The sequence below is a fragment of the Salvelinus sp. IW2-2015 genome, linkage group LG9 (assembly GCF_002910315.2).
Source record: "Salvelinus sp. IW2-2015 linkage group LG9, ASM291031v2, whole genome shotgun sequence".
NCBI lineage: Eukaryota > Metazoa > Chordata > Actinopteri > Salmoniformes > Salmonidae > Salvelinus > Salvelinus sp. IW2-2015.
Genome location: NC_036849.1, coordinates 22,531,811 through 22,675,989, shown reverse-complemented (window position 1 = coordinate 22,675,989; position 144,179 = coordinate 22,531,811). Strand labels below are relative to the sequence as shown.

The 144,179-nt window shown below is 43.0% G+C and overlaps 3 protein-coding genes and 1 pseudogene across 6 annotated transcripts in view; 2 read left to right on the top strand and 2 right to left on the bottom strand.

Annotated features, from left to right (window-relative positions):
* Window positions 1–33,252, bottom strand: part of LOC111968834 (connector enhancer of kinase suppressor of ras 3-like) — a 78,586-nt gene extending 45,334 nt beyond the window's left edge. Inside the window, exons 1-5 of one of the 3 annotated variants that reach the window (XM_023994724.2) lie at window positions 32,897–33,252; window positions 13,342–13,505; window positions 7,405–7,607; window positions 6,290–6,377; window positions 1,209–1,250 (exon numbers count right to left, since the gene is read on the bottom strand). In XM_023994724.2, coding sequence (XP_023850492.1) covers window positions 1,209–1,250; window positions 6,290–6,377; window positions 7,405–7,607; window positions 13,342–13,505; window positions 32,897–32,957 — 558 coding nt within the window. In that variant the 5' untranslated portion in view covers window positions 32,958–33,252. Of the gene's footprint in view, window positions 1–1,208; window positions 1,251–3,223; window positions 4,011–6,289; window positions 6,378–7,404; window positions 7,608–13,341; window positions 13,506–29,769; window positions 29,826–32,896 lie in introns of those variants that run through there. The other 2 variants (XM_070445217.1, XM_023994725.2) reach the window with 2 other exon arrangements.
* Window positions 33,253–49,133: 15,881 nt separating this feature from the next.
* LOC111968350 (glutaminyl-peptide cyclotransferase-like) lies at window positions 49,134–55,541 on the bottom strand (annotated as a pseudogene).
* A 455-nt stretch (window positions 55,542–55,996) lies between these two features.
* Window positions 55,997–62,132, top strand: mocs3 (molybdenum cofactor synthesis 3). Its single transcript, XM_070445216.1, has 13 exons — window positions 55,997–56,220; window positions 56,548–56,680; window positions 56,753–56,845; window positions 57,102–57,222; window positions 57,901–57,978; window positions 58,159–58,273; window positions 58,423–58,531; window positions 58,615–58,677; window positions 58,982–59,145; window positions 59,521–59,568; window positions 60,113–60,209; window positions 60,420–60,527; window positions 61,209–62,132. The coding sequence occupies exons 1-13, from the start codon at window positions 56,131–56,133 to the stop codon at window positions 61,364–61,366; spliced, it is 1,377 nt and encodes a 458-aa protein (XP_070301317.1). The 5' UTR covers window positions 55,997–56,130; the 3' UTR covers window positions 61,367–62,132.
* Window positions 62,133–62,235: 103 nt separating this feature from the next.
* On the top strand, window positions 62,236–138,250 carry LOC111968832 (serine/threonine-protein kinase D3). 2 transcript variants are annotated; one of them, XM_023994721.3, is made up of 18 exons: window positions 62,236–62,880; window positions 63,442–64,205; window positions 105,862–106,000; window positions 112,674–112,805; window positions 115,065–115,228; window positions 116,053–116,242; window positions 116,360–116,437; window positions 116,538–116,718; window positions 116,954–117,155; window positions 119,573–119,849; window positions 121,549–121,604; window positions 122,017–122,089; window positions 123,388–123,494; window positions 134,498–134,659; window positions 135,367–135,465; window positions 135,570–135,837; window positions 136,418–136,503; window positions 136,655–138,250. In XM_023994721.3, the coding sequence occupies exons 2-18, from the start codon at window positions 63,897–63,899 to the stop codon at window positions 136,826–136,828; spliced, it is 2,697 nt and encodes an 898-aa protein (XP_023850489.1). In that variant the 5' UTR covers window positions 62,236–62,880; window positions 63,442–63,896; the 3' UTR covers window positions 136,829–138,250. The 2 variants fall into 2 exon arrangements, with proteins under 2 accessions (XP_023850489.1, XP_070301316.1); XM_070445215.1 differs by lacking the exon at window positions 62,236–62,880 and having other exon boundaries at window positions 62,895–64,205.
* Window positions 138,251–144,179: the final 5,929 nt, after the last annotated feature.

The following is a 144,179-nucleotide window of genomic DNA, read 5'->3' as shown; positions in this document are numbered from 1 at the left end:
CGAGAAAGATCGGAGGGAATCCTTTTAAGCAACGCAAGAAAGCCAAAACAAACAACCCAAAGAATGAAAACAAAATTGAATGGAATCTCATGAATCCATCTCATTGCTTRTTCCAGTGACTCGATGTGCTTTCCTGATGGCTGTGATTACACGACCAACCCAGTAATGTCCCGTCACGTGACTGTGATTCTGTAGCTACCGCCTGTCACCTAAGAGGTGTTGTTTCTGTGGCTGTCAGTGTTAGAGGGGTGGGCTGGCAGGTTGGCCAGGCAGTCAGGTGACAAGAACAGTCAGTCACTCTGGGGCAATTATCACACTCCCCCAGGGAAGAGGGGGGGAACGAGGGGTGAGGGTCATTAACGTTAACATTAGCTGGTTCTCCAGCTTCAGATACAGCACTGAGAACATGCGGGAGATCCGCCTAACCCCCTCTTCTCCATTCTAGGTCATTACAGACAATCTCACCACCTTGTCATCATTAGTGGGGGCATTTTAGTGATGCTCTGAGAAAATTTGCTTTTTCTTCAGGCGAGTAACAAGCATCATGCCTAAAACACGCACAACACATTTGTGCTTACATACAGATGCGGATGGGACACGAGTTAAACCAACTGATGCACTGAACCAACCTTATTTTAGCTCTAATTGAATTTTGTGTTGACCACACAAGTCTATAACTAGATCCCTTGACAGGAATTTGTAAACAAACAAGAATCAGTGAAATGCTACTCACACACTTCAGAATATTCACCATAGATAGGGACCAGTCTAACTACAAGTCTAACTACAAGAGTTTTTCTGGTGCACTTATTTGAACAACAAGTTCAACATGGAGAAGACTTCTAAACAGTGTAGAGATTGAGATCTAGCTATTGTGTGAGTGCCTGCAGCAGAGTTCACCGACAGTGTCTGAGAGGGAGGAAGTTCAGTGTGAGCTGTAGAGTCTGGAGTGTCAGGGACAGGAAACACTGATTGATGGCCGGGGTGTATTTTAGCCGCCTCTTTTACCAGAGGGCCCAAGCCCATGGCCCTGCCTGCACTATTAACTCAGAGGGAGACTGCGCTGAAAGCATGCCACCTAATCTCCATATAAAACATTAGAGATCAACATCTACCCAAACGTTCAAACAGACTTTTCCTGAGTGCTCCCATAGGAGGTGGGAACTCATTCTAAAGTTTACATAAGAAAGGAGAGGAGATATACTTACAACTTCCAGGATCTTTTCCTCCATCTCGTAAACAGTATAGTCCTGTGGAGGAGACGACAGATGTTAGATAGGCGGCCTTCTCAATACTCCATCAACAGGAAGAGGTTCTTTCCCCACAAAGATAGTTTTTATTTACTAAGTATAGTGAGTCAGTAAATATGATATAATCAAAGATCCAGATATAGGACTGTGGGAGTTGGAGAATGGCCTCAAATAAATAGCTTTGAGTCAAATTACATCTCCATATGAACTTGGGGACAATATAATTACATAACGTGGTGTGGGGTTACAGTAAACTATAGAGTAGTGTAAATGAGGGAACCTTGCATCTAGAAAACACAACTTGGAGAGGAGGCGGCAAAGTGTTACACTGTAGAAACCATATCATCTAACTTCAAGGTGACCAAAAACCCATATCCAATCCCATTTCAGTTTTTTAATTGACTTCAGTAAACAAAACACCGTTTAGCACTGGGTTGCYATGCTTTCATCGTCTAACTTTTGATCCTCTAACAACTCAGTCATCATAACCTTTGATCGCCTGGTACTGTCCAAACTCAAAACCTCTCTTGGTCTGTGGACGACACTGTCAACAYGGGCCTACACTACATCCTTGATAACCGAAAGACATATGCAAGGATATTGTTTGTGGACTTCAGCTCTGCGTTGAATAACATCATCCCAGAACCGCTACATGACAAACTCTCCCAATTGAACGTATCCGGCTCCATCGGTCAGAGGATCACTGACTTCCTGATCAAAAGGACGCAACACGTGAAGCTGAGAACACCTTTTCGGACTCTTTATCCCTCAGCACCGGAGGGCCACAAGGACACGTGTTCTCACCTCAACACCGATAACTGCACCTGTCAAACTACTGAAGTTTGCATATGATACAACTGGTCGGTCTCAACACCGACGGCGATGAGTCCATGTACCGTGGAGAGATGACCGGCTGGTGGCCTGGTGCAGTCAAGTGGCCATCAGACTGTTGAATAGCCATCACTAGCACAGAGGCTGCTATCTATATACATAGACTTAAAATCACTGGCCACTTCAATAAATGTTTAAGTATCTTGCATTACTTCTCATATGTATTCTATACTACTCTACGCCGCTCTGACATTGCTCGTCCATATATTGATATATTCTTAATTCCATTCCTTTACTTTAATTTGTGTGTATTGGGTATATGTTGTGAAATTGTTAGATATTACTTGTTAAATATTACTGCACTGTCTGAGCATTGCTACACCCGCAATAACATCTGCTAAACACGTGTATGTGACCAATAACATTTGATAGATGTGTACACCGAGGAACTTGAAGCTTTCCACCTTCTCCACTGCAGTCCCGTCGATGTGGATAGGTAGGTGCTCCCTCTGCTGTTTCCTGAAGTCCACAATCATCTCCTTTGTTTTGTTGACGTTGAGTGAGGTTGTTTTCCTGGCACCACACTCCCAGAGCCCTCTCCYCCTCCCTGTAGGCTGTCTCGTCATGGTTGGTAATCAAGCCTACCACTGTTATGTCGTCTGCAAACTTGTTGATTGAGTTGGAGGGATGCTTGGCCACACAGTCATATGGGTGAACAGGAGGGGGCTGAGCACACACCCTTGTGGGGCCCCAGTGTTCAGGATCAGCAAAGTGGTGGTGTTGTTTCCTACCTTCACCACCTGGGGGCGGCCTGTCAGGAAGTTCAGGATCCAGATGCAGAGGGCGGGGTTCAGACCCAGGGCCTCGAACTTAAAAGATGAGCTTGGAGGGTACTATGGTGCTGAATACTGAGCTATAGTCAATGAACAGCATTCTTACATAGGTATTCCTCTTTTCCAAATGGGATAGGGCAGTGTGATGGCAATTGCATCGTCTGTGGATCTATTGGGGCGGTAAGCAAATTGAAGTGGGTCTAGGATGTTAGGTAAGGTAGAGGTGATATGATCCTTGACTAGTCTCTCAAAGCACTTCATGATGACAGAAGTGAGTGCTACGGGGTGATAGTCATTTAGTTCAGTTACCTTTGCTTTCTTGGGTACAGGAACAATGGTGGCCATCTTGAAGCACATCGGGACAGCAAACTGGGATAGGGTGAATGGACAAGGTTTGCCAGCTTATTTGTGAAAACCACAGAGAAGGACTACAGCACTGGTTTGTCCTTTAGGGCCAAGAGTTTTTTCCAGCAGTCTCTCTCTATGGAATCATCTTATGATCTGCACTGTACTGAATGTTTTCTTTTGGGATACCGATGCACATAAAACTATTTTTTAACTAGTAAAACCACCAGAACAAACATGGAGGGAAACTAATAAGCATAAAATACAGTTTCGGTACCAAAACAATATTTCCCCTCAATTACTTTCCAACACGGCCAAGGACGTGTGGTGTTTTTGAAAGGAATTTGTCAGGACCTCCATCAGAAACTGGCATATTTTTGCCATAAATAGGTCTATATTTGGATGAATACATCAAGCTGAAATGCATTTTTCATGCCAAAATCAGATATGCTAAAAAGACAGATTTAGTAGGTTTGCGGTCAAAAGCAGTATCATAATAAACTGCTTTTCTTACATGCAGACTGTTTTATATCAAAAGTAGCAAATGATCACAATGTGAATATAATCCTCGTTGGCATAATCTTTCAGATCTGTGTTTTTTGACAATCCCTTGAAGCATCAAACTTTCAAAAACAGAACAGAAGCAGTATTCATACATAAGCCAGATGGAAACCAAGATCAGAGGGAAAGACTGAGGAAAGATTCCCTGGGTAAAGCAGCCGATCCTCAGCCTCCTCATGCCATGGTGGTCCTCCCACAGCAGACTAGGATCAGATGACTCCCCAGACGGCCCTGCAGCCTTTGATCTGTAACCAGAGACAATTTGTCCAGCCGAGCGATGAAGTGGCAAAAAGAGAAGGCTGCTGGCACACCAGTTCAACAAGGAGCCAGTTATACAGCTGACCAGACTGGACAAATGAACAGGATCTTACAGAACAAGAAATCAAAACACCATGTGACTYAGACCTGCCCTCCAGACTTCCCTTCCTCCTACAATGTCTCTCCACCTCTTTACTGAGTGTTACCCACACCTTTCTTGACCCTTCATGCAGGAAGACAGAGCAAACTCTGACCTCACGGGTCAGATGAGGTGGCTGCAATGGCTGCATGTTTGCTGTTTTATTGCGTGTGTATACATTGAGTTCATTCATGCAGAAGGACATAAATCGACCATCTTTAAAGCCCTGTTCTTGGCGGAGGTTCATTAACAGGCTGTGTAACCTCATGAAGCATGCCCACACCATAAAAATCACAGTTATACTCCCCCTCAGCACCTGCCTGGTCTTTCAGACAAACACCTCCCCGAAATCTGTTGGGAGAGTCCAGGAGTGTCTAAAGCCTATGTCAGATACATAGGTCTGTGAGAGCATTGGAGGTATCTTCCTGCATGTGTCTATGACAGGATAAGGTGGCCCCTGGATGGACTGAAGACATATCCACCTGGGTCTCTCACAGCTGAGTGCCATCAAGGCCAAGGTGTCTGCTACAGTACACCACAGTAAAGCTGCAACAGGCAGCCCTGGAGTACAAGGCTCACGCCACACAAAAACCCTTCACTTCGAACACCTTTGTGGGAAATGTCTCCACTCAGCTCCCCACTCCTCCTCCACACCCAGGGTGAGACCCACCACAGTAAATCACCTGAGCTTTGAAATCCCAGACGTTGGCAAGGCAATCAGCACCCTGGGAACAGAATTTACCCTATGCAATAACCCTTCAAAAACAGTACCTGCAATCTCAATAGCCACTTTCACTATGGGTGTAAAATGTAAAGGCTGTTGGCAATTGTTGGGATGCCCTGGGGAAAGAAACGGTCAAAAAGCAGCCAGGCACTTTGCCTCTGTGCTTGGGTTTTTAACTGGCTTCGTTTGTTTTCTTTCAGAGCTGACTCTTACATAACCAGTTCGGACAACAAATTGGAAATATTAATTCTATAAATCTGATAAAAATAGAACCCGACAACCCATGGTCAAATCAAACACACATTTAACATGGCACGTTTGCTGATTTTTAAGGAGAGTTAAAACATCTAATGTGTGTCAGTGAAGGAGAGTTAAACATCTAATGTGTGTCAGTGAAGGAGAGGTAAACATCTAATGTGTGTCAGTGAAGGAGAGGTAAACATCTAATGTGTGTCAGTGAAGGAGAGGTAAACATCTAATGTGTGTCAGTGAAGGAGAGGTAACATCTTAATGTGTGTCAGTGAAGGAGAGGTTAACATCTAATGTGTGTCAGTGAAGGAGAGGTAAACATCTAATGTGTGTCAGTGAAGGAGAGGTAAACATCTAATGTGTGTCAGTGAAGAGAAGGTAAACATCTAATGTGTGTCAGTGAAGGAGAGTTAAACATCTAATGGGTGTCAGTGAAGGAGAGGTAAACATCTAATGTGTGCAGTGAAGGAGAGAGTAAACATCTAATGTGTGTCAGTGAAGGAGAGGTAAACATCTAATGTGTGTCAGTGAAGGAGAGTTAACATCTAATGTGTGTCAGTGAAGGAGAGGTAAACATCTAATGTGTGTCAGTGAAGTAGACCTATGTACCACCTCCTCAACCCACTGTACATTAACCCTCCACAGGACGTACACACAGAAAGTATGCCCTCCCGCTGTGAACATCTTGCAGCAGGCAAACAGAAACCACATGGCCGGGGGAATAATGCAGCACGCATAATGTTGGCAGATGCTTTTAAAAGAGCGCCAGAGATTTTCATTAAAGTGTAAACTCAGTGGCTGCAATTGCCGTTAAAACTCCACCATGGTTGGGGTCTCCTCAGCTAACCTGAGGGGGGGGGGGCAGACCAAAAACAAAACAGCAGAAGCAGGCTTGCGATGTTCATAACCCCCTGCCCCCCGACCTAATCCTACATGTGTCTGCCCTCAGGCCAGGATGCCCTGAGTGGAAAGAGCTATGGTGTGACTTTTCCAGGGGCATGCTGCATGTACACTGTTGAGAGGGATCTGGAGCAAGAGAGAGGGGTGGAGAAGAAGGGAGAGAGTGGAGGTAGAGCCAGCGAGAGAGCAACATGCTGACCTGTTGAACTGTGGTGGTGAGGTCCAGACACAGCTGAATGATCTTATTCTTGGTGCTGGTGAAGTCACTGATCCCAGTCAGGGGCGTCCTGCAACAAGAGAGGAGAGAAAAGATTGAGATGCCATTTCATCATGACATTTTAAGGTCCGGGTCATGTCCCTGACCAAACTGATATTCAGTAGCAGTCAGGAGAGCTGGATAAGGGAGTAAATATCACAGTGGGACAACAGTGCGACAGAGCCACCTCTAGGAGGCTGTTAATAAGGAAAACAACAGTACTGGTGAACCTTGCTCTACTTTGCATGTGCCTTGGATAGAAGGCTCTGTGGCCACAGACAATGATTGGAAGGAACACAGTCTGTCTCCATGTTGGGCCGCCTCCTCCATTCCTTCTCTCAAATACCCAGCCCTGAACTCAAACACATCTCCTACCGTTAGCCCCTCAACACCATGCCACCCMCAAATACGTTGGGAGAAGTCATCACAACACACTTTTGATCTTGAAACAAACCTCAGAAAATAAACAAATCCTTTCAGCTGTGAAGGTCAACATGGTGACATTAATACTACTACCTGGTTTAGTTAACTGACAGAAGGGGAGAGAGTGATCTTTAAAACAAATGCTTGGAAAATAAAGTAAGCACTGTACATGAGCAGTAGAGTATGTGGATATTCTGGAGGATTGAGTCTTACAGCTCATCTGGATATTGTCTAGACAATGACTAGACAGAGGTAGAGGAAACCCACCAGACTGTATCCAATTTCATTTATATGTCCTCAAACCCTTTCTAGAAGGCTCTCCTGAGAGAGAAGAGCTGTGTTTCTGCTATAGTCTGTAGAGAAACCAATGCCTGTAATGTGTAGCGTAGCAGTATATTCTAGTCATGAGGTGATTCAGTGAGCTTAATGACTCCTATGCATTCGAAAAACTAACATTACAGCTAACCCCAACGGCAGTCCAGGAGTTTGAATGTATATAGCAGATTTTATGTAGCTGGGACAGCTATGCAAAGTTACCATGGTAACYCTACTCTGTACATACAAATGGAGTACACTGAATGTTTTTTGCTCGTGGGGCCAGCCTTCCCAGAATGCTGTGCGATGCGAGGTCTTACCTGTCCAGCCAGGCCAGGAGACTCTTGGCAGCTCCGATGAGCTCCACCACGGAGGTGAGGAAGTCGTTGGGGGGTTTCCTGGAGGTGCTGCCGTCGTATGTCGGGCACTTCCTGCGGTCTGACGTGGACATGTGCAGGCTGTTGGTGGCTGCTCTCATCCTCACCACCAGACCCTTCAGGTTGTCTGTCTCCACTCCGTAGTTCTGAGAGGGGAAGAAAGAGCAGAAGAGTTGAGCTTGAWATATCAAGTTATAGTTTGTCATAAAATAATGTGTATTTTTACGTGATTACAGTGAACGTCAAATACATTGTTGGGACAAAGCATTGCTGTTTGGAACTGTTTTTCCAGATTTTTATGGCTCTGGATTTCATGTCACACACAAACATGTTTCCTGCAGAGTAAATGTGGGTTATTAATTGTAATGGGCTAAGGATGCATGATTTAAGAGGCCATGTCTMTACCGGCACCTCTGGGGAGAAATTCCCCTGCATTCTTCAGGCACGTCTGGCTCAACCCTCGGGAGAGAGGCGTGCACGTGCCATCACCTGATTCCCATCAAGCAAGCAAAGTTTTCATTCCTGAGCCAGTAAGTTGAGGGCAGACGTGTAAGCCTGGCCGCAGATCTGTGTGTGCTTAGGCTACTGCTCTGTCGACTGTTTATTCCTACTGACCTTACAACCCTGACCTCACTGAGCTGCTCCAGGGGAAGTGATTAGGTAAATGATTGACGGACACACCCAACCTAGTTTTTACTTCCAACTGTGTAGAACGAGATTCTCTTTTGAGTTTACGACTCAGAAAATACCTATAATTCCTTCTAATGGCCAAATAAATCCCTTATTTGAGGCCAAAGTTGTGTCCTGTACCTGCTGGTCCCTAGCTCTGCTCTGACTACAGGGATATTTTGTATGAAATAAAGCTTTAGATGTACATTGTTAGTACAGTATGAGCAGGCCAAGTTGCATTTCTTTACGTAAGCATCCACAAAGCCTTCTTCATCATAGCGCATAGCTACAGTTAGTCATATGGTGAGTTCATCACCTATCGGACTGTGCAGTACATTTCACTGCGAGCAATGTGTCTGATCTCAGGGAGCATTGGATTTAACACTGACCTATGGTCAGGTTCAGACCAATGCTCATCAACCATCACGATGGCCACATTCATCGTGACGTCAGTCAGCTGCCGGCTCTGCTTAGTGGCTTAATTTAGGATGGCTTAATTTAGCAACTAATCCTGGCAACTCACGCACACTCCACTTAAATATTGCGGAAAGAATGTGTTTGGAGTGGAGTGCTAGTTAAAGGAGACAAGAGGGGGGGTAGCCTAAACTCCTGTTCTGGCAAATATCAGCTCACATGGTGTTGCATCCCTGCCAGCCTCAGCCCGACTGGTACGCTAACGGCTAAACACGCTAAAGAGCAGAAAATAGCCTGCGCTCGCTCGGCCCTGCTCCACACTGAGGAAACCTGCAAGTGATCAGCGGCTAACTCCACTCAGCTGCCGTTTTATATCAGGAGCATTTACTCAGGAACAGATTATATATTACCTCATCCTAAAGTCGTCCCCACGGAGCTGCATGGGGCTGAGGCAGAAGCCATATGTGCAAACTGACAGAGCATGTTACATTTCCTACATCTCAGTTGGCAAATCAAACATCCAAACGGCTCTTTCAGAGGTCCACCGAGACACAAAGAGCCTTTGAGGTCATTATGGGAACCTCATGAACCTTAAGCAGATTTATACCAGGAGAAGAGATGGAGAGAAGGTGCATATAACTATCTCAGATGCTCTCAAAACACCACACTTGTCCATTATAAGACACAGCAACTGTGTTGAACCAAAACAGTGGCTTTGAAACTAAGCCATGGAGAGCCAATCAACATCAAACAGCACTGCTGGCTTTGTCATTAGTGAGCCAATAACACACAGAAACACCAGCTCTGACTGGTAGGCAGATGTTCAACACCTCTTTGTTCCATAGCTGTAGCAACTTATAGGAACAGGGACCAGGTAAATAATGTGCATTTCAAATCAAATTCACTCCATTTCAAAGTGACTGTTGTGAGCAGGATCTGCTTGGGCCTCCAGATAGGTCCTGTATCCTGACATGAACAAGTGTTCTCAGGAGACCCGAGGGGGGCTATCGCAACAGGTTCCCCTCACCGCATGGGCCCAACGATACGCATCACCTGACACGACCAGAGGAACATGGCCCAAGACGGGCATTCCCACAACTTTCGACCACAGACAGGAGGCTGTTGCCAGGTGGGGGCCCACATCGGTTTCCTGCTCCTGGGGAGATAGGTACGCACCTCCAGGGGACAAGTCCACAGTAAACCTCCAGGGGACAAGTCCACAGTAAAACACCAATCATTGCAGTTTCCACACACTACTTGGCTGCTGCGCCTTGAATATCTATTCCATGGCTCTGGGAGACAATAGGTGGGCTTTTCTCCTGTGAGCAGGCCGCTGGGGTTCCGAAGAAAATCAGAGGTGTTGGGTTTCAAGATGGGTCTCTGCAGAAGTCATCATGGTTTTGACTTGAGTCCCAGTTTGATTAATCAACATGTCCTTCGTCAGTCTACAGAGACCAGTTTGCTCTGATGGTTTTTGGCTGGTGAGCTGTAATCTGAGTAAGTCAGTCTGTCTAACGTCCTGCTGAGGGGGAGGAACTCGATGAGAGTCAAGCTAAGACATGTGTGATACAAGGTTCTACTCATTTATGAGATGAAAACAAATACACAGCACTGACRTAAGAACATGCTCTCCAAGAGCATTCAACAGAAAAAGAGAAGGTTCAGAGCATCTCATCTCCTGATCATCTACCAAATGGCTACATGACCGATACAGGGGGTATCCTGTCTACCCTGAAAGGACTGTGTGACCACAAAGAGAATAGTTGGACTTGAACCATTCGACACCACAGCAGAGAGACACTAGTGAGGGGGGAATTGGCTGGTAACACTGTCAGAGTGAGGGGGTCTGGTATTTGTCGGCTGTGTGTTCCTGTCATAAGCCATGACCTCTCCCGGGGCCAGTGAGAGAGAGGCCTCTATGTTAATAAAGTAGGGATGGGCACTGTTATATGACAGTTATGAGTGTGCCCCATTAAAAAAGAAGACATACCGGTAGCCTACACACTTTTCACCTGTGTAGCTTGTCATTGTTGGTCAATCAAAGCAGCACTACCGTCAGAGGCTCCACGTATAGCAAGTGAAGTGGGAGATTTCCGCTAAATGGAATTAAGTTAGTTAAATGAGAAGGAGTAGGCTACAATGATCAACCAAAATGTAGGCTGTTTAATATGAATGGAGTTGTTGTAGACAAGGACGCATAGAGCGCCGCAAAATAGCCTCAAATAGCTAGCTAGCTAACCAACTTAGCTGGCTATTTTAGCTAGCTAGCTTCTTCACATCAATTTGATGCAGTCAAGACAGACACTACCAGATGAGTTTCTAACTTGCTCGAGTCGGTTTGGCTACTTTCTCCCTCTGTGTCAGACACCCCGGCTCGAAAGAGAGAGAGAGGGCGACAGGTAGCCGGGAGGGTAGGAGCATTGGGCCAGTATCCGAAAAGTTGCTGGATCGAATCCCCAAGCTGACAAGGTAAAAATCTGTCGTTCTGCCCTGAGCAAGGCAGTTAACCTAATGTTCCCCGGGCGCCGAAGACGTGGATGTCGATTAAGGCAGTCCCCCGCACCTCTCTGATTCAGAGGGATTGGGTTAAATGCGAAAGACATTTCAGTTGTACAACTGACAAAGTATCCTCATTGCGCCCCTTCCCTACCCATCTATGTTGAAACGTCAAGCCTCTCCTGAGTCGCGCGAGCAAGTTTCCGTTAAAAAATATATATATATTGTTTAAACATGCATTTCGACTATCCAGATATCCCCAAAAAATGCATATTACTCTAATAGTGAAATTATTTAAAATTCCCATCCCTATTAATAAGGAGAGCCACAGAAGACCAGCCGTTTAGCCAGGGTTCTTCAATCACAGGTGTGAGGGCAGTTCCAGGCATTCCAAACTCAGGGTCACAAGTCCGACTAAACATCCTCTCGCTCTTCCATAACATAACTATCCTCTCCCAACAGACTTTCAACTTATTTTGAGAAATAACAGAGGCCCTGCATTGGGGGAAGACATATTAAAGCKATCAAACACACACTGGAGAAACAAGGGAACACGGGTTAAATTTATGAAGCCCATCAAGAGAAAAATATTTGAGGCTTCAGTAAATTGCAGGGGATGAGCAGAAATTTGGGCCCAATTACCCTGAGCAGAGGAAGGGATGCAGGACTGCAGGATGTACGGTAAATAAGGTACGACACATAGATTAATCAAAGCATTAGACATACCCTCTGCCCCTGTAATAAGCTTTCCCACGTGTCCATCCATTCCCAATGACCACAGTAACGTTACTGCCTAGGGTCTTATCTATTCAAGCTGCTATCCCCATCTCTGCTCCAGAGAGGGATGCTCAGACACTATCCAACAATACTTCCCTTGGAATATTCCCTAGAGATGATGAATCAAGGATCCCGACTTCAGAGGTCTATCCCAGGATAAGGGTCTCACAGCTGGACACAGACATGGGGCTCAGGACACTCAGACTGGCAGCTAYCATGCTGAGGTTAATCTCCTCATTTGAATCTCAACCTTAAACATTAGGAGCAAACTAACCAGGATCAGATGTTAAAGGGCACGAACACGACTGGTGTCTAACCACAGACCACTGACACTCCCTCAAGACCTTTCTAAACCACACTAGGCCCCTCAGGCATTTAGATGGTGGTCCAGTTCCTGCTAAATTAGATCGGTTTGGGTACAGTAACCTGTTGGTCTACTGAACTTCCTTCTTTATAGAATAAATAAGATCAGGGATAAAATCTAAATGGATATGCTCTTTTTAGTAACTTGATAGAGGACAAATCATTAATGTGAGCTAATTTAAAGGAGCATAAGGACTTGACAAAAAAACGCTGACACTGATAAAAAACGCAAGCTGGGCTTATATGACACAGGAAGCGATAAAAACCAAAATCAATCCCATCTGTTTGAAAAGCTCAAACAGAACCAGGTTATGTTTTAAGAGCGGCTCTATCCCAGTCTTTCGGTCTCTCCCTCTCCTCTCGCGGAGCTTTAAGACAGTAGTGTTGACCATAACTCTTCACCTGGCAGCTCTTCTGATGGACGGCCGGTCAGATCCCAGCCCAGCTAGAAGGCTGTAACGCCGTTCCCATGAGCCACTGGGGTAAGAGACAAGAGGCCAAGGCCAGGAGTGCACTGGGAATGTACAGCTGACCTGACATTTCTCTCTCTGTGTGTGTGTGTGTGTGTGTGTGTGTGTGTGTGTGTGTGTGTGTGTGTGTGTGAAAGAGAGGAACAGAGGGAGAGAAACTGAGAAAGACCGAAAGCGAGCACACTAATCCATTTCGCCACTTCATGTCCTGCCTCCCTATCTGTGGGAATGTTTACTAATTGTAAGTCTCTCTGGACAAGAACGTCTGCTAAATTGTAAATGCACTACTAATCATCATCACATTCAACCACCACACCAGACCTGGGACTCACACAACCTGATTTGACTCCATCTCTGGAGTGAAACTGATAGCGTTTCCTACTCTAATGTCCTGGAGCAGTGTTCCACATCCCATTGAGCTCTGTGGGAAATGAGAGGTTCTGCACCACTGGCTCCGTTGGCTGCCAACTATATTCTGGGCATATTTCAAACACACGCTAGCACTGCGAGAGCAGGGTGGCAGCAGGGCTGATGACCTAAGCTCCATCTCCAGTGAGCCTCACTAAACAACCAGCAAGATCCTGGTCCCACCATCTGTTTTATCTTAAACTACAAACAACCTATTGGCCTGGGGGGGGGGGGGGGGGGGGGGGTGACAGAGAGAGAAAGATGTGGTGTGAGCACCCCATACCAGAGCACAGAGCAGGTCGACAGCCTCCAGCACCAGCTCCTGGTGTCCAATGCGGGCCACACCCAGCTCCTCCAGGTCCTGATGGGAGATCTTCAGCAACTGCTCCCCGCTGATTTTCTCCTGCTCAAAGTTAGCTACATACTGCTGCAGGGTGTCATCCAGCCCTGGGGGGGGAGAATCCATTGATTAGACAAAGATCACCTACAGCAATATTCCCTCTAAACAGCCCGCGCACAGAAGCACGAGATTGAACTTCACTTTATAGAGTTTTCCCCGTTAATGAACACTATCAACGTTTCTTTTACTGTGGGAATTGTGATCGATTCAACACAATATTAGCTATTTTCCATGCAACATACCGGAACAAAACAAACTACGCAAGAAATTCTGTTCTAGGCAGAATGCACTGGAGTAGGATTCTATTGTATTGACAGGCCCGACCTCTACACAGACAGGTGCGCCATAACCAATCTGAGCTGCAGTAGGCCTATATGCAAATAGACCATTGCCACATATGGATCTGTGCCTTTCACTTTGAACTGGACTGTTTTGACAGCATGAGCGGTCATGAGTAGATGCTCTTGTTTTGAGATCAAAGCGAGAGCTACATGGAGCAACGTGTGCACATTTGTACATGTTCATATCTTTTGCYATTTAGTGACTTATTAGCTGAGATAGATCATTTGTAGTCAGCAATAGGGGAGTGATTGCTTCCTACAAGAGCACAAAATGTGTGCATTTCTAGACATCTTTGAAAAGAGAGTCAGGTAAAGAGCTTTGCTCCATTTGTAGTGTTGTATTTTGAGACAGCTTATTCAATCCTAAGTAGCCAATAGGCAGAGGTTAGCATAATTCGCATGATTCTCTAATATTGGTATGGAAATAAATAATGCATATTATTTTGTAGAGTGGTTTCTTGCATCAAACAACCATTTTCAGTCACCTCCTTGTCTTAGGGACAAGTGGATAAACCGGTTAATTTCAAGCCCTGCACGCATGCTTCAAAAGTTTAAATGGAATGTAGGCCTACGTTGAACACCACACTTTGGCTGCTACTGTAGGCTGAATGATAGAACAGCTATTTCCATGTTAAAATGTTATGGGAAGCATCTTCTCCATAGTTTTTTTATGATAGGCCACTCTGGTAGGCCTACATTATGATCAAATGRCCACAGTAGYCTACTTGACCAGTGCTAAGTGGGTACAGCCTCAATGTTCACAGTAAAAGTACCGAAAGTTGCACAGAATTTTCGCAACTTTCAAGTTTGCGCTCAGCAGAAATGAGATTTGCTCAGTGACAAATTAAATGAGGGAATGTTACCTATAAGGAAGACCTTTTCGTGTGGAAAGATTCAAAGGATAACATATGAGAAAACAGTAAAAACAATTAATCCTGCTTTGATGCAGGCCTCCTGGCTCCCTATAGCATTCAGTACCGATTCCTAGTTTAAGAGACACACCTCATTAATCCCTGTAAAGACACAACAGCCTTGTATTGACAAGCCCAGTTCTAATTGCGGACTTGACACCTGACAACATACAGGCGGCTGTGTGTACACAAACCAACAGCAGAGAGAAAAACAGGTGCATCAGATCTATCCTCAAGATAAACACACCATAAACAGAAGAGGTTAAACCTGACTGAAGTCTGTTTGGCCAGTTAAACAATAGATGGCTCTCGGGTCTGAATACAGTAGGAGAATGTCTCATCTGCTATTCAAATCCCTACACTGTTGGATGAGTTGTAACTATCACAATACCAGCCATTCTGCCCACTCAAGGATAAGCAATCCATACTACATTACAATGACACCTAGTAAGGTCTCAGCTGGACCAATGAAACGTGGTTCATATTTTACAGGCCTGTGAGATTGACCCAGCGGTTGGATTTTACAGTGAGGCGGCAACAGACTTTACCTGCCCAGTGAGGCTTTTTATTTGAAAGTGAGGAATAATGCCACCGAAACTTATAATATTTAAACAACAAAAGAAACTGGACATAGAACAATAGATCCAAACTGAACTGAATCAAAGAGCATTTAAAAGAAAACCGGCATTGTTGAGGCCTGGGTTAACTCGGCAGCATGCTGACCTTACCCTGTCCTCGGCTCTAACCAGGAAATGACAGGATTTAAATAGGGCTACCTTTTATTTACTAGTCCAACGCTCTAACCACTAGGCTATCATGCCTCTGACCAATTAACATCAAAATCCAAGCATTACAATACACCCATGTTCAGATCAGAAACAACGCACAACTGTGCTAACCCACATTATAAATTACAAAAACAAAATGTGCTGCTCATAAACTGTTCCATAATCAATGTCTGGTTCTTCATATAGGCATGCATTTAGATTAAGTGACGGATGACATTATGATAATTGTCACAAGCACTCTTCACAGAAGTCTGTGTGGGTAATGTGGAGTGCTTTAGATAATAAAACATGTGTGACGTGTAATTAAAAGTCTTTCGGAGGGAAAGGACAAAACAGCTCCAGCAAATAAAGTCTCCCTTAGAGCCAAACAAAATGCTTCTTGTTCAAAATAAAACCTGACTGCAACAATCACAACCACACACACACACAACCCCCTCTCATTTGGGCCGGTGAGCAGTGTTGTGACAACAGAGTGAAGAACAAGCCTGTGTGTGGGAGAGGGGCATGGGCCAGAGAGGAAGGGAGGAAACACCATCTTGCTTATCAAAGAGGGCACAGAGATGGGGCAGCTGCAGAGCTAAGGCCCTGAGCCCTGGTCCTCTGAATGGCCTGTCAGCTGCACAACACACACACACCGAGCACTTTGGATTCTAACATTCTTTCCAGTCTCAACTGCAGCCATAATAACTATACTCCGTATAGGAATATACTACATATAGTGTATGTAGAGCATGTGTGTGTGCAGACAGGGTGTGTTCTGTGGTCGGGGGCCATCTTTATGAATGGCACCTCATATTTATGAATGCGTGACAATCAATGTGTGTGTGGAGTGCTGTTGCTAAGGCAAAGTGTGTGTGTGTGTCAGCGTATTGAATGGTTCAGTGCTGCAGGAGATCCGGTTACAGATACCAGAGCAGACTGTTAATCTGTCTGGCCTGCAGAGCAGAGAGACAGACACAGGCTCCCAAGACTGACCAGAGGCTGCTGTGCCAATCACATCTACTGGATTGCAGCAAGAGTAGTGTATGCATGCTGCTGTGATGGACTGTCCACATCGCAACCACACACACGCTGGCACATTCTGTACATTCATAGAAACAATTACATTCACATTAGACCTACATTTAAACCCAATAACTCAGAACAGCCAAGTCTTTCACAAAAAAACAAAATACTACAAATGTGCAAAAGAATCTTTAATATACCATTAGCTGTGCTTTATTGCATTTTTAACAACCTCTTATAAAACACAAAAATGTTTAGGGAAAGTCTGCAAGGCTTCTGCAAATGAATCTATCAAACTGCTCAAGTATAACACAACCAGTCAAGTACATTTACTGTCTAAACATCTTTCCCATTCCTATGTTGAGAATTCCCAGGGCAGACTTGACAGTTTTGGCTGAACCCCTTAGATTAACCGGGTTCAGGCAGCACAGAGGGAACTCACTTCATAGACCCAGTGGAGGAGAGTATGAGTGTGTCCCAGAGAGCGCTGTGCTGCCGTGTTGGCGGGCGGACTGATCCCAGCCCAACACAAACCACGCCTCTGACTGGGCCAGCCGCTGGTAATGGGATTAAAGAGAAACAAAAAGGATGGAAACCAAGGGCTAAGGTTTCTCCTTCCTGCATTACCCTCACCGTGTTAAAAGGCATTTCCTGTGGAATGATTCCATCTTTCTGCGGAATATCTCTACGGATGAGTAAAGAAGGGTAGAGGRGAAGGCAAGCTTGAGGTCTGGGTTACCAGGCCTGCTCTGGCTCAGACAGTGCCCGTTTTCCTTCCCATCCTTAAAGCTAGAATCCTTAGTTGAATCAATAACAAAGCGGTCTTCCCACCTCTGTTTTGGTAAAAAGCTGAGGGATGGGCCTGGAGAAAATGTTACCACTCAAATTCATATATAATCCTTGCATCCGTTGGTCTGACTATCCGTGATATCAAAAGGATAGCTTCAACCATGTTTAAAGGCTGTTTGTTTACATGACATTGTTGACAAACATTGGCGTAAAACAAGCTTATATTTTGGGGTTCTGATGGGGTATGACAGTTGAACTAAGCTAATGAGGAATTTATAAAGTTATATTCTTCAAGAATCAAATGGTTATATAATTTATTTATAAGTCAAAAAATGTATGTAACAACTAAGGATTCTAGATTTAAACAGATTAACCTCTCCTGAACAGCCCATGTAAGGGCTGATTACAAAGCTTTGGGTAGACAGGAAAACCAACTTCCCAAAGGAGAACTTTCCTTACACCATTAATACCTATAGAAATTGGTTGATTTGTTTAAGGGTTGTTCCCTAATTTTTCAAATGCCTCCAAAATCCCTCTCCAAGAGCACTGCCTTGAATTTGGAATCCTGGATCATGTCATGGTGGAGTCGGGTCCAACCTGGCTGTCTAACTGGGACAGTTTGAACTAGTCTGCCACTTCAAACAGCCTGTGTGTGTGGGAGGGGGGACCCGTCCCCTCTAATGGGACTAACAGAGGATCCCGCTGGGGAGAGAGTGGGAACTGGTAGATGCCGGCTTCTAGCCAGTAGAAATGTTTTAAAGCCGATAAATAAAACTGTTGCCGGGCTAATTGTCCGGAAGAAAAAAAAATCTAAAATAATAATCAAAATAATGCTTTTTATTCATTGWTGTAAATACCAGTCAATGTGCTCCAACTCCAAATATGGGCTACTTCATAGGCTAATAAATCCTCAAATATTAGTGTGTTTCTATTTTTACTCACGCAAAGTTCCTCATAAGGGACTTCAGCTAAGTGGACCCCGGCTAAGCAAAATTGGTGAAGATTGTGTTGACCATGCCCGTTTTCAGTGTGACTGCCGAGGTGATTCCTTCTCCAAAACAGACTGCCTCAAGATCGCGCCTTCTTGAAAACAAAGTAACGAGGCCGATGTGCATSGAGCTGCTCCAAGTGGTTGGATAATTTTGACTTCCCAACAACAGCGGGTCACTTTGAGCAGGCCAAGGTCCACTGTAAACGCAAGTAAATTAGAGGCAAATTGTGTTGGTCAGGCCCACTCCTAGCAGTTCTGCTGCCACCCTAGGGAAGATCAACATATGCCACCCATGTCATGTATAGTAGAAAGATTTGGAATGGATCGATGGACTAGAGTAGAGTAATGATGTGCATCATGCACAATTGGTGCATTTCAGTTGAGCTTATTCCGTAGCACTTGGAAACAAATTAATTGCCAACTATTCACATTGGAGAGTTATGTTGTAATCACTAGGCAGCCAACTGCCTATAGTAGGAACCAGAGTTATCAATAAGACACGTATATTACACATGAGTCACAACCCCACGATAGTTCAATGACAATAAACAGAACATTTATTAACATCATTCAGAAAAGTAAAAACATATTTTTTTAAAGTGCGATATAAATTTGAACTTTGGAAAAAAGTGCTTTCATAAATGCATGGCGCAGGCCTTATTTCACAGGATCATTGTAAAATAAGCTCTCTCAATGAACAAGCCTTACATAACTAAATTTGATTGTCCAACATCTCTTTTACAATTTCTTCATTTTGTGGCKGCCTAGAGAGTGTCCTCTTTCCACTAATGTGGTACTGGAATGTGGAGTGGGACGGGCTGGCCAGTCACGGCTAGGACAGATCCAGCAATTGTCAAAATAACCCGAACCCTTTATCTAACCTTAACCTAATTCTGTTATGTTCAGTTTCCTAACCTGCTGTACCAGTTCTCCTAACCTGCTTCRAAAAGTCAAATCTGACATTAATTTGACAATAGCTGGTTCCCTTCTAGCCATGACCGGCCAGCCCTGGTGTTCAGACCCCCATGTTTTGTTATTAGGCCTTATTAAAATACTCATGCCTAGGCTAACTTAGAGGCCTGTAATTGAAAACAGCTGTGTTTTGTTATTTATTCATACAAACAGCCTATAGGACAGGTCATTCGCAAATTATATTATGTGTATGTGACTTGTTCTTCTAGGCTAAACGTATACTTTTTTTAATGATATCTAGCAGGGATGGAAGACGCAACGGACAATGTTTTTCTTTTCAATAAAATAGAAATGTATACTCTTAATATTAATTACAATGATCTAAATGTAATTTTGAGCACCRTGGGTGGATGACCTAATGCGTATGAATGTCCGGTTAATTAAAATCTTGTTGGTCACATTGTCCGGTGCCAAATTTTCCTACTGGAAACCCTGGTGGGTACATGAGTTCCCCCAGTCAGATGACATTATTCCCATAGGAACCACACACAGCACTATCCCTATAGTCATACAAGTCATAGTGGATTTCTCCCATAGGAGTCACACTGCATTTGTTCCCAGAGGCTTCAGGTACTAAACATCTGCTGTTCTGCCCCTGAGCAAGGCAGTTAACCCACTGTTCCACAGGCACCGAAGACGTGGATGTCGATTAAGGCAGCTAACCGCACCTCTCTGATTCAAAGGAGTTGGGTTAAAATGCGGAAAACACATTTCAGTTGAAGGCATTCAGTTGTACAACTGACTAGTTATCACCCTTTCCCATGTTCTCTCTGGCCTGTACCCTTGCCACCTCCAGAAGAAAATATGCCCTTTTTCCACAGAGGCCTGAGAACTTGTATAGGGCGTAGATCAATGGCTACAGGATGTGTGTGTGTGTGTGTGTGTGCACACGCAACTATCAATTTCCATTAAGGACATAAAAAACAAGTGAGGGAGGTCGGGTGTCACATTATTGTGAATTGACAAAGGAGATGAGTGGGGGTGTCTTTTCAGAGTATGTGAAAGCTCTTCAAAGGGGTAACCAGGCTCAAATGCTTTAGAAATGTTTTACTGCCATCCTGAAAACAACACTTAACACACACTTAAATGCAAAAGCTGAGATGAAGTGAGAAGCAACATGCATAAACTGACAAATTCTGTCTCACTAACCCAGGTTTCTCCTAATTTGAACATCAGTGTGTATGTATTAGTGCCAACAATCCAATTGACTCATTACACAAGAGGCCAAACATATGGTTAAAGCCAAGTGTGCTTTCAATGTAACATAATAGGAGGAAGTTCCGTTTCAAAGCAATTAGACTGAGTGATCTATTTTCACAATATGGGGGATGATTAACAAAGCTAGACCTGATGCCCACAGTCTATCATTACCCCGCCCACTCTGGAGCAGGGGCCTGGATGGACGGGCACCTGCTGTTACTGTGCGGGTCCTGCTGTCACCCACTACATCCATTCATTTGGACCTGGAACTATGTACAACAGGTTATCAACAAAACAGCTTCAGTCCAGAGGTGACAGGAGTTGACATACAGCCAGGCATGATTCTGGACAGCTGGGAAAGAGCCGAGAGGCTGAGGCTCAGTTTGGACTTTAGAAACGGATCTGGATTCCACTGAAAGTCTTGTGGCTCAGTTGGTAGAGCATGGCACTTACAAAGCCAGAGTTGTGGGTTCAATTCCCATGGGGGGGGACCAGTACAAAATTGTATACAAATCACTACTGTAAGTTGCTTTGGCTAAAACGTAAATATAAGGCAATGGAACTGCAGCATTCTTAAAGGGATACTTGGAGATTTTGGCAATTAAGGGCCTTTATCTACTTAATCTACTACGAAGTATCCCTTTAAGGCTATAAGCACAAGTTTTTGGCCATGTAAACACTGTCCTTTTGGCAGCCAACTGCCTGGCTAGTCCTGTGATAATCCTAACATTCCTGGTTCACACTAAAAACAGCAAGTTTCCTTTCAGAAGCCAGAACATGACAGTCCAGGGAGAATCAAAGAATAATCAGAAGAGTCAGACACTGGAAATGCTCTAAAGTATAGAAGAAAAAGGCTGCACAGTGCCCCACAGCATGTAGACTCGCTAGTATACTACTGCAACACTTTTGGAAGCAGATATCATGTGTAAGGTTATTTACTTTACAATGAAATCCAAATACCTTAGATTGTGTGTTCTATTACAGGAGAACACTACGTCTTTTTCTTATCTGAAGCAGACCTGCAGACCTTGATCAAATCACCGGTAAATCCTACATAATTGATTACGTGCTGCAGATTTAGGATGACATGCACATCTGTTCCTTACAACAGTATATAAACACACTGGTGCACGTTCACTTGCATGCACACACAGCCCTCCTCCTCTCGCTCCTCCCAACGCCAGGCTCACATCCGCCACCAAGCCCGGTGATACTCAGGCAGGCTTAGCTTGGGTTCTCAGGGGTTTGATTACATGAGAGAACAGTCTTTCACCTCCCACAGAAAAAGCCTTCCCTCCTCCTCTCCCCCCTGCCTCCCCTCACTGTTTTCCAGGGGGGCTCTGGCCATCTGTCCACTCGTTGTCTCCTCCTGTCACCTACCTGGTCCTACCCTGCCTGGGCTGGACAGTGGGAAAGCTGCTGGGCGTACAATAGCAGTGCCACTAACTCTCCCTCTTATTTAGGCCGGCAAACCTGTGGGGAATCAGAGGAATAGCCATTGTTCTCAGGAGGCGTGCCATTGTGGAAATTCCAGCATTCCAGCACAATGGCTCTGCGCAGCCTGGGTTGTAATTAGAAGAAAAAAAACTAAAAGAAAAGAAACTGCTAAGCCTTCCTCTGATGCATGACTTCACATGAGCAAAACAAAGCCCATACACAAGACAGTTGCTAGTGTGAAAGGGACAGTTGTGCAACAGTACCATCCCCACTGAGCATCTAACCAACTGTGCACATTGAGTATCTATCTATAAGCTATGGACTTTAATCCCCCCTGGGCTATTAAGAATGTTTTTGGGGAGGACTTTATCCAAGAGTACAATTTGACATCATGGCCCATCCTGTTTACTATCTGTAAGCTTAGAAGTTACCAGCACCAGGAGCAAATGTGTGCCCTCATCAGCTAATCCATTGGTGTGTTTCTGTAGGCTATTTGTGTAGAGTCCTAAGTTTACCAAAGTGTATTTTTGCCTTGCAGGGCTTATCTTCAACAAAGATTAGACTTTCAACCTGGTTCTCCAACATGATAAATGTCTTAAGGAGAGTGACAAAAAAAAGCCCCGTCTGTCGAAGGGAGATGGACGATGACGGCAGAGAGATCACACTCATGTCGTGTGGTAAGATAAATAGCGCCTCATCCTGGCTCTACTAGCCCTGGTCCTACTCCCCATGCAGGCTGCAGTCACACTGGGGATACCTCACTCAGCAGATAAGGTGGCGAGACACCGACAGAGGTCTAGGAGGTTGGATTCTAGGGCTGTGATGGAAAAGGGGAGTTTTGACCTGTGGATATACTTGCTGACCTGCAGGCATGTGACAAAGATGGAAAGATAGAGAACTACACCAAGGGGAGGAAGGAGTGCACAACAAAGTGCCACAGGCACAAACTCTGACAGTCACTCCTGGCTGAGTCCCCAAGCACTGAACGCGTCAGTCACCTCCGGGTTTCAACAGGACATAAACGGAAAGACCAGTTATGGGTTGCTGAGTTTCTTCCTGTAATGGAGATCCAATGAAGTCCTTTCTCACAGCTCAGAGGCTGCCCCTGCATAAGCTTGTGTACAACAGTCAGAGGTCATACACGTCAATGCGCAGAATGAATTCTTTGGCCATTCTTATTCAGTGAGGTCTGGACCTCGGACTGGAGCAGGAGCTGTGTGTAATGCAGTGGTTTTAGAACTACCTCTCCCGCCAACAAAACACTGCAGCCAGCCAGCCAGCTAGCCACACTGCTCATTACCTCGCACGTAAACAACCACTAAAGAGATTAAGGGCCACAAAAATGGCAGAAATTCCCTGTCACTCCACCACGCCCCAGCTTTCCATGCTCATATTGTTGTGTTTGTTTGTCCTGTTGACGATTGTTTTTTTAACAAAGTCTTTGTGCAATTGTAACACACCTCCCAGAGCTTGCCAAAGTCGTCTGAAAAACCATTTTAAGTCAACTTCACTCAAAACTCCCCCCCCCCCCCAAAAGGCACCTGTACTGTCACTATCGCGCCAGGCTAAAACATATGTAGTATTTTCCTCCGAGGTTGTCTCTTCAGTCTTCACAGAGATAGAACACCACGTTTCATCCCAGCGAGGCAGAGGAAACCTATCATGCCCAGCATGTAAAAAGGGACCTGACCAGGAAACACTCCTGCCCTTTATTTATAGACAATAGACAGACTGCCTGTACAGTATAGTGCGTGACCATTATTTATAGACAGACATATAGACTGGCTGTGTAGTGAGTGAGTGAAGTGACAACAGTGGCCTCTTCTCTCCTCATGTCAGGTGTGTATGATCATGGTGGCCTGGCCAGTTTAACATGGGTGTCATGGGACTACCTTTAAGATTATCTCTGAAGGGGAAAAGGGAATACGCAAAACTTTCCAACCCCCCAAATCTGGCTTTTAGTTAAGTTCTAACAGGCTGTTAAACAGTCAGAAAGGACCAGAAAAAATATCTGCCATCTTAACTGCCAAGCGAAGAGAGTATTTCCTCATCCAAATCTAAAAATGAACCTGGCATCCCATTTCTGACCTCCCCATAAATCGGGCAGGCCTGCCTCCCGCTTGGCCCAGGCACACACACTATTTGTTTTTACCCACGATGTGCATTCTCTCAGCTAAACCAGGCTTTACCAGTAACCCTGCTCTTTGTGCTGGTACCAAACACTCACAATGACTGCCAGCGCAGCCCTCAACCACAGCTGGGCCTGGTAAACAAACAACGGGAGCATAGCCATGATAACGGGTCTGGTGGGGAGTTGGAGATTTGAGATGGGGGGGGGGGGGACATTCCGTTTAGAAAGATTTACAGCCTACACGCATCCAGGTCAGGGAAGGAGACAAGGGTCAAAGAGGATTGAGTATCGTTACTCTGTCGTCCCTCCCACTGAAGACCATTAAGTCATCAGCACACAGGACATACATACACACACACACACACAACAAGCTGAGAATCAACACACCACAATGATGGTTGTACTGCTTTCATTGAGATTTCACAGTCACCCAAATGTTCTCTTACTCAGATTACATGCTGTACATTACAGCTGAATAGAAACAACTATGCAATAGGAATCCCCCGCAGCTAGTGCTCAGATCCTGTCGAACAGAGAGAACGAGTTGAAAAGAGAGCGGGGCGTTGAGATGAGTCGATCCTGTTCTCCGTGTGGGAGAGACTGAAGGTGAGTCATCTTCAGTGGGATGTCATCTGTGAGCGACAGCGTGACCAGCCAGTGTGACACCCACAGGGCACGACGCAGACAGACAGCTATCCCACTGCAAGGCAGTGACGCACCACAGACTCCTACTCTGCCATGTTAATGACCTACCTGTGTCTCTCTCCCTCCTTGACACACACAAAATAATGTGTTTCTGGATCTCTTATGATGTGTTAGTGACACACAAAGAAAAGTACTCTCACAAATCATGAATGATTGAGTAGTGCCTTGTGACGGCAGGACAGACACACAGCAATCATTTTTCACCACAAAACACACCCTGTTCAATTCCTGTTCAGCGTCACCCAATACTGTCGTGACTGAACAAGAGTGACTGACCGAGTTACTGTCATTTTAACCCACAGAAATTCTGTCAACATAAAATGTACTGTTGACTGGAAATTGTTCTAAAATTACAAACAGAGGTAAAACAAGGTGAAGAGAGTCCTAGCTATAGGATTGTGTTAGACCACTGAAAATGGCACTATTTTCCTTGAGGTGGGAGATACCAGTAGTTTGAGCAGTAATACATTATATGCGATACTACAAAGGCAGACATTACATGGGTTAATGTCAACCAACCTGAGGAATGCAATCTCTAGGTTACTGCCTTTGGTTGGTAGAATGTAGACTTGCCTATATGCCCTTAACTTCTACCGCCTCAGAAACCCGGATCCGGGAGCACCCCCCACCCCCCCCACCAGTAAAAAAGCTGAATAGCATAGCTAGCATAGCATCACAAGTAAATAGTAGCATCTAAATATCATTCAATCACAAGTCCAAGATACCAGATGAAAGATCCACTTCTTGTGAATCCAGCAATCATTTCTGATTTTTAAAATGTTTTACAGGGAAGACACAATATGTAAATCTATTAGCTAACCACGTTAGCAAAAGACACCATTTTTCTTTGTCCACCATTTTCTCTCCACCAGTAGCTATCACCAATTCGGCCAAATAAAGATATTGATAGCCACTAACCAAGAAAAAAACTCAGATGACAGTCTGATAACATATTTATTGTATAGGATAGTTTTTGTTAGAAAAATGTGCATATTTCAGGTAGAAATCATAGTTTACAATTGCACCCACCATCACAACTCGACTAGAATAAATACAGAGAGCAACGTGTATTACCAATTTACTCATCATAAAACATTTCATAAAAATGAACAAAGCATAGCAATGAAAGACACAGATCTTGTGAATTCAGACAATATTTCAGATTTTCTAAGCGTTTTACAGCGAAAACACAAAAATCGTTATATTAGCATACCACATGTGCAAACGCTACCCCAGCATGAATTCAAGGCAACGTGAGCGATAACGTTATGACACCAAATATATTAATTTTTTCACTAACCTTCTCAGAATTCTTCCGATGACACTCCTGTAACATCATATTACAACAATACATATAGAGTTTGTTCGAAAATGTGCATATTTAGCCACAAAAAACCGTGGTTATACAATGAGAATAGTAGCAAACTGGCCTGAAAAGTCGGGCGCCATCTTTGAGAGTGATCTAGTCTAATCCATAACTAATCATAAACTTGACTAAAAAATACAGGGTTGACAGGAATCGAAAGACAAATTAGTTCTTAATGCAATCGCTGACTTACATTTCTAAAATATCCTTACTGTGCAATACCGGTCCGCCAAAGCGAAGCTACACAAAACAAAATGGCGATATATGCGTTTAAAAATTCTCAACAGAACAGCGATTTATCATCATAAATAGTTCTTACTATGAGCTGTTCTTCCATCAGAATCTTGGCAATGTATCCTTTCTCCGGCTAATTCGTCTTTTGGTCGAAAGATGTCCTCTCGTCCCGGCGAAATGGCCAATAACGTTCAGTATGTACAGGAAACTGCCCAGCTCATGAAGGGCGTCACAAATAAATGCCTCAAAATCGCACTAAACGGATATAAATTGCTATAAAACGGTTTAAATTAACTACCTTATGATGTTAACACCTATAACAAGTAAAAACATGACCGGCGATATATTACTGGCTAAACCAAGGCTTGGAAAGRGGTCGGTCCRACGYCCTTCWTGCGTCSAGCGCAGGRTCCAAARGAAAGCTACTTCCGGTCTTTKGTGTTTTATACAGGCCCTGATTGCGCAATCGAYTCCATTCAAATTGTCACCACTTACTGACATCTAGAGGAAGGTGTAGGCAGTGTTTGTATCCTCATAGCATTCACAGGGACATTAAAACTGACCTGGGACCAGAGGCCAAGATTTCTGAAATCTCACTCCCTGTCAGGAAAAGTGCTGTAGATAGAGTTCTGTTCCACTCAGAGACATAATTCCAACGGTTATAGAAACTAGAGAGTGTTTTCTATCCAATAGTAACAATAATATGCATATTGTACGAGCAAGAATTGACTACTAGGCAGTTTAATTTGGCAATGTCAAAAAAATAAGTGCTAACAGCACCCCCTATTGACAAAAGGTTTTAAAGCAGTAATCAGCAGTTAAAACAATAACAAAGCATTCTCCCCACCCCTGTTTCAGTAAAAAGCAGAGAGATGGGGCTGGAGAAATGTAAATCACTTAGAAATTCATAGACAGAGCTATGGATGCAATGACTGACCATCCATGATATCAAAATGACAGTTTTAACCATGTTTTGAGGCTTTAGTGTTTATTTACATTTACAAACATTGTAGTGAAACCAGCTTATATTTTAGGTTCCGATGGTCTGACAGTTAGACTTCAATGGATGAAGCAAAAGCAGATTGCCACTTTAAGATGCTGTTACACATTACATACAACCGTAGTGAAAGAATGACTGTTTACACCTATTTTAGAACTACAAAATATTTCTCAATTATACAACGTGTTAATTTTGTTTTAGCATGAGAGCACTTAAGATAAATGTGCGAACACCAACAGGTTATGGCGGAATGAGAAGACTTGCATGTGTATAGGAAGTGTGTTCTTAACCGAGAGAGGCTGAACAGTCATTCTAGCTCAGGCATTTAAATCCTTAAAAAAATAAAGAAACTGGTGGCATAAGTGCATAAAAGGACATTCATGCTTGTTTTCACTGCTGATTCACAGAGGCAGTAGTTGGGTCCAGTAGCAGAACACATTCCTGTCATATCCAGTGGCTGTTAGAGCATAGTTCACTCCATAGTGCTTTAATAGTACTAACACCACCACTGTAGTGAGCATTTTGAGGCCTTACAGGCCTGCCCGCACTGTACATCGCATTCCTAACACCAACTACACAATAAAGGCTCAAAATGTCTGACGGAACTTTGTCGGAGCCTACGACAGCACGTAGTGGTACTTCAAAATCGTCAGACCTAGTCATGAGGAACGAGCAAAGACCACGACAACTGTTTGCAACTTAAGAGTTCGCCCACAACGTGGAAATTGTCTGGCGCAGCAAAATCATGCCTATACAAAACATGTCGTTAACATAGACTTTCTACGGTGAGGTCAAAATAAATACCAACCATTCCGATTACAACAGTCCAGGAATATCACTCATATGATTCCGAAGTTGAGGTACACCATCTCTCTCACAGCTCTCTGTATGGGCAGTCAGCCACTATGGCTGCAGTGACCCATCTGTGCCCTGAGCAGTGCCACCTAAGGTTGCGATTATTCCCACAGTGTTAAGCTCTGTGTGTTTCAGAGATGTGTATAAGAGACAGACCTAAGGTTGCGATTATTCCCACAGTGTTAAGCTCTGTGTGTTTCAGAGGCCAATGCTCTTAGGGCAGACTGGGGCCAAACCTCTAGAAGCACCGCTAAGCTCAGATGATCTGGGAGATTTGCAATTCACATTGGGATTTGAATGAAAAGCAAACTGCCCTGCCCAGTTTGACAGAGGCACAAGGAAGGTGACCCCCTCTAACCTTCCAGAGCATTTTAAAATGAGCGTCAACCAATTCTGGTTTACAGTTTGGAACCTCTCAGACAATATCGTCTTCATTGTGTACGTTCTAATTAAAATCCTTGGCCTAACCACCAACCCAGTACTGTTGCACACAACAAACTGGACAATGGAGAAATATAATCTATTGGTGACTGATTGAGAAGTCCCCATATTGCAAGCTCTTCCACATCAGGTTAACACATGGGCCTGTCAGAAACAGGACAGGCAGGGCAAAACCACTGTGATCACTTTCAGGTTCCTGTCCCTCAGGGAGAATCCTCTTACACAGCTTCCCTGAAGTCTAAAGCCTTTTAAAAAAGGTAAGTTACACATATCTCTAGATCAACAGATTACAATAGGTCCACCCTAAAAAGGAGAATGAGAGGATTACTGGACATTCGTTTGTGCCAAAAGGACAGTTTTATCTTAACGATTTCCATGGAATAACCTGTCATTCTTTACTTCCTTCTTTGAACATGGACCCTGGTGTGTGGAGGGGGCGGGGGGGGGGGGCAGTCCTGTGGTACTTAGCCCAGTTTAGTTCAAATGAACACATGCTTCTCTACTGGCTGTATACATAGTCGATGCAGGTTATTACAGGGGATTAATAAAGCCTAGGTCATTGTGAGGACTTTTTAAAAATGCAGCCATGCTGGTACAGAAGAGCAAGAGATGGGCATTATCATGTGTAGTAGAGAGAGGCACATGGCTCAATAAGCTCTCTGTTCTGAGTCTGTTCACACCGCCACCCTGTAATTGTCTGATAAGGATCATGAAGATCAATGCCAACACCTCACTATCACCTCTCAAGATAAGGCCTCGGACATGCTCCAGAGGCAAAGCCACTGGGCAAGGGGCACTTCACACACTACCAATTTGGCATGTCGGTGCTATTCTAAAAAATTACACCCTCCTGTTCTGGCTGGTACAGTCCTTATTTTTGACACTTGCATCCTGTGACCACATTGGGACAGATGTAGGCCACTAGATCATCTGCTCTCTAATCGTGGTCCATTGCTTAAAAACAAACCCGTCGCTACATTTCTCACACCAATTACAACAGTCTGCTTGCAAGAGTCTTTGTGATTGGAGTATTCTATTGTCAAATACTGAAAACCTCAGACATACTGCAACACTATACTGCTGATGTTTTTCTGAAACTAAAGTCAGTAAAACTCACATTACTATGAAAGCCTCTTCTTACTCACCAACTTGAACAGTAGTTGTGATTGCACATTTGGAATGCCTGAGCAAACTTGGTGGACTCTGCTGTGAGTAGGAGGATAAAAAAAGAAAGTGAGTTTGTAAGTGTGAAACTACTCAGCTGAGTTTTGAACTAAACATTCTCTGAACAGCACTAGCTCTCCTCAGTCTGGGCATTAGGAGCAGCAGGTAGCCTAATGGTTAAGAGCGTTGGGCTAGTAACCCAAATGTCCCTGGTTAGAATCCCCGAGCAGACTAGGTGAAAAATCTGCCTATGTGCCCTTGAGCAAGGCACTTAACCGCTCCTGTAAGTCCCTCTRGATAAGAGTGTCTGCTAAATTTCTTAAATGTAATGTGAATGGATTCAAGACTATATTTGGGAAATGACTGGAGTCTGCCATCAACTTCAACACCCAGTGTGGTCCTGCTAGTGTTATTGAGTACAATTGCTAAGGAAAATATAAAAATAGATTAAAACTGTATTAAAGTGAATACGGTAGTATGATAGCCTGCTTGAAGACCTGGTGAGAAAGGTGCTGCAGGACATCCAGTCAAAAACAATGTTAAATTGAGAGATTTAACTGGCCTTTCACTCAATATATATACACTTAGCAAAACTATTAATGCAACAATTTCAAATATGTTACTGTGTTACAGTTCATATAAGGAAATCGGTCAATTTAAATAAATTCATTAGGCCCTAATCTATGGCTTTAATATGACTGGGAATACAGATATCCATCTGTATATCACAGATCTATGTATCACAGATACCTTAAAAAGGTAAAAGCATGGATCAGAAAACCGTTTGCTCATGCAGAGCGACATCTTCGCATAGACTTGATCAGGTTGTTGACTGTGGCCTGCGGAATGTTGTCCCACTCCTCTTCAAAGGCTGTGTGAAGTTGCTGGATATTGGCAGGAACAGGAACACGTCAATCCAGAGTATCCCAAACATGCTCAATAGGTGACATGGCTGGTGAGTATGCAGGCCATGGAAGAACTGGGACATTTTCAGCTTCCAGGAATTGTGTACAGATCCTTGCGACATGGGGCCGTGCATTATCATGCTGAAACATGAAGTGATGGATGAATGGCACGACAATGGGCCTCGTCACAGTATTTCTGTGCATTCAAATTGCCATCGATAAAATGCAATTGTGTTCATTGTCCATACCATAACTCCACCACCATGGGGCACTCTGTTCACAACTTTGACATCAGCAAACCACTCGCCCACACGATGCCATGCATGCTGTCTGTGGTTGTGAGGCCAGTTGGACGTACTGACAAATTCTCTAAAAGGATGTTGGAGGTGGCTTATGGTAGAGAAAATAACAATAAATGATCWGACAACAGCTCTGGTGGAGATTCCTGCAGTCAGCATGCCAATTGCACACTCCCTCAAAACTTGAGACATCTGTGGCATTGTGTTATGTCACAACTGCAAATTGTCCCCAGAACAAGGTGAACCTGTGTAATGATCATGCTGTTTAATCAGCTTCTTGATATATCAGGTGGATGGATTACCTTGGCAAATTAGAAATGCTCACTAACAGGGTTRTAAACACATTTGTGCACAAAATTGGAGAGAAATAAGCTTTTTGTGCGTATGGAACATTTCTGGTGGGATCTTTTATTTCAGCTCATGAAACATGGGACCAACACTTTACATGTTGTGTTTATAGTGTTGTTCAGTGTAGATTGATTAGTAGTGGTCCATTAGCTTCAAAAAATGAAGTCAACCAACGACTTTTGACCCAAAACACACAAACGTAACCATGATCCCTCTGAAGAAAACAAACTTAGGGCGATTAGCACAGGCAGTATTGGTGTTTGCTGAGTTTATACTGCATGTTAAGCACCAATGGCCTGTTGTCATTTTAGGCACAGAGGCTGTCTTATGGCAGTCCAGTGAACAGAGCCAGTGGTAAGACCCTCCAATAGAGAACTGCTGAGTCAGATAGCCAGAGTGAAGACTGACGAGTAGGGCCTGTCTACTGAGCAAATTGTCCCTCCATCCACTGGGCTCACAGGGTAACCCCCCACAATCCCTTTAGCACATCTATCTACACACAGGCACTGAACAGGAACACTAGAAGGCCTACACACCAGGTTTGCTTCATTCTGCAACTACTGAAGAGTAGACGGGTGTGGATGTTCAGTCTAGGGCAATGAAATATGTAGGAACTATCAAATAACTTTACTCTGGAAAATGATGGCCCTAGCCTAGGATATATCATCAAACAACATTTCAGATCATGTTTCTTTTGACATAAAGATAATTCACAAGAAGCACTTCTATCCTCCTATAATGTTTCATATAGGGGAGTGTTGCTGCATATCTGTGACTGCAGATACTTCTCATGCCAGTAGKAGCAGACAGTGACTTTGCATGCCAATGCTGTGACAGGATTCAGGTAGTTAAAAGAAAATAGTCCTTAGGTGATGTCATACATTTCCATAACCGGCATTCCAGGTTGGATTCTCACATCAAGAATATGCTGGGTGTACCAATACAGCATTGTGCATGTTGTGCTGTGTGTTTAACCAAATATTACAGGAAAATAGTTTGTGGTTTCCAGTTACAAAAATTGTCTGATGGCTGATAAAGACAATTATGATTCAATTAATTCAGTTTATAATCTTCAGCTCCATTGTGCCTCCAGTAAAACAAACTGTTGTAACACATTGTGCTTGGCAAATAGTGAGATATATAAAAATAACTGCACTGTTTTTGGTTAATACTGTTATTGCAAAAGTTGGCTCCTCAAAGAGCAGTGCAAGAGGCACAGCCAGAGGCAATTTGTCTGGAAACGTTGGTTCACCTGTGTCATAATAATTCTGAGTGTTTGTCAAAGATCACACAGCTGTTACGTGTTACCTCTTCAATTAAACTCACAAACATTAGCAAGATATTATTTCCCTTTGTTCTCTGTGCAACAAGTTGACAGCGACGATAGTTAGCGGCAGCAGAGGCAGTTTCTACGAAACATGAGCTTTTAACAAAAAGCGCATACATTGCAGGGATCCGCGAATGAGGCGTATTTAGTTGTTTCTCAAGTTTCAGATAGCGGTTAACATGGACAATTATTGTGAATTGAGCGGTGTGTGAATATGATCCAAACGTACCTTTCATCCAGTCGACAACTTGCGTTGGTGTCCACTTCGTTATTGGATCCATTGCTTGCATTCCCAGGAAGCTATCTAAAACAACAATTAGAAATCGATACTATAAAACACTGCTTTCGGTTGCCTACGATTGTCAATTTATTATAAAACTCCCATTGCTTCTCTGTAGATCAGCTGTCTGTCTCTCTGTGATCCTCTTCACTCTGGCTCGTATTCTCAGTGCACTCAGCGACTGGGAACTCAATCACATCACACGTGGTTGGAGGCAGGACTGAAAACCCCCATAGCTCGTCACTGGGCTTGGGATCAAGTTGCATAGTTTCGCTCAGCTGAAACTACTGAACAGGGCGGAGCAATCAACAACATTGCACCACAAATATGTAGGCTATATCTTACTACATTGACCACCGATAATGAATGTAGCCCTATGGCTGATAATGACTATACTATAATAATACATTATTGCATTCAAAAGTTGACGAAAAATTCCATTCTTGAAGTGCATAGTTCGTTTTTTTTCTTTACTGTGCGTTTCTTTTTCTGCAGCTTCATATAGCATGTGTTATGGGTAATTTAGCCTTTTTTAAATATATAATAAATATTATAGACCATGTTTCATCACATCACATAACTTTTCGTAGCCTACACTTCGATCAGAGTAATTCTTATCAGGCATTGTTTCACAGAACGTTAGAACAGCGCAGTTTAGAAACAGTTATTAAACAGACTGGTGACAAAGAAAAGGGTGACTTAAAACAGTGCGATTGAGAGCATATCAGGGAACGGAGCAATTTTACAKAAAGAGGAACAGCATAACCTGTCCCTTCTTCAGGTCATATAAAATAACAAATGTCCCTCTTCCACACTACCATTGGTTGCGGCTCACGGCTGCGCTCTGTTGGTGAGCTAGCTATTGCTCAGCAGTAAATGATAAGCCACTTCTGCATTGTCCTACTACAGCGCCTTCAGAAAGTATTCACACCCCTTTACCTTTTCCACATTTTGTTGTGTTACATCCTGAATTTAAAATGTTGTGTCACTGGCCTACACACAATACCCCATCATATCATAGTGAAATTATGTTTGTCGATTTTTTTTTTTTTATTCATAAAAAATGAAAAGCTGAAATGTATTTTGTTATTGTTTCTGTATTGTCCCTTTGTTATGCCAAGCCTAAATAAGTTCAGGAGTAAATATTTGCTTAGMAAGTCACATAATAAGTTGTATGGACTCTCTCTGTATGCAATAATAGTGTTTAACATGATTTTTGAATGACTACCTCATCTCTGTACCTCACACATACAATTATATGTAAGGTCCATCAGTCAAGCAGTGCATTTCAAACACAGATTCAACCACAAAGACCGGGTGCTTTTCCATGCATCGCAAAGAAGGGCACCTATTGGCTGTGATAGGAGAAAACTGAGGATGGATCAACAACATTGTAGTTACTCCACAATGCTAACCCTATTGACAGAGTGAAAAGAAGGAAACCTGTACAGAATAAAAATATTCCAAAACATGCATCCTGTTTGCAAAAGGCACTAAAGTAAAACTGCTCAAAATGTGGCAAAGAAATAAACRTCATGTCCTGAATACAAAGCGTTATGTTTGGGGCAAATTCAACACAACACGTCACTTTGTACCAGTCTTCATATTTTCAAGTGTAGTGGTGGCTGCATCATGTTATGAGTATGCTTGTCATGAAATCATCGGTAAGGACTAGGGAGTTTTTTTGTGATAAAAATAAATGTAATAGAGCTAAGCACAGGCAAAATCCTAGAGGAAAACTTTGTTCAGTCTGCTTTCCAACAAACACTGGAAGACAAATGCACCTTTCAGCAGGACAAAAACCTTAAATACAGGGCCAAATATACACTGGAGTTGCTTACCAAGATGACATTAAATGTTCCTCAGTGGCCTAGTTACAGTTTTGTCTTAAATAAGCTTGAAAATCTATGGCAAGACTTGAAAATGCCTGTTTAGCAGTGATCAACAAGCAACTTGACAGAGCTTGAATAATTTTTTTAAGAATAATGTGCAAACATTGTACAATCCAGGTGTGCAAAGCTCTTTGATACTTACCAAGAATGAATCACAGCTGTAATGTATGCCAAAGGCGATTCTATCTTGTATTGACTCAGGGGCTGAATACTTATATAAATTAGATATTTCTGTATTTCATTTTCAATAAATGTGTTAACATTTCTCAAAACCCGTTTTCACTTTGTCATTATGGGGTATTGTGTGTAGATGGGTGAGAAAAGCTGTAATACAACAAAATGTGGAATAAGTCAAGGGGTACGAATACCTTCTGAAGGCACTGTACTTAAAGTCTATGCTTTCCTTATTATAACAATGGGGACTTTTTGCCACATAGGAAAGCTACAGTTCTTTCATAATACCAAAGATGTGATTGGTTCTGGAGGTAATACAAAAATGTTAAAGGCAACATGCATACAAAGGCTCATATGGGAAGCAACTGATGATGTGTGAAAGAATAAAAGGCACATATACAGTGCATTCGGAAAGTATTCAGACCCCTTGACTTTTACCACATTTTGTTACGTTACCAGCCTTATTCTAAAATTGATTAAATCAATGTTGTTCCTCATCAATCTACACACAATAGCCCATAATGACAAAGCGAAAAAACAAGTTTTTAGAAATGTTTGCAAATGTAAATTAAAAAAACAAAAAGATACATTTTTTACATAAGTATTCAGACCCAATTTTTTTTTGTTACATGTATCTAGGCAAGTCAGTTAAGAACAAATTCTTATTCACAATGACGACCTACCCTGACCAAACCCGGACGACGCTGGGCCAATTGTGCGCCGCCCTATGGGACTCCCAATTGCGGCCCGATGTGATACCGCCTGGATTCGAACCAGGGACTGCAGTGCCTTAGACCGCTGCGCCACTCGGGAGCTCAGGTACATCCTGTTTCCATTGATCATCCTTGAGATGTTTCTACAACTTGATTGGAGTCCACCTGTGGTAAATTCAATTGATTGGACATGATTTGGAAAGGCACACACCTGTCTATATAAGGTCCCACAGTTGACAGTGCATGTCAGAGTAAAAACCAAGCCATGAGGTCGAAGGAATTGTCCGTAGAGCGCCAAGACATGATTGTGTCGAGGCACAAATCTGGGGAAGGGCACTAACAAATTTCTGCAGCATTGAAGGTCCCCAAGAACACAGTAGTCTCCATCATTCTTAAATGGAATATGTTTGGAACCCCCAAGACTCTTCATAGGGCTGCCCACCTGGCCAAACTGAGCAATCGGGGGAGAAGGGCCTTGGTCAGGCAGGTGACCAAGAAACCGATGGTCACTCTGAAGGAGCTCCTGAGTTCCTCTGTGGAGATGGGAGAATCATCTCTGCAGAGATGCACTCCTCCAATCAAACCTTTATGGTAGAGTACTCCTCAGTAAAAGGCACATGACAGCCCGCTTGGAGTTTGCCAAAAGGCTCCTAAAGACTCTCAGACCATGTGAAACAAGATTCTCTGGTCTTATGAAACCAAGATTGAACTCTTGGCCTGAATGCCAAGTGTCACATCTGGAGGAAACCTGGCACCATCCCTATGGTGAAGCATGATGGTGGCAGCATCATTCTGTCGGGATGTTTTTCAGCAGCAGTGACTGGGAGACTAGTAAGTTTTGAGGGAAAGATGAACGGAGCAAAATACAGAGATATTCTTGATGAAAACCTGCTCCAGAGCGCTCAGAACCTCAGACTGGGGTGAAGGTTCACCTTCTAACAGAACAACAACCCTAAGCACACAGCCAAGACAATGCAGGAGTGGCTTCGGGACAAGTCTCTGAATGTCCTTGGGTGGCCCAGCCAGAGCCCGGACTTGAACCCTATCGAGAGACCTGAAAACAGCTGTGCAGCGACGCTCCCCATCCAACCTGACGGAGCTTGAGAGGATTTGCAGAGAAGAATAGSAGAAACTCCCCAAATACAGGTGTGCCAAGCTTGTGGGGTCATACCCAAGAAGACTCGAGTCTGTAATCGCTCCCAAAGGTGCTTCGACAAAGTACTGAGGAAAGGTTCTGAATACTTATGTAAATGTGATATTTCAGCTTTTTATGTTTTATAAATTTGCAAACATTTCTATAAATCTGTTTTTGCTTTGTCATTATTGGCTATTGTGTGTAGATTGATGAGGTAAAATAACAATTTTGTCCCTTTTAGAATAAGGCTGTAGCGTAACAGAATGTGGAAAGTCAAGGGGTCTGAATATTTTCCGAATGCGCTGTATATTCTGTTAAAGTAAACAACACAGTTGATACAATAACTATTCACTTGTTTGAGTCTATATTTATCCCAACTTTTACGCGATTTTACTCACTTCCTATCTATCCCCATAACCGTCTAACAATGAAACACTTAAATACCCATAAGGCAGGGGTCAGCAACAAGTGGTCCGTGGGCCAAATCGGCCCGCGAGTAAAACATTAGATTTAAAAAATAATAATCACCAGGAATTCAGTGATTTTTTGGGGGGGGATATCTGTTCCAAAGTAAAAAAAACAGACATGTGATCGTGTCTCAATGTAATCAGGGAGGTAAATTGTTATTTTCAAATACAGTCTCTTTTTTGGCCTTAGTTGTGATCAACCTCCTCCCAGCTGCCCACTGCACTGAGGCTAGGTAACACGGTCACCACCGATAAATCCGTGATAATCGAAGACTTCAACAAGCATTTCTCAATGGCTGGCCATGCCTTCCTCCTGGCGACTCCAACCTTGGCCAACAGCCCCGCCCCCCCCGCTGCTACTCGCCCAAGCCTCCCCAGCTTCTCCTTTACCCAAATCCAGATAAGCAGACTGTTCTGAAAGAGCTGGAAAACCTGGACCCATACAATCAGCTGGGCTTGACAATCTGGACCCCCTATTCTGAAACTGTCCGCCATTGTCGCACCCCTATTACCAGCCTGTTCAACCTCTCCTTCGTATCATCTGAGATCCCCAAGGATTGGAAAGCTGCCGCGGTCATCCCCCTCTTCAAAGGGGAGACACCCTGGACCCAAACTGTTACAGACCTATATCCATCCTGCCCTGCTCATCTAAGGTCTTCGAAAGCCAAGTCAACAAACAGATCACTGACCATCTCGAATCCCACCGTACCTTCTCCGCTGTGCAATCCGGTTTCCGAGCCGGTCACGGGTGCACCTCAGCCACGCTCAAGGTACTAAACGATATCATAACCGCCATCGATAAAAGACATTACTGTGCAGCCGTCTTCATCGACCTGGCCAAGGCTTTCGACTCTGTCAATCACCATATTCTTATCGGCAGACTCAGTAGCCTCGGTTTTTCTAATGACTGCCTTGCCTGGTTCACCAACTACTTTGCAGACAGAGTTCAGTGTGTCAAATCGGAGGGCATGTTGTCCGGTCCTCTGGCAGTCTCTATGGGGTACCACAGGGTTCAATTCTCGGGCCGACTCTTTTCTCTGTATACATCAATGATGTTGCTCTTGCTGCGGGCGATTCCCTGATCCACCTCTACGCAGACGACACCATTCTATATACTTCCGGCCCTTCCTTGACACTGTGCTATCTAACCTCCAAACGAGCTTCAATGCCATACAACACTCCTTCCGTGGCCTCCAACTGCTCTTAAACGCTAGTAAAACCAAATGCATGCTTTTCAACCGTTCGCTGCCTGCACCCGCACGCCCGACTAGCATCACCACCCTGGACGGTTCCGACCTAGAATATGTGGACATCTATAAGTACCTAGGTGTCTGGCTAGACTGCAAACTCTCCTTCCAGACTCATATCAAACATCTCCAATCCAAAATCAAATCAAGATCGGCTTTCTATTCCGCAACAAAGCCTCCTTCACTCACGCCGCCAAACTACCCTAGTAAAACTGACTATCCTACCGATCCTCGACTTCCGGCGAATGTCATCTACAAAATAGCTTCCAATACTCTACTCAGCAAACTGGAAGCAGTTTATCACAGTGCCATTCGTTTTGTTACTAAAGCACCTTATACGACCCACACTGCGACCTGTATGCCCTATCGGCTGGCCCTCGCTACATGTTCGTCGTCAACCCACTGGCTCCAGGTCATCTACAGGCTATGCTAGGTAAAGTGCCGCCTTATCTCAGTTCACTGGTCACGATGGCTACACCCACCCGCAGCACGCGCTCCAGCAGGTGTATCTCACTGATCATCCCTAAAGCCAAAACCTCATTTGGACGCCTTTCCCTCCAGTTCTCTGCTGCCTGCGACTGGAACGAATTGCAAAAATCTCTGAAGTTGGAGACTTTATCTCCCTCAAAACTTTAAAAATCTGCTATCGAGCAGTAACCGATCGCCGCAGCTGTACATAGTCCATCTGTAAACTACCCACCCAATTTACCTACCTCACCCCCATACTGCTTTTATTTATTTACTTTTCTGCTCTTTTGCACACCAGTATCTCTTCTTGCACATGATCATCTGATGATTTATCACTCCAGTGTTATCTGCTAAATTGTAATTATTCGATTTATTGCCTACCTCATGCCTTTTGCACACATTGTATATGATTCTCTTTTTTTTCCTACCATGTTATTGACTTGTTTATTGTTTACTCCATGTGTAACTCTGTGTTGTCTGTTCACACTGCTATGCTTTATCTTGGCCAGGTCGCAGTTGCAAATGAGAACTTGTTCTCAACTAGCCTACCTGGTTAAAATAAGGTGAAATAAAAAAATAAAAAAATAATTGCAGTGTACAAATTATTATAATTATTTTCCTTCCCCCCGACCATTCACTCCGAAAAAAATCGGGCCTGCGGTTAAATCTAGTTACCTACCCCTGCCATAAGGCGTATTCCAGCGTCTTTCCGTAATTAGATCCTGCCTGTTATGATTTGTTGAACCCTTTCTATTCATGTTTTGGGCGTTGGCTGACTTTTATATGTTTCTAAAGTTTCCCAGAGACTGATGAAGGACTGTACAAGCGACCAGGCGACCACACAATGAGTGGGCTACCAAGCCTGTCCCACAACCCTCTGTGACACACGCTCAAAGGATGAACATTGATCCCACCAGAAAGGAGACAATTGATTATCCCATTATATACAATGAAATTCATTCAATTAGGAAATAAGTCCAACGCTAGAAGGTAGCATAATTGTAGTTTGGGTTCAGGGAAAAGATCCAGGGCTGACAACATAAGGTTAAACTATGCTTTGTGTGACTGTTTACAAAGACAACTGTATGATATAGTGTATTTATTGACTGTATTTGATGTGTTTGTGAATGGAATAGCCCAAACTTTATGTCACTCTATTTGCCATATTGTGAAAATGTTGTACCATACAGTGATTAATACATTCTGGGGTGGTATTAGTGTTTCCAGTCAACAGCAGGATGAGGGGAGTGTCTGTTGTATCTGTCTTTGTTCCCACAGTTGGCAATAGTACAGTAGCCAATGGCAGAGAGGCAATAGGGCCTAAGCAACAGATGGTTTCCTAAACAAACCCAATATATTTGCCTSAACCCCGTCCCTCTTTCCAAAACACACCTTGCTAGGGAGAGTCCCGTACTAACCTTCTCCTCAGCACAGCTGGAAGGTAGAAGCTACACTTTAATCATCAGACAATTACAGTTCAGATTCAATTACACCTGAGCACATATCACTTTGCTGCCAGGCAATAAAATACTGGAAACCACAATCAGTACTATGCTACTATTACTTCTGCTTTTTCTCCTCCTCCCTGTTTGAACATGCTGCTCTTTATGCCCCCTAAACTGAACGACAGGGCCAATCCACTTCCCTCAGGTTACCCACATGAAAAAATACTATAGTGTACTATGATATAACTACTATAGTATTATATGTGTTTGCAGACTTTGCTGTAGTATTCACTGTAGTGTTTTTGCAGACTTAAGTTAACTATAGTTTAAATACTGTAGTGAAAGAAAACCGTACTATGGGGCGGCAKGTAGCCTAGTGGTTAAGTGTTGGGCCAGTAACCGAAAAGTTACTGGTTAAAATCTCCAAGCTGAATAAGTGAAACATCTGGAGATGTGCCCCTGAGCAAGACACTAATTGCTCTGGATAAGAGGATAAACTAAATGATGTAGATAATGGTTTGTTTTTGCAGATTGTAGTATTTACTGTGGCGTTTAGGTAGGGCTGGAGTCTGTACAGATAGTTCAATGCTTCTGCTCTTTTACATAACTTGTAGGGAGCATAATACAGTACATGCTGTACACTTGGCATGTMGGTTTTTCATTCATGGGTGGCGCAAATTGGGATATGGGGGATGGGAATGGGTGGAGTATATGCAAATTAAATACTGTAGCATTACTATAGTAAAAAAACTGTAGTGTTTTTGTGGACTGTAGTGTTTTGGACATTACTGTAGCATTTACTCGTGTTTTTTTTCAGATAATACTGTTGTATTTACTAAAGTATTCTACAGTGTACTACAAAATTCTGTAGTAAGTACTACACAATTGAGGGATACTACAGTGTGTAGTATACTATTCTACAGTATACTATAGTTTACCACATAATTCTATAGTAAGTACTATAGTGTTCTAGAGTAAACTGTAGTATTTTTTTAATGAAGGGTAACCCCACCACCCACCACAAATACAGCTTCAACTCTTCAACAGGAATAATTCATGTAAATTAAGAAGGCTAGGCTATAATGACAGGGCCTAGAGTGACATGGTGCGTGTCAATGCTCTTCCCTCAAGTTAGAGGGAAAGAACAAAGGGCTGGATCAAATCGATTTAGACACAGTCTTCTGATCAATCACCTGCACAACGTACCATGAAATGCTTCCAGTCTATCACTAGGAGATACATAATTCCAGAGACAGGATTTTGGAGGAATTTGAGCGGTTATGCAGATCTAGTCTGGTGTTTTGACCTGTTCGACTGACTTTYTTTTTTATTATTATTATTTTTTCACCTTTATTTAAGTCAGTTGAGAACAAGTTCTCATTTACAACTGCGACCTGGCCAAGATAAAGCAAAGCAGTGTGACACAAACAACAACAGAGGTACACATGGAATAAACAAACGTACATTCAATAACAAAATAGAAAAGTCTATATACAGTGTGTGCAAATGGCGTAAGGAGGAAAGGCAATAAATAGGCGATAGTAGCGAAGTAATTACAATTTAGCAAGTTAATACTGGGAGTGATAGATGTGCAGATGATGATGTGCAAGTAGAAATACTGGAAATACTGGTGTGCAAAAGAGCAAAAAGTAAATAAAACAATATGGGGATGAGGTGGGTATTTGGATGGGCTACTTACAGGTGGGCTGTGCACAGCTGCAGCGATCAGTAAGCTGCACAGATAGCAAATGCTTAAAGTYAGTGAGGGAGATATAAGTCTCCAACTTCAGCGATTTTTGAAATTCGTTCCAGTCATTGGCAGCAGGGAATTGGAAGGAAAGGCGGCCAAAGTAGGTGTTGATTTGGTGATGACCAGTGAGATATACCTGTTGGAGCGCGTGCTACGGGTGGGTGTTGTTATGGTGACCAGTGAGCTGAGATAAGGCGGAGCTTTACCTAGCAGAGACTTATAGATGACCAGTGGTTCTGGCGACGAATATGTAGCGAGGGCCAGCCGACGAGAGCATACAGGTCGCAGTGGTGGGTGGTATATGGAGCTTTGGTGACAAAACGGATGGCACTGTGATAGACTGCATCCAGTTTGCTGAGTAGAGTGTTGGAGGCTATTTTGTAAATGACATCGCCGAAGTCGAGGATCGGTAGGATAGTCAGTTTTACCAGGGTATGTTTGGCAGTGTGAGTGAAGGGGCTTTGTTGCGAAATAGGAAGCTGATTCTAGATTTAATTTTGGATTGGAGATGTTTAATGTGAGTCTGGAAGGAGAGTTTACAGTCTAGCCAGACACCTAGTTATTTGTAGTTGTCCACATATTCTATGTCAGAACCGTCCAGAGTAGTGATGCTAGTCGGGCAGGCGGGTGCGGGCAGCGATCGGTTGAAGAGCATGCATTAAGTTTTACTAGCGTTTAAGAGCAGTTGGAGGCCACGGAAGGAGTGTTGTATGGCATTGAAGCTCGTTTGGAGGTTTGTAAACACAGTGTCCAAAGAAGGGCCAGATGTATACAGAATGGTGTCGTCTGCGTAGAGATGGATCAAGGAATCACCCGCAGCAAGAGCGACATCGTTGATATATACAGAGAAAAGAATCGGCCTGAGAATTGAACCCTGTGGTACCCCCATAGAGACTGCCAGAGGTCCCCCATAGAGACTGCCAGAGGTCCCCCATAGAGACTGCCAGAGGTCCGGACAACAGGCCCTCCGATTAGACACACTGAACTCTATCTGAGAAGTAGTTGGTGAACCAGGCGAGGCAGTCATTTGAGAAACCAAGGCTGTTGAGTCTGCCGATAAGAATACGGCGATTGACAGAGTCGAAAGCCTTGGCCAGGTCAATGGAGACAGCTGTACAGTACTGTCTTTTATCGATGGCGGTTATGATATCGTTTAGTATCTTGAGCGTGGCTGAGGTGCACCCGTGACCAGCTCGGAAACCGGATTGCACAGCGGAGAATGTACGGTGGAATTCGAAATGGTCAGTGATCTGTTTGTTAACTTGGCTTTTGAAGACTTTAGAAAGGCAGGGCAGGATGGATATAGGTCTGTAACAGTTTGGGTCTAGAGTGTCACCCCCTTTGAAGAGGGGGATGACTGCGGCAGCTTTCCAATCTTTAGGAATATCGGACGATACAGACTGGTAATAGGGGTTGCAACAATGGTAGCGGATAATTTTAGAAAGAGATGGTCCAGATTGTCTAGCCCAGCTGATTTGTACGGGTTCAGGTTTTGCAGCTCTTTCAGAACATCTGCTATCTGGATTTGGGTGACGGAGAAGCTGGGGAGGCTTGGGCAAGTAGCTGCAAGGCAAGTAGCTGCAGGGGATGCGGAGCAGTTGGCCCGTGGTTGGGGTAGCCAGGAGGAAAGCATGGCCAGCCGTAGAGAAATGCTTATTGAAATTCTCGATTATTGTGGATTTATCGGTGGTAACAGTGTTTCCTAGCCTCAGTGCGGTGGGCAGCTGGGGGGAGGTGCTCTTATTCTCCATGGACTTTACAGTGTCCCAAAACTTTTGGAGTTAGAGCTACAGGATGCAAATTTCTGTTTGAAAAAGCTAGCCTTTGTTTTCCTAACTGACTGCGTGTATTGGTTCCTGACTTCCTTGAGAAGTTGCATATTGCGGGGACTATTCGATGCTAGTGCAGTCCGCCACAGGATGTTTTTGTGCTGGTCGAGGGCAATCAGGTCTGGATCACTCCCGAGGGCTATATCTGTTCTTAGTTCTACATTTTTTGAAAGGGGCATGCTGATTTAAGATGGTGAGGAAATTACTTTTAAAGAACGACCAGGCATCCTCTACTGACGGGATGAGGTCAATATCCTTCCAGGATACCCGGGCCAGGTCGATTAGAAAGGCCTGCTCGCAGAAGTATTTTAGGGAGCGTTTGACAGTGATGAGGGGTGGTCGTTTGACCGCGGAACCATTGCGGATGCAGGCAATGAGGCAGTGATCGCTGAGATCCTGATTGAAAACAGCAGAGGTGTATTTGAAGGGCAAGTTGGTCAGGATAATATCTATGAGGGTGCCCATGTTTACAGATTAGGGTTGTACCTGGTGGGTTCATTGATCATTTGTGTGAGATTGAGGGCATCTAGTTTAGATTGTAGGACTGCCGGGGTGTTAAGCATATCCCAGTTTAGGTCACCTAACAGAACAAACCTTGAAGATAGATAGGGGGCAATCAATTCACATATGGTGTCCAGGGCACAGCTGGGAGCTGAGGGAGGTTTATAACAGGCGGCGACAGTGAGAGACTTATTTCTGGAGAGATTCATTTTAAAAATTAGAAGCTCGAACTGTTTGGGCATAGACCTGGAAAGTATGACAGAACTTTGCAGGCTAACTCATCCCCTTTCGGCAGTTCTATCTTGACGGAAAATGTTGTAATTGGGGATGGAAATCTCAGAATGTTTGGTGGGATACCTAAGCCAGGATTCAGACACGGCAAGGACATCAGGGTTGGCGGAGTGTGCTAAAGCAGTGAGTAAAACAACCTTAGGGAGGAGGCTTCTGATGTTAACATGCATGAAACCAAGGCTTTTACAGTTACAGAAGACTTGTAGACTTACCTGTCATGGAGTTTCCTGTTTGATCAGTGGGCTAACAAGGATTTGAGAGGGGCAAATACAAAGAAAATATGACAAAATGGCAACCAGAAAAATTATCCTGAAGTGCGTATAGTTCCCTGTGCCTAACCCCACCAAAAACAGAGCTTCAACTCTTCAACAACTGTAGGAATAATTCAGTAGGTATCGTTCAAAATAACAAGGCTAAATTGGGCTGTGATGAGTATGCGGATCAAGGAAGTCATCACTCACATCACTGTATGCCAGTTCAATTTGTGCACATCACACACACAGGTTAAACAAAGGCATTGTGGCGTATAACTTGCTGAGACATGATGGGAACAATTAGTGTGTGAGAAAACACAGGCACGAATCCCCCAGGGAGGCCAAGGAGAGAGAGTTCAGTAATATCACAGGAATATGATGAAGATCAAGAGATGCTGAAGAAGAGAGAACTCTTCATATGAGGCATCTGGGGCTCTGCACGAGTAGTAGCTCAAGTAAAAGCAAATTATATTCGTCACATGCTTGTAAACAACAGGTGTAGAATAACAGTGAAATGCTTACTTACCGGCCCTTCCCAACAATGCAGAGAGAAAAATAGTAAAATAATAGCAAAATCACACGAGGAATAAATACACAATGAGTAACGATAACTTGGCTATATACATGGGGTACTAGTACTGAGTTGATGTGTAGGGGTATGAGGTAATTGAAGTAGATATGTACATATAGGTAGCGGTAAAGTAACGAGGCAACAGGATAGATAAGAAACAGTTGCAGCAGTGTATGTGATGAGTCAAAATAGTTAGTGCAAAAAGGGTGAATGCAGATAGTCCGGGTAGCTATTTGGTTAACTACACTGAACAAAAATATAAACGTAAAGTGTTGGTCCCAAGTCTCATGAGCTGAAATAAAAGATCCCAAAAATGTTCCATATGCACAAAAAGCTTATTTCTATCAAATGTGCATCCCTGTTAGTGAGAATTTCTCCTTTGCCCAGATAATCCATCCACCGGACAGGTGTGGCATATCAAGAAGCTGATTAAACAGCATGATCATTACACAGGTGCACCTTGTGCTGGGGATAATAAAAGGCCACTCTAAAATGTGCAGTTTTGTCACTCAACACAATGCCACACGTCTCTAGTTTTGAGGGAGAGTTCAATTGTCATGCTGACTGCAGGAATGTCCACCAGAGCTGTTTCCAGATAAATTAATGTTAATTTCTCTACCATAACCCACCTCCAACATCGTTTTAGAGAGTTGGTCAGTATGTCCAAACAGCCTCACAACCGCAAACCACGTGTATGGTGTTGTGTGGGTGAGCAGTTTGCTGATATCAACGTTGTAAACAGAGTGCCCCATGATAGCGGTGGGGTAATGGTATGGCAGGCATAAGCATTTTAGAGATGGCAACTTGAATGCACAGAGATACCATGACGAGATCCTGAGGCCCATTGTCGTGCCATTCATTCACCGCCATCACCTCATGTTTCAGCATGATAATGCACTGCCTTATTCCCGCAAAGCACAGGCCACCTATGTTCACTGCTCTAACCCGCTGTCACACAAACAATGCCAACAGCTTTTCTTTCACTTGACGTCAAAAATACCGGCAACAACTACCAAAGTAAAAAACAAGATCTTCAAAGGTAAACAGTGCGTGAGGAGAGGCGTTATTTTTTGGGGATCAACAAATAAAGGTGTACATATTTGCAGTGTGTATTATCCCAAGACCAGCATCAATCAATGAAACAAATTTATTTATAAAGCCCATTTTACATCAGCAGATACAGAGACCTAACCTAAAACCCCAAACAGCAAGCAATGCAGATGTAGAACATCAAAACGTAGCTAACATTGTCATAAAAACACAGCAGGCTTTTCACCTTATATTTCTATGTAACCTTGCAGGATATAAGGAGAACATAAAGATGACATATTAACAATACAAATATACATATTATCTAATGACCTCTGCAAGTTTTTCTATACTAATATGAACTGGACAGTGTAAGGTCATGTACATTCAGACACAGATAGCAAGGCCACAGCAGATCTTTGTGTGATCGTATAGAATTACAAAGCTTCTGGGAATGACGTCAGGCTCTGCACGTTAATGCACCAACATGAGCCACTGTCTCCTGCCACAGCTCTTCCAAACCCTCCTCCAATTAATATTGAATTGATCTCCATCCCTCTGGAAAGCAAGGAATTGTCCTCTCTGTTACTGTGTATTATCAGCTTGGATAATCAGATAGAAGGCAGGCAGTAATGTACCAGTATAAACAACAGAAATAACACAGTAGCAAGTCATACGCCACTACTTTAAAAATATACAGTTGAAGTCGGAAGTTTACATACACTTAGGTTGGAGTCATTAAAACTCGTTTTCAACCACTCCACAAATTTTTTGTTAACAAACTATAGTTTTGGCAAGTCGGCTAGGACATCTACTTTGTGCATGACACAAGTAATTTTCCAACAATTGTTTACAGACAGATTATTTCACTTACAATTCACTGTATCACAATTCCAGTAGGTCAGAAGTTTACATACACTAAGTTGACTGTGCCTTTAAACAGCTTGGAAAATTCCAGAAAATTATGTCATGGCTTTAGAAGCTTCTGATAGGCTAATTAATTTACATCATTTGAGTCAATTGGAGGTGTACCTGTGGATGTATTTCAAGGCCTACCTTCAAACTCAGTGCCTCTTGCTTGACATCATGGGGAAATCAAAAGAAATCAGCCAAAATCTCAGAAAAAAATKTGTAAATCTCCACAAGTCTGGTTCATCCTTGGGAGCAATTTCCAAATGCCTGAAGGCACCATGTTCATCTGTACAAACAATAGTACGCAAGTATAAACACCATGGGACCATGCAGCCGTCATACCACTCAGGAAGGAGACGTGTTCTGTCTCCTAGAGATCAATGTACTTTGGTGCAAAAAGTGCAAATCAATCCCAGAACAACAGCAAAGGACCTTGTGAAAATGCTGGAGGAAACAGGTATAAAAGTATCTATATCCACAGTAAAACGAGTCCTATATCAACATAACCTGAAAGGCCGCTCAGCAAGGAAGAAGCCACTGCTTCAAAACCGCCATAAAAAAGCCAGACTATGGTTTGCAACTACACATGGGGACAAAGATCGTACTTTTTGGAGAAATGTCCTCTGGTCTGATGAAACAGACCTGGTCTGATGAGCTGTTTGGCAATAATGACCATCGTTATGTTTGGAGGGAAAAGAGGGATGCTTGCAAGCCAAAGAACACCATCCCAACCTTGAAGCACGGGGGTGGCAGCATCATGTTGTGGGGGTGCTTTGCTGCAGGAGGGACTGGTGTGCTTCACAAAATAGATGATATCATGAGGCAGGAAAATTATGTSGATATATTGAAGCAACATCTCAAGACATCAGTCAGGAAGTTTTAAAGCTTGGTCGCAAATGGGTCTTCCAAATGGACGTTGACCCCAAGCATACTTCCAAAGTTGTGGCAAAATGGCTTAAAGACAACAAAGTCAAGGTATTGGCGTGGCCATCACAAAGCCCTGACCTCAAACTTATCGAAAATTTTTGGSCAGAACTGAAAAAGCATGTGTGAGCAAGGAGGCCTACAAACCTGACTCAGTTACCCCAGCTCTGTCAGGAGGAATGGGCCAAAATTCACCCAACTTATTGTGGGAAGCTTGTGGAAGGCTACCCGAAACGTTTTAAGTTTAACAATTTAAAGGCAATGCTACCAAATACTAATTGASTGTACGTAAACTTCTGACCCACTGGGAATGTGATGAAAGAAATAAAAGCTGAAAGAAATCATTCTCTCTACTATTATTCTGACATTTCACATTTTTAAAATAAAGTGGGGAACCTAACTGACCTAAGACAGGGAATTTTTACTAGGATTAAATGTCAGGAATTGTGAAAAAATTTGTTTAAATGTATTTGGCTAAGGTGTATGTAAACTTCTGACTTCGACTGTATATTTAACCAGGCAATCAGTTAAGAACAAATTCTTATTTTACAATGACGGCCTACCCAATTCAAACCCTCCCCTAACCCGGACGACGCTTGGCCAATTGTGTGCCGCCCTATGGGACTACCGATCACGGCCGGTTGTGATACAGCCCGGGATCGACCCAGGGTCTGTAGTGACACCTCTAGTGCTGAGATGTAGTGCCTTAGACCGCTGAGCCACTTGGGAGCCCCAATGTTTATCTTGTTAGTCTATCTGCATGTCTATCTTTTCTTCCTTTTGGCTAGTGGGGCACAGGCATAGCTCCTCAGAAAGAGAAGGGGATGTGGGGACATAAAGAGAGACCTGTGGAAGCAGACACACAGAAGATCCTGTGTGGTAGTCTGGAGGCTAGGGACAGAGCATCGATAGGGCTTTGTGTGTGTGTGTGTGTGTGTGTGTGTGTGTGTTGTGTGTGTGTGTGTGTGTGTGTGTGTGTGTGTGTGTGTGTGTGTGTGTGTGTGTGTGTGTGTGTGTGTGTGTGTGTGTGTGTGTGTGTGTGTGTGTGTTGGCCCTGGCTGTGAAGACAGGGTGCTGATAGCAGGGTGTGAGAGCGAGGAGAGCTCCGTGGATAGGGATCTTATGATAGCTGCCCTGCTTTCCACAGGATCCCACTTCACTGGGCTTGGTATTTTCATCGTTTTGGGATTTTAGGAGGATTGCAAATGTTTATCCAAATGTAGACATTACTAAACAACATCAAGAATGTTTACCTTTACACAGCTTCATGTTTCCAAAACAACAGACACATCCTAAACCCTGTCATACTTGATGTGTGTACAGAGAGCTGTGGTCCCACTAGAACCAGACAAGCCCTGACATTTAGGGGGCGCTTTGGGGGTTCAGGGATTGAGGCTTTATATTGAGGTACTCCAGCACAAACACCTGCAGGATCTTGTTGAGGTTCTCGATGGTGGAGCGGTCCAGGTTCTGCTCGTTGTCATCAAATGTGTGCCACACAGAGGGGAAGGGGGTGGGGATGAGATAAAGGATGTGCACACCTGAGATGAAACCACAACACAAAGTTCATTTGTACCCTACAGAACACATCCAAGCCGGTGTCAGACCCAGTGTGTTGTGTGATAGTTTACCTCTGTTGAGGAATGGCATGTGGTCATCCTGCACCGGACCCACAGGCATACCAGGCCAGAAGTAATGTCATTTGGATGGTCCTTCAGCTGGCCAATGTGATGCAAACAACGCTCTGAAAAGAGAGGGAACATTCAAGACAGACAGACAGACAGACAGACAGACAGACAGACAGACAGACAGACAGACAGACAGACAGACAGACAGACAGACAGACAGACCAGAACAGACAGACAGACAGACAGACAGACAGACAGACAGACAGACAGACACTGATAGAATAACAGAGATCAGAGTTTGTGAGCTCTCACCAATGTTCTGCATTCTGGTGACCAACCGGGCAGTGTTGGGGAACTGGTTGCCAAAGCGAGGGCTTGGGCCTCCAATCAGGTCTAAGAGCACAAACAGGTCATGGAGGAGAGGGAAGAGGAGAAGAGGAAGAAATAGGATCCCCTTAGGTCAGTGTGTGAGAGCGTCCACCAGCCAGGTCTCATGGGAAAGTAACTCTCCACAGCCTGGAGATAACTCCCTAAAAGCCCACTGCCTGGAAGCTTTGAGGTTAAGGATGACATCATGTGTTCTTCCGTGTGTTACATTAGCACCATGCCCAATGCATGGCTCCTCTCTAAAACACACACATACCTCACTGCAGGACTATGAGCCTCTCAGAGATAGTCTCCTTTATCTCTCTTCCCTGATAGAAAAGGTCTATTTGTTTAAACAACAGTAGTACTATATCTCCATAGCTTGGATATAGCTCGGATACAGAATAACACATCTTACATTTATTTGAGATATTGTTATTGCAGATGACATGATGAAGGTTCAAATATATCCCACGACTCACACCTCCTTAATGGTTGCTTGTCAAGGCTGTAAGATATGTTTATAAATCAAACATATGAGTCTTAAGATAGATTTTAAGATAGCCCGTCCCTGCTGCACTGCAACAAGGTGAATCGTAGGTCCCGATAAGCACTGAATTGGCTGAATTGGCTGAATTTGTGCTTGGGTGTTTAAATATGTGCCTGTAATGCCTGACATACAATGCAGCTCGTTGGTGTCTGTGGCTCCAGGTGGGTGTGCTGTGTTCTCCATCTCCTGAGCTGATGGGAGCCGTACAGGGAGTCTGTAGCGGTCCACTGGAACAGAGCCTCCTCACCATCAAAGAACAATAGCTGGAGAGACAGGTTGGGATTGGATTCCTGAGAGAGAATGAGAGCGAGAGAGTGAGAGAGAGAGTGAAACGGAGAGAAAAAGAAGGGGGGGTGAAAAATATGTATTACACACAGTACTTTGGGAACTACTGGTGTGAACTTTTAACTTTGCTGCCACCTATTGGTTTAAACAAAACACTGCTATATGAAGAAATCAGTATTCATGGTGGCCTTAGGCACTATCTGCATAGTCAGATAAACATGTACCCTGGCCAGGCCATATGGCAGTCCCTGTTACTCGGGACCCATCCCCTCAGACTGAGGTCAGCTGACCCATGGAGAAGGGCAGCAGAGACAGCAATGTGAGGGGGCTCTGTGACTGACTGCTAAGTGAATTCCATCTCTTCTCTTTTCTCAACATCCTGCAATTCTTTGTTGATCTTGGCTACAGCTGCGTAAAAACTTTGAGTGGGTTTTACAAACTTTTCTGATTTAATATTGCTCAGAAAACTATTCTACTTTATATAAATGATTCTACAGACTAAAGTGGACATATGAGAAAATTCTCAACCTTTCCCCACCTTTAGAGTCTTTAGCTCGTGGTCCAGAGCCTGTACAAGCTCCAGCATCATGGCACAGGGCACAGCTGAGTCCGTGGCACCCAGGAACTCACGCCCATGCCACTGGGGAGGGTAGTACTTGGAGTCATAGTGGCACGCCAGCACCAGACGGCGCTTGGCGGAGGGGTTGAGGCTAGCAATGATGTTGTTGAAAGTTACGGGACCGTAAGGGGTGTGTGACTCAAACGTGTCCTCCTTAACATCCCAGCCTGCCCTCAGAGAACCCAGAGTGCTCTTGATGTGCTATTGGGAGACACACGTTGCACAATTAAATAGACAAAGCATTGGGAAACACTTATCAGACGTCATCCTGGTAACTGACTGATAAAAACGGACTAAAACCCCTCTCCTACATTGATTGACTAGTCTAATCATCTCTATGATGTTATAAGTAGACCACACACAGCCGATTGTTCATGCCATGGGGATACCGACCTCATGCACTGCCAGGCTACCTGCAGAGTTGGGGTACCGTGACACTTGCAGAGGCCTGAGGTCCCTCTGCCACATCTGGTTCAAGTCTGTGTGTGACAAGACCCTGGTGATGTCACTGGAGCTGAGGGTGCTGGGCTTGTGGCCAATCTAGGCAGAAAAGACGAGASGAGACGAGAGGGACAAGATAAGACAAGAGAATCAGAATTATGGATGCTTTTCTGATATCCATGAGGATCAGCCTGTGGGTTTCCTTACCAGCTGTTATAGTTGAGAGAAGCCCTGGCAGAGACTCTGTCATTGAAAAAAGGCAYCACAAATGCAATAAAGCTCCTCATTAATCGCAGTTAATTCAACCAAGGAGGTAGATTAGTTTAAACATTTGACGTTTTAGTAGACGCTCTTATCCAGAGCGACTTACAGGAGCAATTAAACCAGCAACCTTTCGGTTACTGGCCCAACGCTCTTAACCGCTAGGCTTCAACCTTTCACAAAGCTATCAATAAAGACATCCATACATTTACACATTACATTTAAGTCATTTAGCAGACGCTCTTATCCAGAGCGACTTACAAATTGGTGCATTCACCTTATGATATCCAGTGGAACATGTTAGTCATACAGGGAAACTAATACCATTGCTAATCATTACCATCTTGTTCCAATATCTACAGTGTGTAGAAGGAAATATACAGTTTAGAAACTGTGAAAGAACATTGCGCTACAGTTGCAACGTGCAGACCTTCAAAGTAGAAAAGGGAAATCTCCTCTAGTGATACATTCAAATTGAGGAACAGGCAGGAAATACACATGATGCATAGATCATCACGGTCTCTTAATACTGTAGCTTTGTGGGATATCTATCAGTACATGATGTACTGTAGGATTCCAAACTCTCGGTTCATTTGCCATTATGAATTGCTACAATGTGTTACTTTGATGTCTGTTGTTTACAACACCTTGCTATATGATCATCTGTATATTCTGTCTGGCTGATGTGCATCAAGACAAGCTACACATCATCCGACAGGGTTACCCAATCATCAAATCAAAGACTATAGTTGGTCCTGTATGGCTCAGTTGATAGAGCATGGCGCTTGCAAAGCCAGGGTTATGAGTTTGATTCCCACGGGGACCAGTATGAAAGAGAAGGTATACACTCACTACTGTAAATTACTTCAATGTAATATAGGAGATAATAAGGGAGAAAACAAACAGGTCCTGAATCTGTCTATAACAAACTCAGCTTAAATATCATTCTGGAAAGACACACATGGACATTAAATAGGGTATTGATCGTATTCCACTGACCCAGATCGTTTTCCTTTGGTTTCTAAGTTCACCTGCCTCTTGTGCAGTGATCATCTGTTGTCCTGGTAACCGAGACTGAGTGCCAGCACAGTGATAAAAAAGATGGTGAATGAGAGAATAACAGCACCCTTCCCCTGTAGCCTACACTGTGCTCTGAAGATCAGTAGCTCTCTATTGTTTCAGGGTATAATTGGCATGTGGTGATCTGGCTGAGGAGATGATTATGATTCTCGTGTGGATTCTCTGGGACTTGACCTGAAAGGTCAACATCAATATGAACAGAGCATGGTTTTTCTTCTCTCTCCATTCAGCAGCCTCCATTACATTTACATGTTAGTCATTTAGCAGACACTRTTATCCAGAGCGACTTACGGGAGCAATTAGGGTTAAGTGCCTTGCTCAAGAGCACATCAACATATTTTTCACCTAGTCAGCTCAGGGATTCGAACCAGCAACATTTCGGTTACTGTCCCAACCTCTTAACCGCTAGGCTACCTGCTGCCCTTTACAGAAGGTAATAACACAGTGGGCTAATAACATAGTAACACATGGGCTATTAACCAATGCAATAGAGTAGTAAACTGGTTATGATCACAGAGACTTAAAACCAATACTGTGGGGATCTTGTATTAGAATATCTATTTCCTAGATATACGCTGCAGTGAATGGGCTCACACCATGGGTCACACATGAGGTTGGTGGCCCCTTAATTGGGGAAGACGGGCTCATGGTAATGGCTGCAGGGGAATTGATTCTATGTGTTCGATGCTATTCCATTTGCTCCGTTCCAGACATTATTATGAGCCATCCTCCCCTCAGCAGCCTCCTGTGGTAAAAGGGGTTCGACTTAAGATCTATAAATATCAAGATCTGCAATTGGTGGATCAATGATGATGACTGTGCTGCCATAGCAATGAGACAAAGAGAAGAGAGGATGAACAACATGGGACCTGCATGGCCAAGCGCCTTGCATCACAAAGGAATTACACAACATCTACACTCTTAGAAAATAAGGTGCTATCTAGAACCTAAAATGGTTATTCGGCTGTCTCCATAGGAGAACCCTTTGAATTACCTTTTTGGTTCCAGGTAGAACCCCTTTGGGTTCCATGACGAAACCTGCCACAGAGGGTTCTACATGGAACCCAAAAGGCTTCTACCTGAAACGCAAAAGGCCTCTACCTGGAACCTAAAAGGGTTATCCTATGGGGACAGCCGAAAAACCCTTTAGGAACCCTTTTTTCTAAGAGTTTATTGCAAGTGAACAGCTAATAAAATACCATTTGAGATTAGAGTTGTAAAAACAGACTGTGCTTTATTGTTACTTTGCTAGGATTATACTATTTTACGTAGCTAGGCTACAAACCCACTTTGAAAATAAATGGCTTGCAATATTATGAATTATAAATATGAAATGTCAATATGTGTAAAATATTCTAGATACTGCCTGTGTGTTTATCTCATTGCCCATCTATCTATTCATTGCATTTTTCCCCTTGGGAATTTTGCCCAGGCAGCCCAGCAATCTTGTTACAATAGAAAAATAACATTTTTAATTAATTTAAGCTATAACAATCACACATGCAATAGAAAACGGTAATCTAGAAAATGAAAACTGGTAACTTAAAAAAAAAATAAAAGCAACAAGAACATGCTCACATAATCATTGAACAATATAATGTAGTGTTTTTATAGCCTGCCTTCTCTTGTGTCCATGGGATGTGTGCCTTCTGTCCATTGATATTATCGACAAATGTTGCACAAATTCCTACTACATAAAACAAATGCATAAACGGACTGGGGCGACGTTCAACCATCGCCGCGGTTTCTCTCACTGAACATTCCCGAGGCTCTCCTCCGTGTAATCTACAGTGCGTCACTCTTTTTATTTATCCCAAGGGGCCAGAGAGAGCAGATGGTCTATTTATGAATTATTGGTTTGTAAAATGTTCCCTTTGGTTTAATGTTAGATTTTTTWAATGAAGGCTTCAATTCAATTTATGATTTTACTGATTATAACATTTGAACCAAGCTTGCATCTCTAAATGTATCTGCATTTTAGGTATGGCAATCATGTAATAAAAGTAAACTAATGTCAGTAAAAATGTAAGTATAGCCTTTCAAAGTGAATTCAAAACTTACATTTCCCATTTTTAAATTACCTTAGCGGCTTATAGACCTACTAGTAAAGTAATCAAACTGTGGGAACGAAACTGCGCAGTGACAGCAGCGCATGTAGTGCCTTGATCAACCCGCTAGATTCAACCTGGCGCTGGAACGCACCTCCAATTGGCACGTGGTCACGTGGGCCTCTTCTGTAGACCAGGAAGTACCGAGTGCTACAAATCCCCACAAACATCACCGAAACTGTAACAGCCAGCAACGTTGTGACAGTTTTCTATATCGCACGTGTTTTCTATCGTATTGTAACAATGACGGAAGAGGTTTCCTGCTTGAAGGCACGGCTTAAGGAGAAAGAAAAAGAGATAGTTGCATTGAAGAATAAACTGGCATTAGAAAAGGTAGGCCTATGATTCTTTTTAGCCTTTACATTGAATATCAAGAGGTAGCTGTAGCCTCGTGCTTGCAGTGGCTGTTTAGCAGCAGCGCACGTTATAATGTAGCTATATGATTCAGAGTTTGAGCAACGATGCTTTGGTTTGAGCAGTGAGGAAGACCTTTTTAGTTTTGAGTCAACAAGAGGAGATTTGGATGGATAGATTCGCGAGGCTAACTAGCCTACAAATCAATTGACTTTATATCCCTTGACATGTTATATTTGGTTATTGTCTAAAATAATAACAACTTTAACGTATTCTGAACCACCACCATTTCTCCACTGAAATCAGAACCGTTTGATAGATCTGCAGCTGCAGGAGAAAGTGACAACACTTCCACCTCTGAAACTCAAGGCAGCCCTGTCCAATGAAGACATCATGCGCTACAGCAGACAGCTTATTCTGCCAGAGTTTGGTGTACAAGGTAATAATGGCAGCTTTCACCCAATCTCTGATTGAGTTAAACACTATTGAACCCATCATTTGATCTCTGCAGGTCAGCTAAACCTCTCCCAGACATCAGTGCTGGTTGTGGGGTGTGGAGGACTAGGCTGTCCCCTGGCACAGTATCTAGCTGCAGCAGGAATCGGTAGGTAAAAATGTGGGGAAAGAGAATTTCAGTAAGTTATACCCTCAGTAATGGTCAATGATTCATATGCTGTACATCCAAATAGATGAACCAGTCCCTTGAATCAATACAAATCAACAAAGCATTTGAGGATGGCATAACTTAACAAAGTATTAGGTAGGCCTACTACATGTAATAGACCTGTGAACCTTTAGGGATATGCAATACTTATGTGTGTGTACACTGTTATAACGTGTCCATCCCTCTATAACCCCAGGGCGTGTGGGTCTTCTGGACTATGACGAGGTGGAACTGAGTAACCTGCACAGACAGGTGCTCCATGGAGAAGACAGCCAGGGCCAGGCCAAGGCCCAGTCTGCTGCCCATGCTGTCAGAAGGTACAGGAGGCTACTGGGGCCTGCACAGGCTGATATATGGACTGTAATCATGCCAGTCACTGGCATGTAGGCCTACCATAAGTTGGTGCATTCACTGCCATCTCACTAGATTGTCACAGGTTGTATTACACTGTTGTTTTGACTGTCCACGAATACTGAACTATCTTTCTCTGTTTATTTATTTTCGAAAGCACTTATTCTGGTCTTTCACTCACTGATGCTGCAGTACTGTGATGAACTTCCACAGCATAGCTATAGCCACTTGGTGGTGCCATTTACTCAAACAGCAATAGCTTGCTTTCAGATAACTATAGATATAGTCATCACTCTTATTTGTTAGTGTACATACAGTACATTAATGGCATTGCAATTGAATGTTAAAGTCCTGCTCCCGTCTCGTTTTCACCTCATTTAACACCTGATTTACTTAAAAGGCACATCTCAATAAGTGATCCAGATGTCTCATGACATGGCAGAAGTGGGGGTATTCATACGTGGGAAATCCTTTTTTCAACAGGAAAAGTAAAACAAATCACTGGAGGGTGTCTTCAAGGTTTTGGCATTCAGAGAAAAAGAGAATTAGCGAGCCTATATTTTGTGCAGTAATTCTTGCTCTCCAAAATAAGTATGAGGGGTTGAATGTGAATGGCCTTGTCTGTCCTTTTTATGTGTCTACAGGCTGAACTCCACAGTAGAATGCATTCCCTACCACCTCCAGCTGTCTCCAGGAAATGCCTTACAGCTCATCCAACAGTATCCACCCTCTCAGCCTTGTGCCTTCTATTATCTTCCAGGGGGTAAAGAAGAGGTTTTACTGTTTGTCATAAAGGATTTCCATGTCATCAAACCCAAGAGTCAAACATTTACCATAACACTGACTTTTTGAGGGAAGAAAATCACTGCATTTTTACTCCTTGACATTATCCACCTCATGTACGACATTGTGGCTGACTGTTCGGACAACGTTCCCACCCGGTATCTGGTGAATGATGCCTGTGTCCTCAGTGGCAAGCCCCTAGTATCTGCCAGTGCCCTGAGAATGGAGGGCCAGGTAAGGATGTAGTTACATTTTAGTCTCTATATTTAAGTCCCCACATGCTAACTGGATTTACATCAATGTCTGACAAATGACTGACTAGTAAATGGAATATGTTTATTGGTTCTCCTTTGTGCAAAGTAACCCCTCTTGTCTGTGTCTAGCTGACAGTGTATAACTACCGTGGAGGCCCCTGCTACAGGTGCCTGTACCCAAAGCCTCCACCCCCAGAGATGGTGACCAACTGTTCTGACGGAGGGATCTTAGGAGTAGGTGAGTCCTCTTCTAATTTGTGTCTTCACTGTTAGGTAGAGAGAGGAATTGATTGTTGATGTTTCACTCTTTTTTTTCCTCAGTGCCAGGGATCATGGGATGCTTCCAAGCGTTGGAGGTCCTGAAGATCGCCTCAGGACAGGGCTGTATCCTTCCCAGTGAAAGCTCCCTGACTCACTCCACTGCCCCACTGCTTAGCTACTGTACAATGAAACAACACTTTCTGCGTAGTCATGGTGCTGACTAGATGAACTAAAGCCTGAATGAGTCAGTGTAGCATGGGAAGGAAGGGGTGTTTTTCTTCATGACCATGCCCATCTGATAACACGTGACTAAAAGAGGAAATTCTGTCAAATTTCAGGAACTTTGAGGTTTGTTTCTGAATATACAAAGAACATTGTGATGTTTTTCAAGTCAGACAGGAGCCTTTTCCTTGACCGAGTGTGACAGCTTCCTGTGGCCAACAGCTGTTGATGTTTGACGCCCAGGATGCCAAGTTCCGGTCCATCAGGCTGCGGTCCAAGCAGGCCAGCTGTGCTGTGTGTGGAGAGAACCCCACTGTCACACACCTTGTGGACTATGAGAAGTTCTGTGGTTCTGCTGCCACAGATAAGGTCAGGGGTCACTGAGAAGAGAGCCAAGTGGGCAAACATCTTGCATATTGAGTTGCAATTTAATACAGTTCAAGGGGTTAAGTTACCATTTTAAAGTAAGAGGAGGTGGTATGTCCCAATCTAAAATGACCAGAGTGAGTGTCATCACTACACCGTTGACGGCTTAGAACTACACGTAGCACATGGAATGTTGTGCCAGGAAAATGTGTTAATTATCCATCATTTAGATACATAGCAGAGATATGCACTGTATGTCAAAAGGAGTTTTCTGTACTTAGCTCAACTAAAAAAAATGTTTTCCATCAATTATAGGACCATTTTAGTTTCAATGTTTGCTTTGAATATTTACCTAATATTTTCTGGGTTTTCTTTCAGTGTCGAAGACTAAACCTTCTCTCCAAAGACCAGAGGGTAACAGTGCAGGTAGAGTATAGTTGATTACTTTCTGTTTTATAATTATGATTACACTTGATTTTCTGTGATTCGTGTGCATTCATAAACCCAGATTAAATCTAAAAGCTGACCCAACCCTAAATGGGAAATGACTAAAACTCGAATGTACGTTTTTCTACGGAAAATAACAATGTATTTGTTTGTTGGCACTGACAGAAATGGTGGTGGTTTAGGAGTTGTTTGGGGTTCTGCTAAATTACAGTTTTCAAAAGAATTGAACCATTAAGATGAAGATCATGATTGATTAGGCCTAAAATAGAGATTATTTAAGGCATGGAGTCGGAAACAGTTTTATTTCCTATAATTGAAATAATGTGACAAAGTTAAACTTACTCCACCCTACTCCACTCAAAGAAGGCAGCCAGTTGTGCCATGCATATCTTTGTGTCATCTCACAAAATACCAGCAACTTTAATTCAGATGTGGCAGACCTTTTAAACACTACACTGTCTAACAAAGTGAGTGTTGTAGGTGACCACTGACAACCATTGTAATTTCTCTTTTCTATTGCCAGGAGTATAAATCTATAGTGGACAACACAGCTGCTCATCTCCTGCTGGATGTTCGCCCTCTAGTGGAGGTGGATATATGTCACCTGCCCACCTCCCTCAGTATCCTTATGCTGGCTGAATGCCCTCCTGTCATTGTACTCCACTAGCTATATAGTTACCATTTTCAAGATATGGAGTTAGTGAGGAGGATATAAATACTGCTATTAATGACGTCAGTCATCCCTGTGCTTTCATAAGTGTTCTGAGCTGCGTTAATTAATTGTACTCAATTCAATGGTAAAATGTTTAATTTCCTTATATCATTGCTAGACATTCCTCTATCCAGTTTAGAGGACAGGAAAAGTGAACATATCCGAGTGCTGAAGGAGAGAATTGGCAGAGTGAAAGAGCAGATGTCGAATGAATCCCAGGTCCCAGGTAATATGACTGACAATAAGTCTTCATCTAGCTACACAGGTCACAACACACAGTGGCTCTTCAGTAGCTAGCTAGGTGTATGGAGCAGCCCCATATTCACTGAACAAAAGAGGGGTAAGTTGAGTGCTAATTAAGTCTGTGTAGACTTGTCCTGTGAGAGTATTCACCTATTTTGGACAGCCAATGATGGGAGGTGGAGTTGCTAGGTAATTATTTTTCCAACACAAAAATATACCGTCATCGTGAACAGCTGGCCTCTTTTTATTGAATAGTCATCATGGTCTTTTTTTTTGCAGTGTATTTCAAGCAAGCCTGTGTATATTTTGTTATTATCTATTTTAATTGGTAATTCTGGGATTGACTGTGTAAACAGTCAACACAGACCTTTAGTTGAACTAGTACACCTGACACCCTTGAAAGTTTCAAATCGATTCAGGTTTCAAGAGTGGAAGAAGGGACCTGAGTTTACAAGTCATATGTCCATAACACATCCAATAGTGAATTAGAATACCATCCCATAACTCTGCTTCTAGCTGAGCATCATACAAGGAATATTTCTTGCCCATTTTATATATTCAACTCACCTAGTCTCACGTAGTCAACCAGACGTGGTAATCTTGTGAGATGCCAGGCAATTGAAGCTACTCATCAATTTGATCTGTTTGTGTTTCCATACTGCAGTATATGTGATCTGTAAGCTGGGTAATGACTCCCAGAAGGCAGTTCAGGTCTTGGAGAAGATGTCAGGCTCTGAAGTGGACTTTGTCACTGTTAAAGACATCTGTGGAGGGCTGATGGCCTGGGCCCAGAAGATAGACCCCTCTTTCCCACAGTATTGACTCAACGTCACAGGTTCTGCACTGTGGATTCATGACTTTGTTAATAAACATGTTCATAAATGTCATCATAGCGACCATTTTTCTACCTTGTTTTATGTATGCTGGTTGCATTGGACATGGCAAATATGACTGACAGATTAAATTGCAGTTACATCTTAAAGGTGAGAAGTGAAAGAAATAGTCAAATATCTGCTGTTCATGTTTTCTGGATTGTATTATATATATATATATATATATATATATATATATATATATATATATATATATATAACCTTGTTCCAGATTGTAGAATTTGTATAACCCCAATTCATTGTGAAGGGGATGCAGGGTAATATGTGTGTGTGTGTGTGTATATATGTTACTTCATTATGAATCTTTTGTTATTCGGGAACATTGATAAAAGTTAACGAATGTGTTATTGTGGAGTTATTACACATCTATTGTCACGTTCTGACCTTAGTTCTTTTGTATTTTCTTTGTTTTAGTATGGTCAGGGTGTGAGTTGGGTGGGTTATCTATGTTTTGTGTTTCTATGTGCGGTTTTTCGTTTGGCCTGATATGGTTCTCAATCAGAGGCAGGTGTTAGTCATTGTCTCTGATTGGGAACCATATTTAGGTAGCCTGTTTTCTGTTGTGTTTTGTGGGTGGTTGTCTTCCGTGTCTGTGTGTTTCACGTTACGGGACTGTTTCGGTTTTCATTTTGTTTCACTTTGTTAGTTTTGTATTTTGTCTATTCATTCTCATTAAAATACATTATGGATACGTACCACGCGGCGCATTGGTCCGACATTTCTTACTCCTCGTCAGATGAGGAGGACGAATTCCGTTACATCTATACATTCATAATGTGTTGCCAGTTCCATATTTGGACATGAAACAATAAGTAGCTGATTGATGCATGTCACCATCCTCTCCAAAACAATATTAGAAGCAACACTGCGACAGTATAAAGAATGATGACATGTTTCTCCTTTGTCGGCAACTTATTTTCAGAACTGAACCAATCGAGGTCGTGTAACTTGTTTTTTTCCTGCATCAGCCCGAATAACGGAAAAGATGTAGATGAAAGAGGCATGCGCAATGTAAAGTGAACCTTTTAGAGACGCCATTGCGTTTGTGAGATTGTAGTTAGAATATTTCTCTTCACCGATGGAAACCCAATAAAGCAAATAGGTGATCGAACTCCAAGCCCCAGGAACCTTTCTCCTGTTTTTTTCTGTCAGAATAGGGGGAGAAGTCACAGCTGGGACGATAATAAAATGCACATGAATTTACTATCTGGCAACAACGAATAGACTACAAGAGAAAGTTTCAAAAAGCGGAGAACTCGGTAATGTGAGTCTTAGCGCGCGTTTAAACATTTGTACAAATGCATGTGGTTACATTGTTGCGCATTTGTATGATTTAACGATAAGGCAACTTGAATCTTCGTTTTCTTCGATTGTTGGGAGTTTTTGGAGAAGTTTTTACTGTCCATGGATCCAATGTTGCCTTTTTCAGAAGGTGAAGATAATGTAGGTCTATGTTGTTTTAGACATGTATATACGATTGGAATAGTTAATTCATAGTGAATAATATTTCAAGAAGCTTTCACTGCAAAACCAGGTGTTGTATAACTTGTTTGGTTGGCGTTCGTGGACATGTAGTTTTCTGCCAGCAGTTCAATCGAAAGCGGGAGGATGTTGAGAAGCCTTGATTCCAGATGTTGGTTCTGCATGAGAATAGATAAACAGATAACATGCCCTAATGTATGGTTCTAAAACGCGATGCATTGTTTGTAGTTGCGCACCTACATTGTAAGTGTTGCTAACAATATAATCGAAGTTTAAAATTAGGTCAATTATTTAATTTGTTTATTGTATGCAAACCTTAGCCCACAATGTTTATTTCCCGTAAATTGCAGCTCGTATTGTTATTGCATAGCCTTCTCAGCTTTGACGTCATGATTTGTTTTGCTGAATAGGTTGAATAATGTAAAATTACGACTTTTATAGCCTACTTCCATTTCCATTTCCACAAACCCAAACATATTATATTCTACCATCATTACATTTACTGCATTTGTTTTGTGATAGGTTTTCTGTGGTCAGGGCAGATTTCTGACTCCAGTACTGTGAGGGGACACCATTCAAGAACATGACGTTTGGAATGGTGACCGCCTCTTGCAGTGAGCGTTGGGGAATCGATCTACCACGTCCAGAGCATCCACAGTGCATACTGCAAACATCTCTTGCCTTGAAGAGTGAGCGGAGGCCATTTAGTGCAATCAATAGGCTTTGCCCATGAATTGATTGCCAGGTATCGGTCTGAGAAGTCAATGGGGAGGAAAGTTTGACTATTGCTGTTGACTAACACTGCTCATGATACTTTGAAGACCTTGCATTTCATGTCTCCTAGAATGAGTATTGAGTGTTTCTTCAACGTAGTGTCTGTGCTTAGTGTTTCAGTGGTGCCTCATTTAACAAGGCATCACTGACAGTTCCGTTACTTTACATTTTGCATCATCATCTCTGCCATTGGAAGAAACCCAATGTCTGCCTGCAGCAGCTCAGCTCCTCCGTCCTTTCCTAAAGCCTACCTCCACTCACAACTCCCAGTCCTGCCTCCGACCCCCTCACCATCGCCAAGCCCCCCAGCACCCCTCTACAGCCGCCTGTCCAACGGGAGTCACAGAAGTCACACTCACAGCGCTCCCAGCCCAACCAACTCCCGCAGCTCTTTCCATGGAGTGTCCTTTCTCCTCCAGATTGGCCTGACCAGAGAGATGGTGAACCTGGAGAACCATGACCTGTCGCTGTCTGCTGTCAAAGACCTGGTCTGCTCTATAGTTGACCAAAAGGTAATTACACAACCCTTCCTTGTTTTAACACGTGACCTACTGCAGCTAATGCATAATGACAGTGATTTTTTTTTGACTTATACGGATATTTATAGAATGAAATGCAATCGATAGGCCTGAGCAAGAGAAAGCAAAGTCACTGTAAATTCTAAAAACTTAGTTGTCTTTTTGTGGCTCAATTTCAAGTTTCAAGAAAGTTTGGAAAGTCTTCCATCAAGCATACTGCTAAGTAAATCAGGGGCATATTTCCTTAACACTGCTCTTTGGAATGTTGTTCTGTATTCTTTGCTGTGGTTGCAAGTTGAAAGAACACATTTTAAATGAACAGTGAGACAGTTATATTGCAGACAGTGTTGCCCTGAAATGCATAGCATCTGTGGTTTGCCATTTCTGTGCCATACTCCTCTGTTTACGCTTTGTTTTTGTGAAGCAGACATCTGTGTCTCGTGCACAGAGTGAGTTTTATGTACCGCAGCAGCATGCTCGGCAGCAGTGAAGCCTCTCCGGTTGCCGTGCACGATCTAGTAGCATCGCTATTTACATTGTGGTGTACTCTCACTGGAGACACTAACACTGAACCAGTCAGTGGTTTATTCCTCTCAGTCATCCATGATGTAATGTTCAAGCCAGGTTATTTTCCATGACAATGGTGGCTCTTAGTAATGACTTTGGGTTATGGCCCCTGCATAAGACAAGTCTTTGAACATATAGGCTGTATCAACAAACAGTGGTTGTCCATGTACCACTGACTAGAAAGAGGGAAAATCAAGGGTAAACCAATGGAACCAAAGGTAGTTTGCTGATTCCATTTGTTTGGAGTGGCCTTGGCTCAGAATACAGATTTCAGATTCACATTCAGATGTTCCTATCCAACTGATACCATACATTAGACTGCTTATTAGATTATGAGTGTTTATATATGTGTATATACAGTGGGGAGAACAAGTATTTGATACACTGCCGATTTTGCAGGTTTTCCTACTTACAAAGCATGTAGAGGTCTGTAATTTTTATCATAGGTACACTTCAACTATGAGAGACGGAATCTAAAACAAAAATCCAGAAAATCACATTGTATGATTTTTAAGTAATTAATTTGCATTTTATTGCATGACATAAGTATTTGATACATAGAAAGCGAACTTAATATTTGGTACAGAAACCTTTGTTTGCAATTACAGAGATCATACGTTTCCTGTAGTTCTTGACTAGGTTTGCACACACTGCAGCAGGGATTTTGGCCCACTCCTCCTTACAGATCTTCTCCAGATCCTTCAGGTTTCGGGGCTGTCGCTGGGCAATACGGACTTTCAGCTCCCTCCAAGATTTTCTATTGGGTTCAGGTCTGGAGACTGGCTAGGCCACTCCAGGACCTTGAGATGCTTCTTACGGAGCCACTCCTTAGTTGCCATGGCTGTGTGCTTCGTGTCGTTGTCATGCGGGAAGACCCAGCCACGACCCATCTTCATGCTCTTACTGAGGGAAGGAGGTGTTGGCCAAGATCTCGCGATACATGGCCCATCCATCCTCCCCTCAATACGGTGCAGTCGTCCTGTCCCCTTTGCAGAAAAGCATCCCAAAGAATGATGTTTCCACCTCCATGCTTCACGGTTGGGATGGTGTTCTTGGGGTTGTACTCATACTTCTTCTTCCTCCAAACACGGCGAGTGGGTTAGACCAAAAAGCTCTATTTTGTCTCATCAGACCACATGACCTTCTCCCATTCCTCCTCTGGATCATCCAGATGGTCATTGGCAAACTTCAGACAGGCCTGGACATGCACTGGCTTAAGCAGGGGGACCTTGCGTGCGCTGCAGGATTTTAATCCATGACGGCGTAGTGTGTTACTAATGGTTTTTCTTGGAGACTGTGGTCCCAGCTCTCTTCAGGTCATTGACCAGGTCCTGCCGTGTAGTTCTGGCTGATCCCTCACCTTCCTCATGATCATTGATGCCCCACGAGGTGAAATCTTGCATGGAGCCCCAGACTGAGGGTGATTGACCGTCATCTTGAACTTCTTCCATTTTCTAATAATTGCGCCAACAGTTGTTTCCTTCTCACCAAGCTGCTTGCCTATTGTCCTGTAGCCCATCCAGCCTTGTGCAGGTCTACAATTTTATCCCTGAGTCCTTACACAGCTCTCTGGTCTTGGCCATTGTGGAGAGGTTGGAATCTGTTTGATTGAGTGTGTGGACAGGTGTCTTTATACAGGTAACGAGTTCAAACAGGTGCAGTTAATACAGGTAATGAGTGGAGAACAGGAGGGCTTCTTAAAGAAAAAACTAACAGGTCTGTGAGAGCCGGAATTCTTACTGGTTGGTAGGTGATCAAATACTTATGTCATGCAATAAAATGCAAATTAATTATTTAAAAATCATACAATGTGATTTCTGGATTTTCGTTTTAGATTCCGTCTCTCACAGTTGAAGTGTACCTATGATAAAAATTACAGACTCTACATGCTTTGTAAGTAGGAAAACCTGCAAAATCGGCAGTGTATCAAATACTTGTTCTCCCCACTGTATATATATATATATATATATTACAGTACCAGTCAAAAGTTTGGACACCTACTCATTCCAGCGTTTTTCTTTAGTTTGACTATTTTCTACACTGTAGAATAATAGTGAAGACATCAAAACTATGAAATAACAAATATGGAATCATGTAGTAACCAAAAAAGTGTTAAACAAATTAAAATATATTTTATATTTGAGATTCTTCAAATATACACCCTTTGCCTTGATGACAGCTTTGCACTCTTTTGACATTCTTTCAACCAGCTTCATCAGGTAGTCACCTGGAATGCATTTCAATTAACAAGTGCGCCTTATTAAAAGTTAATTTGTGGAATTTCTTTCCTTTTTAATGCGTTTGAGCCAGTTAGTTGTGTTGTGACAAGGTAGGGGTGTATACAGAAGATAGCCCTATTTGGTAAAAGACCAAATCCATATTATGTCAAGAACAGCTCAAATAAGCAATGAGAAACAACAGTCCATCATTACTTTAAGACATGAAGATCAGTCAATACGGAACATTTCAAGAACTTTGAAAGTTTCTTCAAGTGCAGTCGCAAAACCATCAAGTGCTATGATGAAGCTGGCACTCATGAGGACCGCCACAGGAAAGGAAGATCCAGAGTTACCTCTGCTGCAGAGGGTAAGTTCATTAGATTTACCAGTCTCAGAAATTGCAGCCCAAATAAATGCTTCACAGAGTTCAAGTAACAGACACATCTCAACATCAACTGTTCAGAGGAGACTGCATGAGTCAGGCCTTCATGGTCGAATTGCTGAAAAGAAACCGCTACTAAAGGACACCAATAATAATAAGGGACTTGCTTGGTCCAGGAAACACGAGCAATTAACATTTGACCAGTGTAAATCTATCCTTTGGTCTGTTGAGTCCAAATTTGAGATGTCTGGTTCCAACCGCCGTGTCTTTGTGAGACACAGAGTAGGTGAACGGATGATGCCAGGAGTGTGCAAAGCTGTCAAGGCAAAGGGTGGCTACTTTGAAGAATCTCAAATMTMAAATATATTTTATTTGTTTAACACTTTTTTGGTTACTACATGATTTCATATGTGTTATTTCATAGTTTTGATGTCTTCACTATTATTCTACAATGTAGAAAATAGTTTAAAAAATAAAGAGAAACCCTTGAATGAGTAGGTGTTTCCAAACTTTTGACTGGTACTATATATATTTTTAATTGACTTTTTTAACCCTTATTTTACCAGGTAAGTTGAATGAGGACACATTCTCATTTACAGCAACAACCTGGGGGAATAGTTCGAGTGGATGGCTAGTCAGCTTATAAAACATACCGTTTGTTCTAAGGTCATGTATGGTATAAGTCTTACTCACTCTTTTGATATTTGTTACTCAATGACATTTTGTGCTTTTCTCTCTCCATTTTGTGTGTTTGGATTCCTATCTGATGGATGGGGCCCTGCTGTTCTTATATGTGGATGTTCTTATCACAGACACCTGTGTTAATGAAATGGCATTCACACATTCACCTATTTTATTATCGTCTTACACCCATAATGAAGATTACTCTATTTGTGTCTGTAGTTAATCGGAGACTAAGTGAGTGAGAGATGAGATTATAGAACTCATTCCATCAGGTCTAATGGGTAAAGAAAATGAAGGGGTGGAGTCACAGGGATCAGGTATTTTGGAGAAATGGGGGCATGAGGGTTGTAGTTAGAAAGAGGAGGTAAAAGGTGATACTTTTCTCTGTGCTTCCTAGTTGCCCATACAGTCACATTTATAGATACTTTGTTCACTTCACACCTCCCCTTACTCGTCACCTCTAGAATGCAAATACTCTGTAACCTTTTCCTCTCCAGAGATTCATTGTTCTCAGAAAATGGAGCCGCTTTGAGCTACAGATGTAGGATCTTCATTTGATCACTCTGTTGCATGAGAATTTTCCTGCAATGCGGGAAATGTAAAACTTGTAGTGTATTTGAGGTTTAAAACGGCTTCTGAAGCTTGTAATTTCCACATTGAAATTTCAGACTTGATTTTCCCTTATGAAAAATGTATCAACTGCTGCAAAATGTCAGTTTAATTGTAATTCACATAATAATTCACATTTCCTTTTCCCGCTGTAGCAAACTGGCTCCAATTAAGATCCTACATCTGCATTGAGCTGACACGTCCCATTCAGTACACCTGAGCTAGCTGGTCATCGCTATCTTATTCTTATCCGTATTTTTTTTAAACTGCATTGTTTGTTAGGGACTCGGAAAGTAAGCATTTCACTCTACACCTGTTGTATTCGGCGCATGTGACTAATAACATTTGATTTGATAAAAGGAACATACTGAGAACCATTCAAAATTGCTAAAGCCCATATAACCACCAGTGCTAATTGTACAACTAAGTGGAAATTGAATGAATCATTGAGTGTCTCGCTTATGTTCTGTAACGGAATGTAGTTTACATTCACATTCCCCCAGGCCAGTGTAATGTTGTTGTTGTTTATGGGTTTTGATGATACTCACTAACTAGTTCTAGGGATTTCTGGTCTGCAGAGCAGAACATCTGATTACTGCTGATATTTGCATAGATCTGGTAATGTATTGGCAAGTTTGCAAAGGTTTGTTACAAGAGCTAAAGAAAAAGGTCATAAATACGATATGAAGAAAATGCTTTAAAAAATCAAAACTATCTGTTTGCATTAACCTTAAAGGTGTTATTACTTTAAAATATGCTGCTTACATTAAAATCCGCTAAATAGGCACTGTACTTTGTGTTACCCATCAACAAGATGGCGCCGACAGACATGGCAGCTCTGTTTCTGGCTCCTAAGAAACTTTACAGTATACTGTATCAGGCAAAAGTTTGGACACACCTAATCATTCCAGGGTTTTTCTTTAGTTTTACTGTTTTCTAATCTACATTGTAGAATAATAGTGAAGATATCAAAACTATTAAATATCACATATGGAATCATGTAGTAATAGAAAAAAGTGTTCAACAAATCAAAATGTATTTTATATTTCAGATTCTTCAAATTAGCCACCCTTTGCCTTGATGACAGCTTTGCATACTCTTGGCATTCTCTCAACCAGCTTCATGAGGTAGTCACCTGGAATGCATTTCAATTAACAGGTGTGCCTTGTTAAAAGTCAATTTGTGGAATTTCTTTCTTTCTTAATGCGTTTGAGCCAATCAGTTCTATTGTGACAAGGTAGGGTTGGTATACAGAAGATAGCCCCATTTTGTAAAAGACCAAGTCCACATTATGGCAAGAGCAGCTCAAATATGCAAAGTGAAACGACAGTCCATCATTACTTTTAAAACATGAAGGTTAGTCAATCCGGGACATTTCAAGAACTTTTAAAGTTTCTTCAAGTGCAGTCACAAAAACCATCAAGCGCTATGATGAAACTGGCTCTCATGAGGACCGCCACAGGAAAGGAAGAGCTAGAGTTACCTCTGCTGCAGAGGATAAGTTCATTAGAGTTACCAGCCTCACAAATTGCAGCCCAAAAAAATGCTTCACAGAGTTCAAGTAACAGACACATCTCAACATCAACTGTTCAGAGGAGACTGCATGAATCAGGCCTTCATGGTTGAATTGCTGCAAAGAAACCACTTCTAAAGGACACCAATAAGAAGAAGAGACTTGCTTGGGCCAAGAAACACGAGCAATGGGCATTAGACCGATAGAAATATGTCCTTTGGTCTGATGAGTCCAAATTTGAGATGTTTGGTTCCAACCGCAGTATCTTTGTGAGACGCAGAGTAGGTCAACGGATGATCTCCGCATGTGTGGTTCCCACCGTCAAGCATGGAGGAGGAGGTGTGATGGTGTGGGGGTGCTTTGCTGGTGACACTGTCTGGGATTTATTTAGAATTCAAGGCACACTTAACCAGCATGACTACCACAACATTCTGCAGTGATACACCATCCCATCTTTTTTGCAGTTAGTGGGACTATCATTTGTTTTTCAACAGGACAATGACCCAAAACACACATCCAGGCTGTGTAAGGGCTATTTGACCAAGAAGGAGAGTAATGGAGTGCTGCATCCGATGACCTGGCCTCCACAATCACCCGACATCAACCCATTTGAGATGGTTTGGGATGAGTTGGACCACAAAATGAAGGGAAAGCAGCCAACAAGTGCTCAGCATATGTGGGACTCCTTCAAGACTGTTGGAAAAGCATTCCAGGTGACTACCTCATGAAGCTGGTTGAGAGAATGCAAAGCTGTCATCAAGGCAAAGGGTGGCTTCTTTGAAGAATCTAAAATCTAAAATATATTTTGATTTGTTCAAACACTTTCTTGGTATACTACATGATTCCATGTGTGTTATTTCATAGTTCTGATGTCTTCACTATTATTCTATAATGTAGAAAATAGTAAAATAAAGAGAAACCCTTGAATGAGTAGGTGTGTCCAAACTTTTGACTGGTACTGTATATATATTTATACTCTGAAATTGCTCGTACTAATATATATACACCACCGTTCAAAAGTTTGGGGTCCCTTAGAAATGTCCTTGTTTTTGAAAGAAAAGCTATTTTTTTGTTCATTAAAATGACATCAAATTGATCAGAAATACAGTGTATACATTGTTAATGTTGTAAACGACTACCATAGGTGGAAATGGCAGATTTTTCTTATGGAATATCTACATAGGTGTACAGAGGCCCATTATCAGCAACCATCACTCCTGTGTTCCAATGGCACGTTGTGTTAGCTAATCAAAATGTATCATTTTAAAAGGTTAATTGATCATTAGAAAACCCTTTTGCAATTGTTAGCACAGCTGAAAACTGTTGTGCTAATTAAAAAAGCATTAAAACTGGCCTTCTTTAACTGGCAGCTTCATTAAAAAGTACCTGCAAAACACCAGTCTCAACGTCAACAGTGAAGAGGCGACCCCGGGATGCTGGCCTTCTATTAACATCTACGGAACCGGTGTCCCTAAACCGGGACAGTTGTTGCTTAATATGCGATAATGTGACTTGAATGACGTTGTAAACAACAGCCAATTCCGGGACATAGACATGTCGTATATGGGCAGAGAGCTTATATTCTTGTTAATCTAACTGCAGTGTCCAATTTACAGTAGCTATTAGAGCAAAAAAAGACCATGCTATCGTTTGTCACTTGCTTCTGAAGCCAAGCAGGGTTGGTCCTGGTTGGTCCCAGGATGGGAGACTAGATGCTGCTGGAAGTGGTGTTGGAGGGCTAGTAGGAGGCACTCTTTCCTCTGGTCTAATACAATATCCCAATGCCCCAGGGCAGGGATTTGGGACATTGCCCTGTGTAGGTGCTGTCTTTTGGATAGGACGTTAAACGGGTGTCCTGACTCTCTGTGGTCACTAAAGATCCCATGGCTCTTATCATAAGAGTATGGGTGTTAACCCCGGTGTCCTGGCTAAATTCCCAATCTGGCATTCATACCATGTTTATATTATCTTTTACCAGATCTATATATATTACCAGATCTTATATTCTCCTACATTCATTTCACATTTCCACAAACTTAAAAGTGTTCCCTTTCAAATGATATCAAGAATATGCATATCCTTGCTTCAGGTACTGAGCTACAGGCAGTTAGATTACTGACGGTCTGAAAGGTATGAAGTTGAACCCATGATTTCAGTGTCACCGGGGAGCGGACAGGGAAAGTGTTTTATCTTCTAATATCTCAGTAGATAGAGTGTTGACAGAACTGTGCCCCACTGAGGGGACAGTTTAATGGATAGGTGATCCACCAGTAAGTCACTGAGGGGACAGTTTAATGGATAGGTGATCCACCAGTAAGTCACTGAGGGNGTCACTGAGGGGACAGTTTAATGGATAGGTGATCCACCAGTAAGTCACTGAGGGGACAGTTTAATGGATAGGTGATCCACCAGTAAGTCACTGAGCCAGGCAACAAACATGGAGCAACATCAGTCAGGAGTATACACTGTCGGAGAAGTTGATTTCCTTCAAATTTATAAAAACAGATTAGTATTTGACTTTAATTTGCTTTGTCCTTGGCCTAGTCCTAGATTGATAATGTCGTTGCTCTCCCTTGTTTCCACTGAATACACACATTGACTTGCGTTGTTAACTTTACAGATGCGTATACTCAGCATTGACCATTTATCTCTTGGCTGAACCCTCATTTTGAATCAGACTAGTTAGAGAATGCAATCAGTTATAATAGCTGTGTATTCTATGGACTCCATGCAGCTCATTTATCATCCAACTGACTGCCAAACCACAGGGCCCCCATGGGATGTGCAATGAAGTTGCCCTTATTCACTGATCCAAGGTCTGTTTTGGCTCTCTATGGTTAAGATAGGTAACCGACCGTTAAGGGAACTTTTACAATACCTCGTAATGATTAAGATTGACCTTGGGATAACCTGATCCTAGAGCTTATCGTAGATTATAACTTCTTCCTGAAGCCCTCTGCATAGCTGTTGCCCTCTCTGCTCCACTTCAGTCAATGAGATGATGGGGGTGCTGACCCTTTTTGAGAGTATCATCAGTTGGCGTGAGAGCACCACCCCTCACCCACTCAGACCATGCTCCTCTGGGACTGTGAGGAGACACAGCAGAGGGAGTGAGTGACATGACCCACTCTGAGGGGCACCAGGGGGCCCAGGCTTGGCTCTCTATCTGTGACTGCCTGCCACCAGACTCTGGGTCTGTCTCCCTGGCCCTGGCTATTTGGTTGGAGTGTCTGGGGGTGATGAATGGGGGGATAAACAGCGATAGTGTCCGCTTGTGGAGCCGCTTCCTGTTTGGTGTCGCTCAAGTCCTCTCGTGCAGCCAGAGAGGGAGCAACCACGGAACAAAGGTTCACGACTCCCTGAGAATGACTTGTCTCCAGCAGCCTGCCAGGCCAGCCAACAAGCATTCCTCCGCTTCCCATTCAGGCATACTTGGAGGATGATGTGATGTTGTTGGGATGAGATGCCATGAAATTAAAATATTTTCAGCTATAGCACTGGGTTTTTGTATCACTTCTGCCAAATTGTAGAGGATTGTGTAATGGTTATGGCATGCTCGACATAGCTTAATATCCTATGTTTATGGTGTGCTTGACATGCCTTAATATCCTATAACTGCAGGATTAAATAACAGGTGGGGGTGTTTGGAGGCGAAGGTTGGGAAACGTTGCCTCGTCAGTTGTGTCGTGTCTTTGCTATCGTTAAATTGAAGACTTACTAGTTTTTATCATAGATTCCTATAATTAGGGATTACGCGATCACTTGAGTAATAACGTAATTAATCAACTATGAATTCGAGGGCACCAGGGAAAGTTATTCGATTACAAGGTTATAATTTCCCAATATAACCTTTCACATATTTTAATATCTGATCAATAGTCCTCTCATTAATGATTCATTTACTCTACCTTACGTCAGTCTCATTCCAAACGTCGTAAATCGCTGATCTGCACGAACCCAGTCTTCACTATGAGTCATCCATACATCAATTGTCTTAAATCATTTATTTATTAMTAACTAATTAATTCACAGAAATGCATAAACAAACCAACTTAAAATAAAGTAGTTACATGAAATGGGAGAAAATATGCCCTAGTGGGCTAAACCGGCATGGCGGCTGTTAGACAAWGGGAAAGTTGCGTTCGACTAAGAATTCACTACAGAGTCCATAACTATAACAATTGACATGCTAATCCTTACACATGAACGCTCACTCATTCGGGAACAATTGCAATCAATATATATATAGTTACGTCCAGTGTGTGTGTCGCCTTGGTCGTTGGAGAAAAGTTCGTTTTGGTTGGAGTGAAGTTCTGTCTCGGTTGTGGATTGTTCAGAGGGACATTCGTTAAAGAATGATTGTTTCGGCGGTTGTCTTTCTTCGCGTTCAATGATACAGAATTCCTAGCTGCAGACTAGTAATCAATATCAAAACCTGTTATTATTGGTATAAGAGTTTTAACCACGTGGTATAGAAAGTAATTCTACTCAACCTTCGTTCTCCTCCTTGGAGGATAACATGGTCTCAACCTTTGTCCTCTCGTGATTGAGAGAAACATGGTCTGGATTGGTAATTTCTTAAAGTTGGCTTTTATTCAGATAGCAGAGAGGGGTGGTCCCATGGTCTCTGACCGAACTGGCTCAGGGGCGGTCCTTGGATTTAGTTCAAATACAACCGGGAGTTGTATTTCCTCTGTCTCTTATACACATCTAGATGTGTATTATAGACAGCACTCATTCATTTTATACAACACACAGATGTAAACTTCATATCTGAGGTTATTATATAAACAGCGGTATGGTAATGTGGGCCCACAGTCTCTCCTGAGTTTCTCACATGAGGACAAATGGMCTTGTTAATAGCTGGACTCCTCACCGGCCTTTAATTMTTTTTCCGGAACATGAAATCTGTTCGTACCTTAAGTTCTGTGAGGTGGAAGAGAATTCCTTTGTCCTGAAAGTTTACCCTCTCTCTTAATACTGTTTAGCCATGAGGAGATCCTCAGGAATTTACAACGTCTCTCTGTGATCACAGCATGGGTTGAAGGAGCAAAGGGGGAGGCAGGGAGAGGGGGATGGGGTTTGCTATACCCACGCAGGCAACGTCATGACAGTTGAAACGTTGAAAGTGTTGGATGTAAAATGGAGGGTTTACAGTGTACCTTGGCCTTCAAGTTATCGGTCCTCTCTAACTGTCAGAGGGGATGATAAAGCTTGCAAAGAGGAAGGACATTTTAAGTCCTTTTGGCAAAGGCAATGGAAAAAAAATACAACTTTTCCTCAAAAGGCAGTTTTATGAACATCTCTACCTTACCCCTAGGATATTCCTCCTCTGTTCTGAACATATTCGCTACAGCTGGAAATACTGTACTGTGAAATGTTGCTGTCTCGCACAGTACACACTTGCTTTCCTACTGGTTTGTTAGTGCAGTACAGTAACTCCCAGTTTCTGGTTGAGAGTAGCACAGCTGCTTGTGTAATTATCTGAACAAAGCCCTTTTGAGAAGCAAACACTCCATGAGTCAAGTTTTATTTATTAACCTTTATTTAACTAGGTAAGTCAGTTAAGAACAAATTCTTATTTACAATGATGGACTACCCCGGCTAAACCTGGATGACGCTGGGCCAATTGTGCGCTGCCCTATGGGACTCCCAATCACAGCCGGATTTGATTCAGCCTGCATTCAAACCAGGGACTGTCTCTTGCACTGAGATTCAGTGCCTTAGACCGCAGCGCCACTCAGGAGCACCCAAGTTGAACAACATAAAACAGCATAGTGAAAACAGTAGGATTTGGGTAATATTGAACCTTTGAGTAATAGCAAGCTGCTCTCGATATAGTTTGCTGTAAAAAAACAACAACCAGACAACACAATAACCGATTATAATCAAGGGATTTGCACAGCCTTGATGTATGGAACAGTACACACCCTAGTGTTGTAGTTTCATTTGCCACGTACAACATTTGTTTGGGATGATTTACACTGAACAAAAATATAAACGCTACATGCAACAATTTCAAAGATTTTACTAAGTTACAGTTCATATAAGGGCTCCCGAGTGGCGCAGCGGTCTAAGGCACTGCATCTCAGGGCTAGAGGCGTCACTACAGACCCTGGTTCAATTCCAGGCTGTCTCACAACCGGCTGTGATTGGGAGTCCCATAGGGCGGCGCACAATTGTTCCAGCATCGTCCGGGTTAGGGTTTGGCAGGGGTAGGCCGGCATTGTAAATGAGAATTTGCTCTTTACTGACTTGCCTAGTTAAATAAAGGTTCAATAAAAAATGAATGAATAAGGAAACCAGTCAATTTAAGTAAATTAATTAGGCCCTAATCTATGGATTTAACATGACTGGGAATACAGATATGCATCTGTTGGTCACAGATACCTTTAAAAAAAGGTAGGGCTGTGGATCAGACAACCAGTCAGTATCTGGTGTGACCACCATTTGCCTCATGCAGCGTGACACATCTCCTTCGCATAGAGTTGATCAGGCGGTTGATTGTGGCCTGTGGATTGTTGTCCCACTCCTCTTCAATGGCTGTGCGAAGTTGCTGGATATTGGTGGGAACTAGAAGATGCTTTCGTATAGATCGATCCAGAGCATCCAAACACGCTAAATGGGTGACATGTCTGGTGAGTATGCAGGCCATGGAAGAACTGGGACATTTTCAGCTTCCAGGAATTTTGTACAGGTCCTTGCAACATTGGGCCGTGCATTATCACGCTAAAACATGAGGTGATGGCGGCGGATGAATGGCACGACAATGTGCCTCAGGATCTCGTCACAGTATCTCTGTTCATTCAAATTGCCATCGATAAAATGCAATTGTGTTCGTTGTCCGTAGCTGTTGCCTGCCCATACCATAACCCCACCGCCACCATGGGGCACTCTGTTCACAACGTTGACATCAGCAAACCGCTTGTCCACACGACGCCGTACACACTGTCTGCCATCTGCCCGGTACAGTTGAGACCGAGATTCATCCGTGAAGAGCACACTTCTCCAGTGTGCCGGTGGTCATCGAAGGTGAGCATTTGCCCACTGAAGTCAGTTACGACTTCAGGTGAAGATGCAGGATGTGGAGGTCCTGGGCTGGCATAGTTACATGTGGTCTGCGGTTGTGAGGCTGGTTGGACATACTTCCAAATTCTCTCAAAAGACGTTGGAGGCCGCTAATGATAGAGAAATTAACATAAAATTATCTGGCAACAGCTCTGGTAGACATGCCTGCAGTCAGCATGCCAATTGCACTCTCCCTTAAAACTTGAGACATCTGTGGCATTGTGTTGTGTGACAAAACTGCATATTTTAGAGTGGCCTTTTATTGTCCCCAGCACAAGGTGTACCTGTGTAATAATCATGCTGTTTAATCAACTTCTTGATATGCCACACCTGTCAGGTGGATGGATCATCTTGGCAAAGGAGAAATGCTCAACATTTTAGAGAAATTAGCTTTTTGTGCATATGGAACAATTCTGGGATMTTTTATTTCAGCTCATGAAACATGGAACCAACACTTTACATGTTGCGTTTATATTTTTAGTACCTCATTAGCTTATGACACTTAAGTCGCACAACGCACACTCATATTGTTATTTACTGTACTGTACTGTGTACTCTATAGCTGTTGTGGTTAAAGACAGTGTGGTGCTTAATGTAAGTATGGTGGTCAGAATGAGTGGCACATCATTAAACGTCAGAGGGATGTACAATGTGAAACCGTGCAGACATGTTCTTCTATAGCTAAGCTAACACCTAATATTGACCACATATTCGATTAAGGATTAAAGGATTTGTCCGAGTGACAGGAGCAGAACTGCTTTCTGCTTAGTAACACAGTTTCTCTGCTTTATCATTCTCCTGTTAGGGTCATATGGAGGAGAGATGTCAACATGGTCAATTGTTGCCAAGGTAATAGAGGCCTGTGTAAATCCCAGAGAGAGAGAGGGAGAGACAGAGAGGTGAACTCAGAACATGGGTAAAAGAAAAGGGGTAAAACAGAAAGAGAGAGAGTGCAGATGGAAACTGGAGAGTGCTCCTCTCCCAATGGCCAAAACTAACTGTAACTCACAGGAAATAAATCACGTCCACCCTCTCCCCCATAGTCCTGAACTGCTCAGCCCAGCTCTGCTTAGCACACATCTGCATGTTCCTATGGAACAACCAGATTTCATCTTGAGGATGGTTGGGCTCAGCTATGTGTTATATACATGGGGCAAGCCACTTCCTGGAAATCACATTCGGCAGCTTCTCAGAAAATAAAATTCACATTTGAGTCAACCTTCACATTTCAGTCAACCTGTCAGTGTTGTAAGTTAGGGGAATTGCTTCTGGATGGAGACTGATTTTAGGGTTCATTTTATCAGCTTAAATGTTTATATTTCAATTTAAAATATTTTTAGGCTAGTGCAGACTAAATGATGGTTATATATGAATGCTGCAACTGAGGGATACCTGTATCACCAAAAGCCTTCACTTATGTCTGGGAAAAACCATGTTGTGCTAAAGAAGAGAGGAAGGGAGAAAAAACCSTCTATAGTAAAGTGAACTGAGTCATTTCTCTAGTCTCCATCTCCCCAAATGCAGAGTGGCATGGTAGAGCAGAACACTCACCCACAGCAGTCACAGAATGACAGACTGGGGCAGCGTGACTGGTGAAGAGAGATCCTCCCTTGGGAGAGAGGGGAGGATAGCTAGGCAGGCAGGCCTGCATTGGTGCCTGGTTTGTGGCCTGCTATTTGCCCACTGGTGCCCTGCTGTGTGGTAGGAGCCAGACCCAGCCATGGAATTCACAGATGTCCTTCACCATCCTCTGACTGTACTCTGTCTGTACAATGGTAGCTAGTGATAAAATATTTCTCTAGTCACCAAAGTCGGGGTTCAAACGGTGATTATAATAAATACGCATGTCTATAGATTTTCAAGCACTTACTGTACAGCACGGTTATTATAGTTTTGTTTTTCTATTAGTTTTTATTTCTATTCGTTTTTACATTTTCATTTGAAATCCAGTTTAGTTTCAGTTAGTTTTCCAGACCTGAATTGCTAGTTTTTTTAGTTGAAGTTGTATCCATTTTAAAAAACATTTTTATTTTATTGAAAACGCCATTTGATTTTTGCCCAATGTTTAGAAAAAAGGATAGAACTGAACTTAATTCATAATAGTTTTTATTTTATTTAGTTTTGGAGTCAAAGATAGTTTTAGTTTTTCAAACGGTTTTGTTAATTATTTTATTTCCGTGTACCCCCCAAAAAATCACGGTTAGTTTTGATTTTAATTTCAGTTTTAGTTTACTATAATAACCTTGCTGTAAAGTAATCATCCTCAAACTACCTTATATTTATAATTGTGCTGATCTATTCCTTTAGTACAGCCAATGTGAAATTATTGGGGACAGATATAGAACGAGAAATTAAAGTAACGTCCCCTCATAAATCTTATACCGGTGTTAAGTATATTCCTGTTTATAGAAGGATGTCACATTTCCCTCATTGATTTGTCTGAAGGCTGCTCACTCAGTCTTGGAGTTACAGGATACTTCCCCCKYTGCACGGACAGGCATTCCACCTTGTCTGCACTYTCTAGCCTGGCCACCTCAGCAGCACACTTAATGGATTAAAGCCATCACCAATGCTGAGGGCACTTGCAGGTTGGCCCATTGCCAAGTTCACTCCTTTTCATGTCCACAGAGAGAGAGGAGTCAGGAGTCGGCCCTAGGTAGGTTAATTTGTCGTGTCTCTTTACAGTTAAACCATMATTTACTGGTCTCGGCAGAAGAATGGAGGTCAGTGTCCACAGATGTCATGGAGACACTGTAACAATGGGGGAACTGTTGGTGCTCAGAAACAATATGATCGATCCCAGAGGGGGTGGGGGCAGGTTGGAAATGCTGCACTCTGAGGTGTTTTCCTTTCCTGTTTGTCAGATCAGTGAGTGATCTACCAGGCTGATAACAAGGTGGCAGAGGAAGTGCAACAGGGCCTCGATACCAGGCAGCACTAAACCCATAACCCATTGAGAACATAAAGGACATGTATGACACTTTAATGGTGACATTGAGCAACAATAGACATGATCTGATCTCACAGAGGTTTAAAAAGCAAATGAAACCAAAAAAATTATGTCTTTCAACATCTCTGATCCTGTGTGTGTTTAACTTATGTTGTGTTTACTTTTGTCTTGACCACAAGTGATCTAGCCAGTCAGTCAGTCAGTTGGCTTGATCTGTCACAATGTCTCCACAGCCTGTATGCTCTTAACTAAAGTCCCTCTCCAGAGCCTCTCCCTGTTTCCACAGCAGGCTCTGTTTTCTCCTGCTCCTCAATCAGCTGCCTGCGGTTAGTGGAAGAGTACAGTGTGTTCAGTGGCTTATTTAGTCGTCTGTGTGGCTCTGGCTCTGTCCAAATGGATTTTCTGTCCACTGCAGTTGCTTTTATTCCTGTCTGTCTCTGTGAATGAAAGTGATCATGAACAAAATAGATTTTTACAAAATGTTGACAATTTTACTCACGTCTGCATGTATTCTGTGTTTTGTTTAGACTCCTGTTTTTTTTTCAGCATTTAAACTGATAAACAGTGAAGATGGTCAGAATAACCCTTTGCTATGGAGTTATGGTCACCTCGTCTCCTGTCATACCCTAACAGAGCACAGAGATAAGCTATGGATCACCGTCAATATAATTTTGCCTAAAGCAAAATCTTCATACGATTATTTACACTGTGTTCAGAATCATATCCACCTGGCCGGCACTAGCCCCCTGTCATCCCCAGAGAGGAGAGCGTGTTCATAGTATATCTTCAAGGCTCACTGGGCTGCAGAAGCATCACCATGGGCCCATAACTCGGAGCTCAGGGCCTAGCAGAGCTGCTTAGATCACACTGCTCTCTTCCTGAGAGGGCTCAGATCCTGTGACTCAGCCTTCCTCCTCTCCTCTCCTCCTCCCAGACCCCGGACACACTCACTCGCTCATACACTCATGAGACGACCAGGGGAAGGGAGCCAGTCTCTCTCTGTCATCTGTAAAGAATGGACCGTAGCTCTCAGCTCTCAGAAAGCTCTCGTTAAAGACTCGTTAAGGAGCTGGCCACCAAGTAGTGACTATCTCCTCTCCACTGAGGACTGGACTGGAGCACTTGTTGCTCTTGAGGCAACATCAAATTGTATTAGTCACACACATGTTTAGCAGATGTTATTGCGAGTGTAGCGAAATGCTTGTGCTTCTAGTTCCGATAATATCTAACAAGTAATCTAACAATTCAACTACCTAATACACACAAATCTAAGTAAAGGGATGGAATAAGAATATATACATAGAAATATATGGAGGAGCGATGATCGGGCAGCATAGGCAAAATGCAATAGATGGTATAAAATACAGTTTATACATATGGGATGAATAATGCAAGATATGTAAACATTAAAGTGGCATTATTAAAGTGACTAGTGATCTATTTATTAATGTGGCCAATGATTTCAAATCTGTATGTAGGCAGCAGCCTCTGTGTTAGTGACGGCTGTTTAACAGTCTGATGGCCTTGAGATAGAAGCTATTTTTCAGTCTCTCTGAATATTCCCCAAAATGTGCAACCCTAGGTGGAGGTGATATGATCCTTGACAAGTCTCTCAAAGCACTTCATGATGACAGAAGTGAGTGCCATGGTATCGATAGTCATTTAGTTCAGTTACCTTTGCCTTCTTGGGTACAGGAACAATGGTGGCCATCTTGAAGCATGTGGGGATAGCAGACTGGGATAGGGAGAGATTGAATATGTCCGTAAACATACCAGCCAGCTTGTCTGCGCATGCTCTGAGGACACGGCTAGGGATGCCGTCTGGGCCGGCAGCCTTGCGAGGGTTAACACGTTTAAATGTCTTACTCACGTCGACCACAGAGAAGGAGAGGGAGACCACCGCAGTGCTTGGTAGTGGGCCACGTCGGTGGCACTGTATTATCCTCAAAGCGGGCAAAGAAGATGTTTAGTTTGTCTGGAAGCGTGACGTCAGTGTCCGTGACGTGGCTGGTTTTCTTTTTGTAATCCGTGATTGCCTGTAGACCCTGCCACGCACGTCTCGTGTCTGAGCCGTTGAATTGCGACTCCACTTTGTCCCTATACCGACATTTTGCTTGTTTGATTGCCTTGCGGAGGGAATAACTACACTGTTTGTATTCGGCCATATTCCCCGTCATCTTTCCATGGTTAAATGCGGTGGTTCGCACTTTCAGTTTTGCGCGAATGCCGCCATCTATCCACGGTTTCTGGTTAGGGTAGGTTTTAATAGACACAGTGGGTACAACATCTCTAATGCACTTCCTTAGTGTTGAGTAGTTTTGAGTCTAAATCCACACTGCTGAAAGGGCAGTAATAGAGCACAATGTTGGCTAAAGGTCCATGAGTTTTAGTTGGAAGAGTCTCAAATTAAAGCAGTAAGACCGCCGTGAACAGGAAGAGAGGAGTATCATTATCCCAAATGTAAATGAAGTAATGGGAGTAGCTCCTACGGTTTGTCATGCTAGTGGAAGCAGGTCCGTGCTGACAGGTGTATGGCCTCTCTTCATGACAGCACTGCTCTGGGGTTCTTGAGAGAGGCCTAGACCTAAGCTCCCTGGTTTGCACTGTAATTTCATCTTGTCAGCACTTGGTATGTACAGGGCTCTCGAGGTAAGGGCGCCACACCAGCCCTGAATTAGTTACATATGAAGGTTTGGCATGTTTTCAATCTCTGTTTTTCTCATCTCACAGAGTGGGCTGAACCTATAAGGTTGTGGTGTTCACACTTTTCTTGAAATATTGTGAACATTTGTAGAAGAAGGAGCTAGTGCAGTATAGCACTCTGAAAAGTTGCTCAGACAATAAGTTACTCTGTCATTATGGTGACCTTTGCCCACAGACAGAGTGGAATGTGCAAGTTCTGCCTTTTTATTTTAAATCCTGTCCTGAACAGATACATGGGAAATGTTAGAAAAGTGTGGCTTTTAGTTCCATGGTCTTCTCACTAATACAAACTACCTTATGGTGCACTGATTCATTCAAAACTATTAACATTCACTTTTTCCATAGGACTACACTATCATTCATTTTCAGATGTATCTCAATTGTCATACCACGTGGAACTGCCGTTATGGTCATAACCTCGAGCAAGAAGAACGTCTAAAAAAACATCAACACTCCCCCGCCACATGCATTTCCTTTCCACCGCATCTCTTTGCACTGGGCTCAGTTTGTTACCAAGATGGATTTTCTTCTTGTTTATTTTTCCTGCTGTGGAAAGTAGCTGCTATGGCCTGCAGAAAAGTAAATATGAGAATGTGTGAGAGTAATGGATAAACAAAGGGAAAGAGAGAGAGAGAGATGGAGGGAGGGAGGGAGATGCAGAGAGGGAGGCTGATAGTTACAGGACCAACCAACTCTCTAAAACAGCAGTATGTGTGAAACGTGAACCATATGAAGACTATAGTGCTATTGCAGATGGACTGTGCAGTTGGCTGCTCACTGTCTCTCTGCCTCTCTGCCACTCTGTTCCAGCTGTAGTGTGTTTTCTTTGGCTCCAGCCTGCAAAATGGGGAGCGAATAGTTTTATGTAATGCACTGTAGAAAGGAAGCATGACCCCCCCCCCCCCTCGCTCTCTCTCCATCCACTGGCTACTGGGCTTGGTGTAAGGAAAGGCACATACTCGTCAGACACCTGGCCTCAGAGATTATGGGAGCAGTGTATTATATATCGGTCTGACTCGGCATGTACACTATACAAGATGTACTGTATATAGGAAGATGGACAGATGCATTTTCTATAGATGATCAACACATTCAAGGTCCAGGGAAGCAGCATGCATCTACTCTAGGCTACTGTGCTTTACGTGTCCCAAGATTCCCCTTGGCTTAGTGTGGCCAACTCATTAGCTTTTCAAATGGACATAAATCTCCTAAAGCATCAAAGGATTGTGGACGCTTGACCTTTTCGTACACTATTGACTAGAGGTCGACCGATTAATCTGAATGGCCGATTAATCGGGGCCGATTTCAAGTTTTCATAACAATCGGAAATCGGTATTTTTGGGCGCCGATTTGCCGATTTTTATTATTTAAAWWWAAWAAAAAAWAATAATAGAAATAATATTTAACTAGGCAAGTCATTTAAGAACACATTCTTATTTTCAATGACGGCCTAGGAACGTTCTGCCTCGTTCAGGGGCAGAACGACAGATTTTTAACCTTGTCAGCTCGGGGGGATCCAATCTTGCAACCTTACAGTTAACTAGTCCAACGCTCTAACACCTGATTACATTGCACTCCACGAAGTAAAGTTGCTAGCTAGCATTAAACTTATCTTATAAACAACAATCAATCAATGACTGTCATTGCTCCAATGTGTACTTAACCATAAACATCAATGCCTTTCTTAAAATCAATACACAAGTATATATTTTTAAACCTGCATATTTAGCTAAAAGAAATCCAGGTTAGCAGGCAATATTAACCAGGTGAAATTGTGTCATTTCTCTTGCGTTCATTGCACGCAGAGTCAGGGTATATGCAACAGTTTGGGCCGCCTGGCTCTTTGCGAACTAATTTGCCAGAATTTTACGTAATTATGACAACATTGAAGGTTGTGCAATGTAACAGGAATATTTAGACTCATGGATGCCACCTGTTAGATAAAATACGGAACGGAATAAACGTTTTGTTTTCGAGGTGATAGTTTCCGGATTAGTCAAAGGTATATGGTTTAGAGAGAAATAGTCGACGCGTTATAATTACTGAAATAACTTGCGGCTGACATTGAAAGGGGTTACTTCGTTATTTTACCGTTCATGTCTTCCATAGTGAATGTCATGATCTACTTCAAATAAGGTCTGTGTTTCGTGCAGGCTTAAACCGCCTCGACGTTTTGATACCCGTGTAAATCTCACTAGGATAAGGTAACGTTTGTCAACATATTTTCATAAATCCACTCTACAAAAAAAATGATCTTCGCTTATATTTAGCCAATATTGATCAGAGTTACCTTGTCCTATGGATATCTACACAGTTATAAAATTGGCACGGTGGTGTAAGCCTACACGAAACACAGACCTTATTTTAAGTGAATCTAAAAATATCCTATGGAATAAATGAAGGAACCGCTTTTCAGATTTTGCTAGAAGGTGTCATGGGAATTATGACTCGCACTTTGGTCGTCAATTCTTACCATGCCCATTATTAAAATAGGATTTCCTGCATATAGAAATTACAGTTTTTGTTTTCAACATTCATCACAGGTAAGTTAAACTCTATTTTTATTCAAACAGTTGAGAGTATTTGTCTCCTAAGCAGACTGTGATTCAGTGATCAATTGGTTCACATACAGAGCTGGTTGATTGTATTATGTATTATATTAAGTTAAATAAGTGCATTTTCATTTCAGTATTGTTGCAAATTGTCTTATTAGCAAAATGGTGGCGCGTGTGTGAGTATGAGTAATATACTGCGCCTCCAAAAAATAAAGGGAAACACTAACAACACAATTAGTACTCCAATCAAATACACTGTTATTGCACTTAAGTAGTTTGTGAAAATCTTTTGCATGATTCTTTCAACTGTGTCGAGTCGAGGCACTTAAGAGAAGCAGAGACATCATTCGTGGCGAGGGATGGCGAGTGGAGTTATGAAGTGGAGGACGAAAGTAAATTGCACATGCTATATGTATTCTGTTTGTAGCAATACCTAGATTGAATAAATTAGACCCAAAGCGTGAATTTGATAGCAATTGGCAAGACCCCCCAAAAAAGGAGTGATTCTGCAGGTGGTGACCCACAGACCACTTCTCAGTTCCATTGCTTCCTGGCTGATGTTTTGGTCACTTTTGAATGCTTGGCGGTGCTTTCACTCTAGTGGTAGCATGAGCAGGAACTCAAACCCACACAAGTGGCTCAGGTAGTGCAGTTCATCCAGGATGGCACATCAATGCGACTGTGGCAATAAGGTTTGCTGTGTCTGTCAGCGTAGTGTCCAGAGCAGGAGGCGCTACCAGGAGACAGGCCAGTACATCAGGAGACGTGGAGGGGCCGTCCGTGGAGAGCAACAACCAGCGCCAGACTGCCTCATACATCTCTTCCGCGCGCTGTAGACCCACCCTTGGCCCGGCTGGCCCAGAACATGTAACAGGTCAATGCGATGAATTAGAGTTGACAGAAACGGCTCTATTCTGAGATTTACTCTAAGGAGGAGTTTTGTCAGCTGGTGATGATGTGCTGCAACGATTTTGATGGCGCCGTCTCCAACCAGAAAAAAAATAGGGGGAGAAATTTAAAGTATTTTTCGACGGCCTCTGGCCCTCAGTGGCCCAAAAAAGATGTGGGCAAAAAAGACCTCCAGCAAGCACTCGCACCCACGTAGCCCGGAGGCACAAAAGGATGTGATAGTGTGTCTGCTTCAATACGGTCAGAAACAAGCTCCATGAGAGGTGGATGAGCCATAGACTCCACAGGTCCCCCACCAGGGTCAAATATTTTGTTGTCCTACTAGTAGGAAACATGCGATGCATGTGTACAGGCCAGAGAAGACCAAGTGTATTTTTAAAAGCCCTACCCGTTTGCGCGATTGAAGCGAAATGATCCTACAAATATACCAGATACAATTGATGTGGGTCATGCCATGGTAGGTAACATACTAAGAGCATTAGCAAAATATCCCACTGGCGCCCTTGGCTCTTCAGATGAGAGCAGGTTCACACTGAGCACATGAGGCACATGTGACAGACGTGACAGAGTTGGAGACGCCGGGGAGAACGTTCTGCTGCCTGCAACATCTCCAGCATGACCGGTTTGCATGGTCAGTCAGTGGTGTGGGTGGCTTCTTTGGCCGCGCACAGCCCTCCATGTGCTCCGAGGTAGGCCTCGCTGGACGTGTGGGCAAAGGTCGTGTGCATGTAATAGTAGAGGTCTAGTGCGTGAATATACTAACACGAAAGTGTTGGGTGGGGGGTAAGGACATCAAGATGAAGAACGCGTAATTTGGATACGTGACCAATTATTGAGGGTATACCGATGAGTGAATTCCTCCAGGAACCCCGTTTGTGAGGGACCATATCCTAGCCCACGCTGAGCCACGATTTGTGGCCTGCTGGAGGTCATTTTGCAGGGCGCTGGCAGTGCACCTCCTTGCACCAAAGGCGGAGAGTAGCGGTCCTGCTGCTGGTTGTTCCCCAGCAGTACGGCCTCCTCCACCGTCTCCTGATTTAAGCTGGGCCTGTCTCTGTAGCGCCTCCATGCTCTGACACTACGCTGACAGACACAGCAAACCTTATTGCCACAGCTCGCATTGATGTGCCGTCGGAGCGGGAAGTGGAATATGATGAACAACCATAAAAAAGCAATAGCAACTACCTATTGAGCCTAATCTTGTGAGTATCCCCACAAACTTGAATTGGTTGTTGGACACTCTTACCTGTTCTTCGACATGCTACCATCTAGCGAATAGGTGTGAAAGACACCCGGGGGCCCAAGCAAATTCAAAAAAGTGACCAAAACATCAGCCAGAAGATAGGAAACTGAAAGTGGAGTCTATGTGTCACCACCTGCAGAATCACTCCTTTTTTGGGGGTGTCTTGCTAATTGCCTATAATTTCCACCTTTTGTCTATTCTATTTGCACAACAGCATGTGAAATTTATTGTCAATCAGTGTTGCTTCCTAAGTGGACAGTTTGATTTCACAGAAGTGTGATTGACTTGGAGTTACATTGTGTTGTTTAAGTGTTCCCTTTATTTTTTTGAGCAGTGTATATATTWAAAAAAATAAAAATAAATCGGCCGATTTAATCGGTATCRGCTTTTTTTGTCCTCCAATAATCGGTATCGGTATCGGCGTTGAAAAATCATAATCGGTCGACCTCTACTATTGACACTGTCCTCAGGGCTTGTAGCATCCAGCTAGCAGTCGAGTGTGTTGTATGGATCAGTCATGAATACCACTATCCTTTCTGAACAATGGCTACTGCCCTATTGTGGGTGGGGGGCTCACTGATCAACAACGTTGTCGAGAGAGGGATGAATTTTGCACTTGTTTTCATGAAAGCTCAATGAGATGGTGTTTGTGTTGTTATTTTTTAACACGATCAAGAGGACTGTTCTAGCGAAATTAGACAAGCAAATGACATGGTAAATGACCAGTCATGGGTAGCACTGAAAAGCACATTATGGTCAACAAAACACTCCAAACTCATTGAAATTTCAAGTGGTTTGTAATGAACATCAAATATCTGAACTAAGATGCTWAAAACCAGTAGTCTGCCAACAGAAATGTTATATTTTCACTTGTGTACTAGTCTGTCTTGTAATTTTGGTGCTCGTGGATAGACCATGTTTATGCTCCAAAATGAGCAGCTTGTTCATATTCCTTCCAGCCTCTTTGCCTGCTCAAATTCCTCCTGAAATTCTTTGTATAATGTGTCCAGTAGGCTTGGGCGGTATCCAGATTTTCATACCGTCATTCCGTTCTTCTGCCATCCCAGGATTTACGGTATTACCAGCATAGCACACAAGGGGGSCGCTAAAAACGCCAAAAAAAGCCCATTGGGCATCTATTACCAGAATGCTAACAAAATGAGCACAAATAATAGCGAATTCTCATGGATGCCTTTAGCTAAATGCTAACAAGCGCAAACAAACTAATTGGCCACCAAGTAGTGACTATCTCCTCTCCATTGAGGACTGGACTAATTGCAGACAGGCAAATCCAGCTCATAAAGTTATACAAGTATATATAGTAGCCATTTTTGGTGAGTGTGGAAATTTACAAGTGAAAATTAAGGAGAGAAATTATGCAAATGAAGAAAGTTGTGATGCATGCTTGTCTGAAGAAAGAACAGCATGTGTACATGGAGCAGAAGGGAGAATTAAAGAGAGGAGATAAAAAATGCTAGTGGGAACCACATGGAAAAATGGGCGCAGTACAGAACATATCCAGAGCTCTTTGTCTTCTCAAACACGGCAGAAAGCTAACATCCCGTCTCCTTATTAATTCACCCATTTAATTATCAAACTAACAAGTCACCAAATACGCAGCTGGAGAGTATAGCACATCTTAGACAGTTGTAAGATGGCAAACATTTAATAGTACATTTCATACCAATGTAACTTCATCACCTCATGTGCGTCGCACAACAGAGAGATACTCACCGATAGATATAGAACGATATGGACTCGCCAGTTCCCGCTTTCTCCTGTTGTGCTCTTTACAACGTACACATACGTGACTGGTTGCTGTTCTGGGGAACTACGGTAAGCTTCATAATGAAAAATTATGTGACAGACGAAATTAAGAAAGCGATCTGCTTTTTCTCCTAACGCAGTGGTTCCCAAACTTTTTATAGTCCGTATCCCTTCAAACATTCAACGTCCAGCTGCGTACCCCCTCTAGCACCAGGGTCAGCGCACTCTCAAATGTTKTTTTTTTTGCCATCATTGTAAGCCTGCCACACACACACTATACGATACATTTATTAAACATAAGAATGAGTGTGAGGTTTCCTAGATTCAGATCATTCACACAGATAAACCAGTCGTGTGAGAAACTCGTCATCATGCAAGCGGTCAGACAAGTGAAAATTATGGTCAGTAAAGACTTTAAGCTAGTCTTTCAATTTAAAAAAAAGTGTCAATACTTTGCTCCTTGATAACCAGCGCACTTCTGTATGTTGTAAAAGCGTTACATGGTCGTTGCCCATATCATTGCATAATGCAGAAAATACACGAGAGTTCAGGTGCCTTGCTTTAGAAAAGTTAACCATTTTCACTGTAGTGTCCAAAATGTCTTTCAAGCTGTTAGGCATTCCCTTGGCAGCAAGAGCCTCTCGGTGGATGCTGCAGTGTACCCAAGTGGCATCGGGAGCAACTGCTTGCACGTGTGTTACCACTCCACTATGTCTCCCTGTCATGGCTTTTGCGCCATCAGTACAGATACCAACACATCTTGACCACCAAAGTCCATTTGATGTCACAAAGCTGTCCAGTACTTTAAAAATATCCTCTCCTGTTGTCCTGGTTTCCAGTGGTTGCAGGCGAGGATGTCTTCCTTAATTGACCTTCCATAAACGTACCGGACATATACCAGGAGCTGTGCCAGTCCCGCCACGTCTGTCGACTCATCCAGCTGTAATGCATAGAATTCACTGGCTTGTATGTGAAGCAATAATTGTTTCAAAACATCTCCTGCCATGTCACTGATGCGTCGTGAAACAGTATTGTTTGATGTAGACATTGTCTGTATAGTTTTTTKGGCCTTTTCCGCCAGCATTGTCCCAGCCATATCTGCGGCAGCAGGAAGAATTAAGTCCTCATAATAGTATGGGGCTTGCCTGTCCAGCCACTCGGTAGCTCACCAAATAAGATGCTTCTAGCCCCTTCTTATTAATGGTATCTGTTGCTTTTATACATGTCTAACTACTCAAAATTCATCTTAATTCTCGCTCAAAAAACGCCCATGGCTTATTTTTCATATTAGAATGTTTTGTTTCTAAATGTCTGTGCAAGAGTGAAGGTTTCATTGAGTTGTGAGATAGTACTTTTGCACATATAACACACTGTGGCTGAGGAAAGGCACTACTCCCAATATATGTAAACCCCAAGTGGAATTCCCGTGAGAGAGTAACGGTTAACTTCTTATGGCTACATCCCGCTACCGGGATCGATATGACAACAGCCAGTGAAAGTGCAGGGCGCCAAATTCAAACAACAGAAATCTCATAATTAAAATTCCTCAAACATACATGGGTCTTGTATCATTTTAAAGGTAATCTTGTTGTTAATCCCACCAAAGTGTCCGATTTCAAATATGCTTTTCAGCGAAAGCACTACAAAWCATTATGTTAGGTCACCACCAAACCACAATAAGCACAGCCATTTTTCCAGCGAAAAGATAGCAGTCAGAAAAAGCAGAAATAGAGATAAAATGAATCACTAACCTTTGATTATCTTCATCAGATGACACTCATAGGACTTCATGTTACACAGTACATGCATGTTTTGTTTGATAAAGTTCATATTTATAACAAAAAATCGGAGTTTACATTTGCGCATTACATTCACTAGTTCCAAAAACATCAAGTGATTTTGCATAGCCACATCGTTTCAACAGAAATACTCATCATAAATGTAGATGATAATACAAGTGGAATGATAATACACATGGAATTATAGATATACCTCTCCTTAATGCAACCGCTGTGTCAGATTTCAAAAAAACTTTACGGAAAAAGCAAATCATGCAATAATCTGAGACGGAGCTCAGAACAATAGCCAAATTAGCCGCCATGTTGGGGTCAACAGAAACCAGAAAATACATGATAAATGTTTCTTTACCTTTGATGAACTTCATCAGAATGCAGTCCTAGGAATCCCAGGTCCACAATAAATGCTTGATTTGTTCGATAATGTCCGTTATTTATGTCCAATTAGCTACTTTGGTTAGCGCGTTAGCGGTAAACAATTCCAAAGTCACAAAGCGCATCCACTATAACGTGACGAAATGTCCAAACGTTCCGTAACAGTCAGTAGAAACATGTCAAACGATGTACTGAATCAATCTTTAGAATGTTGTTAACATACATCTTGAATAACGTTCCAACCGGAGAATTAGATTGACTTCAGAAGAGCGGTGGAACGGAGGTCCTCCTCATGTGAAGGTGCGTGTTCAATGCGTGCTCACCTCATGGCTGCGTGGTCACCTCATACTACTTCAATGCGTGGTCACCTCATACTAATTCCTGTCTCCTTCGACCCCCCTTCACATTAGAGTCATCAGACAAAGTTCTATTGACTGTTGACATCTATTGGAAGCCGTAGGAAGTAAAAACTCATCAATATCTCGCTGTAATTTCAATGAGAGCTTGGTTGAAAATCTGCCACCTCAGAAAAAATTCAAACAGGAAGTGGAACTTCTCTGGTTTTTGCCTGCCATATGAGTTCTGTTATACTCACAGACATAATTCAAACAGTTTTAGAAACGTCAGAGTGTTTTCTATCCAATACGAATAATAATATGCATATATTAGCAACTGGGACTGAGGAGCAGGCAGTTTACTATGGGCACCTCTGTGCACCTTTCATCCAAGCTACTCAATACTGCCCCTGCAGCCATAAGTTAATGTGATTGGATGTTAATTATTTGACTAGGCTACCTGTATTTGACATTGTGTTGTTATTTCGCTAGATGGTTGAATTTTATTTTTGGTAGTGAAACGAGGCTACTCAACCAAATCTATAGCCCCGTTGGAAAATCTAAATGGACTGTTTAGGGGTACGCGTACCCCAGTTTGAGAATACCTGTATATACCTGAGAATACGTATTGCAGAAGTTGACTGCAGGTATTTACTTAAAAATAGCTATAAATATTCAAAAACTTCAAAAGATATACACTACCGTTCAACATTTTGGGGTCACTTAGTAATGTCCTTGTTTTCCATGAAATCATACATGAAATGAGTTTCAAAATTAATAGGAAATATAGTCAAGATGTTGACAAGGTTATAAATAATGATTTTTAATTGAAATAATAATTGTGTCCTTCAAACTTTGCTTTTGTCAAAGAATCCTCCATTTGCAGAAATTACAGCCTTGCAGACCTTTGGCATTCTAGTTGTCAATTTGTTGAGGTAATCTGAAGAGATTTCAACCCATGCTTCCTGAAGCACCTCCCACAAGTTGGATTGGCTTGATGGGCACTTCTTACGTACCATACGGTCAAGGTGCTCCCACAACAGCTCAATAGGGTTGAGATCCGGTGAATGTACTGGCCACTCCATTATAGACAGAATACCAGCTGACTGCTCTTCCCTAAATAGTTCTTGCATAGTTTGGAGCGTTGCTTTGGATCATTGTCCTGTTGTAGGAGGAAATTGGCTCCAGTTAAGCGCCTTCCACAGGGTATGGCATGGCATTGCAAAATGGAGTGATAGCCTTCCTTCTTCAAGATCGCTTTTACCCTGTACAAATCTTCCACTTTACCACCACCAAAGCACCCCCAGACCATCACATTGCCTCCACCATGCTTGGCAGATGGCGTCAAGCACTCCTCCAGCATCTTTTCATTTTTTCGGCGTCTCACAAATGTTCTTATTTGTGATCCGAACACGTCAAACTAAGATTCGTCTGTCCATAACACTTTTTTCCAATCTTCCTCTGTCCAGTGTCTGTGTTCTTTTGCCCATCTTATTATTTTATTTTTATTGGCCAGTCTGAGATATGGCTTTTTCTTTGTAACTCTGCCTAGAAGGCCAGCATCTGGAGTCGCCTCTTCACTGTTGACGTTGAGACTGGTGTTTTGCGGGTACTATTTCATGAAGCTGCCAGTTGAGGACTTGTGAGGCATCTGTTTCTCAAACTAGACACTCTAATGTACTTGTCCTCTTGCTCATGTAACGAATGTGAAATGGCTAGCTAGTTAGCGGGTACGCGCTAATAGCGTTTCAATCAGTTACGTCACTTGCTCTGAAACCTAGAAGTAGTGTTTACCACCTTGCTCTGCAAGGGCCGCGGCCTTTATGGAGCGATGGGTAACGATGCTTCGTGGGCGACCGTTGTTGATGTGTGCAGAAGGTTCCTGGTTCGCGCCCGTGTCGGAGCGAGGGGACGGTCTAAAGTTAAACTGTTACATTGATGCTGTTGACCGGATTACTGGTTGCTGTGGAAAAAGGAGGAGGTTGAAAGGGGGGTGAGTGTAACGGATGTGAAATGGCTAGCTAGTTACGGGGTACGCGCTAATAGCGTTTCAATCAGTTACGTCACTTGCTCTGAAACCTAGAAGTAGTGTTTCCCCTTGCTCTGCAAGGGCCGCGGCCTTTGTGGAGCGATGGGTAACGATGCTTTGTGGCGACCGTTGTTGATGTGTGCAGAAGGTCCCTGGTTCGCGCCCGTGTCGGGGCGAGGGGACGGTCTAAAGTTAAACTGTTACACTCAGTTGTGCACCGGGGCCTCCCACTCCTCTTTCTATTCTGGTTAGAGCCAGTTTGCGCTGTTCTGTGAAGGGAGTAGTACACAGCGTTTTACGAGATCTTCAGTTTCTTGGCAATTTCTCGCATGGATAGCTTAATTTCTCAGAACAAGAATAGACTGATGAGTATCAGAAGAAAGTTATTTGTTTCTGACCATTTTGAGCCTGTATTCGAACCCACAAATGCTGATGCTCCAGATACTCAACTAGTCTACAGAAGGCAGTTTTATTGCTTCTTTAATCAGAACAACAGTTTTCAGCTGTGCTAACATAATTGCAAAAGGGTTTTCTAATGATCAATTAGCCTTTTAAAATGATAAACTTGGATTAGCTAACACAATTTGCCATTGGAACACAGGAGTGATGTTTGCTGATAATGGGCCTCTGTATGCCTATGTAGATATTCCATTAAGAATCAGCCGTTTCCAGCTACAATAGTCATTTACAACATTAACTTAATCTACACTGTACAAAGTCTACACTGTATTTCTGATCAATTTGATGTTATTTTAATGGACAAAAAATGTGCCTTTCTTTCAAAAACAATGACATTTCTAAGTGACCCCAAACTTTTGAACRGTAGTATAGTTTGACAGTATATGAAAATCATCCCATGGGTATTTCCCAATACCCTGGTGTACGGTATATACGGTATAACGTCCAACCAATAATATTAAGTAGAACCAAGTGTCAAATGTTTCATTGCCAGGAGGTGGGTTTCAATATGAATACTGTTGTTTCCACATGTGGTTTATGTTAGTGCTTTCTTGGCTATGTGTGCTATAATATGACCAATTATATGAATCATCTAATATAAGACCAATGGATTCATTTCACTGGAGACAGCGGGAAACTTCATTTAATAATTAACACAGTTTGCCATTTCCACTAAATGTGCTTGATGTGACTCTTACACTCCAATTACTGTCCCCAATGCCACATAGAGCACAATTAGCTTTTCCTATGTGCAGATTTTGGACTGCGTATTCAGCAAATTTTCCACTGATGTGGTCCGTGACATGTGCCACAAAGTTAAACAACAGTTTTGCATTTGACATCAAAACAATTTTCCTCTTTGTCGTAGACTTTCAGTCTCACTTGGATTCATAGTTTTGTTCCTTTGCACTTAAACCACACAGTACATGCAGCTCTGCTCCTCTCCACATTTTTGCATTCAAGCCACTGAGTCACATTTGGAATTGAACCTTTAACCTGTAGCAGATCCTTCTCTGACCAATCGCTCCATCTATAATGCCTTACCACCACAACATGACAACAGTGACACAGCCACAATCAATATTCTAAGGTCTGCTTCCTCTATGGCTTCATCAAGACACCTTAGTTCACCAGGCCACGAAAACAACTGAATAACATCTTGTGCTTCCCGGTCGGTCGGTTTGGGGTTGAAGGGCCAGGCTGTTCTTTGTGCTGATAAACAATGTCATACACAGCTATGAATGGCTGCATTATGGCAGATAAAACACCTCGTTTCATACTCCAGTCTTGTGATGGACTTTATCGTGGCCAGGGCTTACTTGAAAAAGAGATGTAAATCTCAATGTGACTTTTCTGGTTAAATAAAGGATACATTTAAATGGTCTCACCTCTGGCGATCAGTACCTTGGTGAACCTACAACACCTCACTCAATGTGATTTGAGTGTTTGCTAAAAGTAATAGAGGACATTTTTGGCCTATTCATGAATTAGCATTACAAATTCTGCAGGAGACCATTCCATTTCGTATGTCCAAGTCTGGCATGAAATATTTAGGGCTCAATATCACCCGTACCTTGTCTTCTCTCCTGGATGATAACTTTACTTTATTCCCCTGATTAACAAACTTAAACTAGAATTTCAGAGATGGAGTATTCTCTATCGTACTTTATCTGGTAAAGGGAAATTCCATTAAGATGGATGTATTGCCCAGATTTCTGTATTTGTTTCAATGTCTCCTTTTTCTACCCAAGTCTTTTTTCATTTCAGTAGATAAACATATTTGTTTGTTTTTATGTGGCGAAGGCAGTTCAAGAATACGTAAAGCATTCCACCAGAGAGAGAGAACACACAGAGGATTAGCCTTTCCTAACTTTATGTATTATTACTGGGCAGCAAATATACAAAATATTGTTTACTGGCTTTACACTCCAGAAACTGACTGGTGTCAAACAGAAACCAACTSCTGTTTCTCTTCSTCTTTGTTAGCATTAATCACCTCCATTCTTCCTCTCTTAGCTTCGCGCTACTCATCCAATCCAATTCTTATCAGTGCTCTTAAAATGTGGACTCAATTTCTTCAACACTTTAAACTCTGATTTCTCTATTCAAGGTCCTAAATGTAATAATCACCTATTCCTTCCAGCTAAACTAGATTCAGCTTTTAGGCTTTTGGCCTACTTTTGCCCTTAGAACAGCCTCAATTCCTCTGGGCATGGACTCTACAAGGTGTTGAAAGCATTCCACAGGGATGCTGGCCCTTGTTGACTCCAATGCTTCCCACAGTTGTGTCAAGTTGACTGGATGCCCTTTGGGTGGCTTTTAAACAMGCTTTTAAAATTCAATATTGGTGCACAATTTCTACTTAAAATATCAAATGGACACAAACTGTGCTCTTTTCCTGAAACAACCCAATAATATTCTACTAAAGGTTAACTGTAAGTCTTCTGTGGTTCTGAAATGATTGTGGCCTTAACATATTGGTAGCCTAGTGGTTAGAACATTGGGCCAGTAACTGAAAGGTTGCTAGATCGAATCCCCAAGCTGACAAGGTAAAAATCTGTCATTCTGCCCCTGTACAAGGCAGTTCACCCACTGTTCCTAGGCCGTCATTGAAAATAAGAATTTGTTCTTAACCACTTGGCTACCTGCCACCACTGGAGAGAGTGCCAATAAAGTAAGAGGATTGACCATAACAGGGTTGAGGTTTTCATCTTAAATCAGCCATGAATCAGCCATATATAGCTAATTTGATTTAATGTTCTCCTTGAGTATCATCCTTCATATCACACAGCCAAATAGCAGTACCAGTTGCTTGTTGAAACATGGGTTTGGTTAAACAAAGCCTGTGCTGTAGCTGTCCATCACTGTAGACTGGCCCAGGGCCAGCCTCATAAAGGTGTCAGGCAGCCCGGGTCAGACAGCACACCTTCCTCAGTGTAATCATGTGTCCATCTGTCAGACCCTGCCAGCTCCCCTCTCTCCTCTGACAGGGTTTCCCTGTTACCACCCTCCTCTCGCCCTCATCACTGATACCCTTTGGACCCCCACACGCTAACACACACACATATAGACGCACACACATACACACACACCAGCATAGAGCATGCACTACACATCCCATTTCCTTCCCTGAGTTAGAAAATATTTGAGCTTTTAACACATTGAAAGAATGTTTTACATTGGTGCCACTGATCACTATAAGATACACCAATCATGATGGGTGATTCATGACAACATCAATTCTCAAATTCAGTAGCATCTTAAATTCAGTGTTCTTTTGAAATTTGTTTGCAGTTAAGCAATAAGTAAATCTAGTTTCTCAGAGACTAACTACAGCCTGACGGGTTTGTTCATTCAAACCAGAACAGTTGTGTCAGACTCAATTTTCCATGTCTGTTCTGAGGCTATTTGTTTTTGGAACTCATTGAAATGTATCATATTTCTCGTCTGCCCCATCCATCCCTCCCTTCCTTCTCTTTCTGCCTCTAATGGGATTTAGCATATCAATGGCAGATCAGTTAGTTTAACAAAGGCTTACCGTGGTGAAGCTCTTTTCCACTCTGCTTTCCAGTGTGCCGCACGGACCTCACACATTGATTCGTCATGTTGGTGTCTTTGGTGTGTGTGTGGTCGCCTGCGCCTCTTTGTGCAGAGTAGGGCTGAATGGTGGTGTGCTGTTAGCCCTACAGTGTGTGTTGATTACAAAGGCCATGCTTAGTCACTATGGGACATGACCCAAGATGTGTGTGCCATTTCTCTAACCAGCCTGGATGCCACTCTGTTACGTTAGTCATCTTTATTGCCTAACAACAACACAGCTACGATAGAGCTTGCCAATGCAAGTGCCTCAGTGCAACCAATCAATATGATCAATATACTGTGTGTGTGTGTATATATATATATATATATATATATATATACACAGTGGGGAGAACAAGTATTTGATACACTGCCGATTTTGCAGGTTTTCCTACTAACTAAATGCAATGTAGAGTCTGTAATTTTTTATCATAGGTACACTTCAACTGTGAGAGACGGGAATTTAAAACAAAAATCAGAAAATCACATTGTATGATTTTTAAGTAATTAATTCCATTTTATTGCATGACATAAGTATTGTGATACATCAGAAAAGCGAAACTTAATATTTGGTACAGAAACCTTTGTTTGCAGATTACAGAGATCATACGTTTCCTGTAGTTCTTGACCAGGTTTGCACACACTGCAGCAGGGATTTTGCCCACTCCTCCATACAGACCTTCTCCAGATCCTTCAGGTTTCGGGGCTGTCGCTGGGCAATACGGACTTCAGCTCCCTCCAAAGATTTTCTATTGGGTTCAGGTCTGGAGACTGGCTAGGCCACTCCAGGACCTTGAGATGCCTCTACGGAGCCACTCCTTAGTTGCCCTGGCTGTTGTTTCCAGGTCGTTGTCAGCTGGAGAAGCCAGCCACGACCTTATCTGGTCAATGCTCTTGATTACTGACGGGAAGGAGATTGTTGGCCAAGATCTCGCGATTGCATGGCCCATCCATCTCCCCTCAATACGGCGTCAGTCCATCCTGCCCCTTTGCAAAGAAAAGCATCCCAAAGAATGATGTTCACCTCCAAGCTTCTACGGTAGGATGGTGCTTGGGGTTGTACTAATCCTTCTTCTTCCTCCAAAACACGGCGAGTGGAGTTTAGACCAAAAGTCTATTTTTGTCTCATCAAACGACATGACCTTCTCCAATTCTCTCCTGGATCATCCAGATGGTCATTGCAAACTCAGACGGGCTGGACATGCGTGGCTTGAGCAGGGGACCTTGCGTGCGCTGCAGGATTTTAATCCATGACGGCGTAGTGTGTTTACTGGTTTTCTTTTGGACTCTGTGGTCCCCGCTCTCTTCGGTCATTAACAGCGTCCTGCCTGTGTCTTCGGGCTGTCCCCTTCCCCTCATGATACGATGCCCCAGAGGTGAGATCTTGCATGGAGCCCCAGACCGAGGGTGATTGACCTCATCTTGAACTTCTTCCATTTCTAATAATTGCGCCAACAGTTGTTGCCTTCTCACCAAGCTGCTTACCTATTTGTCCTGTAGCCCATCCCAGCCTTGTGCAGGTCTACAATTTATCCCTGATGTCCTTACACAGCTCTCTGGTCTTGGCCATTGTGGAAGGTTGGAGTCTGTTTGATTGAGTGGTGGACAGGTGTCTTTTATACAGGTAACGAGTTCAAACAGGTGCAGTTAATCAGGTAATGAGGGAGAACAGGAGCTTCTTAAGAAAAACTAACAGGTCTGTGAGAGCCGGAATTCTTACTGGTTGGAGGTGATCAAATACTATATGTCATGCAATAAAATGCGAATTAATTACTTAAAAATCATACAATGTGATTTTCTGGATTTTTGTTTTAAATTCCGTCTCTCACAGTTGAAGTGTACCTATGAATAAAATTACAGACGCTCTACATGCTTTGAAGTAGGAAAACCTGCAGAAATCGCAGTGGTATCAAAAATACGTTGTTCTCCCCACTGTATATAATCAATATATTTACAGTACTAGTCAAAAGTTTGGACACCTACTCATTCCAGTTTTTTTGCTTTATTTTTACTTTTTTCTACATTGTAGAATAATCATTAAAGTCATTAAAACTATGAAATAACACATGGAATCATGTAGTAACCAAATAAGTGTTAAACAAATCAAAATATATTATATTTGAGATTCTTCAAAGTTGCCACCATTTGCCTTGATGACAGAGTAGGTGAACGGATGATCTCTGCATGTGTGGTTCCCACTGTGAAGCATGGAGGGGGTGTGGGGGTGCTTTGCTGGTGACACTGTCTGTGATTTATTTAGAATTCAAGGCACACTTAACCAGCATGGCTACCACAGCATTCTGCAGCGATATGCCATCTCATCTGGTTTGCACTTAGTTGGACTATCATTTGTTTTTCAACAGGACAATGACACAGCAGACCTCCAGGCTGTGTAAGGGCTATTTGCTCAGCATATGTGGGAACTCCTTCAAGACTGTTGGAAAATCATTCCAGGTGAAGCTGGTTGAGAGAATGCCAATAGTGTGCAAAGCTGTCATCAAGGCAAAGGGTGGCTACTTTGAAGAATCTAAAATCTATATTTGGATTTGTTTAACACTTTTATGGTTACTACATGATTCCATATGTGTTATTTCATAATTTTGATTCCCCATTTTGGATCTATTAAGTACAGTAAACTTGCACAGCATATTCTCTTCCCTCCTCTGTTCTCATGCCCCCATGATCTTTCCTAACATGAGCTGCATGGTACCAAAAATGGAGACGTACAGCCCTCTCCACAGCCCCTACCCAGCCCTCTATAGGGTCAATGGAGATAGTCCAGGTAGCTATTTGGTTGACTATTCAGCAGTCTTATGGCTTGGGGGTAAAAGCTGTACAGGATCCTGTTGGTTCCAGACTTGGTGCATCGGTACCGCTTACCATGTGGTAGCTGAGAGAACAGTCWATGACTTGGTAGGCTGGAGTCTTTGACCATTTTTAGGGCCTTTCTCTGACACTGCCTGATATAGAGGTCCTGGATGTCAGGAAGCTGGGCCCCAGTGATGCACTGGGCCGTACGCACTACCCTCTGTAGCGGCTTACGGTTAGATGCCAAAGAGTTGCCATACCAGGTGGTGATGCAGCCAGTCAAGATGCTCCCAATGGTGCAGCTGTAGAACTTTTTGAGGACCTGAGGGCCCATGACAAATCTTTTCAGTCTCTGGGGGGAGAGGTGTTGTCGTGCCTTTTTCATGACTGTGTTGGTGTTAATTCCTTAATGATGTGGACACCGACCCGATCCACTACTCTCCAGAGCCCTCTACCCAGCCCTCTCCAGAGCCCGCTATCCAGCCCTCTACCCAGCCCTCTCTAGAGCCCCCTACCCAGCCCTCTCCAGAGTCCTCTACCCAGCCCTCTCCAGATCCCTCTACCCAGCCCTCTCCAGAGCCCTCTACCCAGCCCTCTACTTTCCCTCTCCAGAACCCTCTACCCAGCCCTCTCCAGAGCCCCTCTACCAGCCCTCTCCAGAAGCCCTCTACCCAGCCCCTCTACCTTTTCCCTCTCCAGAGCCCTCTATTCCATTCCCTCTCCACAGGCCCTCTCCAGACCTCTACTCCGAGCCCTATCCAGAGCCCTCTACCTTTCCTCTCCAGAGCCCTCTACCTCCCTCTCCAGAGCCCTCTACCCAGCCCTCTACCTTTCCCTCTCCAGAGCCCTCTATCCATCCCTCTCCAGAGCACTCTCCAGAGCCCTCTACCCAGCCCTCTTCACAGCCCTCTACCTAGCCCTCTCCACAGGCCTCTACCCAGCTCTTTCCACCCAGCTCGCTCCTTAGCTCTCTACCCAGCTCTCTCCACCCAGCTCTCTCCATAGCTCTCTACCCAGCTCTCTCCACCCAGCTCTCTCCACAGCGCTCTACCCAGCTCTCTCCACAGCCCTCTACCCAGCCCTTTCCCCAATACAGAACTGTACCAACCTGTAGACCTGAGCTGCATGCAGCTGGAATGGGAACTACGTGCAGTGGAAAGTGTTGCAGTAAATGCCAACAGGAGGTGAATCCAGCTGGCCAGGTCTCAGAGCAGGGCAGGAGGGGGAGTGGAGGGGGATGGTCCCGGGGCCCCGGGTCTGGAGATTAGGAATGTCAGACGTATGGAGGAAAACCTCACCCTGACAAGGCACTCTGGACACCGGAAGGATGTGACAACGCTAGAGCCATGCAATTAATCACTTTAAAGTATGACAGGGTTTAGGATGTGTCTCTTGTTTTGGAAACATGAAGCTGTGTAAAGGTAAACATTCTTGATGTTGTTTAGTAATGTCTACATTTGGATAAACACCAAGCCCAGTGAAGTGGGATCCTGTGGAAAGCAGGGCAGCTATCATAAGATCCCTATCCACTGAGCTCTCCTCGCTCTCACACCCTCCTTTCAGCACCCTGTCTTCACAGCCAGGGCCAACACACGCACGCACGCACGCACGCACACACAGGCTTTGCGGTCCCTTCTCCCCACCGGGGAATCTTATCTCTTTGTTCCCTGCTGTCCACAGGACCCCAGCTTATCTCAGCTACATTAAAGCCAGAGGCAGTAGCCCTAACACTGGGGTCATTGTTCTGGTGTGTGTGAGCACCCTCCCTCTCCCTTTTCCCAGCCTTCTCAGCTCTCCTTCCCACTAGACACATCTAGAAGCCTAGTACTGGCCATGGGTGGATTAGGCTAGACAGACCAAAAGCATAGCGACGCTTCAGTCTATGAACCTTCATCAGACTGAATCAGGCCTACAGGAGGAGATGCAGACTGGTCTGCTGTGTATAAAGGCAGACTAGATGCAAGGGCTACCCCCTCAGATTAGAGCCAGAGCCTAGGCCAGCCAGGAGCGCTGGTTGATCACGCAGTTATGTAAGGCAGCTGCTAACAGACAGAGGCTTTCATGTTCCATATGCATTAGGCATAAAGGAGGCMTTTTAAACACAGGAGTTTCAGTGTTTACATAACTGGGACATTTAATGGCCTTTCAGCAAGGCTCTGCTCTGGGAACTAGGCACATTGAATGTGCTGTTTAGGGGGTGTGTATAATAATGTGTATGTAAGGGTTAATACAGTACAGTAATTCTGGTGTATGCTCATTTAAAAGCAGTTTGCATAGTTTGTTAGTGTAGCCCCTAACACTGTCCTCTTTCCTGGTGTCAGCCGCAGCCGTGGCTCCACCACCCTGGAGAGAAGCATTTTAGGAGCTCCAGCTGTTCCCCTCTCTGCTGTATCGTGTGCCAACCCTGGTGCCCGTGGGCCTCGTTGGCCGTTGTGTTACTGCTCACATTGTTCCGTGGGCATTGTGTGTGACCCTGACAGGGAAGCAGCTGTGTTAGGTGAGCCTGCCAGAGCAGCCATGTTGGCAGGGAGAAGCAGCTCTGTAGGGGGCCTCCACCAGGGGCMCGCTTTGATGAGTGCCACACAGGATGGCCCCCTACATCCATCCATCCATTCTCTGGCTCTCTTCCTCCCTGACAGCCCCTATCGACCCTTATATCTGAATATGACACACTGCTGATGAAGGCAAGCTTCTCTTGACTGGCTGGCTGGCTGACTGACTGGCTGGCAGAAGGTTTTGGGGAAACAAACTTTATCATTTCATGAAGGGAGAGATGAGAGGAGTGAAAAAAGGCATTGCTGCCCTTCACAGAAACTGGGCATCGTTTTCCTGCCAGGCAGAGGACATGACCTCCCCTGCGAGGGAAGACGGTGAGTGAGAGATCCATGGTTACAGTGTCATACAGTGTAGTCAGGCATAGCAAGAGACAGGCTACTTTTCTGGTACAGAACTCCATGTCCAGTGGAAATGTTGGACTGATAAACCTCAGGGAGGTTGTGAAATATCCACTTTGCTACATGACACCACAATGGATTTGTGTGTATGAAAAGAAGATATGCTGTAGCCAGGTGTGTGGGTGTGTGCACGCCAGTGATTTAGTGAGTGTGTGCATGTATGTGTGTATAACCTGTGTGTGTTTAACCTTTGTGTCTTGACACGAGCAGTGGAAGTTGTGTGGAAACTGTGGGTCTGGGACCAGGAAGTGACTCAGTATTGACTTGGCTTACTTCCTGGCTGGGTTGCAGGACGCTGCTGCTCCTCTGTCACTCCTCTCAGGATGTTAACCCCTCCTCCCCTCCCCTCACCTCTCCTCTCCTGTTTCCCTCACTGCTTGCTGTCTGATGGCCTGGGCCATTATCTGAGTCCAGAGCATTACCTGGCCCAGCCCTGACGGACTGCCAAGCTGGAGGTTACATCACAGCTACTGGAGAGCATTGTTGAAGTGAGCTCACCTCAGACTGCCTGCTGAGAACCAAGGCTAGCAAGACGAGCAAGACAGTTCTGTCTTTTCTAGCAGATGCTTAGATGTCATTTTGCTCCTAATGCTGCTGGATAGAATTTCTGCAATAGTTAAATGATTACTGACAGTCAGTAACTATTCCACATCATCGACTAGAAAAGTTATTACAATGTTATTACAATGGCTATGTCAGTGCGGTTTTGATATATATTTTTCATTATCAATAGCCTACCCCTAATGGCACTCTGCCTACTTGTATTGCTGTATGGAGAAGAGTGGCATGCTATGCCTACTTGTATTGCTGTATGGAGAAGAGTGGCATGCTATGCCTACTTGTATTGCTGTATGGAGAAGAGTGGCATGCTATGCCTACTTGTATTGCTGTATGGAAAGAGTGGCATGCTATGCCTTCTTGTTATTGCTGTATGGAGAAGAGTGGCATGCTATGCCTACTTGTATTGCTGTATGGAGAAGAGTGGCATGCTATGCCTTCTTGTATTGACTGTATGGAGAAGAGTGGCATGCTATGCCTACTTGTATTGCTGTATGGAGAAGAGTGGCATGCTATGCCTTCTTGTATTGCTGTATGGAGAAGATGGCATGCTATGCCTACTTTGTATTGCTGTATGGAGAAGAGTGGCATGCTATGCCTTCTTGTATTGCTGTATGGAGAAGAGTGGCATGCTATGCCTTCTTTGTATTGCTGTATGGAGAAGAGTGGCATGCTATGTCCTCTTGTATTGCTGTATGGAGAAGAGTGCATGCTATGCCTCTTGTATTGCTGTATGGAGAAGAGTGCATGCTATGGCCTACTTTTATGTTGCTGTTATGGAAAAGCGAGTGCATGATATTCCTTCTTGTATTGCTGTATGGAGAAGAGTGGCATGCTATGCCTACTTGTATTGCTGTATGGAGAAGAGTGGCATGCTATATTGAATAGCCATTTGATTGTTTTTTCCTTCCGCTGTAATCAGCGCATTCCACTGTTTCACTGTTTCAGGGGATAAAGGTGTTTGAATGTGAGCTCTCTTCCTGAGCCAGTGTGTTTTCAATTCTCCTCCATCCTCCACGTTGACTGCTGACGTGAGCCACAGAAAGTAGTTCATGGGAGCAGGAGTGTGTGTGTGTGTGACTCATTGTAGCTTGGGTGGATTAAACAGCTGTGTTTCCCTCTCTCTCTCTCTGTGGTGATATTCAGCCTAATGTTAATTCCACACACACACACCCGTTCCATTCCTACACCACAGGCTTGCTGGCTCTGGCTATGATGACTGGAAAAAGGTAGCCATTACTCCGTGAGTCAGAGAAGGAGCTTTATACAGTACTGTATACAATATAAATTTATATTTATCAGATGGGGGCCAACCATAAATTAGTAGCACTTGTCCAGTAAATATGACAAACCGCATTGAACATAATCATAAATGTCCCCAAACCAAATGAGAAGGGGAAAGAAAGAGTAAACAACTGTTGAATGAATATTAAGACAGGGTCTTGATCAGCTGATGCCAATTTCAAAAAGTGTATATGAGTTATTGTGTGTATATTGTTGGTCGAGCCAGTAGATTATAAGTGTTCCAGCCATTGCGTTCTGGATATAGTGGATACTCACAAGCGTTTTTGTGTTTCTTCCTCGTCAGTTCCCGGAGTGTGGCTTCTTTGGCATGTATGACAAGATCCTGCTCTTCCGCCATGATCTGACCTCTGAGAACATCCTCCAGAGGCTGACGTCAGCAGAAGATATACATGAGGGAGATCTGATAGAGGTGGTGCTCTCTGGTGAGTAGTTCTGATCTGGGTTTAACCCTAACGGCTTTTATTAACTTTTTGACTTTAGGCTATATGTACTAATTTAGTACACAACATTTTCTGTAATTCAAACCTGTGTGTTGTACAGTGCTGTTTCACGCCTCTCTAAAGCTCACCTCCAGAGACACAGGTGGCTAGTTTCCCCTCTCTTTTCCTGTCACAGATGATTTCAGTTTCCTGCTGACTATTGAGTCTAACAAACACTGGCTCGTAAAGGCATTATTTTCTGTTCCATCTGTCTCCATTGGGAAGCACCTCACAGTCCCACCACCTGGACTGGACATCCCCTCCTCCCTCTCTCTCTCTCCGGGGTAGAACTAGAAGCATTGTCTGCATGGATCCAGACATGAAATAACTCTGCGACCGGATGGATCTGATCTGCTGGTGTTTAGCAGTGAGCCCCAGGCGAGTGTATCCAGGAGACCTCTGGTTTCCTCTGTCTCCTTCCCTCTGGTTTGAGAYGGTTGACAGGTTTCAGCCTCAGTGTTGCACCTGGATGGCTGTGTGAGGTCAGAGTTCACATCCACAAGCTCTACACCCACACTGCTTCCTCGTCTTAGCCTTGTAGTTGGTCTGCATATGCTGAGGAGATCTACATGTGTCAAACTGGTGCAATGCAAGCTCCGATATGCTTCGCTGTTCTAGTCTGGTACACTGAAAATAGGATTTTTAAAAATCATACTATTTATCCTTTCCTTAGTTGCTTCTAATTTACATGAATTAAATACTTTAAAGACACCATTGATTCYTATAAATTCTTTGAGACCTGTTGTTCTGTGGCTGTGAGAGACAAACAGCTCAGGGTTCTCTTGGCGCTGGACTATAAGGGCCTGGCTTGTTTTCTCTGCAGTAAGTGATTGTAGTGGACCCACTGAGTATAAACATGCTGGGCTGTGCATGGCGGCACTGGAAAGTGGACAGGCCATCCCTAACCAGGGGGTTGGACATGGAGAGAGGGCTGTTTGGTCCAAGAATCCCACTCACTGTTTGTTTCTCACTCAGCATCCCTCTTATTTGACAGGATATGGCATACAAAATGGATGTACATATTTGTTTTATAGCTCTTTTAGTCGCCGATGAATGTTAGACTATAACTTCTGAATTATGTCTGATGGACACTTGTGATGCCTGATTAGTCAAAAATGAAAACAAACAGACATCACATTGATGTCAGGCCTGCTGCTCGTGAAAAATCCTTTATTGGCTCAATCTTCTATAGTGTTTGATGCAAAACATCTCAACAACCATTTCATAAAGTTGAGGCCGTTAATAGGCTGTGCGTTTTTTTTCCTCGATGTGTTTGAAAAGCCCATGAATGCCTTCTTTCATGTCTTTTTGCCAGGGAGCTATTACCAGTGTGGTGGCATGTGACTTCCTTAAGTTCTTTTTACGCTTTGAAGTTCGACTCAAAATGTGCCCGAGTTCATTAGCAACTAAATTAATCTATATAGCTAGTTAATGAAAAATATATTATTCATATGGAGGTGCTGTGTGTCCATATGTATAATTTTAACATGGAAATCAACAGTGCTGCTTTTTAAGCTTGGACCTGCAGTAGAAAGTGAAGTCATAAGGTGATCTGTGGAGGCCTATCAAATCTGGTATGTCTACCCCACTATCGCCCATCTGTGTTCCTCGCCGCAGCCATCGGTTCTCCTCTCCCTTTCTTCCTGGTGTCTCTTTCTCTCTATTTTATCTTCCAAAGAATGTTCTCTCTTCCAGGTATTTGGGGATTGTCAGTAAAGTGAATTTTATTCCCTAAGTGGATAGATGTCACATTTGTTGTTCAGAGCTGCATCTCGTCATGGCAACAGCTACTGAGAATGTCCCTGGTGCATCCTTCATTGGATACTGGTATGTGAACTTGGTCTTATTGTAAAACTGGATCAGAGAAAACACCTACTGAAACACAAAAACACACAAATAGTTAGTGACATTACGCAGGGTTTTCCACCTAAATTCTGGCGTAAAAGATTATGATTCCCTTGTTGGTCAATGGGAAAACCACAACAGCATAAATGATTGCAAAAGAACTGTGAGAAAGAGATTTCTCTCTTTTCTCTCCGGTGCTGGGGGGGATGCAATCACACAGGTTTGGTAGTGAATAGCGATCTCTTATTCACATCTTGGATGAGTCACTCCTGTGAACTAACTGTCCCTTCCAAGAATGACCTCACTCATATCCCTCCAACACAAACCACAGCAGCAGATGGAGAAAAGTCCCCTGGGTAATGGCTGGGCCTACCTTGTTTCAGTCCAGATAGGAAACAAACCAAACCATACTATGAGCTCGCTGATTAAAGAGCATCATTATCATGGGATGTGGTCTTCTCTGGTCCTGTTCTGTTGAATGAGACTGTCTGTCTCAGTGGTCTTTAGTGTGCTCTGTAATGCCATACCACTCTGAAACAGGTGATGTTGTAGACAACCTTGTAGCCTGTTGTTAGTTTCTGCTGTACCGCCTCCTACTGTAAGTAGCTGTTATAGCACTGAGCTGTTAATGGGATGTTATACTACTGAGCTGTTAATGGGATGTTATAGCACTGAGCTGTTAATGGGATGTTATAGCACTGAGCTGTTAATGGGATGTTATAGCACTGAGCTGTTAATGGGATGTTATATGCACTGACTTGTTAAATGGGATGTTATAGCATGAGCTGTTAATACACTTGTCTAGTCACTGGATGTTATAGCACTTGAAGCTGTTAATGGGATGTTTTATAGCACTGAGCTGTTAATGGGATGTTATAGCACTGAGCTGTTAATGGGATGTTATAGCACTGAGCTGTTAATGGGATGTTATAGCACTGAGCCCTAGTGAGAGAAACCACGACCTCGGAACAGAACAGCTTTCCCCTCCAGCATCTCTTACTGTACATAACTGCATGTTCTACGTTACTTCCCAGGTCAGACTCTCTGATATGGATGCATTCACTCCATTATGTGAACAGTTTATTCCCTAGATCTGAGTTATAAGTTTGTTTTATGCACACAGACATACCAATAACACAAGTGCCGATGGTCCAGTAAATCATCTGACTATTACCGGCTGACAAAACACCATAAAATGCCTTTACATTACAGTGTACACTCGGGGCTCTTTTTTAACAAACTAACGCAGTGGTACATTTTTGAGCTAGCTGTAGCGTTATAGGTCCAGGGCTGTCGGAAATATTTTTGCTGTTTTGACTTCAGGAATTATGGGCGCAGTAGCTGGCAGTGGCGCGAAGAGGCTGGATTTGAATGAATAAACAAGTTGGAGGCTTGTCTCCTCACTGGCCAATCCGAACGTGCTCCATGGCTACATATGTGGTTGCTTCAAGTTGCGTATTTATGGTATTTTATGTACTGCGTTGTCATCAATTCCAGTGTAGTCCATAATAGCCTAGTTTGGTAAATAAAATAAATAAAAGCATACAGAAACAAAATAACAAAATGTAGGCCTATCCCATCTTTGCTAAATATGTTGAACATGTTTTCAGTCCACATTGTTCTAAGTAATTGCTTGGTTTCAATATGGAAATATATTGTTAAACATAGCATTTACACTGATATAGGGGCTAGCCTACTGTAAATTGCATTATGGTTGAGCCATGGATATGCCAAACATTGTCAATAAGCAAGATTAAATTCACTATTGATAAAGCCTAAAATGAGAGTGAAAAATTCTAATCGAAATGACTTGTTTAAAATAGGCTATGTCTAAATACAGTTACAGGCTCCATCATTTCTCCTTGTAGGCATATAATATTAAGGCAACGCAGACAATGGAGGGTTTTACGCACATCCAAACTTTTCACAGAAGCTGAAAAAGAGAATATGAAGAGAATGTCACAAATACAGTATAATGTTTAAAAAACGTAATGGAACCATCTTACAGATCACATTCACACTTCTCCAGAAACAGCAGACGGCTCCTAAATTCCATTGCATGCGAGCTGGTTTTTAATCAAATTAAACAAAAAATAAGCAATACATTTTTTTTAAACAACAATAAWATTTGTAAATAGCTTGGTCAGAAGACACAGCGGATTGCTGTTGAACCAGCCTTCGTTATGAATCAAATCAAATTTTATTGGTCACATACACATGGTTATCAGATGTTAATGCGAGTGTAGCGAAATGCTTGTGCTTCAAGTTCCAACAGTGCAGTAATATCTAACAAGTCATCTAACAATTCCACAACAACTACCTTCCTATAGGCCTAGAGTAAGGGCTCGGTTTTTAATCATATGAAATGGAAAACAAGTAATTGTTACAGGAAGATAAGTTCTAAATACAAGGGTCAACAGCATCATCTCATCTCTCTGTTAATGATGGGCATATGGACACATGTAGCCTACATGGAGGGTTTTTTACACACGTCCAAAACAGGAACTGGCTAAAAGAATGTACCGTAGGCCTACACAACACATAGATAAACAGGACATGTCCAGTCACTGCTTTGCTGCTCCCAAACTTGATCTTTTAATAAAGCTTTGGTGATTAAGATTTATTTCAAAGCAGTCTCACGAGCSAAAACCTTCATTGATAGGCTTGGCTACTTGGCGAACGCATTGGGCAGGACAAAAAAATAGCTTTCATTGAGGCAGGGTCTATACTTGGTTGATTTTTTTATTAAATGAGACCCAAATGAGAAAAAGCTTTTGTTTTTTATGTTTATAAATACGAGGGTTACAGGTACAAAAAACACATCTCTTGTTCCATGAGCTGTTTATTTTTTATATTTTTTATTTAACCTTTATTTAACTAGCTCAAGGGCACTGTGCGTCACGGCTGGATAGGTTGTGCTCCCGCTTACAAAATCCATGCAATTACCAACCATGTTACCGCTAAGACCTGCTTTTCGTTGTTCTTAACCTCTAATTCCTCCCAAACCCGGATCCGGGAGCACCCCCCACAGTAAAAAAGCTGACTAGCATAGCCTAGCATAGCGTCACAAGTAAATCAGCATTAAATATCATTAAATCACAAGTCCAAGACACCAGATGAAGATACACATCTTGTGAATCCAGCCATCATTTCTGATTTTTAAAATGTTTTACAGGGAAGACACAATATGTAAATCTATTAGCTAACCACGTTAGCAAAAGACACCAGTTTTTTTACTCAAGCAAGTGGTCCTTTGTCCAAAAGAATCGTTGCTTGGTTGTAAAACGTCGTCTTCAACTTCGGAATTAGCAGCTAACATTAGCTATGTGGCCACAACATGCCCAATGTTCAAAGCGCAATACTAAGGAAATTCCGAAAATAGCAATATACTCGCATAAACTGATATAACTCGGTTTAAAATAACTTCGTTATGATGTTTCTAACACCTATATCGAATTAAATTACAGACGGATATAGCTAAGGCCGATAACTGAGCGTTTCAAAATGCCATCCTGAGGTCTTGCTTTGCGCAATGACGAACGTCGAAAAGAGAGCTCCCTTCGTTCCTTGGCCTTTTATAAGCTCTGAGAACTACGTAGAAACTCCATTCCACTTCTCATTGGTTACTGACATCCAGGGGAAGGCGGGTGCAGTTCATGTCGACCCATAGGATACATACAGAGCTTTAAACTGATCTGAGAACAGCCTCGTTTTCAGACCTTCGCAGTTCCTGTCATGAATTTCGCTGCAGAAAGAGTTCTGGTTCAACCCACAGACATAATTCAAACGGTTTTAGAAACTAGAGATTGTTTTCTATCCAATAGTAATAATAATATGCATATTGTACGAGCAAGAATTGAGTACGAGGTAGTTTAATTTGGGAACGATAAATGTCCAAGTTGAAACAGCACCCCCTGTAGTGTCAAGAGGTTTTAAAGGACACACCTCAAATATTGCCACTCCGCAAGCGAGCTGATATTAGACAGGTAAATTGCTGAACCTGGTGAATGGGGTGGAAAACACAGAGCACCAGTTTTTACATGCTGAAATGGAAAACAAGTGTGTTTAGCACTTGTGCAGCTGTAGCGCCAACCGAAAATGGAGCCCTAAACCTCTTAACTATACTGACAATACAAGGCCACTCTAAAATGTGCAGTTTTGTTACACAATGCCACAGACGTCTCAAGTTTTGAGGGAGCATGCAATTGGCATGGCTGACTGCAGGAATGTCCACCAAAGTTGTTACCAGATAATTTAATGTTCATTTCTCTACCATAAGCCACCTCCAATGTCATTTTAGAGAATTTGGCAGTTGTCCAACCGGCCTCCACAGCCGCAGCCAAGTGTAACCATGCCAGCCCAGGCCCTCCACATCCAGCTTCTTCACCTGCGGGATCGTCTAGGGGGGGGGGGGGGGGGGGGGGGGGGGGTATTTCTGTCTGTAATAAAGCCCTTTTGTGGGGAAAACCTATTCTGATTGGCTGGGCCTGGCTCCCCATCCATGGCTGCACCCCTGCCCAGTCATGTTGAATCCATATATTAGGGCCTAATGAATGTATTTCAAGTGACTGATTTCCGTATATGAACTGTAACTCAGCAAAATCTTTTAAGTTGTTGCATGTTGCTTTTATATTTTAGTTTAGTTTAATTGTTATTTAATTTTTTTGTAATTTTCATTATTTGGTTTCAGGGTTATGGTGTTTGAAGTTTATTTGTTTTGCTTTAGTTTTGTTTGCCATGTTTTTGATTTTAAGTTGTGTCTGAATTGCAGCTTTAGCCACAGTAGAGGACTTCCAGATCCGGCCCCATGCCCTCTATGTCCACTCATACAAAGCCCCCACCTTCTGTGACTACTGTGGGGAGATGCTATGGGGCCTCGTCCGGCAGGGGCTCAAATGTGAAGGTAAGCACACACGCATACACACACACATCAAGCTCTCTCTCACATCAAGGCTGGGGTGCACTGTGAACCGAAAGCCAAGGTGTCAAATGTTTACCCGACTCGTACACTCATACACACACAAATAAAGCATGCCCTTCTCTTGGTCCAATCTGAGAGGTACATTAAGGCTGGTAGCGCCGTGCAGCAAGAAGCCTCAGTGGAGTGTGTGACTTCCTCCCATTACTAAAGAAGGTCTTTGAAGAGATGGCCGGCCTGGCCTGTTTGAATGGAGCTCAGTGTGCTGATGCCAAGCGTTGGACTCAGCCTTCAAAGGCTCTTTAGAAAGCATGTGCTGCTGCTCTACTCTAACCCTCTCTGATGGATCCAGCCTGTCCCTCAGTATAACACAAGCTGCCCCAGGGCCAGCCGGGACAGGAATGCAACAGGCGCTCCAATAGGATGAAAGATTTTGACTGGTATACCTAGTCAAATTGCAATTAAATATGGAATTGTGATTATTGGATCAGATCTATTTTATTCCCTGCTATGTCTTTGAAAAGCATTTGAAGCTTTCTATGATGAAGGATGAGATCAAATGACTGCATGTAGAGCCCTCATGTGGATGTTTAAGAGAATGAAGCTGGTGGGTAGAATCAAAGTAGTACTTTCCTACCGTATTCATTTACTTAGTTTCCTTCTTAAGACGTGTTAATATATCTCAAGATGTCATCACAAATATGTCTGAAGATGTCTCAAGATGGCTGGGTATGAAATGTTGCTGAGTATCAAGCCCAATGCTGACATCCAAAGTCTGTTTGTTACATACAGTCTTTGTTTTGAGTTTGACACAAATATTAATTTCCACAAAGTTTGCTGCTTCAGTGTCTTTAGATATTTTTGTCAGATGTTACTATGGAATACTGAAGTACAATTACAAGCATTTCATAAGTGTCAAAGGCTTTTATTGACAATTACATGAGGTTGATGCAGTCAATATTTGTAGTGTTGACCCTTCTTTTTCAAGACCTCTGCAAKCCGCCCTGGCMTGCTGTCAAATAACTTCTGGGCCACATTCTGACTGATGGCAGCCCATTCTTGCATAATCAATGCTTGGAGTTTGTCAGAATTTGTGTGTTTTTGTTTGTCCACCCGCCTCTTGAGGATTGCCCACAAGTTCTCAATGGGATTAAGGTCTGGGGAGTTTGCTGGCCATGGAGCCAAAATATCGATGTTTTGTTCCCCGAGCCACTTTTGCCTTATGGCAAGGTGCTCCATCATGCTGGAAAAGGCATTGTTCGTCACCAAACTGTTCCTGGATGGTTGGGAGAAGTTGCTCTCGGAGGATGTGTTGGTACCATTCTTTATTCATGGCTGTGTTCTCGGGAAAAAGTGTGAGTGAGCCCACTCCCTTGGCTGAGAAGCAACCCCACACATGAATGGTCTCAGGATGCTTTACTGTTGGCAWGACACAGGACTGATGGTAGCGCTCACCTTATCTTCTCCGGACAAGCTTTTTTCCGGATGCTCCAAAAAATCGGAAAGGGGATTCATCAGAGAAAATGAAAATTTTCCTGGAGAGAAGTGGCTTCTTTGCTGCCTTTCTTGACACCAGGCCATCCTCCAAAAGTCTTCGCCTCACTGTGCGTGCAGATGCACACCTGCCTGCTGCCATTCCTGAGCAAGCTCTGTACTGGTGGTGCCCCGATCCCGCAGCTGAATCACCTTTAGGAGACGGTCCTGGCGCTTGCTGGACTTTCTTGGGCGCCCTGAAGCCTTCTTCATAACAATTGAACCGCTCTCCTTGAAGTTATTTTTGTGCAAAGCAATGATGACGGCATGTGAATGACAGAGGAAGAACAATGATTCCAAGCACCATCCTCCTTTTGAAGCTTCCAGTCTGTTATTTGAACTCAATCAGCATGACAGAGTGATCTCCAGCCTTGTCCTCGTCAACACTCACACCTATGTTAACGAGAGAATCACTGGCATGATGCCAGCTGGTCCTTTTGTGGCAGGGCTGTAATGCAGTGCAAATGTTATTTTGGGATTCAGTTCCTTTGCATGGCAAAGAGGGACTTTGCAATTCATCTGATCACTCTTCAGAAACATTCTGGAGTATATGCAAATTGCCATCATACAATCTGAGGCAGCAGAGTTTGTGAAAATTAATATTTGTGTCATTCTCAAAACTTTTGGCCACGACTGTATAGCCTGTACTGTACAATATGTGTTTTGTTCTTCATGTGTAATTAGTGACCACTGTGTCCTGTGTACTTCCAGGATGTGGGCTGAACTACCACAAGCGCTGCGCCTTTAAGATCCCCAACAACTGCAGTGGGGTGAGGAAGAGACGTCTGTCCAATGTGTCCCTGCCGGGCCCTTCGCTCTCAGTCCCCCGGCCCCTCCCCGGTCCCACTGAACATGTGGTGGTAGTCCCGGAGGAGGTAAGACCTGTGCTTCCATTGGTGTAGAGAGATGTCCTGTGGTAAAGATATATTCTGCACAATACAAAGAGCTTTAAGACCCAGTGAAAGTGGCTATGTAAACACAATCCCTTATAAAGTTACACCCAAGCACAGTTCATTGCTTGCAAGGCGGCAACGTTGTCCGTCTACGCCCCTTGTGAAAGTACCGTAAGGTTTTTATCTACAGTACAGTTACTAACCAGTTCTAGCCACATACTTTCTCATAGGTTCCATGTGATTGGCTGAAAATTTTGTTCACTTTTGACGTAATCTAACTGTTATTCCGATTGAGACATATTTGTCAGTTTGCAATAAATGAACTACAAGGTCATGCCTTGTTGTTTCTTATCAATTGTCTGTTTGTCAGCCAAATCTATTGGACTATCTTGATGTGAAACACCACAAAGACACAGCAAATTGAATTTGATTAACTGGATCGTATGATGGCCTTCCCTAAGCGTATGAAACGTGTTTGATTGAGGCTAGCTGGATGGAATATTCTCCTTGGTGACGAACGCTTATGAAAGGTCCATGAAAATACAATTAGGCCAATTAAATTAAACCCTTGTAAATTCTAGCCCATGTTTGTGTATTTGGTCCTTTTTGGTCCCTCCATCCCTCATCTTCTTCTCTCTTTCGCTATCTCCTTCCTTTCCTGGTTTATTTTATCTCTCCCTCACTCCCACTGGCTACAAATCTCTCCATCCCTACATGCTGTGGTTACCACACTTGCTCCATCTGCCTCTCCCTCCCTCCTTTATTTCTTTCACTCCCTGCCTCCTTCCCATCTCTCCCTGCAACAGCGCTGCCACCAGGAGGCAGGGAAGAGGATCCTGTCGTGGAGTGGCCGGCCCATCTGGATGGAGAAGATGGTGCTGGGGCGAGTCAAAGTGCCTCACACCTTCGCCATCCACACCTACACTCGGCCAACCATCTGCCAGTACTGCAAACGCCTGCTCAAGGGCCTCTTCCGCCAGGGCATGCAGTGCAAAGGTGAGGTGCCACCTCCCTGTATGTCTCTATGTCCATATCTGCCTAGACCTCTTTACCTTTCTCCCTCTAGAGCTCCATGTTGTTATTAAATCCATGTTTTCTGTACTTTCTTTTCAGATTGTAAATTCAATTGCCATAAGCGGTGTGCATCAAAGGTACCAAGAGACTGCTTGGGCGAGGTTTCCTTCAATGGAGGTAATTTCTGCTGTTCTATTTTCACATTCCATGTTCATTTATCATGGTAAGATGTAACTGAGGGACATACTCATATTTGTGTGATCGTGTGTGTCCACAGAGCCTGCCAGCCCAGGGCCTGACTCTGACAGTACCATGGAGGTGGACAATAGTGATGTGGAGAGCACTAGAGGACTACTGGATGACTCTGACGAACCTTCAACCCCAGACGACAAGATGTTCTATATGGACTCTCCTTTTCTGGACCGCGAGAAGGACGAGGAGACCATCAAGACCATCAGGTATTATATAGCAAGACACCTTACATTACTGGGACATATTTGAGCTAACTTGGAGTTTGACTTATGTAATAGTTGTGTAAACATAGACCATATAGTTATCAAACAGGTCTGCGTCAATGGACCTTCTTCCTTGTCATTGTTGCTTCTGCTTGCTCTTCTCACGCTCAGGTCCGGGTTTCTGCTAAGCACTTTGTGACAAATGTTTTCATAAAAAGTGCTGTGTGTGTRTCCCCAGCCCATCCACCAGCAGCAACATCCCTCTGATGCGGGTGGTCCAGTCCATCAAACAGACCAAGAGGAGGAGCTCCACCATGGTGAGGGAGGGCTGGATGGTCCACTACACCAGCAGAGACAACCTGAGGAAGAGACACTACTGGAGGTTGGACACCAAGAGCCTCAGCCTGTTTCAGAACGACACTGGAGCCAAGTTCTATAAGGTGAGAGAGCAACACCACATATCATCTATTACCTGACAGAGGCAGAGGCATGGGCACCAGAGTGTGCATTTACATTGATGTCACAGAACAACGTAAACAGATCAGTAATTCTCTGAATCTATACACTGTCTAAAAGCAAATGGTTTCAACCAAACGCTGAATTGATCCTAAATAAATCGACCAGATTTTTTAACATATATATATATATATAAAAATGGGTTTTAATGTCTTGGTGTATGTGTATGTAATGGTGTGACTAAGACTGAGGGCTGCTGTGTCGCAACTGTAAACTACAGTGGGCCATTAATACACAGAGAAAATCCCCCAGCCTGCCTTCTGTGGTTTCACAGGCAGTACACTGACATTTCTCCATGGTCGCAGAGTGAAAGTTTTTTTCTAGAGCCACGTTGTCATCAGCAGTATTTGTATTTGAAAATGTTATGGGTTTTTGCTGGGGAAAATGCCTGAAAGGGACGTCCAACACATTTATACAATACATTGTAACAAGTTGCATCACTCATAACAGATATGCTCTTTCAAATGTCTTACCAAACCTTCACCATAAACTTTTGTTGTCAATTTCGAATACATTTGATTTATGCATTTTGACACTGATTTCCAAATGCTAGAACTCCAGCTTCAGAGAGTGTGTGACAGTTCCATGGTGACACCAGTGGCGTAGGCAGTCTTTACCATGCCACAGGATCTTAATAGCTGTGTAATTAGACACTTGGCACTAAGGCAGCCAGGCAGTCCTTGTTCCCTCTGTGTAAAGGCTTCCACATGTTCAGTACAGTCTTGCCACTGTGAGCCTGTCCCAGCCTCTGTACGGCCAGCCTCTGTACGGTGTGGGTGTGTTACTTTGACGCCTCCCCTGATTGTGGTGAGAGATGTGACGCAGTGGGATGGTGTTTATGGTGCTATGGTTTCTAACGACTTTTGTTTTGTGAGATGTAGCACATTCAGTGTGTGTGAGAGAGAGAAAGTGTGTGTATGTGTAGGTAGACACCTAATTGCCAGGCTGTCGTCTAATATTATTCTGTTTTAAAGCTCCACTCTCCGAGTGTTACGGCTGTGACGGACACACCCTCCATCTTCCCAGCAGTGAAACAGTGGAGAGGAAACCCCAGTCTTTTATACAGCTGGGATTGAGACGTTCAGGGTGTGTTTAGAGGCAGCTTTATATGGTCGTTTATTATAAACTTGCCACTTAGCATAGCACTCAGGAGACTAATTGAAGACTAGCTGTTCGCCAATGTGTTCTTTCTTATTCTCCCAAATCTCGTCATATGGGTCGTTCTGTTTTATTTGTTGCTAGTGTGTGCTCCATAGATTGAGCCAGTGGTCACATTAAGTTATCTACCGTAGCCTCTGAGTCTCTTGGGTGTTTTCCCCCACTGTCTCTCTCTCTCTTGTTCTCCTGTCGTGTGGCTGTCCTCTTCTCTCTCTACCTCCATTCATCTGATCAGCGGTGGTGGTTGTGTGTTGATATATCAGATGACTGCCATTTTCTACATTTGGAAATCATATAGGCTTCTCTTTTGAAGATGAGACCCCTGTACTTGTGGTTTCCAAAACCCTTTTATAGGGGTAAGGGGGCTTCACTCTGTCTCTASSYCCCCCSCCCCYCYSCCCCMCMCCCCCCCCCCCCCCSCACCGGGTTTTTGTTGTCCGATAGTCTGTGGAACAGTAGTCACCGTGTCTCGCGTCTCAGTGGCTGGCAGCGCGGCCTTGCTCAGATGGGGCTCTCGTGTCCTGCCTTGTAATCATGGGGCCTCTTCTCTTCAATGGGCCCAGGCCTGGTTCACGTGGGCCAGCCCTACTAACCACTTCATCTGATACTCTGTGGTGAGCCGCCCTCAGGGGACCCAGAGGAGACGGGGGGTGGGACAATGGGGGCGAGGCACTGCAGGGGCTCCTATTGGCTAGGGACTTCCTTCTTCTTCTTTGATTTGCATTTGACAGTGAGGCTGGAGGGAAAGAGGACTTTTAAAGTGTGCTCAAACTGCCCCTCGCGCCACTTCTGTAAGGGTCTGTCAGACAGAGGCTGTGCACTAGGCAGGGGCTGTGGATACACTACACTGTGGGAAGGGACTTGGTCTAACTCTGGGTTACTCTTTCTGGTACGCATGCTAAGCGGAAGAGCATTTTTCAGCGGTTACCTCTGAAATCTGCAAAGGATTTGGTGTCTGCTTCCATCTGATCTGACTTTCTGTCTTGCTAGTGATTGATTCAGTGACTTGTCTTTCTCAGTGTGACTGTTCACTAGGCTGTGGTATTTTCTATGTCTATCATGGTTGTATTTGTCTTCTGTGTCTCTCTCCCCAATCACTAACGGTGATGGCATGGCTCTCTTTGTTTGTGTCTGTTATGACCCTGGTGTCTCTCTCTCTCCCTCCTTCCCTCATGGCCCACAGGAGATCCCTCTCTCAGAGATCCTGCAGGTGGAACAGTCAAGCGACTTCAGCAGCCTAGCCCAGAGCAGCAACCCACACTGCTTTGAAATCATCACCTCCACCATGGTCTACTATGTAGGGGAGAACCACGGGGTCCACTACAACAGCCCCGCTTTGGCAGCTTCAGGCGTGGGCATGGAGGTGGCCCAGGGCTGGGAGAAGGCCATCCGGCAGGCCCTGATGCCTGCCACGCCCCAGCCCAGTGTGGCCACCGCAGCCGGGCAGAGCAAGGACCACAGTGAGTACAGTACCATTCTCTACTGTTAACATGGTAGACATCGCTTTAGGCTATGCGTGTATACATTAGTTATTTCTATTGGAAGTAGCATTGGCATATATTTGACATATTGTAGATAATGGCACTAGCACTGGAAAGGTGATATGAAATTTGATTATGTGAGTGATGGAAATAGTACTTTTTATGCACATAAAATGGCTAATCCCATATTGTGGTCATTTAGCTGTTTGATTTTTATATGTGTGCAGTGGGTCAAAAGAGTCCCCATTAAATGCTTGAATCCTGAGTTAAGGTCAAGTAAGGTGAGGTGATGTTCTGAAGTGATTAAGCAGTCAGTCTTGTTTTGAGATAACAACAATGGCATTTTACATTTTTGTCATTTAGCAGACGCTCTTATCCAGAGAGATTTACAGTAGTGAGTGCATTATTGTTTTCATACTGGTCCCCCATGGGATTCGAACCCACAACCCTGGCGTTGCAAGCACCATTCTCCACTAACTGAGCCACAAGGGAACATCACCAGAAATGACTACCTACAGACACAGCAGAGCCTTGAATTGAGAAGCCATGATTTACCTCTTCCCTCCTATGATGATAATGAATTTGATTATAATAATTATGATGATCTTACGGGCTATAGAGTCAAGGTGGCACATTCAACCTGTTGCTCACCTGTGGGCACATGGCGCGACACCTGAAACCTGACATAGATTCAGGGGATTATATGTGTGTGTTAAAATCCACSTTCCTCTTCCATCACATCCAATAAAGTAATGCACCTTAATCTAATAATGAAGATGGCCGAAATCAGATTAGTGGTATTTTTTTACCTTTAGGTTATTTAATAAACACACTTGTGGTTCAGTGCCCACAATCACCAGGGCAGGTTTTAACGTTTTAAAGTGCAGATGAGATGAGCGCCCCTGGAGGTCATTTAGCTGGCCATGAATTGTGGTGTAAATCAGATAGATGGTGAGGGTGATAATGCCAAACAGATGAGGCCCACCACTTTATTACCCCTCGCTATCCAACCACCCTGAAATAACAACAAGCTGCAGAGACTCAGCCTCGTGCCCAATAGTGCTATACTATGCTTCTTACTCAATGACAAATACAGGAGGACACACATTGTTGATCAGAAGATTAGTTTTCGTTCATTATTACTATTACTATGTTTTAATTTCTTTTATTTAACCTTTATTTAACTAAGCAAGTCTGTTTAGAACAAATTCTTATTTACAATGACGGCCTACACCGGCCAAACCCGGACGACGCTGGGCCAATTGTGTGCCGCACTATGGGACTCCCAATCACGGCCGGTTGTGATACAGCCTTGATTCAAACCAGGGTTTCTGTAGTGAYGCCTCAAGCACTGAGATGCAGTGCCTTAGACCGTTGCGCCACTGTGTGGTAAAACATGATTTTGAAACCCCATGACTGAATATTGGCCTCAGGGAGGCTCCCATAACACTTACAATGAAATGCAACACATAGTTATGCTGTTCAATAACACATATCCTTCCTAATCAATTTGAAAGGGTCATTATTGTATCTGCTGTGTGTAGTCCAAGCAGCTGTGATAGGCTTTAAGGACGTGAAAACGTGAGAAATGTATCTCTGTTTTTGATAAGTTAGGGATACATTGAGTACTTTCTGCATGTGTACTGTTTAAAGTGAAAACTTTTGTTTCCTSCACCAGAACAGGAGTTGTCTGTCAGCATATCTGTGTCGAACTGCCAGATAAAGGAGAATGTGGTGAGTATGGTAACTTTTACGTACGATCTTGCACAATTTCTCTGTATGTGCGTGTGTGCAGTCATACATTTTCCTCTTTTACTTCTGCATTCTTCATTGACCATTAAACATTGCATGTCAACTGTATGAAAAAAAWATATATATATTTAAAAAGACATTAAGGAAGTCACGGATACCCTTGTTATGGGAAATGGTGATATTCATGTGTGCTATACTTCTGCATTGAGTGAAAGTGACCCATTTGGCATCTCAAAGACCATACCAATACAACGGCATCTATTCAATTGATGATATAGCAGTGTAAACATATAGCAGTGTAAACCCACAGTTAAATGTGTATTAGCACTAGCATTACCCTTTACTAAGCGATGTAATAAACTTTAGTAATACTAAAGCGTTTTCCACTCTGTAGGACATCAGCTCGGTGTACCAGATCTTCTCTGACGAGGTTCTAGGATCTGGTCAGTTTGGGATTGTGTATGGAGGTATGTGCCTGGGTATCCATGTTTTGATTAATTGTATTCTCTCAACCCAAACCAAAACATATCTATCTTTATGATACTGTATATACATTACATGGCCAAAAGTATGTGGACACCTGCTCGTCGAACATCTCATTCCAAAATCATGGCCATTAATATGGAGTTAGTCCCCCTTTGCTGCTATAACAGCCTCCACTGTTCTGGGAAGGCTATCAATTAAACATTGCATTTGGGACATGCATCCATTCAGCCACAAGAGCATTAGTGAGGTCAGGCACTGATGTTGGGCGATTAGGCCTGGCTGACAGTCTGCGTTCCAATTCATCGCAAAGGTGTTCGATGGCGTTGAGGTCAGGGCTCTGTGCAGGCCAGTCAAGTTCTTCCACACCGATCTCAACAAACTATTTCTGTATGGACCTCGATTTGTGCACGGAGGCATTGTCATGCTGACACAGGAAAGGTACTTCCCAAAACTTTTGCCACAACGTTGGAAGCACAGAAAAGCCTACAATGTAATTGTATGCTGTAGCGTTAAGATTTCCCTTCACTGGAACTAAGTGGGCTAACCCGAACCATGAAAAACAGCCCTAGACTATTATCCCTCTTCTATCAAACTTTACAGTTGGCACTATGCATTCGGGCAGGTAGCGTTCTCCTGGCATCCGCCAAACCCAGATTCGTCCGTCGGACTGCCAGATGGTGAACCGTGATTCATCACTCCAGAGAGCGTGTTTCCACTGCTCCAGAGTCCAATGGCGGTGAGCTTTACACCACTCCAGCTGACACTTAGCATTGCACATGGTGATCTTAGGCTTGCGCTCAGCCATGGAAACCCATTTCATGAAGCTCCTGACAAACAGTTATTGTGCTGACGTTGCTTCCAGAGGCAGTTTGGAACTCAGTAATGAGTGGTGCAACTGAGGACAGACGATTTTTACGTGCTTCAGCACTCGGCGGTCCCGTTCTGTGAGCTTGTGTGGCCTACCACTTCGTGGATGAGCCGTTGTTGCTCCTAGACGTTTCCACTTCATAATAACAGCACTTACAGTTGACCGAGGCAGCTCTAGCAGGGCAGAAATTTGACAAACTGACTTGTTGAACAGGTGGCATCCTATGATGGTGCCACGTTTAAAGTCACTGAGCTGTTCAGTAATGCCATTTTATTGCCAGTGTTTGTCTATGGAGATTTTTGCATGGCTGTGTGCTTGATTTTTTTACACCTGTCAGCAATGGGTGTCCAAATACTTTTTTTATATATAGTGTATGTACACGGTTACACACTTATTTATTTCTGTTGGCAGGGAAACACAGAAAGACTGGAAGAGATGTTGCCATCAAGGTGATTGACAAAATGAGGTTCCCTACCAAGCAGGAGAGCCAACTGAGGAATGAAGTGGCCATTCTCCAGGTAACACATAGAACATGTTGTACCAGTCAGATGTATTATAGCCCGACTGTAGTAGGGATTGATTGAAGCTACCAAGAACCACATACCGGATTTTTAACACAGTCGTTAGCATTAGGAAAAAATAAAATGTCTTGCCCAAACCTAGCTCAATATCTAGGCGTCTGATTACAGCGTCCATAAAGAGAACATTAGACTTGACACCTTTCAGACTGAATGCGTTTGTAGGGCAAAAGTTTTAATTAAATGTGTAATTTATCGCTCTCACATGCCAATAGAGAACAAACGATGTGCTACCTTTCTGTAGCATTTCTGACACTGCTAATATATTTTCCGAATCTCCGATTTCTAAAACCGGGACCAGCAACTCGGTTGCAGCGCAACAGCAGCTAGCTAGTAGCAGCTGTAGCTCGCTAGCTAGCGAACACCAGTCGGATGAGAAGCAAGCTACAAGCAAAGGAAGCTAGCTAGCTAGGTATATTTAAACTAAATCAGAGCACAAACAAGTARGCTAGCAAACGTCCCCGCTGCTATAACCAGTTAGCTAGCCAACTAGCCAGTAGCTACAGGTACACGCCAACGAGACTGTAACATAGCTTTATAGATCGTAGACCATAACGCAATGTTGATAATATATCATAGCTAGCTACATTCTTCCATAAAGCAAAGCTGGCTGGCTAGCTAAGTAAAGTTTGTCAACATCAAACTTTTTGAACTTTGGTTAACTGCCACGCTACTCAGGCATGTTACTGTCAAACTGTCTGGCTAGCATCATGTGCAGCCAGATATCAGTTTCAGCACAAACAACTGCTAGCTAAGCTACATTTCCTCAACCAAGACCAGCCTCTCACAACACAAACTGTAGTTGATAAAACAAATGTTCTTGCTAGCTGTTGTATCTAAACCCAGCCAATGCACATGCAAGTAGCGCATCGGCTGTGCATTGTAGTAAGTGAACACAATTAGCTAGATCAACACACCAGACCGAGACGTCGCTGTCAGAGCATCCAGAACAAAGCTCTTACCTTATGATGCATTAATTCAGTACACTGCCTCCTTTGTCATCGATCAACATTTTTTCATGCCATTTTAATCAAAATTTGAGCTGACTGATCAACAGTGTCATGTTACTTTTCAGTATGTTACCAAAAATGTGAACCCAGTAAGCAAATTTACGTTTAAAATATGTATTTTTCAGACATTGAAGTTAGGTTAATTTTAGGTTCTGAATGAAAGGTGAATATATGTACCATTCAAAAGTTTTGACACACCTTTCATTCCAGTGTTTTTCTTTATTTTTACTATTTTCTACATTGTAGAATAATAGTGAAGACATCAAAACTATGAAATAACACACATGGAATCATTCTTCACAAAATAACACATATGGATTCTTCAAAGTAGCCACCATTTTCCTTGATGACAGCTTTGCACACTCTTGGCATTCTCTCAACCAGCTTCATGAGGAATGCTTTTCCAACAGTCTTGAAGGACATATGTAATTGGCAGTCACAGAGAGACAACTTGATTCTATGTTTAGCGGAGATCTTCTGTTTATAAAGTGATGAGGAAGGGCAACAAAATATCTAAAGACCCGGTTAGCTGTTCTATAAGTGGTCTGAGGCAGTCGGTAAATAACGAGTGTTTTCTAGTGCAACTGTAGTAATGATGGTTTTTGGAAACAGCTCGGAGATTTAACGATGTGCCTACGAAGGTTCTAACGATGAAGTTAGCCTTAAGATGCTTTTGGAAAACTGGGCCCTATTAAAATAATATATACAGTTGAAGTCGGACGTTTACATACACCTTAGCCAAATACATTTAAACTCAGTTTTTCACAATTCCTGACATTTAATCCAAGTAAAAATTCCTCGTCTTAAGTCAGTTAGGATCACCACTTTATTTTAAGAATCTGAAATGTCAGAATAATACTAGAGAGAATGATTTCTTTCAGCTTTTATTTCTTTCATCACATTCCCAGTGGGTCAGAAGTGTACATACACTCAATTAGTATTTGGTAGCATTGACTTGAAATTATTTAACTTTGGTCAAAGTTTTCAGGTAGCCTTTTACAAGCTTCCCACAATAAGTTGGGTGAATTTTGGCCCATTCCTCCTGACAGAGCTGGTGTAACTGAGTCATGTTTGTAGGCCTCCTTGCTCGCACACGCTTTTTCAGTTCTGTCCAACAATTGTCAATAGGATTGAGGTCAGGGCTTTGTGATGGCCACGCCAATACCTTGACTTTGTTGTCCTTAAGCCATTTTGCCACAGCTTTGGAAGTATGCATGCGGTCATTGTGGGCAGAAGACCCATTTGCGACCAAGCTTTAACTTCCTGCCTGATGTCTTGAGATGTTACTTCAATTTATCGACATAATTTTGATGCCATCTATTTTGTAAAGTGCACCAGTCCCTCCTGCAGCAAAGCACCCCCACAACATGATGCTGCCACCCCCATGCTTCACAGTTGGGATGGTGTTCTAAGGCTTAAAAACCTCCCTCTTTTTCCTCCAAACATAATGATGGTCATTATGGCCAAACAGTTCTATTTTCATCAGACCAGAGGACATTTCTCCAAAAAGTACGAGCTTTGTCCCCATGGGCAGTTGCAAACCGTAGTCTGGCTTTTTTATGGCGGTTTTGGAGCAGTGGCTTCTTCCTTGCTGAGCGGCCTTTCAGATTATGTGGATATAGGACTCGTTTTACTGTGGATATAGATACTTCTGTACCTGTTTCCTCCAGCATCTTCACAAGGTCCTTTGCTGTTGTTCTGGGATTGATTTGCACTTTTCACACCAAAGTACGTTCATCTCTAGGAGACAGAATGCGTCTCCTTCCTGAGTGGTTTGACGGGTGTGTGGTCCCATGGTATTTATACTTGCGTACTATTGTTTGTACAGATGAACGTGGTACCTTCAGGCGTTTGTAAATTGCTCCCGAGGATGAACCAGACTTGTGGAGGTATACCATTTTTTTCTGAGGTCTTGGCTGATTTGTTTTGATTTTCCCATGTAGTCAAGCAATGAGGCACTGAGTTTGAAGGTAGGCCTTGAAATACATCCACAGGTATACCTCCAATTGACTCAAATTATGTCAATTAGCCTATCAGAAGCTTCTAAAGCCATGACATAATTTTCTGGAATTTCCCAAGCTGTTTAAAGGCACAGTCAATTTAGTGTATCTGACCCACTGGAATTGTGATACAGTGAAATAATCTGTCTGTAAACAATTGTTGGAAAAATTACTTGTGTCATGCACAAAGTAGATGTCCTGACTGACTTGCCAAAACTATAGTTTGTTAACAAGAAATTTTGGAGTGATTGAAAAACGAGTTTTAATGACTAACCTAAGTGTATATAAACTTTCAACTTCAACTAATATATATATATACAGTGGGGAGAACAAGTATTTGATACACTGCCGATTTTGCAGGTTTTCCTACTTACAAAGCATGTAGAGGTCTGTAATTTTATCATAGGTACACTTCAACTATGAGAGACGGAATCTAAAACAAAATCCAGAAAATCACATTGTATGATTTTTAAGTATTAATTTGCATTTTATTGCATGACATAAGTATTTGTACATCAGAAAAGCAGAACTTAATATTTTGGTACAGAAACCTTTGTTGCAATTACAGAGATCATACGTTTCCTGTAGTTCTTGAATAGGTTTGCACACACTGCAGCAGGGATTTTGGCCCACTCCTCCTACAGATCTTCTCCAGATCCTTCAGGTTTCGGTGTGCGCTGGGCAATACGGAGTTTCAGCTCCTCCAAAGATTTTCTATTGGGTTCAGGTCTGGAGACTGGCTAGGCCACTCCAGGACCTTGAGATGCTTCTTACGGAGCCACTCCTTAGTTGCCATGGCTGTGTGCTTCGTGTCGTTGTCATGCTGGAAGACCCAGCCACGACCCATCTTCAATGCTCTTACTGAGGGAAGGAGGTTGTTGGCCAAGATCTCGCGATACATGGCCCCATCCATCCTCCCCTCAATACGGTGCAGTCGTCCTGTCCCCTTTGCAGAAAGCAATCCCACAAGAATGAAGTTTTCACCTCCATGCTTCACGGTTGGATGGTGTTCTTGGGGTTGTACTCTACTTCTTCTTCCCCAAACACGGCGAGTGGAGTTAGACCAAAAAGCTCTATTTTTGTCTCATCAGACCACATGACCTTCTCCCATTCCTCCTCTGGATCATCCAGATGGTCATTGGCAAACTTCAGACAGGCCGGACATGCACTGGCTTAAGCAGGGGACCTTGCGTGCGCTGCAGGATTTTAATCCATGACGGCGTAGGTGTTACTAATGGTTTTCTTTGAGACTGTGGTCCCAGCTCTCTTCAGGTCATTGACCAGGTCCTGCCGTGTAGTTCTGGGCTGATCCCTCACCTTCCTCATGATCATTGATGCCCCACGAGGTGAAATCTTGCATGGAGCCCCAGACAGGGTGATTGACCGTCATCTTGACATTCTTCCATTTTCTAATAATTGCGCCAACAGTTGTTTCCTTCACCAAGCTGCTTGCCTATTGTCCTGTAGCCATCCCAGCCTTGTGCAGGTCTCAAATTTTATCCCTGATGTCCTTACACAGCTTTCTGGTCTTGGCCATTGTGGAGAGGTTGGAATCTGTTTGATTGAGTGTGTGGACAGGTGTCTTTTATACAGGTAACGAGTTCAAACAGGTGCAGTTAATACAGGTAATGAGTGGAGAACAGGAGGGCTTCTTAAAGAAAAACTAACAGGTCTGTGAGAGCCGGAATTCTTACTGGTTGGTAGGTGATCAAATACTTATGTCATGCAATAAAATGCAAATTAATTATTTAATCATACAATGTGAGTTTCTGGATTTTTGTTTTAGATTCCGTCTCTCACAGTTGAAGTGTACCTATGATAAAAATTACAGACCTCTACATGCTTTGTAAGTAGGAAAACCTGCAAAATCGCAGTGTATCAAATACTTGTTCTCCCACTGTTATAATATAATATATATAATATAGGAGAACAAGTATTTGATACACTGCCGATTTTGCAGGTTTTCTCTACTAAAGCATGTAGAGTCTGTAATTTTTTCATAGGTACACTTCAACTGTGAGAGGCGGAATCTAAAACAAAAATCCAGAAAATCACATTGTATGATTTTTAAGTAATTAATTTGCATTTTATTGCATGACATAAGTATTTGATCACCTACCCACCAGTAAGAATTCCGGCTCTCACAGACTGTTAGTTTTACTTTAAGAAGCCCTCCTGTTCTCCATCATTACCTGTATTAACTGCACCTGTTTGAACTCATTACCTGTATAAAAGACACCTGTCCACACAATCAATCAAACAGACTCCAACTCTCCCCAATGGCCAAGACCAGAAAGCTGTGTAAGGACATCAGGGATAAAATTGTAGACCTGCACAAGGCTGGGATGGGCTACGAGACAATAGGCAAGCAGCTTGGTGAGAAGGCAACAACTGTTGGCGCAATTATTAGAAATGGAAGAAGTTCAAGATGACGGTCAATCACCTCCGGTCTGGGGCTATGCAAGATCTCACCTCGTGGGGCATCAATGATCATGAGGAAGGTGAGGGATCAGCCAGAACTACACGACAGGACCTGGTCAATGACCTGAAGAGAGCTGGGACCACAGTCTCAAAGAAAACCATTAGTACACATTACGCCGTCATGGATTAAATTACTGCAGCGCACGCAAGGTCCCCTGCTCACCAGCGCATGTCCAGGCCCGTCTGAAGTTTGCCAATGACCATCTGGATGATCCAGAGGAGGAATGGGAGAAGGTCATGTGGTCTGATGAGACAAAAATAGAGCTTTTTGGTCTAAACTCCACTTGCCGTGTTTGGAGGAAGAAGGAAGGTACAGCCCAAGAACACCATCCCAATCGTGAAGCATGGAGTGGAAACATCATTATTTGGGGATGCTTTTCTGCAAAGGGGACAGGACGACTGCACTGTATTGAGGGAGGATGGATGGGGCCATGTATCGCGAGATCTTGGCCAACAACCTCCTTCCCTCAGTAAGAGCATTGAAGATGGGTCGTGGCTGGGTCTTCCAGCATGACAACGACCCGCAACACACAGCCAGGGCAACTAAGGAGTGGCTCCGTAAGAAGCATCTCAAAAGTCCCGGAGTGGCCTAGCCAGTCTCCACCTGAACCCAATAGAAAATCTTTGGAGGGAGCTGAAAGTCCGTATTGCCCAGCGACAGCCCCGAAACCTGAGGATCTGGAGATGGTCTGTATGGAGGAGTGGGCCAAAATCCCTGCTGCAGTGTGTGCAAACCTGGTCAAGAACTACAGGAAACGTATGATCTCTGTAATTGCACCAAAGGTTTCTGTACTAAATATTAAGTTCTGCTTTTCTGATGTATCAAATACTTATGTCATGCAATAAATGCTAATTAATTACTTAAAAATCATACAATGTGATTTTCTGGATTTTTGTTTTTTAGGTCGTCTCTCACAGTTGAAGTGTACCTATGATAAAAATGACAGACCTCTACATGCTTTGTAAGTAGGAAAACCTGCAAAATCGGCAGTGTATCAAATACTTGTTCTCCCCACTGTATATATATATACACACACACAGTATATTTTTATTTTTAATACATTTGCAAAAATTTATAAAAACTTGTTTTCGCTATGTCATTATAGAGTATTGTGTGTAGATTGATGAGGAAAAAAATATTTTATCCATTTTAGAATAAGTCTGTAAAGTAACAAAATGTGGAAAAAGGGAAGGGGTCTGAATACTCTCCGAAAGCACTGTCTATACTATATACTGCACAAAAATATAAACGCAACATGTAAAGTGTTGGATTTCCATACACACAAAAAGCTAATTGCTCTATAATTTTGTGTACAAATTTGTTTACATCATTGTTAGTGAGAATTTCTCCTTTTCCAAGATAATCCACCCACTTGACAGGTGTGGCATATCATGAATCTGATTAAACAGCAGGATAATTACACAGGTGCACCTTGTGCTGGGGACAATAAATGGCCACTCTAAAATGTGCAGTTTTGTCAGACAGCACAATGTGTCATGCACATTGCATGCACAGATGGCTCAAGTTTTGAGGGAGCATGCAATTGGCATGCTGACTGCAAGAATGTCCACCAGAGCTGTTCCCAGATAATTTTATCTTAATTTCTCTCTCATAAGTCGCTTCCAACGTTGTTTTAGAGAGTATGGCAGCACTTCCAACYGGCCTCACAGCTGCAGACCACGTGAAACCACACCAGCCCAGGACCTCCACATCCTGCTTCTTTACCTGCGGGATTGTCTGAGGTGGTACTGAGGAGTATTTCTGTCTGTAATCAAGCCATTTTGTGGGGAAAACTTCAATCTGATTGGCCCACCCATGACTGCGTCCTTGCCCAGTCATTTGAAATCCATAGATAAGGTCCCAATTCATTTATTTCAATTGACTGATTTCCTTGTATACAGGGCCTTCGGAAAGTATTCAGACCCCTTGACTTTTTCAAAATTTTGTTACGTTACAGCCTTATTCTGAAATTGATTAAATAAAACTATTTCCTCAGCAATCTACACAATAACCCATAATGACAAGTCAAAAACAGGTTTTATAAAATTGTAGCAAATTTATTAAAACTAAAAAAATACCTTATTTACATAAATATACATACCTTTTGCTATGAGGCTCGAAATTGAGCTCAGGTGCATCCTGTTTCCATTGATCATCCTCGAGATGTTTATACAACTTTTTTGGAGTAGTCCACCTGTGGTAAATTCAATTGATTGGACATGATTTGGAAAGGCTCACACCTGTCTATAAAAGGTCCCACAGTTGACAGTGCATGTGAGAGCAAAAACTAAGCTGCGAGGTCAAAGGAATTGTCCGTAGAGCTCCGAAACARGATTGTGTCGAGACACAGATCTGGGGAAGGGTACCAAAACATTTATGCAGCATTGGTGGTCCCCAAGAACACAGTAGCTTCCATCATTCTTAAATATAAGAAGTTTGGATCCACCAAGACTCTTCCTAGAGCTGGCTGCCTGACCAAACTGAGTAATCGGGGAAGAAGGGCCTTGGTCAGGGAGGTGAGCAAGCACCCGATGGTGACTCTGACAGAGCTCTAGAGTTCCTCTGTGGAGATGGGAGAACCTTCCAGAAGGACAACCATATCTGCAGCACTCCACTAATTAGGCCTTTATGGTAGAGTGGCCAGACGGAAGCACACGACAGTCCACTTGGAGTTTTCCAAAAAGCAACCTAAAGACTCTCAGACCATGAGAAACAAGATTCTCTGGTCTGATGAAACCAAGATTGAACTCTTTGGCCCGAAGTAGCCACGCTTTTCCTTGATTTGTAGCTTTGCAAACTCTTGGCATTCTCTCAACCAGCTTCACCTGGAATGCTTTTCCAACAGTCTTGAAGGAGTTCCCACATATGCTGAGCACTTGTTGGCTGCTTTTCCTTCACTCTGCGGTCCAACTCATCCCAAACTGTCTCAATTGGGTTGACGTCAGGTGATTGTGGAAGCCAGGTCATCTGATGCAGCACTCCATCACTCTCCTTGGTCAAATAGCCCTTACACAATCTGGAGGTGGGTTTTAGGTCATTGTCCTGTTGAAAAAKAAATGATAGTCCCCCTAAGCGCAAACCAGATGGGATGGCGTATCGCTACAGAATGCTGTGGTAGCCATGCTGGTTAAGTGTGCCTTGAATTCTAAATAAATCCCAGACAGTGTCACCAGYAAAGCACCATCACACCTCCTCCTCCATGCTTCACGGTGGGAACCACACATGTGGAGATCATCCGTTCACCTACTCTGCTTTTCACGATCACACTGCGGTTGGAACCAAAAATCTCAAAGGACAGATTTCCACCAGTCTAATGTCCATTGCTTGTGTTTCTTTGCCCAAGCAAGTGTCTTCTTCTTATTGGTGTCCTTTAGCAGTGGTTTCTTGGCAGCAATTTGACCATGAAGGCCTGATTCACRCAGTCTCCTTTGAACAGTGTATGTTGAGATGTGTCTGTTACTTGAATTCTGTGAAGCATTTTTTTGGGCTGCAATCTGAGGTGCAGTTAACTCTAATGAACTTATCCTCTGCAGCAGAGGTAACTCTGGGTCTTCCTTTCCTGTGGTGGTCCTCATGGGAGCCAGTTTCATCATGGCGCTTGACGTTTTTTGTGACTGAACTTGAAGAAACTTTAAAAGTTCTTGAAATGTTCCGTATTTACTGACCTCCATGTCTTAAAGTAATGATGGACTGTTGTTTCGCTTTGCTTATTTGAGCTGTTCTTGCCATAATGTGGACTTGGTATTTTACCAAATAGGGCTATCTTCTGTATACCACCCCTACCTTGTCACAACACAACTGATTGGCTCAAATGCATTAAGAAGGAAAGAAATTCCACAAATKGACTTTTAACAAGGCACACCAGTTAATTGAAATCCATTCCAGGTGACTACCTCATGAAATTGGCTGAGAGAATGCCAAGAGTGTGCAAAGCTGTCATCAAGTGAAAGGGTGTTTACTTTGAAGAATCTCAAATCTAAAATAGACTTTGATTTGTTTAACACTTTTTTGGTTACTACATGATTCCGTGTGTGTTATTTCATAATTTTGATGTCTTCACTATTATTCTACAATGTGGAAAATAGTAAAAATAAGAAAAACACTGTAATGAGTAGGTGTGTCCAAACTTTTGACTGGTACTGTATGTGGACACCCCTTCAAATGAGTGGATTCTGCTATTTCAGCCACACCTGTTGCTGACAGTTGTATAAAATCAAGCACACAGCCATGCAATCTCCATAGACAAACATTGGCAGTAGAGTGGCCTTACTGAGAGCTCAGTGATAGCATGCCACCTTTCCAACAAGTCAGTTCATCCAATTTCTTCCCTGCTAAAGCTGCCCCGGTCAACTATAAGTGCTGTAATTGTGACGTGGAAACGTCTAGGAGCAAGAACAGGACAAGCTCACAGAACGGGACAGTACTAAGTAAAAGGTCTGAATACTTATGTAAATGTTTCTGTATTTCGTTTTTTTATTTCTAATACATTTGCAAACATTTCTAAAAAACATTTTTTGCTTTGTTATTATTGGGTATAGTGTGTAGKTTGATGAAGGGAAAAAACTATTTTATCAATTTTAGAATAAGGCTGTAACGTAACAAAATGTGGAAAAAGTCAAGGGGTCTGAATACTTTCCGAATGCACTGTATGTATATTTAGAAATTGGCCTATTGTAAATGTGTATTATTGTAGCGTCACCATCTTTATTGCAAAAAATAAATACAAATACATACAACTTTAAGGTACATAGTCATTTGACAGAGGTAATAACCTGCTCATTGATGAGCACGGCAATTGATAAAACTGAACCATGTTTGCAAAACAAGTGTTTCTGAGCTTATGTAAATATTACACAGGTAAGCTAACGGTTACAGAAATCAGGAATGCAGACAGGCTCTATAGACCTCTATATATGAGTGACTGCTCAATACACTACAACTGTTGTGATAAAATAAAGGTTTAAGGAAATACAGGCAGGCATCACATTACTACAAGCATAACAACTTGCTCAAAGTATGCTTTCATATAATTTTAAAACGATTGAAAAGGTAGCGGACTGGGTGTGTGAAGAATCCAATACTTTAAATTGTATATGGTACAAATCACATTATTGGGGGAGCACCTCCTCTAAGAGTATGAATTAGGCTGTTTGAAAAGGTTTGAATCCTAAGCAACCTGCCTACACATAGTTTGAAGTACAATAGACCAACGTATCTACTGTAGTAGGTCAAAGCTGTGTGCTGGAAAACCTTGGTAGAGCATGGGTGGAATAKGCATTGTGGTGCTCATGTGTATTTCCTTGCTTTTTCGGCTTCAGACAAATCCCTAGTTCTCACTTAACACTGTTTTTTGTTTTAAATACAGTAGTCATTCTTGCTGAGTTTCAAACGGTGACACTGAAATATGCTACAGTATAGAATGTTGACTCTGAGGTTTGCTCCCTCGTTTAGAACCTTCACCATCCTGGCATCGTCAACCTGGAGTGTATGTTCGAGACGCCAGAGAGAGTGTTTGTTGTCATGGAGAAGCTCCATGGAGACATGTTGGAGATGATCCTGTCCAGTGAGAAGAGCAAGCTCCCAGAACGCATCACCAAGTTCCTGGTCACACAGGTCTGTCTCTTTCTCCCATTCTTGCTTGCTCTACTTTTCTCTTATCTCATCTCTAACACCCCCTCCCCCCTCTATCTCTCTGTCCTTGCTCACTTTCTTTCTCCCTCTTTTCCTCCCTCTCCCTTTCTCTATATAATCTGTAGTAGACTCAACCCCGGGCCTATTTATTCTTGCGGTGTGTGGATATGGGGGGGATTGTTTACGGGGCGCGCTGGTCTGGATGGCATCATCGCCGTGTCCCTCCCGGTGGATTACAGCCTGCGGTGGCGTAGTGGTGCGCTGCTCTGCTCTGGTCTTGTGGGCTAATTACAAAAGAGGGACCCCGGGGCCAAACATGAGCTGGTCCATTAGGCACATGACAATTAGCAGCAGGCCTGGCTCTGATGTGGTTTATCAGGACTTTGTCAAAGTCAGGAGTCAGGCAGCAGTGTGGAGTGGTTAGAGGACCACAGATAAACATGCGTGCAGCGGTAGCAACTACAGTTTATGCTTACACTACAGCAGAGATGAGATCATGTCTCCATATGGAACCTAAGAAAGTGACCAACCTAGAAATAGCTTAATTAACTACTAAAATACTAATGCAACTCCCATTATTTACACATATTTTATGAGTGAGTCCATAAGGTTATATGAATGGGTCATTGTGTGGTATGATGTGGTTTGATATAACTAACCCATGGGCTTTGGGCTATGTTCTGTAACAGATCCTGGTGGCTTTGAGACATCTGCATTTCAAGAACATCGTCCACTGTGACCTGAAGCCTGAGAACGTGCTGCTGGCCTCAGCAGAACCCTTCCCTCAGGTAACAACCAGTAGTCTTTCTAGTAAAATATGTATTGTATGTGTATAAAATGTGTGGAGGAGACAATGTAGCATTCTCATGTGTGTGTTTGTTTGTCCTGGCAGGTTAAACTGTGTGACTTTGGCTTTGCCCGTATCATTGGTGAGAAGTCGTTCAGGCGTTCGGTGGTGGGTACCCCAGCCTACCTGGCCCCAGAGGTGCTGCGTAGTAAGGGCTACAACCGCTCCTTGGACATGTGGTCAGTGGGGGTCATCATTTACGTCAGCCTTAGTGGCACCTTCCCCTTCAACGAGGACGAGGACATTAACGATCAGATCCAGAACGCTGCCTTCATGTACCCACCCCAGCCATGGAAGGAGATCTCTGCAGAAGGTAGGAAGGCAGGCTGCTTAATAATATTTAAATGCATGAATGCTAAGTGATGACACACATCTCTGTAAAGTGTGTAATGTCACTACAGATGTAGGATCTTAATTTAATCACCCTGTTGCAGGAGAACCTTCCTGCAATGCATGACATTTAAAACTAGTAGTGTATTTGAGGTTTAAAATGGCTTCTAGAGTTTGTATTTTCCACTTTGACATTTCTGACTTGATTTTCCCTTACAAAAAATGTATCAACCACTATAAAATGTCCATTAATTATAATCCACATAATAATTCACATTTCCTGTTGCTGCAGGACAAGGGTTTTGCAAACTCGGCCCTGCCCCCCCCCCCCACCAAGTTGAACTATGATTTCTAATATACAGTAGTGTAGGCCTATGTGGGGGATATGTAGATGGGGCTGCAGGGAGATTTGTCAGTGAATCATGTAAACCACACAGGTGAAAGAGCCACAGGGTCTGAAACCCACGCTGGTAGATCCAGACGTGTGGGTAGAGAGACAGCACTGATGTTTCATGTCTACCTCTCACTTTGAGACTAACATTACATCTCTATTCCTCTCACAGCTACAGATCTCATTAACAACCTCCTACAAGTGAAGATGAGGAAGCGGTACAGTGTGGACAAGTCCCTCAGCCATCCTTGGCTACAGGTAATAAATATTAGCCTAATTATACTGTAAGCAGTGCATAGGCACATCTAACAAAACATTCCCACACGTTTCATAATGTGACTTAGAAAAGGGCAGACATTGTATTGGATCCCTGCTATAACTCCTGTTCCCCCCTCTCTCTCTCTCTCAGGACTACCAGACATGGCTGGACCTCAGGGAGTTTGAAACACGGCGTGGCGAGCGTTACATCACTCACGAGAGTGATGATGTGCGTTGGGAGGAGCATGCAGACGAGCACAGCCTGATCCACCCAAAACACTTCATCATGGCACCCAACCTGGACGATATGGAAGAAGACCCTTAGTGGCCTGGAGGACATGTTACAGGCTACAGGCTACAGGTGTCGTCAAGAGGAAATCCACATGAACCTCTGCAGGTTATGGACCTTTGGAAGCATTCCCTTTAAAAATGGTTGGGAAAGGATCAGACACCCATGTGCAGGGGCTGTGTGACAGGGAGACATTCTGACCCAAGACTCTATGGTTAGACACTGCCACAGGGAACAGACAGGTGGCACTGTGGAGGCGCCTGATTCTCTTTGACACGGCAGTGTAACCAAAAACGTTCGGTGAAGGACTTTTTTACATTACATTTTTTGTTTTTTTATGTTGTAGAATCATTCTATGATGAAGCTTAATTTCATTGCTCCTTTAAGGAAATACATCATTATTGCAAGGCAAATGACAATTAAGAAATACAATTTCCTCAACATAGGGAGTGAAAGTAAGGGTATGCTATTCTACCTGTGAAGGGCTTACAGAGTGAGCTTAAAAGGCACTTTTTACAAGGGATTTGTATCCACAGAAAGATTGGAATGCTTAGGTATTTGCAAACATAACTTTGTGCTTATACCAATATTGTTTTTAAAGTCCTTTGACGGTATGAAACTGGAACTCTCATTTGTATGTATATGTTATGTTTTACTAATGGGGGTACATTTTTTGCACTATACTACCATCCACCCTAACAATTTGAAGTTGAAAAGTTAGCGCTGCTACATCAGGTTCCCTGGAGAAAACTACCAAAGGACAGAAATGGTTAACTGCATCACAACTTGACGTTTGTGGTAAGAGCTTGATACAGTAATTCCTACAGTAGGTGAGTAGTATAAAGTTTGTGAAAAGGGCTGCAATACAAAGCCTTTAGTAGAGCACCTATCAAATAAGCAAGTAAATTTAAAATCTGAGAGACAAAAGACTGCCTCCAACTCGTTGATATTATTGATGTTCCATTTTCCTGTTTTTTCACAGTCCATGACCAATAACTAATCGTTTTTTATAATGACAGTCATCATTGTGGCTCACTCTACTTCATTGACTAAATGGATTTACTACGTACATTCCAAGCAGGGTTGAAAGCAAAACTGGTGATGGGACTACCACACCTTCAAGGTATTACAGTAGCTGTCTACTGTATGTGAAAGAGGCTTGGTTGAACCAAGGCCACTCCAGGTCCTTGTATCAGAATATGCCAGCTGAACAGGAGGGACTGAGAAATGGGCTTACTACGGGGTTTCTCATGAGGGACCAAGCCTTCATTACAAGGGCTCCATCATGCCAATACCACGCATGGGTGCAAGGTATACAACATTGTTCTATCTGTTCATTTGAATTTGTGAAGCAAACGGAGAGATGAGAAACACATTTTACTCATTGGTGAGTGTTTGGAAAGAATAGCCTATTGTGAGCATCTTTTGTGTTTTTCAATAAAATGTCAATTTTCCTTATCTTCTACTTTCATGGAGTTGATCTTGAATATCACAGTGAATACAGCCTTAACTCTGGAATATGTCAGTGCAGTGCACTGTTGGTTTGTCAATGAACATTCCTGTACTGCTTTATTTTTATTTATTTTTTATTTTACCRTTATTTTGACTGAGAACACGTTCTCATTTGCAGCAACGACCTGGGGAATAGTTACAGGGGAGAGGAGGGGGATGAATGAGCCAATTGTAAACTGGGGATTATTAGGTGACCGTGATGGTTGAGGGCCAGATTGGGAATTTAGCCAGGACACCGGGGTTAACACCCCTACTCTTACGATAAGTGCCATGGGATCTTTAAGACTCAGGAGTCAGACACCCGTTTAACGTCCCATCCAAAAGACGGCACCCTACACAGAGCAGTGTCCCCAATCACTGCCCTGGGGCATTGGGATCTTTGTTTAGACCAGAGGAAAGAGTGCCTCCTACTGGCCCTCCAACACCACTTCCAGCCGCACCTGGTCTCCCATCCAGGACTGACCAGGACCAACCCTGCTTGCTTCAGAAGCAAGCCAGCAGTGGTATGCAGGGGTGGTTGCTGCTCCAAGGTTACCAAAGTATGTTCACCCGTAATTACATTTTTTGATTGACGACCATGAAACTACATTTCAACGCCTGTGTCCATCTCAATCAATTCCTATGCCCAGAGGAAGCTGTAGCCGAAAGCCTATGGTGTTAGTGGGCTATTAACTGGGATCATATATCCTGGTTCAGGCTCTACTGCGTCGTATTCTGGGAGATGGAGGTGATCTATTTTGTATTTTCCTGTTCTTGTCTGTGTTGCCGCTGGATTGGCAGGTGTCAGTGTTTTGTATATTTTGTACATACACATTTAAAACTCTACTTCTTACATACCTATTGATTCTCAGTTTGTGGGTCATAAAACTAGTTTCTCCAACTTCAAATCTCATTTCTTAGTTTAATCAACCATTATTTTTAATTTTTTCCTTTTTGCAAACAAGAGAAAAAACATTGTACAGCATTAAACATTGTGCATGAATTCAGACAACTTGTTTCTATCAGTAATCCTATCAAGCATTTGTTCATAAGATGCTACAGTTGAAGTTTACTACTTAGGTTGGAGTCATTAAAACTCGTTTGTCAACCACTCTACAAATTTCTTGTTAACAAACTATAGTTTTGCAAGTTGGTTAGGACATCTACTTTGTGCTTGACACAAGTATTTTTCCAACAATTGTTTACAGACAGATATTTCACTTAATTCACTGTATCACAATTCCAGTGGGTCAAGAGTTTACATACACAAAGTTGACTGCCTTTAAACAGCTTGGAAATTCCAGAAAACGATGTCATGGTTTTAAAGTTCTGATAGGCTAATTGACATCATTTGAGTCAATTGGAGGTGTACCTGTGGATGTATTTCAAGGCCTACCTTCAAACGCAGTGCCTCTTTGCTTGACATCATGGAAAAGACCTCAGCCAAGACCTCAGGAAAAAATGGTGGCCTCCACAAGTCTGGTTCATCCTTGGAGCAATTTACAAACGCCAACTTGTAAGTCGCCTGGTAAGAGCGTCTGCTAAATGACTTAAATGTAAATGTAATGTAATGCCTGAACGGTACCACGTTCATCTGTGTACAAACAATAGTACGCAAGTATAACACCATGGACCACGCCACCGTCATACCCTCAGGAAGGAGACTTCGTCTTTCCTAGAGATGAAGTACTTTGGTGCGAAAAGTGCAAATCAATCCCAGAACAACAGCAAGGAACTTGTGAAGATGCTGGAGGAAACAGGTACAAAAGTATCTATATCCACAGTAAGAACGGAACCTTTCGACATGCTGAAAGCGCTCGCAAGGAGAAGACGCCACTGCTCCAAACCGCCATAAAAAGCCAGACTACGGTTTGCAACTGCACATAAGGACAAAGATCGTACTTTTTGGAGAATGTTCGTCTGGTCTGATGAAACAAAATAGAACTGTTTAGCCATTATGACCATCGTTATGTTTGGAGGGAAAAGGGGAGGCTTGCAAGCCAAATCACCATCCCAACCGTGAAGCACGGGGGTGGCAGCATCATGTTGTGGGGTGCTTTGCTGCAGGAGGGACTGGTGCGCTTCACAAAATAGATGGCATCATGAGGAGGGAAATTATGTGGATATATTGAAGCAACATCTCAAGAACATCAGTCAGGAAGTTAAGAGCCTTAGTAGCAAATGGGTCTTCCATGGACAATGACCCCAGCATACTTCCAAAGTTGTGGCAAATGGCTTAAGGACAACAAAGTCAAGGTATTGGAGGGCCATTACAAAGCCCTGACCTCAATCTTATAGAAAATGTGTGGGAGAACTGAAAAGCGTGATGTGAGCAGGAGGCCTACAAACCTGACTCAGTTACCACAGCTCTGTCAGGAGGAATGGGCCAAATTCACCCAACTTTAAATGGTGATCCTAACTGACTAAGACTGGGATTTTTTTACTAGGATTAAATGTCAGGAATTGTGAAAAAACTGAGTTTAAATGTATTTGGCTAAGGTGTATGTAAACTTGCGACTTCACTGTACCTCCAACATTGACTTATTCACTGTTTCAGAGTGAGTGGAATGACCCTTCTAATTCTAAGGATTACTCTAGCTGCTGTAACCATACCGACACATCAGTGCAAATTCCTACTTTGTTACATTAGGTAACTCTGTTCTATCGCCAGAGTTATTCTCGGTGAAACTGGAATTGTTAAGCCCAACCATTCCTCCAGACATTTCCAAACATCCTTCCAGGAAGGTAGCAGTAATGTACATTACCTATTGCGTGTACAAATGTCCAGTGTCTTTTTGGCATTTTCACACGCAGAACTGTTGTCAGGCCACATCTGATGAAGCCTTGTTGGGGTCCAATAAAACCTATGTAGTATCTTATATTGAGTAAGTTTCCCCCTGGCTTCCCTTATGTTCCTCCTTGAGCTGGACAAGATCTTCAACCAGGTATCATCCTCAATTTCATACTTAAGGTCAATTTGCCATATTGTTCTGAGGTTTTTAGTCTTTACTCTGCAGATGACTAAATATTGAGTAAAAAATGACTGCTTATTGTTTGGGTTTTTCCAAATACTCAGCTATTGGGTTCTTTGCTGGATTTTGTTGATAGCCGGTTAATAAATATTTCCAGAAATGTCCCTTGTCTCCCACATATTTTTGTAGCATATGAGTATGACATTAAAACTTCATTGTACAGATCACCTATAGTATGAATTCCTTTCAATAGCCACTGTTTCCAGTACACAGACTTCTTTCCTATCTGTAGCCTAGGATTGTGCCACGATGAGTGTCCTTGTTTTAGATGTGAAAATCCACATATCTTATGTCCTGGTCTCCACACCTCTTTTGAGTGTAACAAAATTGGGTTGGGAGTTTCAACAGACCTCTCCCCTGCAAGACTATGTAACAGAGTATCAACAGGGGTGGAAGGATAACTTAGTTCCCGTCTATTGTTATCCAATCCAAGCTAGCACCCATTTTGCCCCAATGCTTCACCAATTTAGCCATTTCAAATGGTAAATTGGACAATTTAACATCTRGTAAAGCCAAGCCTCCTACATCCCTTGTTGAGCACATGTTCTTCATATTAATCCTGTTTTTTTCCTATCCCACAAAAAGTACTTACCAGTTTAATCACTTTGACCTTAATTGCCATATTGTAAGCTATAGCAAGTGCAAGCAGGGTCCAGATATGCAGCCTTGGTACAGTCTTGGAGATAAAGCATTATTCACCTTTCATATAGTAAGGATTCATTCCTTTGGGGAGACTACCAGAGTTCCCCTGATATCCATACATCCGCATCGGTGGAGGTGGTGGTGCAAGCTTGTTTTTAAATTATTAATACCATTCTCACAGTTGAAATACAACAGTCATTCACTGCTTTAAATTGAATTGAAGTGTATACCTCAGACACGGGCTCAGTTTTGTCGACCCATCTGTGCAGAGTTGGATCCCAGTCAATCTAAGGAAGAAGACAATAACAATGTAAATCAAGCTGCATATCAAAATATTAATCCACTCAATTGTTTCTATAAATAATATAAATAACAGCTTCAAGACAGATTTGCCTCTATCCTCGGGTAGATGAACCTCATGAACCTTTCCAATCCCAAAGACCCAGCTGAGCCAGCAGGTATCTCAGGCTAAGACACTGGACAACTGCAAGTCTGGCTCTGAGGGTTGGCCTCTGGTGCCACCATGGGGATGATGGGAGGTGGTTGTGGAGGATTTTTTCCATTCTTCACAGGGACGCTGGCTGTGGGGAGGATCCCCTCCCTCTGTGCAGGGACGCTGGCTGTGGGGAGGATCCCCTCCCTCTGTGCAGGGACGCTGGCTGTGGGGAGGATTTTATTTAACCAGGCTAGTCAATTAACAACAAATTCTTATTTACAATGACGGCCTGCGATGAGGCAAATAGCCTCCTGTGGGGATTGGGGCTGGGATTTAAAAAACTAAACTAAAAACTATGTAAGACAAAACAGACAAAAGACACTGGCAACAGCACAAATAGAACAGCAAAAAAACAGTGAATGTTTTTTTATTTTTTATTTCACTAGGCAAGTCAGTCAAGAATAAATTCTTATTTTGCAATGACGACCTACCGTGTGTGTGGTGTATGTGAAATAAAACATGCTTCCTTACATAAAGCAAACTAGTGACAACTAAAAACTACATGTCTCAACAACCTGTTCATCTATTTGTCCTTTGAACTCCTCCAGGGACACCAGGTCCTGGAATTTTAGGTTGGCTTGGAGGGAATTCCAAGACCAGGGCGCTGACTAATGAAAGGACCTTTTTCCATGCTCGGTTCTAATTTTCGGTACTCCTAGGATTTATGGTTGTTCAGCAATGAAACATTCAGCACCCCATGACTATTGAACAGTAAAACAGTCAAACCTTGCTTCATTGTTGGTCGTTCACATCCATTTCCATTGGCCATATGGTGGATGGTCCTTCCCTGGGGAAAGAATAACAACAGCTGTGGTTCACACTCTCACTTTTAGATAAAGTAGCCTAATACAATTGTTAGACCCATCAGAAGTGTAGCCCCCAGGCTACTTTACTGTAAGTTTTGGGCCTGGAAAGCGTAGAATGGGAATTACTATTGTGACGCATAATTGCCATGGTAATTTGKAATGTTCAGTCAATGAGCAAATGCTGATGGACTGAGACCCATTCCAYGCGTCAGTGTCTGTGTAAATGTCTATTCTCGTGGTGCGAGACTATCTGTCCAGGTCAGAATAAAGCTGCAATTTCATTCAACTTAAGTCACTTGATATGTCACAAACGTTGGTTGTTTTGACTGACCTAAACTAAAACATTCAAATTAAAAGTAACCTAGGCTATAGCGTGAAGCATATGCTTACCTTGTGTACCTGTATCCAAAAGGCCTATCCAGTCACGAGTGAAGATACCGTTGGGCAGAAAGAAGCGCAAGACCGTAAGTTTACCTGAGACACGCTCTGTAAAGACAATCTGTCACACTTTATCAAAGCATAACCAGATGTACTGTATAATGTACATTATAGAAAGCCATTCAAGCCAATCAGAATCGAGTATTCAACAATGCCTTTTTGTAATGCATGGTTACATGAAACGTAACAATCATATTTGGCCACTCTTTTGCGTCCCAAGTTACAGTGAACATGGGGTAAAATAGAATACAGTAGAATAGAACAGAACACAGTATAATATAACATAATACAGTATAATAGAACAGAATACAGTATAATAGAACAGAATAGAATACAGTATAGATAGAACAGAACTATCAGTAAACTAGATAATCTCTCTATCTTTACAGTTATAACTAGAAAGACATATATTAAACAGATATAATTTAGAAACAAGAATATAACAGTAGAATTTTTACACACGACTGCAAGTATGAAACAGA

Bases quoted from the DNA above. Each gene is read 5' to 3' on its own strand.
- mocs3 (XM_070445216.1), top strand. From the start codon at position 56,131: ATGACGGAAGAGGTTTCCTGCTTGAAGGCACGGCTTAAGGAGAAAGAA. The intron at 56,221-56,547 runs GTAGGCCTATGA...CACTGAAATCAG, and splicing joins ATAAACTGGCATTAGAAAAG to AACCGTTTGATAGATCTGCA. The intron at 57,223-57,900 runs GTACAGGAGGCT...ATGTGTCTACAG, and splicing joins GCTGCCCATGCTGTCAGAAG to GCTGAACTCCACAGTAGAAT.
- LOC111968832 (XM_023994721.3), top strand. From the start codon at position 63,897: ATGTCTGCCTGCAGCAGCTCAGCTCCTCCGTCCTTTCCTAAAGCCTAC. The intron at 117,156-119,572 runs GTGAGAGAGCAA...CATGGCCCACAG, and splicing joins CTGGAGCCAAGTTCTATAAG to GAGATCCCTCTCTCAGAGAT. The intron at 121,605-122,016 runs GTGAGTATGGTA...TCCACTCTGTAG, and splicing joins GCCAGATAAAGGAGAATGTG to GACATCAGCTCGGTGTACCA.